The 126,604-nt window shown below is 42.1% G+C and overlaps 6 protein-coding genes across 15 annotated transcripts; 2 read left to right on the top strand and 4 right to left on the bottom strand.

The window, feature by feature from the left end:
- The first annotated feature begins 14,201 nt into the window (after nucleotides 1-14,201).
- ANKRD34B (ankyrin repeat domain 34B) lies at nucleotides 14,202-18,650 on the top strand. The gene has a single exon (XM_056324931.1). The coding sequence runs from the start codon at nucleotides 16,959-16,961 to the stop codon at nucleotides 18,510-18,512; it is 1,554 nt and encodes a 517-aa protein (XP_056180906.1). The 5' UTR covers nucleotides 14,202-16,958; the 3' UTR covers nucleotides 18,513-18,650.
- A 7,982-nt stretch (nucleotides 18,651-26,632) lies between these two features.
- On the bottom strand, nucleotides 26,633-39,251 carry FAM151B (family with sequence similarity 151 member B). Of its 3 annotated transcripts, none has more exons than XM_056324932.1 (6): nucleotides 39,136-39,251; nucleotides 38,931-39,056; nucleotides 37,505-37,673; nucleotides 34,134-34,351; nucleotides 32,361-32,496; nucleotides 26,633-30,175 (listed from the first exon to the last, which is right to left on the bottom strand). In XM_056324932.1, exons 1-6 carry the CDS (start codon nucleotides 39,152-39,154, stop codon nucleotides 30,022-30,024), a joined length of 822 nt encoding a protein of 273 aa, XP_056180907.1. In that variant the 5' UTR covers nucleotides 39,155-39,251; the 3' UTR covers nucleotides 26,633-30,021. The 3 variants fall into 3 exon arrangements, with proteins under 3 accessions (XP_056180907.1, XP_056180908.1, XP_056180909.1); XM_056324933.1 differs by having other exon boundaries at nucleotides 37,505-37,670; XM_056324934.1 differs by having other exon boundaries at nucleotides 37,505-37,652.
- A 334-nt stretch (nucleotides 39,252-39,585) lies between these two features.
- On the bottom strand, nucleotides 39,586-73,543 carry ZFYVE16 (zinc finger FYVE-type containing 16). 3 transcript variants are annotated; one of them, XM_056324173.1, is made up of 18 exons: nucleotides 73,351-73,543; nucleotides 64,468-64,576; nucleotides 62,105-64,284; nucleotides 55,837-55,933; nucleotides 54,765-54,938; nucleotides 53,799-53,950; nucleotides 52,027-52,405; nucleotides 51,385-51,507; nucleotides 51,136-51,291; nucleotides 50,298-50,522; nucleotides 48,448-48,530; nucleotides 46,327-46,431; nucleotides 45,297-45,447; nucleotides 44,196-44,276; nucleotides 43,465-43,627; nucleotides 42,525-42,630; nucleotides 41,949-42,116; nucleotides 39,586-41,006 (listed from the first exon to the last, which is right to left on the bottom strand). In XM_056324173.1, exons 2-18 carry the CDS (start codon nucleotides 64,535-64,537, stop codon nucleotides 40,845-40,847), a joined length of 4,575 nt encoding a protein of 1,524 aa, XP_056180148.1. In that variant the 5' UTR covers nucleotides 64,538-64,576; nucleotides 73,351-73,543; the 3' UTR covers nucleotides 39,586-40,844. The 3 variants fall into 3 exon arrangements, with proteins under 3 accessions (XP_056180148.1, XP_056180149.1, XP_056180150.1); XM_056324174.1 differs by lacking the exon at nucleotides 73,351-73,543 and adding an exon at nucleotides 72,150-73,284; XM_056324175.1 differs by lacking the exon at nucleotides 73,351-73,543 and adding an exon at nucleotides 71,984-72,092.
- Nucleotides 73,544-73,856: 313 nt separating this feature from the next.
- Nucleotides 73,857-86,219, bottom strand: CCDC125 (coiled-coil domain containing 125). 2 transcript variants are annotated; one of them, XM_056325597.1, is made up of 11 exons: nucleotides 85,590-86,219; nucleotides 84,041-84,120; nucleotides 82,656-82,742; nucleotides 81,718-81,795; nucleotides 80,916-81,001; nucleotides 78,748-78,830; nucleotides 77,735-77,850; nucleotides 77,066-77,173; nucleotides 75,872-76,043; nucleotides 74,361-74,494; nucleotides 73,857-74,233 (listed from the first exon to the last, which is right to left on the bottom strand). In XM_056325597.1, exons 1-11 carry the CDS (start codon nucleotides 85,858-85,860, stop codon nucleotides 73,922-73,924), a joined length of 1,527 nt encoding a protein of 508 aa, XP_056181572.1. In that variant the 5' UTR covers nucleotides 85,861-86,219; the 3' UTR covers nucleotides 73,857-73,921. The 2 variants fall into 2 exon arrangements, with proteins under 2 accessions (XP_056181572.1, XP_056181573.1); XM_056325598.1 differs by having other exon boundaries at nucleotides 73,858-74,233; nucleotides 84,041-84,099; nucleotides 85,590-86,216.
- A 1,011-nt stretch (nucleotides 86,220-87,230) lies between these two features.
- Nucleotides 87,231-89,876, bottom strand: AK6 (adenylate kinase 6). 2 transcript variants are annotated; one of them, XM_056325603.1, is made up of 6 exons: nucleotides 89,755-89,812; nucleotides 89,315-89,401; nucleotides 89,136-89,228; nucleotides 88,733-88,791; nucleotides 88,501-88,646; nucleotides 87,231-88,353 (listed from the first exon to the last, which is right to left on the bottom strand). In XM_056325603.1, exons 3-6 carry the CDS (start codon nucleotides 89,170-89,172, stop codon nucleotides 88,164-88,166), a joined length of 432 nt encoding a protein of 143 aa, XP_056181578.1. In that variant the 5' UTR covers nucleotides 89,173-89,228; nucleotides 89,315-89,401; nucleotides 89,755-89,812; the 3' UTR covers nucleotides 87,231-88,163. The 2 variants fall into 2 exon arrangements, with proteins under 2 accessions (XP_056181578.1, XP_056181576.1); XM_056325601.1 differs by lacking the exon at nucleotides 89,315-89,401 and having other exon boundaries at nucleotides 89,755-89,876.
- A 120-nt stretch (nucleotides 89,877-89,996) lies between these two features.
- RAD17 (RAD17 checkpoint clamp loader component) lies at nucleotides 89,997-113,926 on the top strand. Of its 4 annotated transcripts, XM_056325594.1 has the most exons (19): nucleotides 89,997-90,149; nucleotides 91,423-91,701; nucleotides 92,946-93,029; nucleotides 93,738-93,894; nucleotides 94,381-94,517; nucleotides 95,635-95,687; nucleotides 95,776-95,901; nucleotides 95,986-96,055; nucleotides 96,670-96,781; nucleotides 99,676-99,870; nucleotides 101,011-101,090; nucleotides 101,636-101,782; nucleotides 102,243-102,389; nucleotides 103,125-103,245; nucleotides 104,536-104,593; nucleotides 107,082-108,036; nucleotides 109,758-109,832; nucleotides 111,560-112,979; nucleotides 113,067-113,926. In XM_056325594.1, exons 1-16 carry the CDS (start codon nucleotides 90,108-90,110, stop codon nucleotides 107,347-107,349), a joined length of 2,076 nt encoding a protein of 691 aa, XP_056181569.1. In that variant the 5' UTR covers nucleotides 89,997-90,107; the 3' UTR covers nucleotides 107,350-108,036; nucleotides 109,758-109,832; nucleotides 111,560-112,979; nucleotides 113,067-113,926. The 4 variants fall into 4 exon arrangements, with proteins under 4 accessions (XP_056181569.1, XP_056181570.1, XP_056181566.1 ...); XM_056325595.1 differs by having other exon boundaries at nucleotides 111,586-113,926; XM_056325591.1 differs by having other exon boundaries at nucleotides 111,560-113,926.
- The last annotated feature ends 12,678 nt before the right edge of the window (nucleotides 113,927-126,604 follow it).

Genomic DNA, 126,604 nt, shown 5'->3' with positions numbered 1-126,604 from the left:
GAGGATGGCTACTTTGCACTTTTTTTAAATCTGTGTCCTTTTAAAGATGCCTTAGATTGTTCGTGCAAAAACTGAGACAGGAAAAATGGTTGCTCTCTTCACCTAAAGGACAGTTACTTGCTGGAATTTCTGTGGCACCTTTTTCAAATATATTTCACTGGGTGACAGGTTGGTTGAAAAAGGGACACATAGAATAAGTGTTTGCTGTTCACCTAAACTGGGCATTGCTCCTGTTACCTCCCCATTTATATTTCCCTTGGGAAATATAAATATTTTATACTATGGCTTGAAGAAAAAATTCCTTTGTTCCAAATACAACTTTCCCACGTTTTGTTTACTCCTGTACCTTAGTGATGTATGATTCTGTGAAAAGCCATAGATTCTCATTATGTCTAATAGAGGGGGAAATGTCATGTTTTTCCCCAGTTCCATGCAGCTAAGTGCAATGAATAGCATCATAAGTGACAATATAATTACCAATCACCAAGAAAAGTATAGTACAGATATAATTTAATCCCCCTCATTCATGCTTTCCCAGGAACAAACTGTTCTAAACAGATTAAAAATTTAATTTTTAAGGATAATACTAGTTTTAACAAGATAACTAAAACCAGAGGGTCTGCATAAGAGGTGAAAAAACAAACCATTAATGTTTCTGTTGCTTGTCTATTGCTCATTAATTCTCTTATTTGTGGACAGCAATTTCCATTTGGCAGCAGAGAGATGGTGTTCTCAGTAGGTCACCAGTAGCGTTACAACTGCAGTGTACTCAAGGACAGAACTGGGAACATTCCAACAACAAACCTCTGTCATGGAGAGCAATCCATGAAGAAGAAAGGTACACTCTAAATAATACGAGTTTCCTAATTTAGCAAACAGTATTATTAGTATATATCCAGAACACCAGAGGAAAAACAGGAAGGGGAAAATGACAGTGATTAGCTTATGCATGTTATCTAAGGAGAGCATCAGGAGCACTTAACATGAGATCTTAACGGGGACCAGATAACCATGTTGTGTTCATCAAACTACAGCTAATTTGCCAAAGGTTTAACCCTAAACCCAAACTAATTCTGAGTAGTTTAAAAGCTTTGCTAACAGAGGAAGATATGAGCAGGTAGCAGCTCATTTGGGGAGGCAAGATGCTGTGGGAAAGGTTGTTCGTTAATCAGTGCAGAAAATGAGGTGACTAGAGGTGACAAAGCTTGGTTAAGTATGAAACTAGGAGATACTTCCCTCATTATTCAGTTGTGCATTAACTGTCTCTGCTTGCCCGGGAGGGCTGTAGGAATGAAACTTAACAAGTCAAGGTAGGCTGACTAAAAAAAAAATCACAAAAATCTTTTGAAGAGGCAGGTCCTGAAACAAAAGAAATGGGGAAAGAGAGGTGAGAAGAGGAAATTGAGGTTTCCTAGAAGGATTACACTGTTTCTTACATTAATTTGCCCTGCAACTATAATTACTAAGGAAATGCTTTCAACCTGCGCTGGGTTCAGCACTTGCAAGATGCTGCGACAAACAGATTCATTAGTGAAGGATTTTCAGGATTTCGGTGGCTGTGTGACTGCCTTTGTCAGCTACGCAGAAATCCTGAACAATTCCTGTTCTGAAGTGCCTGCATTAAATCTGAAAGCAAGAGTCCCATCCCAGAGCACGAGTAGCCCAGGGGCTAGCAATGTGCTTAGGCTGATCATCTGCTTCCCTTGGTGGACAGCACATGGGAAACCTGCCGATTTTTCTTGGTCTTCAACTATAAGGATTTGCTTTCTGCTGGCTCTGGGATGATCCTTGGTTATTCTTTCTGTTTTCTGTCTGCAGATCGTTCCATTGCCTTTCACATAACATCAGAGGAAAATTTGTACAAGAAGTCTTTTATTAGATTAATTGACTTTTTTGGAAAAAGAATAGACAAACTCTCAGGCAGAGTCCTATTCAGGTTACATTCTCAAGACTTTTCTCAGGTGACTTAAACAAGGATGTACATGCCCAAACTTTCCTGTTTATACCCAATTAAATTGGGTGGTTTAATATAGAGGATTATCTTGCCATGTGAATATCTTGTTTTGCTCACATCTTTTAATGGTCTCAGTTACAGCATTTGTCTACCATCTTCAGTCCTTAAGCTGTAGTTCTCTCTGTTCTGTCCTTTATCTCTTCAGCTATCCTGTTTGATTGGAAATCCAGATAATTTTTCTAATAAAGAAAAGTAGGTATTTCAAATAGAGCACTCTTAAGTATGTGCTTATATCTGCTTAAGTGGTAGTGTTTTTCCTGAAACTGAGCCATATATTTGCCTGATTAAGGAAAGCTTTCAGTATGAAATTAAATATTTTGCTAAATGATGTCTACTATGAAAAAACAGACAGAAAAAGAAGTTAATGCAGAACCTGAGAGGACAGGAAATTGATGGTACACCATTACTCATGGAAGCCTAAATCAATGTCTTTTCCTACAGCAGCTCAGTTTAATGAGCTCCTAATACCAAGCAGAATCTTTTTCAATAAACAAGCCATTATATAGGAGTCACTTTGGCTATAAATTGCATCATTGATTTAATTGAGAAGGACACTTGCACAAAACCAGAGCATTTGTTCCTTAGAAATAACATGCTTTTAATGTTCATCCTTCCTCTGAACTCAGTTTTCCACATAAAACCCTGCTGGGAACACTCACACTCATTTCAGACAGCTGTACTGGTTAATGAATTACCAGTCCTTTGCTGGAGATCCCCGCTCCACCTCTCAGCTGGCTGGAGGGATTATGCCTAATACACTTCCAGCAGAGCCAAATGGGTACATGTAAATATCCAGTGAAGAGCAATTTCAGCTGAACAAAGTGAGTTGGCCTGAAAGGAAAAGGAAAAGCTCAAGTGATCCTTCATACTGATACCAGTGGGGCCAGTAACTCCTGGTGACAGATGGTGGTGAGCAAGCAGGAGCAGCAGTGGCACTTGCTCCAGCTGGATCTAGGACCTGGAATAATTTGACATGAGCTGTCTGTGGACAAGCGCCACAGAGGAGCACACCTCGTGGACCCCAGGACATGTGCTTGGAGGATGCCTGCTCTAAACCGTCAGCAGAACATCTCACTGGGTTACGACATCCCATTCCTATTCTTGCAGTAATTGAAAACAGAAAAGAGGAAAATATTAAATACACCCCTAATGTAAAAAAAGATTGGGCCACTGAATTCCATTGAAGCTTGTGCAGTTGTACTAAGTTGTACTAAGGAGCATTTTAGAAGCTTTTGAACTTTTTAATGCTGTATCAGTAGGTTATTAAACATTGCAAAAAAGCTCCTGAAAACTAATTCTTGTGAAATCAGCTTGAAAGAGACCTTCATTTTCACAAGTACAAGAAGGGAGTTTTAATCACTATACCTCATCTTGTTAGGTTTTGTTCAGAAAGATTAGCACTTAGATTTGTGCCTGTCAAGAGTCCTAGGTGGAAGCCCTCATCAATTTAACATAACTAATTTTAGAAAGAATTAATTTTCCTTATTACTTGTAAATTAAATTTTTCTCAGGTTTGTTCTGAGGTTATATAAAAAGGCAATCCATTCTTCCAGAGCTCTTTACTCCCTAAGTATATCTACGCTTATTGCTGTTTCAGGCAGTCAAAATTGATTTCTTCAGAGTACTGAATCTCAGTGTCCTTCATAAAGTTATGGATCTCTTTCAAACAGAATCATGTAGATTCTCTGCCTTTTGTCACACAGCAGTTACACCATTGTTACTGCACAATTCCCTATATACTCTTTTCTATTATGCAATTCAAATTCCTGTAGCAACTACTACAGGGCACGAAAGGTACTGACAACTTTCTGCTGTAATAATGATTGCTTTCAGTGTATTTTTTATATCCTTCAATTTACAGCAGAATAACAGTTTGGCCTGTCAAAAAATAATAAAAAAAGATAATCTGTCAGCATGATACTGAAAAATCAGAGACAAAACTCTAATACCAAGGCTGGAGCGTTAGAAAGCAGGCATCCTTTATTTTCAGCGCCGGATGCAAGGGGGGTAAGTTCTGCCCAATATGCATACTGGCTTCATTCTCTGTTCATCATTATATGGCTGATCTATACCTATTAGTGACATTTCTGAGTATTAGAGTATTCATTACAGTTCTATGAATTACTTGTCCTATCTACTACGCCTAATGTGTCCTAATGTGTGGCCTAATGGGTCAGGGGTCCTCTGGTGGTTGTTTGGGACTTCTTCATCTCATCCTTTTCATGACCTTCTCTTCTTCTGGCCCTGTTCCATCACTCTTAGCTCTGTCTTGGTTTCAGACCAGTTCTTATCTACTTAGTAGCTAAACAACGTAACACAGTGTTGTACAGCTTAGCCATGTCATGGATATGTAGTTGCAACATTTACTGTTAAGCACACTGGTTACATTCCTCCAGTATCAAGTGAGGAGAAAGAGGAAAAAAAAAAAAAAAAAAAAAAGCAGCTTTGTAACAAAACTGTGAGTACATTTCTCTTCTCGGTAGCATGAAAGATTCATCTGGTATTGACCATCACTAGTATATGAATTTCAAACAAGCCTGTAAGCAGAGAAAGTAGTAGTTGATGTGTTGAACTATTATATGATTTTTCATCCTAATTATCAAACAAGTGCTCTGATCAGGAATCACTATATTGACGCAAGTCCTTGTTGTATGGCAAAGAGCATGCTTTGCTACCCTTTTACTTCACCAATATGCCTAACACTGTAGTGTCAAATAATGCTTTAAATAACTTTTCACAATCTATTTTCAATTTTTCTGAGCACATTTATGAGAAATATTTTACTTACAGGTGTTCACATACCACTTTAGTAATACTTGATTCACTGAAAAGGAAATAAAAACACTGGCAAAAGAGAGTTATCCCATGAGCCTGCTGGTCTACAACACTTAGGAAAGTAGCACTTGTGTGTTGCAGCACTGTACATGGTTGTGTCCATAGAACAAGACATTTTAGTGCAACATATTCTCTAAAATTGTTTGAAGAACTCCTATTCCCTCACCAATCATAATTATTCCTGCAACTATCACAAGAGCAATTCCCACGCACAGTCAATTTTTTTAATTGAAGTAATTGGTAAAAATCCACCAAACACTTCAGAGCATATTGTTCCAGAAAGAATACTCCATGTCATAACTAGATGATTAAAACATGCCTGACAGAAATCAGAAAGAATGTCGCGGCACTCTCCAAACTATCAAGCTGCAACAAGGTCTTTTACCATCTCATACCAACATACTCGTCATGTCGGTCCCTCTGCTGCCTCCTCCTCACCTCATCCAGGGCATGTGTTCTCTCTCCTCTCTGCTTCTTCCTCTCTCCACTTCTTCCTCAGCTGCTCTCTCCATTGGCTCTCAACCACTTAACAGAACCAGCCACAGCTGCACCTTACCTACATGGGCCAACCCGCCGCCCCTGAAGCCAACCCACAGCTGTATATTATCAATGATAATTAACCCAGCTTCATTCCTCTACAGAAGAAAACTCAGCTTTGGCATTACTGAAGCCAAAGGGGTGCTACCAGACTAAGTGTCAAATGGATCTGTGTCAGTGCTCTTACCCGACATGTTTGACCCAACAGAATGTGTTAGCAAAAACAGTGCAATATCAGATATACCTCAAAATCAGAATTATCTACAAGTAAACAAAACAATCAAGTAATAAAGTGTTACTCTAGATTTTATCCTGCATGCAGACTTGTGGCTTGTTGTGAGACTTGTAATGGAGTCCTGATTTCTTCTGTTTGTTTCTGCTTATTATTTTTGAAACAAAACATAGTGCTTCTCTGTACTCTGCCTACTGCCTCTGTCTTTTCTCTTCTATTTTAGACCTCTCTGGTGATGTCTGTAGATCACCAGCATAATCTCACTTCATTATTTTAAACAAGCAAGCAGCTGTACCTGTTACGTTTAATAAAAGTATTTTTAAGAAACACTGTTGTTTACAATGTGTTATTGCATTCCTCTCAGCAAATAGCTGTAGCACAGCTCTAAACATCTGCCTCTGTACATGTTTTAAAAAGTATTTTTATGGTATCAAAGTAGTATATAATAATATTAATTTCAGGTTGTTTTTTTCAGTCACCACAACTAAACCAAGTTAATTATGCTTCTGTATTTTTCTGCTTGTTCACAGTTTTTAAAAAAATTCTATGCACCAATACTTAGTGAATTAATAGAATGACTAGAATGACCTATATTACATTATACTATGTTCAACAATTTACACACTAATGCATTAATATATACATAATTATATACAGTGAGCAATCATTACTCCTCCTTCATTTTAATCCATTTTTGCTAGTGTAGGCTAAGGCTGACCAGTACCAAACAGGCATGACAACCAAAGCATTTACAAATTCCCATGGAGAGCAAAATCCAGAACCAGTTTTGTTTCAGATCAAATCAAAATATTTCCAGATAACTTAGTTGATTCCCATGATCCCCAAGTCCCCTGCTGTGATGGATAGCAGTCAGAAACCCAGGTAGCCAGGAGAGGCAGGGCTGTCTGGTGTGCCCACACTCCCAGCTGCAAAGCCTGGGGTTTAAGCTCTGAAACCACCTTCCCAAAAAAGGCTCCTGGGCTCAAGGTCTGCAGGCCAGCTCTGGGCTTCCAGCAGCTTCTTGGCTACCAGAAAACTAAGTATGTTTCTTTACTTTTACTGCCTGTCTGCTTGTATTTGGACAAAAGTTTATCAGGAATCAGTGCAGTGGAACATTTTAGTCAATTAAAATGAATATTAGTATTCTGCAACCATAATACTTTCCCCTGGTAGCTATCTAGCTAGCCTAACTGTCAGTGACATAGGGGAGAGAGCTGGGCTGATAGAGATCCTGAGAGGGATACCAAGAATTATGATAAACTAATATGCATATGTGCATGTAAACTAATGTGCATATGCAAACATCTTCTGTATTTTAGAATAAACATTGCAATACAGAGTAGTATTCCCTACTCTGTTTTTGCACTCTTCTTCACTGTCAACATAAAAATTAACTCTTGATACCAAAAGTTGTTTCTATATCCAATTAAAAGTAGCCAAAAGGGAGGATATTGTGACATTTATAAAAAAACTAATTATCTTCCTAAAAGTGCTTTTCTAAGAAATGGTGTGATGCACTCTTTTTTTTTTTTTTTTTTCATTTTCAGATTTATGTTGGCTATCATAAGCACAACAGTACAATGCAGGCAAGGACGGAAGGCGGAATAAGAAAGTGTACATGAGAGCCACAGAAACGGCAGAAGTGAAGATGCTCCAGCAGCAGAATTGATGAACCATACACAAGTGTACACCGCCTCCGTATCTTATATAATTCAAACAACAACAGGTCTGAGAAGAGCAGTAACCTTCCTGAAGAGTGGGTGTTCAATACACATGCCTTTCCAAGACTGTTCTGCAAAGACAGAGTATTAACAATGTGGGTGAGGTGCTGAGAGTCAAAGAAAACAAAGATAATTAGAATCATGCCACAGTAAAAAAAAAAAAAAGGCTGAGGACATTCTCCCAACTTAGTGTTTGAAAGACAAGTTTAAAGAGTAACTGAAGAACCTGCCCTTGGGATGTTGTTTGTCTTAGTGGCTTATTCATACAGTTCATCCAGCTCTTAGTCATGCTGGTATCTAACCAATCCTGTTGTGTACTTTTTAAAAGCAGAACGGCACAAATCTCCTTCACATTCCTCCTGGAAAATTCTTTCTCCTGTGATGCCTAAAAAAGCCCTTCACAGCACCAAGAATGCTGGTGCCCTGTGACTGCACCTTATTATATTGAGCATGGTGGGATGTTTTGCTGTTACTCTGCCCTCACCTCCCCTATTTATTTGCTGCATTCAACTATTGTCTTTTATTATGTGCTGGGAGAACAACATCTTTGAGGCAGCAGTTGCCTTTTGAAATAGATGACTACAGGACCTTGCACAATAACAATGCTACAGCCCCCAAAATTAACAGTGTGTGCGTGAGGGAGACAAGACAGTTGCTGCAGGTTCCATGTCTACCTATGGTATTATCCACATGTCGCCACCACAAAAAAGTTAGCATGACAAAAGGCAGTCAAAACTTCTGCAAAATACTGTGTAGAACTCTTACAGCATGCTTTTGTGGGAATCAGCATTCCAGGAGAATATCCTTGGAATATTGGGGATATCAGCAGGAAGTCCTGTTATTTGCAGGTGTGCTTAAGAATGCTCCATAAGCATCCCCAGAGGTGCCAAGCACCTAAACACGACTCCAGCACACTAAGGTGATTGAAAGTACTCAGCCTGGCCTCACCAAGAGGAAGTCATGCTTGAGCAACCTGATGACCTTCTACACAGAAATGACTAGGCTGCTAAATGAGGGGAGAGCAGTGGATATTGTTTATCTCCTGTATGATACAGGTTGTATATCTAAGTTATGAAGGGACTTCAGTAGGGCCCTTGACACTGTCTCCCAGAAGATCCTCATAGAGAAGCTGCTGACATACGGGCTGGATAAACAGGCAGTGAGGTGCACTGAAAATGCGCTGAACAACCAGGCCCAAAGGGTGGTGATCAGTGGCACAAAGTCTAATGGAGGTCACTAACAACAGGTGTACCCGAGGGGCCAACACTGCATCCAGTCGTGTTTAACATCTTCATTAATGATTTGGATCATGGGGCAGAATGTACCTTTAGCAAGTCTGCAGATGATGCAGAAGTGGGGGGACTGCTGATATCACCAGAGGGCCTTGCTGCCATCCAAAGGGACCTGGACAAGCTGGAAAATGGGCTGACAGGAACCTCAACAGTTCAGCCAGGGCAAGTGCCAAGTCCTGCACCTGAGGAGGGACAACCGCAGGCACCAGGGCATGCTGGGGCCACCCAGCTGAAAAGCAGCTTTGCAGAAAAGTACCCGTTTGTCCTGGTGGATACCAAGAAGAACACGAACCAGCAATGTGTCTTTGCCACAAAGGTGGCAAACAGTAGCCTGGCCTGCATTAGGCAAAGTATTGCCAGCAGGTTGAGGGAGGTCCTTCCCCTCTGCTAAGTGCTGGTGAGGCCACATGTGGAGTACCATGTCCAGTTCTAGGCGCCTTACTACTACAAAAGACATGGACGTACTGGAGAGCGTCCAACAAAGGGCCATGAAGATGATGAAGGGACTGGAGCATCTCACCTATGAGGAGAGGCTGACAGAGCTGGGAGGCTGATCGGCCTGGAGAAGAGGAGGCTCAGGGGGATCTTATCAATGTCTACAAATACCTGAAAGGAGGATGCAAAGAAGACAGAGACAGGCTCTTTCTAGTAGTGCTCAGTGACAGGACTAGAGGCAATGGGCACAAACTGAAACAATAGATTCCTTCCGAACATCAGGAAATGCTTTTTCACTGTGAGGGTGACCAAGAGCAGGCACAGGTTGCCCATAGAGGTTGGGGGGGGTCTCCATCCTTGCAGACATTAAAAAAATGTCTGGACATGGTTCTGGGCAAGTGTCTTTAGGTGATCCTGGTTGATAGGGTAGCTGGACCAGACGACCTGCAGAGGTCACTACCAATCCCACCCATTCTGTTGAGTCTGTGAAGTTGTCCTAAACTTGCATGAAAATCAAGAAGGCTATTTCACCATACTTCAAAGTTTCATAGGATTTTAGTAGTAACATGAAAGCCCCAGTAGCAACAGAAGTCCTATGAGACAAAAAGCTTAGAAAAATTGGACCCAAGGAGCTAAGATAACCTCAGAGAAATACTATGTGGAAGCCATGAAAAGAGATTGTTTCTAGCATTTGACGGGAACTTTTTGTTTCCAGTTATTTTTCTGATTTTGTGGTGGTTTGACCATGGTTAGTCCCCAGATGCCTCGCAGGGCTGCCGCCCGCCGGCGCCCCCCGCGCGGTGCCGGGCAGAGCCCCTGTAACCCCCGGCTGGTGGGGCGAGGCCCGGGCAGGGAGAGCGCTCGGCAGTTCCCTCCCGGCACAGCGGGCTCCGCCGGGGGAAGCCGGGGGCCTTTGGGGCCGGCCACAGCAGGGCAGGGCGGGGAGAGATCCCCCCGGCCCTGACACACACCGTGTGCTGCCCTGCCCCGCGGGGCCCTCCCCGGGCGGGGGGCACGGCCTGCCCGGCCCTGGGCTGCCCGCGGGCTGCCCTGCCCGGCCCTGCCCGGCCCTGCCCTGCCCTGCCGGGGGGGCTCTGCTCCGGGCCGGTCCCCCCCGGCCTCCCCCTGCCCGGCCCTGCCCTGCCCTGCCGGGGGGGCTCTGCTCCGGGCCGGTCCCCCCCGGCCTCCCCCTGCCCGGCCCGGCCCTGCCCTGCCGGGGGGGCTCTGCTCCGGGCCGGTCCCCCCCGGCCTCCCCCTGCCCGGCCCTGCCCTGCCCTGCCGGGGGGGCTCTGCTCCGGGCCGGTCCCCCCCGGCCTCCCCCTGCCCGGCCCTGCCCTGCCCTGCCGGGGGGGCTCTGCTCCGGGCCGGTCCCCCCCGGCCTCCCCCTGCCCGGCCCGGGGGCTGCAGGGCCGCTGCTCTCAGGCAGGCTCTCTGCTCTCTCCCGCAGCTCCGTGGGCCATTTCCCCCCCTCCTCAGCCGCGCTGCCCCCCAGGGGCTCCCGCCGGGGCTGCTGGGCCGGGCCGTGGCCAGCGCCGGGCCCGTCTGGCAGCCGGCGGCCACGGGCTCCACCGGGCACGGGGGCAGCGCCCGGCAGCCACCCACACCTCGCCGCGCACAACCAGTATAGCTTTGTTAGAATAATTTTTTCTTATTGAAGCTTGTTGGGTGCTGTGGCCAATTCCAGGACACTCTGGAAAACATAAAATAACCTAATTCTCAAGAAACAAATCCATGTAAAGTGATGTTGCATTAAAGCGGTATTGCAGATGAAGTTTTCACATGCTTGCCGTGCAAGAAAAATGTAGGAACTGGGGCTTATTAGTTACGAGGTTTGTTTGGTGGTGGGCAACATCCAGTATCAAGAAAGAAGAAAACATCTTTCCCAGCAGGCTTTGACCAGATTGCTTCTGGCATGGAGGGAACATGGGAGAGACACTTCACAGCATCTGCTAATCCCGTGCTGACACGGGGGCCTTCATCTCCCAACATGTCCATGACTGCTCCTGCAGGAGAGAAAGCGCCTGCGAAGCAGCCGGGTGGACGCAGGATTGGCGCAAGACGAGGCGAGAGAACTGGGGCCGCTTCACCCCCCCGCAAGCCCACAGGCCCCAACTCCCTTCCTGCTCTGGCGCCAAGGTAGCGGGGGGTTCACGGCGCAGCCAGGCCGGGGCGGTGCGGGGGGGCGCTGTGTGCGGGCGGCGGCGGGGGGCGCGGGGGTTGCGGGGGCGCGGGTGTGGCGGCAGCCCCGCCCCGCCTCGCCCCGCCCCTGGGCCCCCTCGGCCGCCCGCCGCGCCCCCGCGGGCCAGGCGCTGCCCGGGCGCGACTCAGCCCCGGCGGGGGCCCCGCCCCGCCCCGCCCCGCCCCGCCCCGCCCCGCCCCGCCCCGCCCCGCCCCGCCCCGCCCCGCCCCGCCGGTGAGCCCCGGGGGCGGCCGCGCCTCGCCTCCCCTCAGCGCCGCTCGGGGCGGGACGGAGCGCGCTATTCCCGCCCGTCCCCTCAGGCGGCGGCTGCTGTGGCCGCGCCGGTGGCTGCTGGGCGGGAGCCGCCGGCGGCGCGGGCTGGGGCTGCGGGCTCCCGGCGTGCCGCTGGCGGGGCTGGTGCCGTGGGCGGGCAGAGCGCTTCCCGCGGCCGGCGCTGCCCCGGCACCCGCCGGTGCCTCCCCTCCCGCCCGGCGAGCCGTGAACGCGGGAGCAGACGCTGCCGTCGGCGACAGGTAAAATCGGTCCCCTCACCGTCCCCCGGACACCGCCGCCCGGTGCGGCGCCGCCTGGCCTCTGCCTGCCCCCTCGGGGAGGGGGTGGCGCGGGCTCCTCGCGTTGTGGGGCGCGGCGCCGCGGCCGGAGCGCTGAGGGAGGGTCAGGCCGGAGCGGGGCGGTCGGTCTGTCCGTGCAGGTTTGTCGTGCAGGCCGCCCCCGGGGCGCTCGGCAGCCGGAGCCCGGCCCTGCGCGGCGGGTGCCCGAGGGAAGAGCCCGTGCCCGTGCTCCCTCGCCTAGCCTGCGCTTCAGTTTCTCAGGTGTGCTCTCTGTAACTCCTCTGCAGAGAAGTTGCCCGTCCCTGTTTTTACAGGTCTCCCTCAGGAAAAACGTGAGCCGTTAGGTTACAAGTCAGGATGCTGTGAAACAGGAGTGAGCAACAGCATGGACTTTAACGTAGAGAGCCCCAGCAAAAACTTCCCTACCATGCTGCAGTAATTGGTACCATAGGAAACGCCTCCAAGTGAGAGAACACTCGGAAGGATGATGCTGTGACAGGAAAAAAGTACTTGTTGAGCTGGCTGGACTGCTCCAAACTTTCTTCAGAACTGCAAACACGGGAGATCCTGAGTGAGAAACGTACAGATCCCCACTGTCCTGCAGTTAACCTCGCAAAACAGCAAGGCTGAAGAGACAGGTGCTTCGCTGTGGGAAGTTGCACTTTACAGGCTAGCTTTCCAAAACTGACCTTGATTCTGGCAACTTTGGCTCAGGGGCAGGGCAGGTGTTAGAACAGTAATTTTAAAATCAAGTTACTCTCATGTTAAATTTCAGCATGTTTATAACAGTGTAGGAAATCAGAGTTCTTGCTATAGTGAGTGAAGGAATTCACAGGGTTAATGTGGACATGAAGAATCACAAAAATATTTGAAGGATTGTTAGGCTTTTTAAACATGTAAGCACATCTTATTTCGGAGATGAGAATCTGTGACTTAATTTTACTGGAATGATTCTAGAATCTCTAAACACTACTGTGAAAGCCTATTTGTGTAACTCCAAGAGTGCCAAGGCACAGAGGGCAGAAAATCTGCCTTTCACATTGAAAAAGCAAGCAATACCTTGCAAGAACATTTATTCGTAGCACTCCTTTAGTCAGTGAAAATGCTGGTTATGTTTGTGATTGTTTATATATTATAACATCAGTGAGCTTTGCCCCCCACAGTTTTGTGAGTATTTACACAGTTAGATTAATGAAACACTGTAGGAGTTTTTCTTGGTAGTTAAAATCTGTTTACAAATCAAGAAGCAAGAGCTGGAGGAAGAAGTGCTAAAACTTTGAAGTTTTAGTGGCTTTTCCTATGGTGATGGCAGCAGAATTTGTACCAGAATAGGACACTATGTTATTACTGCTATATTTGTCAGCCTGACCTCAGTATAAGACCCAGCACAAATCCACAATAGCAGCTATCTACTTCTTGGAAACAAATCGTCATTGGCTTCAAAAAACAATTTTCATACTATGAGGTGCTTTGTGCTACTTCATCTCAGAGCACTTTCCAGGACAGAACTGCTTTTTGAAAATAAAGTGAAGCTCTTCATAGACTGAAAGAGTGTTCCAGCAATATGATTTGTACAAGAACACCAGAAATGTTGTTGATGATCTGAAAGACCAGTTCATGATTTGGTGTCACACACTAGGTTGCATAGGCCCTCATTCCTTAAACTGCTATCTTGGCACAAGTTTACCTCCGCAGCTGAAAAGCAGCTCTGTCAGTCCTTGCATCTCAATTACACATGTAGTGTTTCTGACATTGCAGTTAATTAGATTTAGGAATGTTTTATAATCCCAATCTGTTCAGCATTAATCTGTCATGAGTTACTAAACTAACTACCGTTCTAGGGAATCTGCTTGAACTGTGGTCTTTCACCTCAGAATACCTAGCTGTGGTGGTTTTGGACCAGGTTGTACCTAGTCCAGGTGTGGCATGTGTTTCCACTGAGCCAGTGTCAGTGTGTGCCTTATGGAAGTCCAGCTGCACATTGTTGCCACGGTGGCAGTTTTAGGATGATGCAGCCCCAAGCACATTCTCCTGTAATTAACAGATTCTCCAGATGAAATCACGGTTATCTTCATCCAGCATTCAGGAATGTATTCTGCATAATATTGTTCCAGTTGCAAATCTGTAATGCTTCCTTAGGATCGTATAGTGTCTGATTCTGAAGTATTTGTGGATTTTTAGTCCCCAGTTTCTATTTCTCCACTTTCCTTTGCAGTGCAAAGTGTTATTACATGGCTGGATCGTAGCAGCGCTGGTACCTGTGCTCTTTCTTTCTGGGGTTAGCCAGCCTTTGCAGACCTGACAGTCCGTCCCCACCTGCACCTGCATATATAATGATGAATAGGGTTTCTGAAATTAAATATATTAGTACCCTACAAGCCCTGGTGAGATCTTAGGCACACTGAAACTGCTGACCTGCTTGCACAAAAACATCTTGGGCTTTCTCTACGGCAGGTTCATACACCATCCTGGCAACCCAATCTACTCCAGACTTCTAACTATTGGCTTAGACTAGCCTTCCTCTACCCTCACTCACGTTAACAGTCTTGGTAAAGTCTACGGAGACATCGAATTTAAGAAATTGGAGGCATTTGATCAGATGTCAGAAAAAATCTCATTTTTAGCACTGAGCCGCTGCATGACTTCAAGTAGTGTTATTCTCTTTCTGTGCCTGTTTAATGTTCTTTTGGCCTTGGCCTTAAAAGGTATTGCTGCAGGTGAAAAGGCTCATGTAAGGAGCACTGTATGCCCTCACTTAAGTAAAGAAAGCAATTTAAGTATCAAAAGAGCTTTAGATAAATATGAAAGAAATGCAATCACTGGTGACTTCCAGGTAGGTCAGAACCAAGGGAGAACACAATCAGAATTCCAGCATCTGTGCTAGCTGTTCTTTAGTTTGTTTCTGGAAACCTAAACGCACAAATGAATTTTCTTTAGTTTGTTTCTGGAAACCTAAATGCACAAATTAATTTTATACTTTTTATAAAAGACTTGATAAAGGTCTTGAATATATTACTTGTCAAAAATATGCATTTCATAATAATGATTTGCACATGAATGAAAGCTGAGATAGACACTACTGAATCATGTACTTGCAGTATAATGGAATGAATCCTTAAAGTAATTTCAACGCAACTACTTCTAAAAAATACTTTGTCAAGACAGAGGGGGGAAACCAAGAACCGGTCAAAAGACGATGATAGTACCACAGTGGTGCCGTTGTTCTTAGCAGTGATCAGAAGTGGGATGTTTACTGCTATGGACAAACAAAGAAGTTCTGCCCCTCTTCCATCCTCCTTTAGTGCTCGGAACAGGACTGCAGTCATACACTGACAGCCAAGCTTTAAGCATCTATGAAGTTTATAATTTTATCCAGATATTATTTTAAGTTTTTAATGTGTTTCTTGAAGCCTAGGTGGGACAACCTTTTTTTTTTTTTTTTTTTTTTTTTCCCCTTCACTGTGCTCACACACAGTGAGCAGTCTTTGTGAGGGCTATAAGCCCAGGAGTAAAATGCCACCAAAGGAGAACTGGTTCATCTCACACATTTGTCTCATGGGTTTTTTTTCCTCACGTTCCAAATACTGTGAGATGTCTTACGCAAACACATGCTATGTGTGACCATTATTACGCCATGTCTCCGAATGACTATATTGAATAATAGTTACATACTTTGTTAACCCAGTGCAAGTATGAAGCCCCCTACCTAACTGTTCTTAGTGACTGATGAGCCACGGGGTGTCACTGCTTAGTAAAAGCACCTGTAAGCTGCAGAGCGTGATGCCATGGAGTGAAATAAATGGAGGGATGGAATCTGTGACAAAAATGTCTTGTGTATTTCAACCAACATTTTTTTGTTTCTTTGTTGGACTTTGTTTAGAACAAACTACATTCTTTGATTTTGGAATTCGAAGTAAAACTCCAATATCAAAGAGAGTAAAATTAACTGCTCTTCAGTTATTCACCAGAACATTACTAGTGCTTTCAGTGGTAAATAAAAATGAGTCTCTGTTAATTTCCTTTGCAGTTAAATGAATTAAACACTTTTCTTTCTCTAGAAATATACTGTAAATAACCCCCCCTGTAATTTTCTTAGTCTGATTTTCTCTTGGAATTACATTGCTCTGCCAACTGTTAAATATTGGTATTTTTTTCTTTTAAAGATTTTCCCTACGCATGCATAAGCACATAAAAGACATAAATAAAAGTAATTTAATTGTATTAGTTGCAGGTATACATTTGTACAAGACCTTTTGTTATTTATACCACATTAAGCTCTTAATTTTTTTGAGTGATAACTTCAGATTTTCTTTGATACTGTCAAATGTTTCTTTTGTTTTAGAGCTGATACAGTCTGCTCAGGTACAGGACTCCCTCTCAGTCGACTGATCCCCATGATGAGTGGGACAAGCTGTGCATCACTTCACTTACACTATTTCACTCAAACTAGTATGTTTTCAAAGCAACATAAGGAAGGTAGTGTACTTCCACAAATGCGATTGCTTTTTATTTGTTTTCCAGCCACTTAATAGTTTCTTCTTAGATAAAAAATATTTTACTATGCTTGCTTTCCTTAAGACCTGTGAACTTTATTTTTCTCATTAATTTCTAGATGTTTAGCATTGTAATTTTATGAGAAAGAATAAGTGAATGTGACACTGTCTCACATTAATGAAAAAACTTTTACAGGATTCATTCAGTTCTTGCTTCTTGCACTGGTGAAAATCAGGAGTGGTACAACTACCACAGCTGCTTGGGTGCAGTCAGTATAAAGCCATTAGCATGTGAAGGATTAAGACTTTTTTTTGCAGCTTATTTGGCAAAGTGTGATGAAAGGGGGAACAGTAAAAAAACACAAACCAGAACTGACAGCCAAGCTTTAAGCATCTATGAAGGTTATAATTTTATACAGATATTATTTTAAGTTTTTAATGTGTCTCTTGAAGCTTAGGTGGGACTACCTTTTTTCTTTTTTTTTTTTTTTTTCTTCCCCTTCAGAGTCTTTTCACAAAATACAGAGGTGTTTATAGAAGCAATTTGTGCAGTTAAATCCTCTATTTCGTTTTTTCTGGAGGGCCTTTTTGCTTTCTCTGAAAACCAGGTGTTCTTCCCAGCTACTAGGAAGGTGTGAGACAAGTGCGATGATGGAAATGGCAGAGTTGCCAGCAGAGGGAAATTCCCTGATAAGAGCAGTCTATCAAAGCCGGCTTCGCCTCACCAGACTGTTACTCGAGGGTGGCGCCTACATCAACGAGAGCAATGACAGAGGTGAAACCCCTTTAATGATTGCTTGTAGGACAAAACACCTGGACTCCCAGAGTGCCAGCAAGGCAAAGATGGTTAAATACCTACTAGAAAACAAGGCTGATCCGAACATACAGGACAAATCTGGAAAGACAGCCTTGATGCATGCTTGTTTGGAAAAAGCAGGCCCTGAAGTGGTATCTCTGCTACTGAAAAGTGGAGCTGACCCAAGCCTGCAAGATCATTCCAATTGCTCTGCACTTGTGTATGCAATAAACTCTGAAGACAAAGAGACCCTGAAAGTTCTTCTTAATGCCTGCAGGGCACAAGGAAAAGAAGTCATCATCATCACGATGGACAAGTCCCCATCAGGAAGGCAGAAAACAAAGCAGTACCTAAACATGCCTCCTGCAGACCTGGAGGAATGGCATTCCCCCGCTGCTTGCACTTCCCCATCAGAAATAGAACTGAAAACATCTCCCTCCCCACTTTCAAGTTCAAATGAAACTAAAAAAGCACTTTTCAGCTTTAAAGAGCTGGATCATCTACGAAGTGTGGACAACTCATCTCAGACAGTTTCACTGATGAGAAAATCCAGCTCAACAAAAGTAGGGTCCAAGCTGGCACAAGTGCAGCGGCTGCAGTCTGAGCCTTGGATAAAGAGTTCTCCGTCACTGTTCCACCAGAATAAAACTGCCTGTTTACAAGAACTTCATGATATTACTCCAGAAGAAGAGGTCTCTTTTAAAATTAGTGGCCTTGACTTATCAAAGAGATTCATTACCAGGCACCAAAGTATTGACATAAAAGACACTGCTCATTTGTTGACAACCTTCAATCAAACTGGATCGAGGAAATTATCATATGATGAGCTAAACTGTCAGGTTCCTTATGTTGAAGGGAAGCATATCTCCAGTGGGATTCCTATGGGTAGGGATGTCAGTTCAGCACAAACCAGCTTTATTTCAAACCTCAGTAGTATTATCCGGAAAAGAAATTCAGGAGCAAATCACTACAGCTCTGATTCTCAGTTAACTAACAGTCTAAGTCCTGCTGCTGCAGAAGACAGTAAGTCAGTGATAGAAAAGAAAAAGATTTTTTCTCCATCTCGCTCTTCGTTACCAAGTTCTAGAGAAGTAGTGGACACCATGCCGCCTCTTACTTTGAGCAGGAGAAACCAAGCTTTTCTGGAAAGAGAGAGTCCAGGAGCCGTATTGTTGGATCATATTGCTCAGACAAGACCAGGTTTTCTCCCACCACTGAATGTGAATCCTCACCCCCCAATTCCAGACACTGCTTTCATAAACCGGGTTTCTGGCATGATTTCTTGTGGACAAAAACACTTAGTACCAGCAGCACCTGCTTTCCCTGGGGAGACCAAAAATATGAAAATGCTACTAAGGAGGCAGTCATTACAGACTGAGCAGATTAAGCAATTAGTGAATTTTTAACAAGGGAGTAAAGGATTACAAAATCTTTATGATACGTGCATATTCACTGCAGTACCTCACTGTAATGATACATACCACAAAACAGCAGGGCGGTGATACAAAGCTTTCTCAAGTTAAATAGCTTTGAGACCACATGAAGAGTTAAATAGCTTTGAGACCACATTAACTAATGATGCTGCTTTCTGCAAACTGAGGAATATTTATTACACTGTTTTCTTAATGTTTTCAGCTTCAGCATTGAAATCTTACCCATGACAGGCTGAACCCACAATGGGTCTCGGGCACTGCAATTCTCATTTTAGGTTGGAAATACTATCCCTCCTAGGTTTTCCCAAATGCCTACTCTTTCTGCACCCAGAAAGGTGGTACACATGGAACTTAGAAACCTGAAAATTTTGACTGTGATGCTGGACATCTGACTCTGTCCAAGTTGTGCAATGTGCAGAAATTCTAGACACAGCCAGCATGCACGAGGGGTGGACAGTGGCAGGTGTACGTAGGCAGCGTCTTCTGGCTTCAATGGCTTTACTGCACATGAACAGACAATAACAGAGTCAATAAAATTCATGTTGTAGAGGTGTGTTGTATGCATAGCTATGCCTAGGGAATGCCAGCTAAAGACCGGGGAGCCTTTCGACGCCTTGCTGCCCACTGGAAGTCAGTCTGATACACAGCGCACCGGAGGGCTGAAGTTCAGCACACGATGCCTGGGAGCCAAGTCAAGAAGCCAGCACAGCGGCAAAAAGTCCAGAATGATCTCATGTAGAAGACCAAATCCTGCTTGCACTGTCAGGCACATGAATTGACTTGGGCTTCTCAAGCTATTGGATTGCTGGAATCTGCTCATTTAAAAAGAGGAAGGGTGGGGGGAGGCAGAGGCTGTATCTAAACCAGGGCCCATTACTTTCTGTAGTTCCAGACTTAATTAAAAAAAAAAAAATATCTCTACATCATGCAGGAGCTCTTTCTCCAGTCGCAGGCTGGGGTTTCTTTTCAAGACAGGATACAGATGGTGGGGCAGATGTAGATGCTATCTTGAGCAGTGCTGATGCTTCACACACGTGCTTGGGAGCAAGGAAGAGTTCTGTCCTCCTGCTCCACTCTTAAAAAAAGAAATCCAACAGCTACGATACTCACCTGAGAAATGGAAGTTTTCATTTTGCCTAATTTGAAGCAGAGAACTGAATTTCTTACAGATGAGGAATACTCCTTTGCCTCCAAGCTACTGTGCATTTTTAAGTATCTCTATCTAAAATCTGTTTTTCCTTCCTATTTAAGTGTTCTGCAATTCCAAACATCTACCTTGTCTTTGTGCGTGTTCCACAGATGCTTAATTTCTGGTATTGCATTTGGCATTTTATAATTTGTCTTCTAAAGATTGAGAAATACTGGATGTGTTCTGTTTTGTCATAATTCACAGAAATTAATTGTATTGAAATTGTGTCTGTATAATGTGATTTTCTGTACACCGAAATGAAGTACTTTTATTCTGAAGCTACACAAGTGGATACTATCTGCCTTCTTGCAGCTTCAGTCAAAGTTCACCCAGTCTGACGTTGCCTAACAAAAAATCTTAATGTTACTTAGCTTTGCCCTTAGTGTAAGGCAATTTGTCTTAGGTTTTGGCTGGGATAGAGTTAATTTTTTTCTCAGTGGCTGACACAGTGCTGTGTTTTGGATCTAGTATCAGAATAACGTTGATAACACGCTGATGTTCTAGTTGTTGCTAAGTAGTGGTTACTCTAAATCAAGAAGTTTTCAAGTTTCCTATGCTCTGCCAGGGGGCAGGTGCACAAGAAGTTGGGAGGGAGCAGAGCCAGGACAGCTGACCCAAACTAGCCAGAAGGATAGCCCAGGTTTTATTTAATTAAAAATATAAAAATACCCATAAGTTCGTAAAATGCGTATTTCAAAGAAGGGCACATTTGACACTGGAAAGTAAAGGAGTATGGTTTGTATCTCTACACAAGAGTTGCCTATCAAGTGCTGATCTGAAACTGCAAATATAAATCTTAAATCAATTTTGCAACAAAATCCCTGGTGACAATTGCTAGGAGGCGGATGATCTTACCACTGATTCTCTGGCCAAGTGCTCAGAGGGAGCTGGGATAAACAAAGATGCAAATCTGTATTGCAGTTGTCAAAACTAATTCTCCACAAAATACGGGTCTTGAAATCTGTAGTGTCCTTTGTCCTCCTCCAGCCCCAGCTCTGCCACCTTGGGATGTGTAGCGCTCTGGAGGCAGCTGGGAAGGCCTGCAGTGAGCTGCGCCACATTATCACATTTGACCTACTCGGGTATGATTGTCACACTTGTTTAGTTTCTTCACTCCTCAAGACCAATCAGTACCAGTCATAAATGCATTGTTTTTTTTAGAGATGGATTATTCATCCACTGAAAGGCTCTTTATTTAAAAGGTAATTTATGGATTGGCTGGCACACTCTAGTTTCTGCACATACACAAACAAGAACTGTTCACTGTGCTAAAACAAACAAACAGCTACCTGAGTGTACACATTAAGCATGCAAAAACGGGCAAGTTCCAAAATAAAATTGCGTACAAGAGCTATTAAATACCAATGGAAACATAGGGAAGGTGATGGGAATATTTGGTTCCATTCAGGTTCTGCCTCTTCAGGAGACGTTGCCACATCAGCATCTGCATATACCAGGTAGAAACAAGGATTACGTGGAAATCTTTCTATGGCAGAGGAACTATGTACGAAAACATATCAATATTAAATTATTAACTGGGTAGAAATTGGTCCCTACAAACACCACATACAGACACAGTATACTTTTCAAATTATTTTTATGATGTAAATGGAAATGTCTGTTAATGTCATTAACCATGAAGTTAAAATATTTGAAGCTAAAAAGTACATTAAAAAAAAAAACAAATTCTTTTTTTAGGAAAAAACCTAACAGATGAGATGTTCTAACTGGTATCTTTGCTGGAGGTATAAAGCCCAATTTCTGCTGTATTGATTTTTAAATTATTTATGTATGTGAGATTACTGCTCCCTCAACTGAAAGTTTTTTTATAAAACGCTCAGCCAATGGAGGAAAATGGCAAATGTCTTGAGAACTGAAGTTCTGCTGTAGTATTGCCAGTATTTTGTGCTTAATTTTGATGCAGAAGTAGTGTGAAAGTTAGTATTTATTGTTGCATCAATGATACAAGGAGCCTTCAAAGGAAAAACAACTCAGTTTTGTTCTGTGTATGTTGTTACAATGCATAAATAAAAGTTATCTTTTTCCCTCTTCAGGGAATATGGAAATAGACACATCCTTTGTTCACCACTTAGGAGATGCTGAGTCACTACCAAAGGTACTTGCTCTTAAGCATTTCTCAGGCTGCCTCTGTATAGAAAAACTGGAAGTGTTAATTAGGTTTAATCCAACATAGCTACATTTGTACAAAGCACTGTGTGACAGAGGCTCTGTCTGTCTGTCAGTTGTTTACTGTGGTTCTACTTCAGCGGAGACACACTTCTGCCATTTTCAAGTCTTAATCCTTGTCATCTTTGTCATCCATAAGGCGTCCACTAGGCAAAGAATGGGAAGCAAGACCAGAATTTCTAATGTTAAGTTTTCCCCTGAAACACGAAAGCTTAGAAACAACAAAATACCTTTCAGGTGTTCTTTATGCATCTTGATAAAGAAAAGACCACGAGCTGAAACATTTTCCTTGCTAGTTGTAAGAGCTGTGGCTTCCCATCCAAAGAGAACCACCTGCACTAGTTCTCAGACCTTACAGTGAACAATTCAGTTAAGCTCATCCACTCCAACGTACAGAAAGAGACCAATGGCATCAAATCCTTAAACATTCAAGCTATATAAAATGACAGTGACGTTTCTGGCACCAGGCATTCCTGTCAACATAAGTCACGGCTTTCAGTAAAAGCTGTATTTCACTTCCTGTGAGATTACTAATTTCAAATCTACGTGGTAAGTTTAGAAAGGTGAAAGACTTTTTTGTTTTTACTTTTGGTTTTCATTTTCTCTGCAAAACGCTGTGAAACAATACAATGAAAGTGACTTCTAGACAACTAGTGGCCTCAAAAGACAGTGATCATTAAAAAACTTATTTTTGTTCAAGAAATTTTAAAACGGAAACCCACTACGCAGGAACACTGTAAAAAAAGTTTTCAAGGTTTTCTTTAAGGCATGGTGTTGAAAGTACATTTCAAAAAAGCCCTCCCTGCACTTTCTTTTTGCTTTGAGGAGAAAGGCATTTAAAGTTGCTTTTTTTTGACTTTTGTCTTTTACAGATATGCAGTATATATGTATGTATAATATACGTTATACAATGCTCCATAAGAACATTGCCATAACTCAATGCAATTACACAAGAAAAACACTAAAATAAACCAATCATTAAGTTAATCTTTTCTTCTCAATTCTAACCTTCATCTTTCTGCGCCTGTTACACAATGCAACTAATTAATTTCCCAATTAATATCAAGTATTTATATATAAATTGATTCTTACATTAGTAAATCATTATTCCATTAGTTTGCTCTTTTGTTCGTGTAACAGGCACATAGCTTGTTATAGAAAGGCTAACATCAGCCACAAATAGCCATCCTACGAAAAGCATGCATACTGTATTCATAAAAGAACACGCTTTTTTCCTTAAATTCATGTCCAAATCCAGAATTTGAGGAATGCCTGTTGTAAAATATTTTCCGGTATCTCCCAGCCACACACTTTCACCTTCAAGTATTACTGGCACAGCAATACCTTCAAGGTACCGCAAACCAAATCATGTTTGGTCAAGGATACATCTTAAGAAAACTCAGGGTGGTTTGTTGGTTTTTTTTTTCCACAGCAGAAGGGATAAAATTCCAATTTTTGTGACGAATTGTTCTGATAAAATACCCAGCTACTAACGCTTTTTAAAAGACAATAGGTCTTACACTCCTTTACACAAGTTAAACTTATTTTAAAATATATACATATGCAAAATCCCTGTTCTTCAGAGAAGGACACCCGTTACCTGAGCAGGCATCTCCTTTGCCAATGACGCATGTGGCTGGCTGAAAGCAAGCACAGACCTCTCAGGAATATCCCTGGCTGTGGCTTTTCATACAATTAAAATATAAGCTGCTGCTTTTTGCAGAATGGGCAACAGAACCCAAGGACTTCGATGAAGGGACCAAGGCACTCTGGTGATAGAGGCAAGTTAAGTTACTTTGTACAAATTCTTTACTTAAAATTCCTTGCAAACAGAATGTTAAAGCAGAACAAAGATGAAAGTTTGTAATAACCAAATTATAGGAATTACAGAATAATTACTTAAAACTCCTTCTGCATCCATGTGAATCCTCTGTGGTACTATGTGTCACGTAGCAGCCTGAACGGACTATTTTAAATTTAATCACAAATACGGCATTGCTTGTGCAAGCACCACGCTGTAGATACAATGTTAATTCAGCGGTTTAGTCCCAAGCAGAAAAAAGTTAATTTATGTTCAGCCTTTTACAAAACATACTAAGATCTTAAACTGAACAGTGAGGTATTTTTCTTAGGATTATATACAGTCCAGTTTATTCTCAATTTTCTGAAATGCAGATGCATGCTCATCAACTGTAATTAATTCCTGTATTTTTTCCCTGAAGGCATCAGCTAGCAATTCTGAACATTTTCACAAACTGACACAGATGGCATGAGTTACAGCCTTCTCTCTCAAAAGCTAGTCCATTTTAAAATATAAACTTGACCTGTACATGCAATTTAAAAGCACAATAATGAGAACACCTTTTAAAAACACATTTTAATTCTGCTTGGGCAGATGCCCATTGAGATTATGAATTCACACATGCAATTTTTTTTCTGCTACAGCAATGAAAGGAATCACAATTAGGCAGTGAGAACAACAGCTATAATGACAAAAGCATCACTGTAAAATTCATGGGAACCAAGGTAAGTATAAGGATATTAAACAGCAACATACAATTGCTGCAAAAATTTAGATGTTCAAAATTCAGAAGATGATAGAGTACGATACTTTGAATTTTACTGGAAGCACAGTAAAAAAGTAATGCTTTATATTATTATGGGTTTTAATGAATTAGCTCTGCTGTGGCAGTCTAAGATGCTATCCTCAGCTGCTTATTGCACTGACCTGCCAGAAAATTACTGCTCCTGCATGAGGGAACACCTATGCCTAATGCCCCAGTGCAACTCGGAGTGACTACAGCGTGGAGTGGCTACGTTTTTCAGCCATGCTACTAAAAGGGTGAGAATAGAACAGTTACAGTAATTTGCAGTAAAGACGTATCAGAAGTAATTGTAGCTAGAAAGTAGTTAGATCTTACTTCACTACGAAGACATATGCCAAAACTCATCTAGCAAAGCCCTAGAAAAGAGGCCAAGAACCAAAGACTAATGCAACAGCCGGTGTGGATGTTGTCTAGCAACCCGTATTTTTCCATATAGGTTAGTGTAACATTGATAGATAAAAATCTTAGTAAAACTGACAGAAAATATATGAAGCTAATACACAGAAGATAAGCCTATGCATCAGGGAATCACACTGCATAGGCAAACAGATACTCTGGCAACAACAACAAAAAAGAACAACTAAATAATAAATGTCTGTGAGCATCAAAACACCACAACAAAAAACTGTTTTTCAATTAAGATTTCAAGACATGGAATCGTTTCATGGTAGAAAATGGTTTCTAATTAACAGAAAACTTACGGAAAACTTGTTTCCTTAAAAAATTATCCAAACACTTCCTAAACTCTTTTATTAGTAGTTTTATCCTTATTAAAAGAAAAACTCTCTGAAAATTGAAAGAAATCTGAACTCATGCAAAAGAAATTTTAGAACATTGAAATCCATGGGAAAGCTCCGCAGACTCTTGGATACAATGCAGGATGCCGTTCATAATAATATAATAGGTTTTCCCTAACCTTTAAAAAACAATAAAACCCCAAACCAGTCCAAACATTTTTAATTTCCCACTGCTGTAATTTCTGGTTTTTATTAAAGAATAGGAAGGACAAGGCCATTTCATCACCGAACTATTAAATGAGTTATCAAGACTTTCTGTGTAATTCCCTAGCTGTGTCTTTTTAATCACCAGTAACACAAAAGCCTGACGGTGGGCTGCAGGAGCGGAGGTTTATGTAAACCTGCCCCTGCACAAGGGGACATGGAAGGTTCAAACACGGCTTCCTGGGGCTGCTGCAGAAAAGACAGCACATGCCAGGTGCTGCAATCAAAATTCTTCAGTATCCAAACAAAGCACAATAAAAATCACAAGTGAAAGCTTTACAGTGCTCAGACTCAAACATTTAACAGGGTTTAACAGCGCAAAGTCTGTAGTAACATTAGCAAACGGCCCAATACAGACAGCTGGCTGGTAAGTAAAACATAAAAAGCTTTAATCTGAAGGTTTTAATAGAAGAAAAATACTCTGGGTTTTTTTGCAGAGTAGGCCAAAACTGAGTAGTTCTTCAAATGAATGCTGGTGACGGAGATGCGAAGAATCGCTTTTAAAAAATGTGTCTCTGGGGGCACTTTCTTCAATTCCACAGCACGTTTAAACAATACAAACCTCAGAAAATCAGGGGCTGTTTTGCTTCCATCAGTATACATGTTACTGCAGGATTACTGAGTAATTATGCAGGACTAATGATGTCAACTCTCTACTGTAACATTATTTTATCTATTTAGTAAGTTCCATCAAATTCACAGAAAAATACAAAGCTTGAACACCATCTGGAGTAAATTAAGAGATGTTTTATTAATCAATTAACTCACCTGGACATCACAAAAAATACCTAATTCCACTAAAGATTTTTCACGTAACAAGGACAATTAAGTCCAAAAAACTGTCTGAAAGATTTCAACAAACATGAAGCAACACTGACAGAGAAAATTATTCCATTCCACAGTTCAGTACAAGGAATCGATCCCTGCCAGAAAGTGAAAAAACCCACCCAGACAGAAGCAGCTAGAGTAACATCAACATGCCACAGATCTGTTTCCAACAGAGTAACTAACTGGCTTTTATCTCACCTTTATTATCTTACTGCCAGCCCCACAGCTAACACACCTTATTTTAGGACAGCATTTGTATGAACACTGACATGAAAACAGAGAAACAAATTCAAATTAATTTTATTTATGTGCAACTCAGACCAGACGGGCATAAACAACTCCACAGGGAAGAGATCCACGGGTAAAAAATATAGACAGAAATTCAGGCATATAGGATAATCCACACAGAATAATCAAATTCACCATACAGTCAAACTCTTCTGTCACTGCAAGAATGCTTCATGGAATTCCTTTCTAGTCTTTTGTTTAATCTAGTTTTACATATCTTGTTACCTTAACTGATTTTTCTGTTAATCCAGATCATGTCTTCTTTTATCTCAATATCCCTGTCTACTCATATCCATGCATATTACTCATATGTGGTATTTCTTCCATACCGTCTGCACCCTTAAAAATACTTCTGGCTATTGCTGATGGTTTTTATGTAATAGTTTAACCAGTTTTAACAAATCTTAATACTTCAGGTTGGAATTTCTAAGTGGGGGAAAAGGTTTCTAAAGAACAGAAAAGTTTGTCAGTGTGGATGCAAAAAGGCCTCCTAGCCAACTAACTGAAAGACAAAGTCCCTTTAACCAATAAATGTAACTGCCTGCAAGAAGGAGGTGAAAAAAGTAGTCCATCCTAATCCTAAACGTTTATATAAACTGTGGAATGAAAGGACAACATGATACTTGTCTTTAAATCTATTAGAAATAAATGTATGGCTAGAAAGTATTGCTGCTTCTCAATAACCAGCAATACTTTGAAAAAAACCCCAGACTAAGCCTAGAACTAGTAAAGTGTGCAGTAAGAAAAAACTCAATGCTCTTTAATGGCACCTTTCATGCAATAAATGAACACGGCTACAGCTATGTGTCATCAAGCTATTTCCTTTATGGCCCTCAAAAGGAAATTCTGTTATGAGACACCTGCCCAAGTCATTCTGGATAATGCAGCTATGATGCATTTGATTCCAAAAGCTGCCTGATGTCCCCTAAGTGCTTCCCGTTCAATGGTATTCCCCAGAAAATAAAAACCTCTGAGCTATACCATTTCCTACTAGTCCATTTTATGTACTACAGAGACAAAACAATGTCTGTAACTCCGGTTTAATTGAAGCTTTGGTCATTCATACATCCTGTTCTCCCTGAAGGGGAGTCAGGGGCAACGGTCTTCATCCAGGAAAGGACACCACATGATCAGAGCTGCTAGCACACCTGCTCATGCCATAGCTCCTGAACCTGTTTTAGTCAAAATGATCTGGCTTAGAAAAGGGTCTCTCAAGTGTTTAAAATATTTTCCATAGTTATTATGATCAGGTAGGAAACAGTTAATCTCTCTTCCTCCCACGGTATAGCAAAGTATGCATGCAAAGCTCAAAGAAACGGATGCTATAAAGGATTGAGAAGTTACATCTGTTCAGATCAGATCATGTTGTCACAGTGAACTGAAAAATAAATAATTGCTCTCAATTAATTAAAAGGAATCACGCTGCCAAATTTGACCTTGTGTGTAATTAAATTCAGTACTTTGTTTAACAACTGCAAGTACAACTAGACAGTTTTCTTCCTTATTTGGAAAAATATTTCCTAATTTTATCCAAGTATATCTTAGTAAGTAACAAAAATGATGAAAGCTCTACCCCTCAGTAATGTAAAACAATTAATAGGTAAATCTGGCAAAGGAGCTGTAGGTAACCAGGAAGCTTGAATTTTAATGACTGCATGAAATCACCATATTTCAAGATTCAGGATTAATAAATATAATATAATTATAATGAATAAATATAACTTTTCTATCACAGTTGTACTAACGCGATGTAAGAACCAAAAATTGCTGTAATTTAACACTTTAGTACTAACAGCCTGTCCAGCATTGTGTAAAATGCCAAAGTTAACACAATTCCTGTGGGAAACATGTGAAAGGAATAGGAAGAGGAGGGCAAGAAGATGACAGGGTAATGACTCTTCATGGAATCAGCTTTCATTTAGAAATCAGAATCTCCTGTCATTGCAAAAAACAGCCTGTAATGTTTGGCAGAAGGCAACAACACATAGCTTGTGTCTCAGTCTGCATAGATTTCAGTGTATGTGTTAAGGGATGCAGAAGCAAACGAGGCAAAAAAAGCTTAAAATGAAGTAAGTTAGACACATCCTGCAGGTGTAAGGAGGGTTGCAATGGTTTTAGTTTTTCTCAGAGGGAAGTTCAACTTCTGAAAATTTGTGAAGTTGTATTCTGAGAGTTAAAAAGACACATAAACCAGAGGAATGCAGAAAATAACTGTGCTATCACAGAAATGTACAGTTTTTGCTGTAAGCACTAATCGCTGTGCAGCTATTTCATTCTTGGAGCCTCTGGCTTTCAGAAAGCCTGCAACAGAATATTTTAACGTAACTCCTGTTATACTTAAAACTTAGTTTCAAGGTCTTGAAAGAACCACCAGCACTTCTCTCTTACAAAACACTATAGGTCTTATGATGCTGTGTGCACTTCACTGCAATCCATCTTTGTGCTCTATGTAGAGGACAGGATTATTCTTCATTCTAGGGCTTCTGCTTGCCCCAGCGCCTCCCGCAGTGCAGCTGTAACTCCAGCTTGCAGTGATGACATCTGAATGTATGTTCCGTACTGTATCATATATAGTTTTCTCATTAAGTATATGAGTTACACTGTACTGTAACTCCAACTCAGCCTTCTCACAATCCAAGGAGTATGTTGCTGATGGCTCAGAAAGCATGGAGGCAAGCCATGGGCGGAATGCACAGTTGCCACATTACAGAGGAATCGATTAGTATTAATTCAGTAAAAATAACTATTCTTTCTCCCTGGAACGTGTAGCATCACAGATCCCACTCTTCACAGCTAGCAAACAGAATCTTCTGTTGACTAGGAGTAAGAACATTATCAATTGCAATGGCAGTAAAAATGGAGCGTACCAAGACGAGCTACAAAATAATCCCTTTGGGACCTGCCTAGTTCCATACTCACAGTTCCGACTCTTCTTCCCCCCTGTAAAATCAAGAACAGGCTTTACTAGACATTGAGTGTCCCACAGACCTTGGCCTACACAAAAGCAATAAGCAGCAAATTGCCTTGGTCCGCAGCTATCAGCTGGGGCCACTCTGCCCTTTATGTGCTTGCAGGGAAGAACCACAGGATCACAGAATGGTTCGGGCTGGAAGGGACCTTAAATTAGATGATCTAGTTCCAACCCCTACTAGAATATTTAGGTAATGTGAGTAGCCTTTACTACACCCTAGTGGGTGAAGGAGATGGAACATACATATGAGTAACGAACTATTAAGAAGGCATTGCATTTTTGTTTGAGAAGCCTTTCAATGAAGTGTTACACAGTAACTCCTCCAAAAACCACAGATGCTTTCTATACAATCCTTTTGGTAAGGGAAGTGCATTTCTCTGAACAAGAAGGTCAGACATTGCTTGCTTTGTATTTACAATTCTACTCCTATGGCTTTTTTGAATTCAGAATTCTGTGGCTCCAAAATGTCATAATAAACCCTACTTTTATCAAAGTTTTCTCGGATGTAAAGCAAATCTTCTACAGAATACACATCTTCCTTTCCTGTCCAAACAGTGAGGCTGTATCTATATCAAAAGGAGGAGAAAAAAAAGGAGAGAGAAAAGAGAAAAAAAAGAGTATGTTATTATCATAAAATGAAAAATGCAAGACAGAAAGACATTGCACTAATAAGATCCTAAAAATATTCAGGACTGTGGTGTCTTAATTTTAGGAATGTAATTAAATATCAAAAACTTAATCTCCTTTAGATTTCAAAGTTAAGCAACCACAATCTGTGAACTATGGGAATTAACAATGTTATACGTCCCTGCCTTCTTCACCCCTCTACATCCAGGCAAGTCATCACCCTGCATTTGTGCTCCAACTGACAGCACTGAGTCTCTCCAATCTTGTGATCACAGTGACTTCAAATTACTGGGAAAAGCAACTGCTGTATCAAAATGCTACCTCAGAAACAGGCATGCTCAAACACATCCTAGCTTGCACCCAGGGCTCACGGAATGCTTGGTACAGATATACCTGCTGAAGAATATAACTAATAGTCTTTAATTAAACATTTGATACATGCAAACTACACTTTGCAGAGGTCTATTTCTGTGCCACTTCCCCCCCCCCCCCCCCTTATGGAGTTAAGTCACATAATTTGGCTCCAGTCAAACTTCAAGTTCTGGCTCCTAAAGCTAAACTTGCTAGAAATTCCAAAGAAAATTCCTAAGGAGGACTGCAAAACTTTTTTCAGGTGGACAATCCTGCACCACCCAGAACAATTTATCTGTAGCCTGGTCCTTGTGTGAACTTTTGTGCCAAATCTAGCAAAGAGTAAAATAAAAAACTTGGGCAGATATCCAGCAAAGAAACAAGCATTTAAAGTTTGACAGAGTAGGAGTTACAAGCAGAGAGCATCAGAACAGAAAATATGAGGAAATCTCATATTCATGGTTTTTCACCTGATATATACCAATGCCATCTGATTAACTGAATGCTGTATGTATTTTCTGTACTGTATCACATACACTATTCTCATTAATCGCACAGACTTTATTTAAAAAAAAAACACTCAAAAATTTCAAAGTATCATTTAAAGTTAAAAGCATTACCCTCCACAATCTCCACATGACAAATACTTCATTTTTGCCTTTTTAAATTAAAACTGTATTAATCTAAAATACAACTAAATCCTAATTTACGTGTATGTCTGTAAAACTGGCTCAGGAATTTCTGTCCTCTGATCAGGCCACTAAAGAAAAACTCAGAATTTTATGCTGAGGTAAAAGAGAAAACCCTAATATTTCAGTGGGAATAATGCTTGTATCCAGTGAGGATATTATCTGAGAATGGGACACTTCACAAGACATATTCTTAACATAACAATATTTTGAAATTAATTTCCCAGTTTAAAATGTTTAATTCTAACTTGTCTCTTGATTCTGCACTGTAAGTGAGAATAACAGCACTTTATTTGTCTATGCTATTGTTTCTCATTACTTAGAAATCTTCCAGGCAGGTGACCTACTTAAATTTTCTGTCCTAGGCTTTGACATTGGTTGGTGCTTAAGGAACAACTTTATTAAAGTGTAGGTAGGCAGGGTGGGTGGAAAAGATGAGTAAATGATAGTATGTATGCATCCAGATTTATTCTCATTCTATCACATGTAAATAATTTTAAACATTAAATTGTTATGGGTTTGCATGGAGAATTCTTGAAAGAAAATACAAGTCAGTGTTTGGAAGCCACTGCATGTATTTCAAATACCTGAGCAAAATCAATTTGCTTTGTAGCAAACTCACTGACTTCCAATCTAAAAATCACCTCTGATGTTTTTAAGTGACATTACTACAGAAAATACAAATAATGAATATAAAAAAAAAAGTAGAGATAAAACGTAAGTATTTGAACTGAATTAATTCCAAATTGCAGCATCAAACTAGTCTATTTAACTATACTGGTCTTATGAAAGGTTTATAGTGGAACTGGATTACAAACCTACACAAGGTGTAAAATTACTTATTACAGGTAATGGAAGAGGCTTTTTCGAATTTTATTATTTTAAAGAAATTAATAGGGACCTATTTTATATGAGGAAACAATTTAAGAACTGAAAGAATTAAAGAGCTGAAAGGTTAAATGAATAGAAAAATATTTTCAACGTAATTGGGATAGGTATGTCCACATTAACGTGCTATATTTAATATAATCAAATACATGCCTTTATTATCAAGACAGCTGAAGGCAAAGGCCCTCAAACTTACCTATCTGACTGCTGGATTAACCAACGCAGCTCAGATATTGACTGTCGTACTAATGCCGCTCTTACAGGGAAAGTTACAGGCTGGGAAAGCGTACTGCATATCTGAGCCATTTCCTTCACCATCACCCAATCATAGCCTACAGTAAAGACCATGTGGTTAAGAAGAATTCTTCACAAATACAATCTCTACCTAATTAAAGACACAATGGTTTATAGAATGGTTAGGTTCTAAGACAAAACGAGAGCAAATATGAATTTTGTGAAAATCACATAATTCTAAAATGAAATCACCATGATTATAAATGAAAAATGTCCTTGTCCCAGAGGACAAAAGAAAAACTAACATGGAAAAATAACCTTCTTTTGAAAATATGTAATTCCGGTAACTAAAGTGTTATTTTACATACAGCTATAGAATGTGACACCTTTTAACGTCCAGGAAATTGTATCTTTGTCCTTTCTCTAAAATTTAAACACTGCTGCCACTGACTTCAAGACAGCCTAGTTTTAACTTGACAGTGAGCCATTAGAAACAAAGGATTATGAAAAATTTAGAAAAAAATTTGAATTAAGCCAGTAGGACTGAGTTATACACAAATGAAGCAGGTGAAATGTTTTGTGCTTAAAAATGCTACAATCAAATAATCTAACACGCTTGAGGTTCATGCCATTGAGATTTTTACAAGCACTGGAGCTATTTAAAATGGCATTTAATTGTTCTTTTATTTCTACATGCTATGAAAACCTTAATTTCAATAACAACAGCTGATAATTTTTTTCTCAATTACTCATGCAATGTAGTGACTGGAGAGACTAAAAAAGCACCAAAACTTAAAGAAAAGGTCTTGCTGGGCAAATGGCAACTTTCAGTTGAAACCAGTCAAATAAGCTGGTTTTCTCATGTCTTACAGTATACCCTTAATTAGTATCACTATGAACTGCAATTTAGAATAGAGATAAGGTTACATTTATTAAAAAAGGCTGCTCGGTACAGTATTTCCATTACATATTTCCAGCAACTGTTTACTGCACTGAAAATACCTTGCAGAAAGTACCATACAATTCAGTAAAATTGCTGCGTAACATACAACAAAATCCTCACAACACGATGCTAAATCTTTCTAATGATCAATTAGCAATTGGAGCAGTGTATAATTCTGCTGTTGTGGTAACAGACGATATTGATGGGGACTATGCTACTGCACACAAATGCATGTGCCCTGGAGTAAAACACCCTAACAAAGCAGCTATGAGAATCACGAGAGGAAGCCTGTGAAAAGTACCCTAAAATAATGGCCAGCTGGAAAATTAATTGCAAAAAAATCCATTATTCCACAGAAATGAAATGTTAAAATCAGTGTTTTCCTGCAAAAACACACTGATAGGGTTTTAAATTTCCAGCTGACCGATTTTTCTTTGGGAAACATGCCAGAATACCTACTAAGAAACCAGTCCTCCTAGGATTTATGCAAAAGACTATGTGGAACAGGGCTTAAGCCACCTATACCCTGGAATTCCTCAGTTTGTGAGAATGAGTTGAAGAACAAAACAGTTTAACAAAAATACCAGATTTTTAAACAGTTCTGTTGCAACTCAAACACTGAACTAATTGCTACGTAAGACATTATCAAACATGTATCAACAAAGAAAATAATTCTTCTTTCATTTATGACTATTTTCAAACTGAGAAGATGGCATATAGCTTATTTTTGATCAATTAGGGAATGAAGAAAATAGACTATTGCAGTGTAAACACTAAATTTTCTGTCTTTACCTTTATTGTGTTTATCTGGGTGCCAGCCAGTTGTCCATCCCAGCGATAAGGTTACATCTGGGAAATATGAAGTGACAGTGTTGAGGAACTCTTTTGCATCCACTACAGCATCATTCCCGTTAGGACCTGGTAGGATGTCTGCATTGATCCAAACAGGTCGTTTCAAATGCTGCTTCACATGTTTAAGAAGTTCCAAGGAAGGCCGTACAGCTTCTAGGCTGTAACAATAATACATGGGTGAGATGAAACACCTCACTTGGACCAAGGACAGGAAATTTACAGCACATCTATAGATGCATATGTTAATGACACTGTCCCTGTAAGCCAGAGAGTAAATGCTGAGGACCCTTTCTGCCATCAGGTGACTCTCGCTGCTAGTAAAGTACTGTCTCTTGTCTCCCTGCTGCCCAAGATGAACTGCTTCATGGCTCTGAGGGCTCCTCTACCTTGCAACCTGTTAAGACTTGGATGCTATTGAACGCTTGCGAACAATTTTAATGAAGGAAGCCACTGCAGGCTCTAACATTTTTGTTTAGATTAGACCACTGGGCTGACAGCCACAAATACCGTGATGAATTTGAATATATTTATTCTGCTTAGATATATCCCTGAAGTTTATATACTGTCCACAGGGGTAAAAATAATCTGTCCCAACCTTAACAGCACTTTAAGTGGTAAGGCTTTTATTGCTATTTCAGATCCAGTTAACAGACTGAAAGTTACCTTTGCATCTGTGCAAGATGACGCACCCACACGAGGAGAATAAAAAGCCCCAAACTGAGCATTTTCAGCAACGAACAGAGGGAAAGGGCACCCATCCGAACATTTTATCACCGGTAGTAGCTGTTCCCATAGCTTTAAAGTGTGGCATAGTAGCGTCAGCATGAAGCCTGCTCATCAGACGTTCATCCTACAGCTAATTGTTAAACATGAAAGTATTGTCACTTGAGCAACCAGTGCAGCACCACTTGTAAGCATCTAACTAAATATCTGAAGTCACATATTCTCATTTGTCTCTCAAATCAAAAGAAAAAGTGTTAACTGGAAAGCAAACAATAACATTCATACTATCCTACCAAAACAGCAGTATTGTGGAAGGAAAGGAAATGTGGAATAACGGAAAAAAGGAATGAATGCCAAGAAAATACATATTTTTCTCTCACAGCGAAATTGATATACTTTGTATATCAATCAGGAATTTACAATTATTATTGGTCAGAGTTGTGATTTCCTAATAGCAAGGACCTGGGTTTTCTCCTACAAGTTGTGAAAACCTCTGAATATGCCACCTTCTAGCTTTTCCTCAAAATCTTGCAGTGACCTTATACAATGCTCAGCCAACACAGAATTATTCAAGCTGTTCTGCAGCATTAGTTTCCCTGTTCAACATCCTAAACTGGTCTCTCTGTGAGTCACAGCAGCACCAGTGAGACAAAGGGGGAGAGAAGGCACTGTGAAGAGCAAGGAGAGGATCACAACCGCTCCAGCTTATAACAAATATAAACTACAAGCTACATGCTGCACAGATGCCTGTTTCAGCAACACAGATGGGTACCTGCTGCCCTATCTTCCCAATTCCTAGCTGCCTACCTCCAGACTCTTACACCAGTTCTGATGCTTGCCTTAGCAGCAGTGTGTGAGTTCAGTGAAGTGGTAAACAGCTATTCTCAGCGTTTTGTAGGAATGGTTCTGTACCAAGTTATTCCCTAGCCTAGCTCATGATGACGTCAGATGAATTATACCAGGATGTGCAGCCCAAAATGGGAATGGCAGCTACATACTGTATTAGGTTAGCTCTAAAGCCAAAAACTGTCCCCTGAAATGCCTGTCTTTTTTCCTGTTAAGTCATTTTGTACATTTTAACTTTCATATTGTTCAGAAAGCTGCATAGTGGCTGGCAGGAATTGCAGTCAAAACTTCCAGTCAGTATTAGCTCAAATGTTCTTAAAGAAGAGCTAGTGACGGCTTGAGTTAACACCGTTGGCCTAAGTTTCTCTAACACAGTCCAAGGCCAAAACAGCTCACATTTTCCCACACACAAGGGATTGTCAAAGTGGAATGCCTTCCGTTTTACTACAAAGTACAAGCTAATGTAAAAAGAAAAAAGTCTAAAGCAGCATCTCTTGAAATAATAATAAAAAAAACCAACAGCAGTACTTTTTTATTGCACAGTGTTTGGAAAATTCAAATGTACTGCTGACTCCGTGTTGAATGACTGGCATTTCTCAAGTGGGACTCTGAAAACCTTTTGCAGAATACATTTATTCCTGTAGATAAAGCCAGCAGGAAATATGATTACGTGGTCAATCAAGCTGAAAGGTAGAAATATAAAAGCATATGCTTTTAAGTGCTATTGAAATAATCCTCAAAACTTCAGCAATGGTATCCAGAGAAACAGTGTCCAAAAGAACACCGAATTCTGTATCACTCATTTGATTGTATCTGCACTGCATCCATGTATTTTTTTAAATGCTTTTATATAATTAGGCTTCTATAATGCAACAATGGATATTTTAAAAGATTTTAAATCATGGCACTTGGCTAAAAATTCTTTACAGAAAAATAAGACGTGAATGTTTTAGAATTAATTTAAACAATAATTAAAAAAACCCAACAACACAACAAAAAACCCCACCCTGACCCAATAAACAAACACAAACACCTATTTTCTTGTCCTTTCCCTTCTCTGTCTAGGCAGACACTTACAGATTCTGTAATAATAAAAGGATTTAGGGTGTCCACATTGTTTGTGTCTTCTTGAACATTCACATGAAAACTGACTGCACTGAACAGAACCACAGGTACAAATCCTATTTTACAACTACCTACCATTTTTTTCCACTTCTACAGCATACTTGCGAGCTTTTCACAAGCTCCTTGAGAGACACTTTCGTTCCCCTTCCACAGTGGAGAATGAAACCAAGAAAGCTGGAGGCCAGAGCGAGAGACCCATGTGCTACCAGGCAGAAAGACCCAGGGGCCTCAGCCCCATCTGCAGCCTGCGAGCCACTGTCTGACTTCCCAGTCAGAAGGTTCTCTTTCCCAATTTCTCTGCGCAAGCACAAAACTGAAAAGATCTTTCTGGATAGATGCTATCATTTCTGTTTTCCCTTTGCTCTGCAAAAAATGTTGCTCAATAGCAACTTGGTAACTAATTCACAGAATACGAAATCTTGATTTTCAGTTCAAAACACCTCTAAAGCTTTTATTCTTGCAATGCATTTAGCAATGCTGATCACGTTTCCTCATTTTCTGGTCAGCAAGGAATGTGATACACTAAATTGCACGGTAAGAAAGTGTGTGGTCTGCTGATGCCGAAAAACAGCTAGCGCTACTGTTAATTAGCAAGAATGCAAGCCGTATAAAAATACCTCTTAAAATCCAACTTGATGCCTTTATTGGTGTTGACAATCTCTTGTAGCCATTCCTGCAGCGTGATGTCACTGTCTGTTTCTGGCGGATGAGCCATGATAGGGTCTCTGCTTCCTCCCTTGGCACCACGAAGAAGAACATCTGCTTCTATCATGTGAACATCACCTGCTGGTTTAACAAACAAACACTCCAACAGCAGCAAACCCCCCCCAGTTTCAGTATCTGCTCAAGAGTAACAATTACAGGGCAAGTCTAGAACTTCTGCACTGGACTGGGCGCACAAAGATCACCCCCTGTAAGCTGCTGCTATCTGCAAAGCAACAGAGTCTTATTCCTCTAGGTATTTTAGTCACGAAACTGTTTAGAAATCCAGAGGCATGTGAAAATGGATTTTTGCAAATGCATTTGACCAAGTAACCCCATTTCCTCCCTCCCTGAGGAACAGCAAAAATGAATATCCAAAGCTTGAATCCGCTCTTGCTGAATTTCAGACCTTTTCCTCCTAAAACAGGGTTCCAGACAGAAGATTTTAACACTGGCAGTGACCGAGTACTCCCCTTGTCTCATTCTCAAGCCTGACGGACCCACCTCAGCCAAAACGTCAAGAAAAAGTCAGTCAGCCAGCAAAACCTGCCAGGAAAGTGGCAGAAACGGCAGGAAAAACACAAGAGTGAGTGGGAATCTTAGGGACGCCACAAGCTCCTGAAGACATGAGAGGCATCCGAGAGTCTGTGTGGAGCTACCAGCTTTGCAGAGAATTCAACACATACTGCGACTCAGACTAGAAGAATAATAGCAAAGATAGTCACTCAGTCAAGAGAAAGCAGATTGCATACAAAAGCACATAAATAAATCATGTCTTTCCCCAACAGTCACGTAAGTTAGAGTAATATTCGTTGAAATATAGCGCTCCAAATTCAGTCACCTTCAGCGGGCGGGCGGGCGGAGAGGAGGCAGCAGGGCTGCCCTGTAAAACGCGGGACACGCCACGCGGTGTCACAGCACCACCGGGCCTCGGGCCACCCGCAGGCCCTAGGAGACGACCCACGGCCAGAAGTGCCTGGGCACCCCCGACGGGTCCGGAGGCCGGGCCGGGTCCCGCCCGGGGCTCAGCCAGCCCGGCGTGCCGCCCCGCCGAACCGCACGGCAGGCCCCGGCCGCCTCCCCGGGCCCAAGCGGCGGCGGCAGGGGGAAGGGAGACCCGCCGAGACCGGAGCGCGGCGCCAACGCGAGCCGGCCGCGGGGCTCCCCCGGCCGCAGGGCCGGCCTGCCGGCTGGGACCCGAGGCCTCGGCTGACGCCCGGCCTGACCCGAGCGAGGCCCCGCCGGCCTGGGCGCCGGCAGCCGTTCCGTTCGCCCGGCCGAAGGGTGCCGGCCCGGCGGCTCGCAGGCGGCCGGGCCCCGTCCCCGGCGGCTCCCACTTACTTCGCGCGGCCTCCCCGGCTCGGGCCTTGCTGTTCGCGGCGTGGAACCACCCGACGGCCGCCCCGTCTCTCGCGCCGACGCGCTGCGGCCTCGCGAAGTGATCCACCGCCGCCTCGCTCCAGGCGCCTGCCCCGGGGACGTGGCCTCAGCACCGCCGCTCGGCGGCCCCGGCCCCGCGGGCCGCTCCCCGCCGCCCGGCTCTTACCCTGCGCCTCGTCCGCCATCGCCTCGGCGGCGCGGGGGACACCGCCCCGCCTGCCGAGGCGCCGCCCGGCTGCGCCGAGCCCCGCCGCCGCGCTGGGCCCCCGCGGGCGCGGCCAGTGCTTCCGCAGGAAGCGGAACCGGTCCCCGCCGGGGAGGGGCGGCAGGCTGGAGCCGGAGCCCGGCAGCCGCCCAGGCGCCGTCCCGCCTTTGAGGAGCTTCGCCGGCGGTTACCCGCAGGGAGCCGCCACCGGCCGGCCGCAGCCGGGGCACAGACCTGGGCCGCCCCCCGCGCCCGCTGCTCCGTCTCCGCCGTGCGGGCAGGCGGGGGCGCGTCCCGCCGGCGCTGCGGGGCTGCCGCAGCCAGCCGAACCCCGCGGCCGCACCCCCCCAGGGCAAGACCCGCAACCGGAACCGGCCATTGAAAGCAGAGGTGACAGCAGAGCAGGACAGCTTAAGTTACACGTTGTTTTTGATACAAAGCCAGAAAATATCCCCTTTTAACATCCAGAAGGCATTAGCGTTTTAATACTCGTTACAGAACTGTGCCAGCATCTCTACTGAAAACAATATGCACCTTGTACATACTTCAGTTTGGATTCTGTTCTCGACCGTTGCCTGACAGTTACCAGAGCCCTGCTGCGGTGCACCCAACCCTCAGTACAAATCGCATACATTGCCAATACCTAAATAGATCTTAATGACCCGGTATCAAAAATACTACCGTGCAAGAACCTCATGTTTACCAAAAAACCGTCGATAAAAAATTTGAAAAAAAAAATATAATCAATGCATTCATGAAAATTCACACTTAATACATTGGTTCTCCCTGAAAGTAGAGGTGGCTACCAAGAAGTGCCAAAAGCAGCAGACTGGAGCAGAAAAGATACTGCAGAACCTGGTCTGATGTACAGCTACATGTAGATTGCCTCAGGGATAATCTGGTTCTTTGTTTAACCCTCGAGAGGTCAAACTGCATCAGGACTTCAAAAACAGTAAGGAAAAAGTTGCAGTTATTTATAAAAATAGCATCTGTTTAAGTTAGGTAAGTAAGAAAGAAATCAGTTACTCTAGAAAAGAAATTAACTCTGGGCATGTGTTCCTGAAGCACCAGTGGAATATCCTAATGCTAAGCATTTCCAAGTCTTCACAAACAAGTAAAATTCTTCCTCGTGCCAGTCATAAACAAGTGCCAGAAGGCATGCACTTGTATTTTGCAGCGACACGGGAAGCCTGCTGTCAGCTATACAGGATCTCGCATTTGAATCTCAAATGGCAAGAAAAAGTTTTGTGCCCCAGCTTCTGCCCCAGTGTTTTGCTCATCTGCACACGGAAAACACATGCTGCAGAGATCAGATCTAACCGCAGGCGATGTTTCGTAATGCATTTAACCAAGGCTGAGAGGAAAGATAGTATGGCTTACAGTCACACCACTACATGCAGTAAATGCTATGAGTGTGTAAAGAGATCACAGAACCTGCCCTCTTTGGCACCTGTATTAAGTGTCAACTTCCAGAACTTCAGGAAACAAGATAAACTGCACAAACTCTTCTGTGGTAAAGAAACCAGAGAGAATTTGAGGGCTTTGAAAAACAGCCTGAAAACCTACTAAAACCTAACCGGTTTAGAAACCTTAACACTTTTAGTGTTTGTAGCTTTGTAACTTTGGTGTTCAGATCTAGCAAATCAGTATGTTGCCTGTAATCAGCCTCATCAATACAGGTGTTCTATGATGAAAAATATTAATTCCATTTTCAACGGCAGACTGGTAGGATCTGACATTCCACTGTGGATCACAGGAATCAAAGCATTGTCTAAGTCGTTCAGATAGTTTGGTGGAAGAAGGTGGCCTCCAGATCCAGCCAAGTACTCAACCTACAAGGAAAACATACAAAAGCTGGTATTAACACCTTCTGTTTGAACAAGACAACACAAGTGCAGTACCTCTGTAAGAGTATTTCAGTTAGCACCAAGTGACAAACTTTAACATTCAGACACGGGCAACTGGATAGGTTTTGAGGTCAGTCATGACCAATTCAGGCTTGCCACCGAGAGGCATGCAACACTCTCCTGGGTTTTCAGGGCCACACGTCCTCTGCATCCCAGACTGCTTCAGTCTGATGTCCAGAGGAGTGATCCCATCATATCCTGGCATCACAGTTACCGTTAAATTAATTTCAAAAGATATTACTGAAAAGTAGATTTTCAGGACTGTATTTTCAGCTTCTCTCAAGAAACATAAGGCAGTAACAAAGAACTCCTGGAGAGGCAAAGAACTGAACTGTTTGACAGTTTTGTAATCTTCCTAGAAGCATCACGTGCTAGGGAGCCTTGCCTTCCCCCTCTTCCATCCTCACCTAGGCAGACCTGTCCTTTCCTGCTGTACAGACTTCTGTGCAAACATCCCTTCCTGAACATCTGGGAGCAAAACCAGCAGAAAACTGCCTACTTTTGAGAAAAGCATCAGAAAATTGGCTCCATGCTTCTCTAAACTGACTCACCTTGGAGGCATATGAGTGCCAGAGAGACTGAAAACTAGGCAAGGACTGATGGCTTACTGCAAGCAGCTAGCTATTAGGGCATTTGGGGCAGAGTAAGACTGCAAGCAGCTAGCTATTAGGGCATTTGGGGCAGAGTAAGGAGACTTTTAAGACAAACTAGTCATTAAGACAGCTGCTTCACAAAATTTCATTCTCAGCCTGCATCTGGGCTAGGGCAAAAAACTCAAAAACATTCAGAAAGAGATCCAAGATCTCTCAAATATCCAAGGATATTTCAGCTGAAATGGAGTGTCTGCAACAAAAGTCAACAGATTACCGTATCTGAGTCAATGGCAACCCGCAGGCCTATCTTAGTCATCCCATTATTTTTCAAGGTTTTAAGGTGTGGGCAAAGAGCAGTACTGCAGGCAAGAGCAATCTCTTCAGCAAACTGATGAGGAGGAACAGGACTGGATAGTTCATGGTTCTTCAGAAAATAGTATACCTGAAATTACGGAAAGGATAAGGACAGTCAGCAGCCTGGTTCTATGAGTAAAGAAGGAGAAGAGTAATTCAATAGACATATAATGCAGAGCAGAGCAAGCTATAGTGCTTGTTTGCTGGCAAAGTGTTCTTGTCTTTCATCTATTCAATCAAACCACTGAAGTGACCAGGGGAGCACCTACCTGTCTCTAGAGCTGTCAATGCCAACAGACTTTTTAGTTTTTTGCAGAGGAGAAAAATGAAAAGTACGTAAACTTACCAAAGACCTATGCGGAATGTTCTGCCTATCAGAATGGGTTATACATCAGGTTAGTTAGTTTCTTTAGTAGTATCGTTTAGCATGAGCATTTTACCACCTAACTATTCTAAAAAGTAGCAAAAAGGCTCAAGAACAATGTAATATACTAACTTGGGTACACTTCATAACCTTCCCCTCTTTTTCGAAGTCTCTGCCTTGTATTACTTTTTCACTCCAAGTTCCTTCCATTGATTTTCCATCGACTGGGCTTAAAATTCTATGGAAGACAGCAGTACAGTTAATAACTGAAACAACATTTTATCATTCAGATTATTACTTCATACCAGTTATTCAATGTTTAGTCATCCTTAAAGGCTATTGAAGCAGCTTTACCACAAAATGTAATACAGGTCTTGTATCATGGAAATACTGATGCTACAAAAAAGAAAAATCCAAAATAGGGAACTAACAACACTGCATAAACACCTGATCTTACAGGTTTAAGAAGATATAGACCATCTTTGGTAAAGCCACTGTTTGTTTGAATTGGTCAGAGAAGCCACAGAAAAAGGCCAACTCATGGCCTGAGAAACAACTTGACATGAGGCAAGCCTGGAATTAGCGATGCGTAATTAAAGTTTGAAGCCACATAAACAAGCATTCAAATCTCATCCAATACAGATGTCTTGCATCTCCTTTTGCTTTTTTGAACACTGGCACTCCAAGCAGTGACTGGCCAAGGGCCAGTAGTAGGCAAGTACTTCCGAGCCCCTCCCTCACAAGGAAGCTTAAAGGGATTAACTGCATCCTCACACAAACTGGTTGCTGATTTGATAGAGGACTTTCAAAGGAAATGGAGGGTCCACTTGCTTTTCCAGTCAACCTCCCGAACAGAGACAAGGATTTTAAGTTTTGGTGAACCAAAAGCAAAATTGTTCCATTAGTGACATCTAGAGGACTGCAGGTAGTTTACCATTCTATCCCCTTTTGGGTTTTAGTATTAAGTGCCTTCTTTCAATAGAAATATCTTAATATCAAGAAATTAAAGGTGGATATTTGAAAGTTGGGAACAAAATTTCTCTCAGATGTTTTGCTTTGTTAATACATTTACCCTTTGTTTGTTTTTTCTTCATTTTCTACCCAGCAAATATCTACATATTCTTTTATGTCTCCTGCATCCGTTTTGCCACAAGTTATTTTAAAGTCCTTCTTGTCTCGCAATGCCTGACGTAGGCTTTCCATCGTTTCTGGCGTTATTTGTACCATTAGTCCATCTAGAAGAAAACCAGTTAAGATTCCAACTTTTCTACAGAAAGAGTAGCACAGCTTTTTAGTAGAAACTTGGCTTAAATTCTAGTGGGACCAACCCTCTCCTACAGCTTGTTACTAAATGCACATTCACATGGACTCCATTCCCCAATTATAGCATTAAATGTTATGTGAAAGAGGAAGTAATGAAAAACTTTCTGGTCAACAGAACTAATAGCAAAAGGTCAATCTAAGACTAATCTCACAAGTTTTTTGCATTTCTGCGTCAATATATGTATTTCATCAATAGGGCAATGAAAATTGTCCTAGCTATAGGCGACTGTACAGGAAAGACTTGCATGGACTAAAGCAAGTAGGTAAACTAACGTGTTCTTTCTACAGCATTTGTCTGCAGTAGGTTTTCTACAAAGGGAAAAATCCTGAAAAGGAAAAGTTTCACTTACTGAGAAATAAACATCTTATGCAAGACTGCTGCTTTTTTCATTTTTCCCCTTCCCCGCCCCCCCCCCCCCCAAAAAACCCCAACAAAACCCCAAACTCTTACAAGGAAACCACACAGGAGAAAATTCTCACCTTCAACTATACTGCATTTAGCTAAAAATCCTGAAGATGTTTTTAAGGCTCCATTAAACACCACAAAACTTGCACCTGTAACTATAAAACGTAGGAAGAAAGTGAGTACCCACTTCATATCACTCACGTTTGTCATTACTAATGTTTAACTTGCATTCCTTTTTAAAAAGACAGGCAAAAAAGGTACTTCTACACTGAAACTGCTAACTGAAATCCCTTACTGACAGGACACCACACTCTGTAAGGAAAGAAGAATTTTTCCTAGTCAGACCTTGGCAAAACAGACCAGCTTTGTTGATTTATTCTGTAAGCGCATACAGCATCCTTCTAAGATATCAGCAGTGAGCCAACACAGGCAAGCCAGAAAAAGCTCTGTATACAAAGAGGAGACATGGTTGAAGAAACAGTGGTGCAGGTTTTTGCTTGGTCTGCTGGTTGGTTGGCGTTTGGTTCTTTCTGTCCTTTAAAACAGACAGGCTACTTGGCTTGTAAATTTAGTTTATTTACAGAAGATATTCCTTAAGTTTAGCTCATTTTCAGCAGTACTGAAAGCAACTGAAATAAAAGATGACACAAGTGAATTCCCATGCTATGGACCTTCGCATTCACATGTTAGTTGCACCTCTCTCTTAGGTACCTGTCTCCACTCCTCTCTGTAAAGGTGGTCATTACCAGTTTGCTAGGTGTTGTACAGAAAAACTCACTGTTACCTCCATGTTACTTCCATGCACTCAGTTATGGAGACTATTTGTTTACTTACGTAAAATACAGCACACAATTCATGCTAATATTAAATTTAGATTTTGAATTACGTAAGGAGTCTCTGTCTGAAAGCGTAAAAGCTGTATTAGTAGCATTCTGGAAACAATGAGGAAGAAAGTATTAATCTCCATTTAATACAGCAGCTGTAAAAAGCAGCTAAGTGTTGACAGAAACCAGCAACACTTTATTTGGCATTTAAATTACTGTGGTGCTTGAATACTGAACCTTTGCTCTCAACAACTGACTTGGAATACTTATTTTCCTTGCAGGCTAGAAGTGAACTTACAGTTCTGCTCTAAAAATACAGTTTTTCTCCACAGGTCAAACAAGACAGCTTACCTTTCCTAGGATGTCCAGTAGCGCTGACTGCTTGTGTGTGATAAAGGCCATGCACGTTCTGCACACAGACTAAGTGAGAGTCTGCTTCAGTATTAAAACATGCTCCAATACTAATTACATGTTCATTAGAAGAACTGATGACCTTCATTACCTGTCAACACAAAATCTGACATTAAATGGACAAATCTCACTTTGCGGTACTCATTTTAAAGACAAAACACTGGAAAAACCCCAAGAACAAAACAAAGCTCAAGAACTATGCACTTAAGTTAGTTCCAGGGAGTTTGAACAATGCAGTTTGCCATGACTAGCTGGAGGAACACTAAGCACGCTCAAAAATGCTACTTCAGTTGACAGGGATTAAGTCAGAGTACCACTGGACAGTACAGAGTATCACTTGTAGGAATTCCATTGGCCTTAAGGCTAAAATGTGCATTAAGACTCACACAGTTTATTATTCAGGTTTTTTTTTTCCTGTTAAAGCTGGAGTGAGTAATTTGTAGTAAAAATCACACTGGCAAGATTTTTTCATTTTTTCTTTCCGAGTTAAGCAAAACACCATCAGCAGGAAATGTGTCAGAGAGAATCCTTGACAATACATGCTAAAAGACTTCATAGAAACCGCTGATTTGTCTGCATTTAACACTGATCCTAAAGCTCAACTTTTCGCTTATCATTACCCACCTTCCAACATATCCAGGAAGATGGAAATGTCTGCTCAGACAATTTCATGCCACCCCCTCCCCCCATCACATGCTTCTATCAGCTCAAACTTCAAAGAGTCCTCTGCACAGCAAATAGCAAAGTAATCCAGAGAGCTGCTATCAAGTGGAGAACTCACTTGCCAGACTGCTGGAAACTCACTGCAGAATAAAAAGTTCACTACCATCTAGAAGAACCACTCCCAATCCCTTTTTATTTTCTTTTTTTTCCCCTCCCGCTTTTTTACAGTTCACATTAAAGACGTGACTGGTATTGTATGGAAAATAAAGACTAAAGCAGTTTGGATTAGAAAGATTGTTTTACTCACCTCATTATACTTCCTTAGGGGTATTTTAATACAGCTTCGACCCATTTCCACATGAACAAACAGGTTGTCTATGGTATGCAAAGTATACCGATAATTTCTAAGGTCCTGTAACAGGCAAAGTTTTTACGCTAGCAGACAATCAAGTATAATTTTCTTACCTTTTACAACAAATATCACCTAGATAAAAGTACTTTAAATACATTACATCTCTAAGACTTCTAAAACAGTAAGGACATTCAGGGTGGCTAAAGACTTGGTGATCACGTTTTTCCTGCTGGGGTGTACATGAAGGGTACCTTAGTGAACACATTAATGAATTTACAGCACTGACCAAGGTTGCTGTACTTACCAGTGGGTTATTTAGACTATGGCCACTTCATGCACATTAGGGTCTTAAGAGTGTTTTAGGGAACACAATACTTCAACACCCTCACTCTGATGGAAAAGCAAAAGCATGGAAGCCACCATCTAGGTTAGTTTGCTTCCAGGCTCACACCCTGACACCTACAGCTCTAACTTGTGTGGTTATAGCTCAAGTACCACACTGTTCCTTACACTTTTCTCTGACAGCCATTAACATCCATCATCTCAGCCTCTTCTGCAACATTTCCCTACCCTGTTCTATCCCTGAAGAATGACAAGAGGTATAAAATGGTTTCATGTGCCTTTACTAGCTCAGCTGAGAAGAGGTTAGCAAAGGCTCTTGTTATCACCTGAGCCAGGTTATCAGTACCTTCCTCAATCAGCTCTGCTTTACCAAGAAGGGTATTTATGAACATACCTCACTGCACTGGAAGTTTCAGTTGAATGGGCATTGTGTTGGCAATCTTAAGGATCTACATCACAGGTGCCCCCTCCTCCATCATTTGCCACTCCTCGGTCGCTTGCATGGTACAAGATTTTACACAATCCTTCACTGAGGATTTGCACCACCGCTAGTTAACTACGCAACACCAAGAACACTCTGCAGTCACCTTATGATTAACACTCCTACTGTGTCAAAAGAAGTAGTTCTGCCAAGAAGCACCTAATCCCACCGCCTGCTTCAAGCTGGCACTACAGACACAGCTATGTAGAACCAGAGTAACTCCAATCCAGCTGAACATAAACTCCACAGAAGTCCCTTTCACCAGCAGCACAACAGCAAGATTCCTTGAAGACTGCAGATGCAATTCCACATTGGTACTAGTGCTTCACCAGTTGGCAAGGGAGCTGGCTCACGGAACCAAAATATAAGATTCCTCCACTGAGGAGAAAGATGCTGTTTTTTAGATGGTGCAACTCCTCTGATTGATGCCCTATGTAATTATATGGACAGCAGCAAGAAGGAAAGAGGGGCCAAAGACTGCAGTGTCATCGCAGCTGCAAATGGTCCTTCATCACAGCTGCAAATAGTCCTGGAACCCTTAGGAGAGGACTTGGTGATTACCTAAACAATACAGGCAATTCTTGCCATAGCCTTACAGCACTTTTCATCATAGCATTAAGGACAAGTTCTATGTAAGTATCCGAAGAGGAAGGTTACTGGTCAGGAAATAAAAGCTTACTGGAAGTTTAAACCAAATTATTCGGGTAACAGAGGAAAAACTTCCCTCAGGGAACGGCATAAACTCCAGACTTTGTGTACTTGGCTCATTTTGCCAAAAACTTCTACACATATGACAGTCACACTTGTTAACTGTGATAAGAGTAATTACTTTGTCACACAAACTTACCATCACAGTGAGACCACAGCACCTGCCTGCCAAGCCCTTCTTCACATTTAAAAAAAAAAAAAAAAGTTGGACTTAAGACTACAATTCGTGCACCACACCAACGCCTGGAAGTGGAAAATGCAACCAGATGATGATTGCTACCAGCTTCAGCGTGAATTCTTCTCGTTCATTGAAAGCTATTTCTTACTACCAGAACTGATGTGCAACAACATAACGTGAAAGATAAAGCTCTCCTAACTTGCTCACCCTCTCTGGTAAGGAAGTTTCAAGTCAGGTCTGAAGGACAAAAATATTACTCCTGTATCTTTGCCAAAAATAACTCTGCTTTCAAGAATTGGAGTTTTGAGGGTATTTTACATCACCTAGAGTTACAACTGGAAGGGAAGAGAATAAAACATTTACTCACAACAAGTAGGTTCATAATTGTGTGTCCAATCTCTCCAAAGAGTGGCTTCCGGTGCCTGTAACTTACTACAGGAGTTGGATACACTATGGTCGGGGTGAAAGAGAAAAGAAAAGGTCACATCCACCTACGAACAACTGTAGAACTTGCTAATCCAAGTATTTATTTTCAGCTGCAGCTGATGTTTCTTAAGCTCAGTATCTGACCAGCCAAAGGAACTAGTCACCACCTGATCCTCTGTCAGACTGTGCTTCAGCCCACTGCATGGCTTCCCCACCTATAGTCAAATCCTACTGCAATGTCATTGCACAGAATCACTCTCCTAGTGGCAGTTATTTTGTGGCAGACTTATGGCTGTTTCATGTGATTTTTCAGCTACGTTTCTTGCAATAGGTGGTCTGGACAGAAACATCCTCAGCTCAGGCTTGGGGTCAACAGCTGCGGGAGGGGTTGCAAGGCTTCGTAGTTGCTTGAACAAGAACACCACACAGATTAATATCCTATAATACAAAGTGAAGTACCACTTCATATCAATAAGCAAAAATAGAGTGAGCGAGGATGTTCATACAAAGCAACAGGCTTTAAAGTCCCATCGCTTCAATGGGAAACACATGCAGATGGAAACAAGGGAATGCAATGAGATGCAGACCACAGTATGAAGCCATTTGAAAAGAAAACAAATAACATAGCAAAGTCAGGCCTGTAAGGTCAAAGATGCAAAATGGGTTAAAGAGGGGGAAAAGAAAAAGAAAAAAAAAAAGACAAGTAGTTTGGTAAGAGAAAGAAGAGTGAAAGAAGCCACCAGCCTTGTCAACACACAGACAGAAGCCTGGCCAGCAGAAATCTGCTATTGACTCAAAAAAAATCTATAAATGAACAAGTGATACCTATTTATGGACTTGCAGCTTCTAGCATGGTAGGCTTATTAATCACAAATGTCTTCAGGTCAGGAAAGCTGTGTATGACACATTTTAGAAATCCATTCCACTTAAGCAACTGCTGTACGCTGCACCTTCTCTGAACTCCTGCTCTCTACACCATAAGCAGCAGTGCAACAACAAACAAAACAGCACCTACATCACTAAATTAAATGTCTGCATTATTCAAGCAACTCCACAAGCAACTCTAGAAGGCATTCAGGACAGTATCCTCTTTCAGGTCTGGCTCCACCTAGCTTTATCTGTTCTTCAAGGCAAGGGGAATCTGCATAAACACTCCTCCTCCGGTGAGCCTGGAGCATTCAATGTAAATCTCGTTGGGAGAGCCTGCAACAGACTGTGGAGGGTTAATTCCCACATGGAGGCTGTGTCACCGCACAACCTCTGGTGGTGCACATTTACATGCTCTCTATCCACCTCACTTTGAAAGAATGCCTTGTGCATTTTTACAGGCCTGGAGATTCCAAATGTATTAATGAGTAAGTTACCCTTATAAGCAACAAATACCTTTATTCTGTTCATGAAGCAGTATTGTTTTGCCAGCATACACCATCTCAGTAACAATTAAAAAAATCAATTTGTCAGAGTTGTAAACTGGCCTTGTGAACTTCCTTCAAATCCTTCTATGACAACAGAAGTCAGGCATTCTGATACTTTACGACTGTCAGTTTTGGTTACTTAGCTTTCTCATCAGCTGAGGCAAAAAACCAAATCCAATCAAGGAAGTCTAGCAGGACAGTGTAAATTCCCAAGTGTCTGAACAGGTAGCTTCACATGTATGGAACACCAGCCTTACACAAGCGTAACATACAAACACTGCAATGGTGATTTTAAATATCTTGCGTGTCTGAGAAAACCAGTATTTTCCAAGGGGAATTTTACATTTATCCAGCTACTTCAAGCATTAAAACTTACCCCCATACTCTGCTCCCAATCTCAACATTAAACGGATGGGAAAAACTTTTGCCCAGGGTATTTCCAGCTTATGGATGAGAATGCCACAAAGGAAAGGGTTATCTGGTAGAATTTGGTCATCAAGTTTCTGAAACGTTGGGGAAACAAACAGGAATCCTCCATGCTCTTTGTTGCCGAGAAAGTTTTCAGTACAAGTTATGTTTTCCATGTTTCTTATTAGCCTTCCTGTAGGAAGAGAGACAGAGGAGAGTCTTTGCACATCTGGAGAAGTAGTACACTACCATCAAGGAAACTGTCCTAACTAGCCGTCTCCTAAAGGCTTGCAAGTCCTATGGTACATCTCACATTTTTCAGAAAGTCTGCAGACATCTAAACCCACAGACTGAGTGCTCCATATCTGCTAACTAAAAAAGTAGGTTTTCCCAAACAAATGCCAAAACCCCCGAAGTGTGCAATGCTCCAGCACATACTAACTGATGACCTTTGATTAACAGACCTCAACTATTTATGTACGTAAGAGCGTTTGGACGTCTACAGATGAAGTTCCAGATGTCCTAAACCACAGACTCAAGGACTTACACCCAGAATCTCCAACATACTATCAGTAAATAACGACAAAAATCCTGTGAACAAGACACTTAAAGAAGTGTATGAAACAAAAAAATTTCAATTTTTTTCTTCCTGTCATTTGTTTAAAACCCAAGGCTAATACTGCAGGGTTTTTCAACAGGATCATTACATACAAATACTTCAAGAAAAGTTACATGTCAACTTCCAGCTTTAAAGATCAGCAAGAACACACTATAAAATAAAGAACTAATATGTTGAAGTTACATACCTTTCATTGCATCCTTATAGATGCCAATAAATAATTTAAATATTTCTCTAGGAAAAATCTCTTCATCTGGCAAACACTTCAACACAATGACAATTTCTGCCTGACCCAAACCATGTAGTCCATTTGTTGAGAAGTACCAGCACTTTTCTGAAGAATCTTTAATTAAAAAGACAGACACCATACTAATGCTGTTTTACAGTCAGAAAAAGAAAGCTGGATTTAATGGAAAAGAAAACGTGCATGACTTACAAGTTATTAGCTTGACATTCACAAGAAAGTTTGCATTTAGGATAAAAGTTAATGGATGGGGACCTCCCTCCACAAGAAGCAAGGTGACCTTTTGGTGAGATGGACGTTCTTCTACTAGAGGATCTAAATAAATTAACACCCAAATTAGTTCAACATGTCAGCCAACCACTTAAAACACAAATTAAAGATCATAGTGCATCAAAGACTGTCCCATCCTCCTATCTCAGTGTGCAACAATGATTCTCAAACAGAGAACAGCTACAGATCAACAATGAACAGCTTACCCTAAGACTCAAGGAGCATGTGAAAATAAAGCAGTAACTTGTAACAAAGGTGCAAACTCGGGCTACCACTCCTTTGGTAATTACTGACGAACTGTGGATGCTGTCTCCTCGTCCATATGCTGGTACTGTCAGTTACCATCAATGAGCACAGTTGCTACTATAATGCATTTAAATGATGAAGTGTTCTTTTCAGAACATATTGACCTTTTTAGTAACGCATGCTCATTACCCAACAATCCAACAGGCAGCAAATAAATGAAAGATTAGAACTGTATTAAAATACAAGTGATACACACAAGCTCCTATTTAGAAATCTTGCATCAAGTGATGAAATATTAGTAATTTTCTCATATTTTACCTTTTCCTTTTTTACCCACTGCAAGCAAAAGTGGAGGCAGTGTATCTCCATCAGGAACAAGGCTTGTCTCTTTACGGACACAGTTTTCAAGACCACATAGGGCTCTGTAACTCAAAGGACTAGCAGGCATATCACTTGTAGTCTGATCAACTGAACTGCAGCTAGTCTTCTCAGCCTCTGCCACAGAAGAACTTTCTTCTGTTGCTAGAGGCACAGATGAACAACTCTGTACCACCTCATTCTGGCCTGGAACAGCCTGCTGTGCATCATCTGAAGGAACAGGAAGACACAATCCCTCTATTCTTGTAGTAGTATCAATTTCTTCCTTAGGTTTTGGATTTACATCAGTTAACATGTCACCTTCCTCTGGGTTTGCAGCCTATGAAGAAGAAATAAAATAAAAAAGGTATCTACACTCTTGTCTCACAACAAGCTAAACTTTCATTACCAGCCTTCTAGAAGCAAAGAAAGAAAGAAATCCATCACAAATACTGAGAATGCATTTCCCTCTAAACAAGAAGAAAGCCACCATGTTTCTCCTGGATCTTCCTTCCCGCCCCCTGCACTCCCACACACCTCCCTCCCCCCTCACTTCTTCAGAAGTTACATTAGGTGAAGATATGTAATTGATTTCTACACCAGGTATCAACAGCTAACTTTAGCATTTCACACCCTGATTCAGTTCTAGTTTGGAGTTAAAACCATGCCGCTTCCCCAGTGAAATGGATATGACAAGCTATGAGCATAGGCACATCCGGATATGAGCTGTCATAAAAAAACCTCAGACCAAACACATCAGTAGGTGCACTGCAATCTCTGAAGTATGTCAGAGCTGCATCCTATCTCAAGAGAGAAGAGTTTTCCATTGCAACAAGAAGAAAAACAAACAACTCTAACTTGTCCTGTTAACAGTTCTTCTGCTATGGCATCCACTTCCAGCAAATCCTCTGCTTAGAAAACACACATGCCAGAAAAATAAAAATGAAGGATACAAAATAAAAAAAGACACTCCAAAAATTACACTCCACAAACACACAGACAAAACCATGACTAAACTGGCCTCTAACAGAATTCTTCCCTATGAATTTGCTTGCTGGCATTTCCTATCACTTTATACTTTTGACCTTCTTCATATCATCCTGTGGCAGCACACTCAAGATTCTGTGCTACCTGGTAAAGTACCTCCTTTGCTTTTGGGCTGTTTTGTTTGAGCTCCTGAAGATGCATACAAAAACCATCAACTAATTGTTTCCCACTCACTTTGTCCTGGCTGCTTTTAATTTTAGACATTGTTCATCTTTTGCAAATGAAAGGATCCTACTCTTCCCCCAAAATGGAAAACAGGTTATACCTTTGGATTACTGCAACTTACTGGAGTCCTTCCTTGCTCAAATGAGGTCACATTTACTATTACCCACTCTTCATGAACTAAGGTTGATTTACCTGCTATACACCTAGCAACTGCTCAGATCCTCCATATACAAATAGTAATGATCTGGTCTGGTTGTCAGCTTTACTAATTTTCTGCCACACTTCAAGTTCACATACACCCCAAAACAAACATGGTTTCCTGTGATGTACTGTCTACAGAATATTTCAACCCAAAGACTTCACAGTCACACACCACACCCCCCCAAAAAGTCAAATACTGGCTCAGATTCCAAAAGGTCTGAAGAAAAAGTCATATTATTGTAAGTAAGGGGTCCCCTCAGTAGCAAGGAAAGGTGTTTCAAGAGGTATTTGTGCACCCAGAGATACTTCTTAATACATACCATATGCATCTCTCCCAAGTCAGGGTTTCCTAGACTTAAGTCCTGTGATGATCTCTTTGCTCCAGATGAAAGCTTTGTCGTATCTGCCACTTCACCATTTGGCAAAAGGCCATCTGCAAACCAAACTCTCCTCTGTTCTTTCTGGCTCAGCCCTAGGACAGGTTAAAAAAACAATACTGACTTTATACTATTGTACTGTTCTAACAGCTGCAAGGGATAAAAATGAAGCTCCTTCTCTGCCCAGAGACCATGTTTACTGGAACCAAGCACAAGTAGGGAGTCTGACATCAGCCAGTCTCCTGTCACACAAATACAGGCAAGAAAAATCTCGTACTTGCAGATGAAGCTGCCACACTATAGTCAAATCTATCAATTCCTATCTAACGCAGGCTACTTTCTCAATCTTCCCTCTGTAGTAAAGTAAGAATGAAGTGCGTATGACAACTAAAAGATGAAACACACTGTAAAAGGTTAGCTTACTCCTATTTTTCATTGAAGGAGATCAGATGTTGAAGTGGAATAAAGTCACTACTCAGTCACTAATCATTTGTATTTAAATGGAGAATGAACTCCTACTGCTCCCTAGCAACTCTGATCTAAACAACTACTTTTTGGTTTTACTATAAGCTTGGCAGTTGCAACACAAGCCAGAGACCTCCTAGGCTCTATAAAAATGACAATAATATCTATCCACACACACACAAAAATTACAATATCAACAGAAAACAATGACAAAACCCCGTAACATCCACATTTAATAAACAGAGACTTAAGACAGACTTGGTCGAACTCCTACACCGCATCAGAACTGGGTACTACAAGTAACTTCCCCATGTCCCAGATCACAGAGTTTCCATTTCCCACAAAAAAATATCACTACACCAAGTCTGCATCCATGATGCCATAAACAACTCTTTCCAAAGAGATCCAGAAAGTGTTAGACATATTCTACTACATTTAGCATACCTTCAATACCAGGTTGTTTAAGTGCTGAGACAGGTAACAATGCAGAAAGTGAAGGAGAGCTAGCACTACCAGATATCTGGGCTTCCTCCAAACGTGGATCAGTAGAATACTCTGGGAAGGTACTGGAACTGGGGACAGGACCAGCTGGACTCATCATCCTTTCAAGTGCCTGGGCTAAAAAAATGTGGTTAGTTTTTAAGACTTCAGAACTGATTAAATTTCCTTTGCAGTGCAGTATTATGGGTGGCTTTGGTTTGTTGGGGTTTTTTTTGCAAGAGCAGTGCACAATTTGTGAGCTAGCTATGAAAAATGAACACTCAAGCTACTGTGCAAAAGAAAAGTCACATTTTCTTAATTTTGACTTGCACATTTGCCTAATTCCTTCCTAACACAGAAACAGACCTCCTTGTACATCTTGCTACTGTTGCAGTGACCACACTGAACCATATGATCCCTGGACCCTGGTGCAAATACATGTATCACATTTATCAAGTCAAAGTCCATCCAGGTGGCATATTAAAAATCTGGTATGTTTGCAACTTGTTATTTAAACATCAATAATCAGGAGTTCTGTTTTTTCTCCTGATGTTTCAATAAGCATCCATGCTTAAAGCTTTCAGTTAAGAAAAGCTTACCTTACGATTCAACTCCTGTAGTACTTTTAAGTGACTTGTGAAAATACCAGGACAGAAAGCTACATGGAATGGGCAAACAACATGTGAAAATATGCAGAAGCATGGCCCTGAAACACACAGAAGGCTACTGTGGAGAGATGGTCCTTTGCTATACTCCTGCTACAGACGACCAAATAGCGTAACTTTATATTTAGTCCTCCAGAATTCAAACCTAATTTTTTTTTTCTTAAATAAAAAACAATCAGCTTGCTATTCTAAGTTTAAAAGAACTGAAATCCAACTAAGGTACAATTATTCTCTTCCTTCTTCCATCTCAGGAATAGGACAATATATACCAATTAAAGTAGTGAAGCTCCCCCAAAAGAGCAAAGGTTAAAGAGACACTAGCCATACCTATTCTTTAATGATTACTTCAATTACTCAAAAGAAAGTTTTACCCTTATTAATATCATCAAAACAGCCTGTACAGACTCTTGCTTCCTTCTCCATGTACTGTAGCTTGCACTTCCGTTTGCAACAGCTGCCACAAAAAACCTGAACCAGAAAGAGATTGAATAAAATGTTATAGACAAAATCCCAGTATTTCCTGAATTAAGTTCCTGTTATTATTTACTCCTTTTACTAAAACAGATTGCATTATATTAAGCATGCATGCGCTTTTCTGGAAGTAGGCAAGGAGAAAACCAGCTGTAGCACATGTATCTTACAATCCTGTCTGGGGAGAGGGGAAAGCACTAGACTAAAAAGGTTTTTATTAAAAAGCCTTTTTAATACCTTTTTAATACTTTAAAAAAAGTCCAGCTCCGGGGCCCTTGGCACAGGACTGACATGGACCTGGAGCAGGTCTACAGCAGGGCCACAAGGATGACCAGAGGGCTGGAGCACCTCTCCTGTGAAGACAGGCTGAGAGGGCTGGCGTTGTTCAGCCTGCAAAAGAGAAGGCTGCAGGGAGAACTCCTTGCAACCTCTCGATATATAAAGGGGGTTTACAAGAAATATGGAGAGAGATCTTTTACCAGGGCCTACAATGACAGGACAAGGGGCAATGGTTATAAACTGAAAGCTGGTGGATTTCAACTGGATGTAAAGAAGAAACTTTTCACTATGATGGTGGTGAGACACAGACACAGGTTGCCTGCCCAGAGAGGCTATGGACATGCCCCGTCATGGGCTGCGTTCTAGGCCAGGTTTGGACAGGGCTCTGAGTAACCTGGCCTAGTGAGAGATGTCCCTGCCCACAGCAGGGAAGTTGGACTAGATGATTTTTAAAGGTCTCTTCCAACCCAAACCATTCTATGCTGCTATGATTAGGAATCTCCACAATTTGGGCCAAGCCACAAAGTCTGCCAAGCCTGCTTTTGATCAGGCGTTCTTCCTATCCTGTTCCAAAAACTGTACCACAACCTATGCGTACCATAAGCTTTTGAAATTTGTTAGGTATTTCTGCTGGACCCAAGCAATCCTTAGATGTCTACAAATCAACCTTCCACATGTCACCAGGAACACGCACACCATATGGCTAAGCACTTTGGTCTAGCCAATACTCTCTCCGATGCAGTTATGAAACAGAACAGCACCTAAAATTTCTTGCTGTGAGCACATCTAATCACATAAGGCCAGAAGCACTCAAAATAGTAGGTAAAACTGGTATTTTAAAAAAATTCTTTGAAGTTTGCAGCTTGAAGCAGTTGGTATACAATTGCACAGGGATTAGAAAACTCCCAAGAAATAACTGTTTGATTCAAAACACTCTGCAGCCTAATATTCAAGTCTTGCAGCTTAACCTGTGCCAGGCTGTCCCAGCCGCCCGCGGTGCCCGGCGCTGCCGCCCGCCGGCGCCCCCCGCGCGGTGCCGGGCAGAGCCCCTGTAACCCCCGGCTGGTGGGGCGAGGCCCGGGCAGGGAGAGCGCTCGGCAGTTCCCTCCCGGCACAGCGGGCTCCGCCGGGGGAAGCCGGGGGCCTTTGGGGCCGGCCACAGCAGGGCAGGGCGGGGAGAGATCCCCCCGGCCCTGACACACACCGTGTGCTGCCCTGCCCCGCGGGGCCCTCCCCGGGCGGGGGGCACGGCCTGCCCGGCCCTGGGCTGCCCGCGGGCTGCCCTGCCCGGCCCTGCCCGGCCCTGCCCTGCCCTGCCGGGGGGGCTCTGCTCCGGGCCGGTCCCCCCCTGCCCGGCCCTGCCCGGCCCTGCCCTGCCCTGCCGGGGGGGCTCTGCTCCGGGCCGGTCCCCCCCGGCCTCCCCCTGCCCGGCCCTGCCCTGCCCTGCCGGGGGGGCTCTGCTCCGGGCCGGTCCCCCCCGGCCTCCCCCTGCCCGGCCCTGCCCTGCCCTGCCGGGGGGGCTCTGCTCCGGGCCGGTCCCCCCCGGCCTCCCCCTGCCCGGCCCTGCCCTGCCCTGCCGGGGGGGCTCTGCTCCGGGCCGGTCCCCCCCGGCCTCCCCCTGCCCGGCCCTGCCCGGCCCTGCCGGGGGGGCTCTGCTCCGGGCCGGTCCCCCCCGGCCTCCCCCTGCCCGGCCCTGCCCTGCCCTGCCGGGGGGGCTCTGCTCCGGGCCGGGCCCCCCCGGCCTCCCCCTGCCCGGCCCTGCCCTGCCCTGCCGGGGGGGCTCTGCTCCGGGCCGGTCCCCCCCGGCCTCCCCCTGCCCGGCCCTGCCCTGCCCACAGGCTGCAGATAAATCTCTGCTCTAGTGCCTGGAGCACCTCCTTCCCCTACTCCACCCATGGGTGTATGCATAGCTGCTGCTCTGAGATATTCTCTCTCCTCTCTTACACCAAAGTTTGTTGTGCACTTCTTTCCCCCCTCCTTCTTAAATATGTTACCTCAGAAGCACTACCACCATCGCCGATGGCCTTGGCCATCAGCAGGTCTGTCTAGGAGCTGGCCAGCATTGGCTCCATCGGACATGGGAGAAGCTTTCAGCAACTTCTCACAGAATCCACTCCTGCAGCCTTCCACTAACAAAACCTTGCCATGCAAACCCAATACAATCTCTCATGGAGAAACCTTCAGAAAAAAACCCCACACAACCCACAACAACAACACAACAAAGAGCAGCAACAAGGAGGACACAAGTGACATTAAATTTCTTATCCAGAGTGATTAAAAGAATTCTGGGTTGCACCACCTGTTCCAAAATTTGCTCCTACTTCTATTAATCCCATAACTATTTTACATTATACAACACTGATAGGAACAAGGACTGAATCCCAGATTTGGGTCAGATTTGCTTTACTGCTATAGCATTGTCTCTGAAGAAATCTCCACGGGGATTCAGGTAACGGTTAAAACAATCTAGTCTCATACCAGCATATAGCATTCCTTATCGGCTGACTTTGCAGCGCTGTGCACTGCACCAAGTCTCTCCCTAACAATCATTAGTTTGTCATGAAATGCCAAGCTACTTCTTCCACCTCATGAATAAGCTGGCAACTAAGTACCAGACAGCTACTCGATCACTCTCAAACCCCCTGCTCGGATGTGGCGGAGAATCGAGGAGAAAAGGTAAAACACATGGGTTTGAGATGTGAACAGCTGAATAATCGAAATAAAGTAAAAATAGTAATAAGGACAGTAACAACAACAGTGATGGAGAGAAATAGAGAAGAATAAAATCCATGGGGAAGAAAAAAACCCAAGTGATGCACAGTACCATTGCTCACCGCCTGCTGTCCCACAGAGATCGGCAGCTCCCAGCCAAATCCACCCCCCCCCCCCACCCCCAGTACATATACTGGGCATGACATCCTATGGTATGGAGTATCTCTTTACCTAGTTCTGGCCACCTGTCCCGGCTGTGTCTGCTCCCAGCTACTTCTGAACCTCCTTATTGGCAGAGAATAGGAAACTTGAAAGGCTCCTGATTTAGAGTAAGCATCACTTTGCATCGGTGTATTATTCTCATAATGAATCCAGAACACAGCACTGTACCAGCTACAAAGGAGAAAGCTGACTCTATCCCAGCCAAACCCAGGACATATGGCTAAGCAGGCTCCTAAGCATGGCTGCCTTTATGTTACTAGCTCCCTTCATTAAAGTATTTCAAAAGCTTGCTGAAGACTTCTTTGAGAGAATAGAATATGCTCTTCTATTCCAACAGGATACTGACCATTTTTAAGCAGAGATGAGGAAAAAATTGTGTCTCTTTCACAGGCCCTACACTGCACAATCCCACTCAAAGAATTATGTCTCTAGTAAAGCTGTTTTCTGCAAGAGTTCCCATAACTATCTAGTACTTTTTTTTGCGTTTCCCTTATGTTCTTCTAAGGGTGGCCTGGAAGTTTTCAAAGAGTCCCACCATTTTTAGCTATATGCAGATGCTACTAGAGTCAGTACTGGCCTTTACAAAGAGGTATCTTTTCAAACCTTGGTCTGACAGAAGCCTTCTACTGCTGACCAGAGTTAAATAAGTAGAAAGAACACAAAAAGTCTTCTGCTTCTCCTGATTAACCCCAGGAAAACTGAGAGGATTAAAGGGAAACAACCCAAACAGTAGTGACAGAGAAAAAAATTAAATTATTACAAGTGAAGTCCTTTAAGTAGGAAATGTACTGTAAAAACAGTAATAGGTGATCAGTACAATATGAGCTCAAAAGAGCAACTGTTGCAATTGCTTCTGCATTAGCTGTCACAGATAATTTACCTCAACTGAAAATGCATATGCTCAGTAAAGATGTTAAGGATGTAACTGGTGAATATTAATTGGTAATCAATTACAAACCACATCAGGGCTTCAAGTGCTAAGCAGTACAATCCTTTGTAATTGGTATTCTCTTCTTACACTTGGTGCCACTGGGACCCACAGCAGAGGAGGTAGCTTAGTCCTAACACACAGGAGGCAAGTTCAAGACATACTAAGGGACAGCTGCATAATAGGAGAAAGGAGAATAAGGTGAGGCTGCCATGCAAAGAAATTGATTCTGGCTGAGCTAGGAAGAGAAGTGTACCACAAGAAGAGACAAATAACTAAAACTACAAAGTTGTTTGGTGTCTGTCACAAGTGCTGCAGATGTTAGAGAAAGCAGGGACCACCAACCTCACATTCCCTCCAGCACAGAAAACAGAATTCACAAATGTGGCCATTTTCTTTGATTAAAAAGAAGCTGTAGGACACATGAAAACTACACAATTGTCTTTCAGAGTAGTTGTCCACAGAGGACAACTGTAAATTCCTACCAGTTTATCCTTATATCCAAGTGGTTAAAAACACAACAACCCACAACAGGTCCACAAGGAATGCTGCTTTTTTTTTCCCTAAAGAGAAGATACTATTAAAAAAGCAGAAAGTCGTACAAGGCAGAAAGTTAAGCTATTCCACAATCAGAAAAGCTATGGCAGAGTTACAACTGCACAGCACTTCAGTGTCTGTAAAGTTTAGACAATCTGTATTGCCTTCATTCATTCTCCCAATGAACACGCATTGTGATGCTCCCTCTAAAGACACTGTTCTACTGGCAAAACCTCCTCTGTTAACACACAAGATTAGCAACACTAACAGCTAATGGTTGTAAAGAGGACTGTGTAGCAAAGCGAGCCTTTATTCCCATCTCTAGACAAGGTGCAAGAAATTTCACAATGAATGTAAAAAGGAACTTGAAGTCAGTCAGTTTTACAACTAAAACAAAACATATTCTGAAGAACTGTTTTAAACTGCTACAAAACTTCAACAGAATATTCTGCCAAGTGATTAAGTTCAATGACTTCCAGGTTGTCACAAAGAATTTTTAATTTTCTTGGCACCCAAATTCAAACCTACCTCTTTAGTTCATGCTTACTGCAGCTGAAGTAAACAAGTACTATGCTTTGAATACACAGTGCTAGAAGAAGCATCCTAGGAAAAAAATTAACGAGCCTCTCCAGATGCCTCTCAACACCGTGGATGCAAAAGCTTATTAAGTACTGACATCAGCCTTCGTTCTATCTCCTCATCTGCAAAGCTAGAGAGGAACACTGAAAAATGAGTTCATTAGTGTTGTTAGTATTTGCAGTTATGCACTAGTACAAGCGTAAGCCACAGTAGCACACAAGAGAGATCTGGATTAAGAACAAGCTTTGACATTACTTATTCACTGCAGAAGACCCCAGGCTGAAAAAGGTTCTACAGATTACTTGCCAAGTTGGTGAGTACCATTCACCCCACAAAAGTAGCATAGTTTTCCCCTGAGATGACAACCCTGGAAAACTCTACATCCAAACACACAAAAGGACAGATTTAGGTTGTAAATCCTTTGCACTGGTATGGGTGTTACAGCTCCTGAAAGAATGCAATCCTTTCACACTCATGGAGTGTTTTACAACTATTATAACCACTAACCTGAATTCTGATCATCACCTCAATATTTTTTAAGCTTAAATACTTCAGCTTAACTTAAAAGCTGAGTAAAAAGCTAATTCACTATGATTACTATGAAATAATCCACTGTCATCTTCCTTGTACTATGCAAAACACAATGGTCTAGCCACTAATGGAAGATAAAGTAAGAACATTCCCCATACTTTCCTTTAATTATTTTCACAAAAAAGGTCATATGTTTCTTAATTAATATCAGTCTTTTTCAACAGCCTTTAAGTTTCTATAAAGTAAAAAAAAAAATTTTTAATAAAATACCTTAAGCATAGAAAAATTCTGTCAATATTCTTTCCCTTGTGTATTTTAGTTACCCACAATAAGATATTCATTTGCTTTCAGTAACACAGGGCCGTTCCCCAATAACTTACCTTACCACATGCACGACAGTGGTGTCGTCTTTTTGTAAACGTGAACTTGACTTGGCAGTTCATGCAGTTGGGTGCCTCTGAATCAGGAACCCACAATGGTTGTTTCCTTGAGAGAGCTGCAGGTATTTTAAGTGATTCTACATTTTTAGATGTTTGATTTCCTCCAGCTTCAGGGCTGCTTTTCCCAGAGTGTGCAGGGTCAGAATTTTTATCAACAATTATGCTGGCACCTGAGGGAGGAGCTTCTGGGGTAACAGAACAGGTTCCCTGATTTTCTCTCTCAAGTACATCTGTTCTACTCAGTTGTCTCTGACCAATAGCTCCTTGGGAAAGGCCAATCAACTGCTTTGGTCTTGCACCTCCAGTACAAACATTAGGAACCAGTGCTTCACTACCACTCTCAGTCACATCCTGAATATGAAACATACTCTCTTCTGTTGCAGAGTCCAACTCATTGGCAGTAAGAGATACTTTAAGATTATTAATGCTCATTATCTCCTCCAGTTTTGCTTGCATGTGGTCCTCAGTGACCTGTGTGAAATCTAGGCTGTCCACATTTCTTAAATACCCTTCATCTGCATCAACTTCCATTAAGTTACTATCATTGTCTGAAGACTTGAACACACTGGAGTGAAGACTTTGTCCATACAAGAAATCATCAAGCTCAGCATCGCTTATTAGAGTATCGCTTTTAATAACATTCTCCTCAACAGTAAAGTCAGCCATAATAGGGCTCATTCTTTCATTATAATAGGAGTCTATACCAATACCATACGGCTCAGCTTCGTGTTCTAGAAAAGCAGAAGCAAAAGCTTTGATTTGCTGAGAATCACTGTCATCAACTGCATTCTCAGTATCATACTTCTCTCCATCTGTACTTTCTTCCATAATACTTTCGTTGATTTTAGCGATGTGTCCTTCCTGTTCATGCAAGTCAGTGTTTCTGCGGGATTCCTGACTTGAGAGATCAAGTTTAGAGTTTTCAGCATGAACAGTTAATGTATCACTAATAACCTCCATGGTTTTATTTTGAGTTAGAGGATTAACTTTTTCTTCTGTTACAACTGATGAACCACATATAGATACAGGAAGTGGAAGACATGACAGTGATGTCTGGACATCCTCAACTGAAGGACACGAAGTTGAAACACTGTTTAGTATTTTATTGCTACTAAATTCTTCAGTAGCTACATTCTCTTCTGTGATTTCCTTTTGCAGTTCTACTTCAGCTCCTGTTTGATGGGAGAAGCGTGGCAAAACACAATTTCCAGGTAATAGTGCAGGGCCTTTGTGTGATTGAGGCCTCTTTGGCAGATCTGAAGGCATGGATTCAAGATTACTCTCGTCTTTTGAGTCCGCTTTTTCTATGGCACTTCTTTTGTACGTCTCTTTGCTTACTGCAGAGCATACACTTTCATCTTGTGGTTCACAAGGCAATTTTTCGTATGCTTTCTTATCTTTGGGATTGTACTCATCTGAATTCTGCAGCATTACAGGCACACCTGCAGTATTAAGGTGAGCACTTAGTTCAAGCTGATCAAACACTTCACTGCACTTCACAGATTCTGTCCTGTGTTGGTCATCACATGGATCAGAGTTCTTTGCTGTAGCGTAACTGTTTGGTTTTGAAGTTAAATGATCAATGTCCTCTGTTTTAAGACGTCCTGAATCTTGTAGCATTGAGCTCCCATGACTCTGCTCTGTACCTGAAACCTTACTGCAAGCAGCTGATGACACACAAGTAGCAACAGGTATGCAAGATACGCCAAAGCCAATCAAACCTTCACTGTACTGGAAGTCATCCGATTGCAACTTTCGAGTATCTTCATGAGCAGCCACTGAATGGATTAAGTTACCTGTGTCATTAACAAGATCACACACAGGTATACTACACCTTCCCAGGTTTGAAGCCTGAATTTCATTTAAGGAGCCACTGTCCACAGTGGATAAAAGATCAGGTCCAGCAACACTCTTCTCATTTGGTGGTGAACAACTCAGAAGTGCTTCACTTGTTCCAGTGTGGCTAGCTAGACAGATTTCTTCTGATGAAATACAGTTGTTAGCATCATCTTGCAGTTTTGGTGTTGGGTAAACATTTTGTAAGCAGTCCAGAAGTGAAGAAAGTGCCAGGTCTTTTGAGTTATATGGATTTTGGGGTGTTCTGTAGCAGTCATACTCCTCTATTTTAAGCAAAAACAGATCAAAAGCAAAGTTTATAAAACTCTTCTATTTCCACAATATACTCCCTATAAATACCATCTATTCATCAATGCAAGCTTTCACTTAGCATACGCTACTTTCAAATTCCATGGTAACAGTCATTTGACCATTATGCTGGTGAACAACGTAGTGCAGGAACTAACCTGTATTTTGTTCAAATTCATCAAGTAGTTTGTCCAGGTCACAGACTGCAGCTTTAAAGTAACTGTCCATTCTAGTCACAGTTCTAGCAAAGCTTTAGACTTCTTAAACCTAAAAAGAAAAACACAGCATTTCATTCACAGCATTTTCCTGTTTACAAAGTCAAAGTATTATTATTAGAAGAAACTTCTATGAAGTATTTTTTCTTTTTATTAACACTTTCTTTCTCTCTCCATGTAAACAACATGAATGACCAAACAGTGTCAGCCTCTACGTACTCTGAATGTGCTCTATAGTACACTCAGTACACTATGTACACTCAAAATTCACCTCAAATCAGGAAACTGAAGCTGCCTTATTAAAACCAAATGCATTTGAAAACAATTATAATGTCACAAAGTTTAAAACCAGAAAGGATACTAGGATCTTCTAGTTTGACCCCCTATACATTTTCCTCTGCCCAGTTCACAGGCAAAAAAATCCAAAATAAGCCATTATTACCTTTGCAACACAAGTGAACTGTTTAAATAAATGATGCCTACAAAATTTCATGACACCTACTGACATTTCATGCTTTAAACTGCAGCAGAAAGCACATAAAGTATCCCTCTGTTGGCAGAAGTGCCACCAAGAAAACGTCTCCTTTGGGAGCCCAAACCCGACAACCAGTTCAACACTGAACATGTGAACATGGCACAAAGAAATAGGCTGTCTTAGTTCCCAAGCTATCCAACTAATCAACTTTGATTTACTTTCAATTCTGACTAGATGGTTCAGATAAGACTAAATGCAGGCTAAACCCTAAAATATATCAGGAACTATGCAGCAGATAAGACAACTTCCTCATGCTTCAGCTGGTTAACAGAGCTGTAACACATTTGAGCAGGCTGAGGTCAGTACTCCTCCCCTACAACGATTAATGAACTGCCTTTAAGTCATCCTCTTAAACCTTCCTCCAAGGCCAGGTAAAAAAAAAAAAAAAAAAAAGCATATATCCAGCACTATAGTTCAGCTTATCTCTATTCTACTTAAAACACAAAAAACATTAAACCTCCAAGTCCCAAAGTAATTTACAATAAATAAATACATACCTTTTTACAGACTTATCAACTCAACAGAAAGCTATTTATTGATCACATTCCCCATTACAAAACATCCCATTTCATTTGCTTAATGAAGATTTCCAGCCACTCAATGTTATGCCTCCCTGGTCACTCTGAATTGCTTTCTAATTCCGCATCTTTTTCGAGCCTGAACACCCATTCTGTGCAATTACCTATAACATATAATCAAGATGTTATTTATTTACACTTCCCTTAAGTAAATTGAAGGGGCTCGGATTCCTTTAGTCCAATGTCTGGAAACTAGACCTGTGCAGGTCTATCAAGCTTTCCTTCCGCTTTTACCAGTGCACTCAGTCCCTGCACTGGCTGACTCCACACTCTATGCCATTCAATGTACTTTGACCATCTGGTACTACTTATTCTCAAAGCTTAAGCCAAAGAAGTATTTCAATCCTCTCAGATCACTTATGCCACCCTGCAGCTATAGCTCTAGATTCTATACCTAATTTATTCCATTAAGGAGTAAGGTTTCCTCCCACTGAATGATTCTGATCCAGTGCATTCACTTTGTACAACATTAACGTGTGTGACAAGAATACTTTTTTTTAAGCTAACACATAGTTCAGATAGACTCGCAAAGCGTAAGAAAGGTGAAACAAATAGTATGTATCCAACGTAATGCGGTGCTTTGTGTCCACGTATAAGCAAAAAGCAAACAAACTGAATATATCACTGTATTGGTATCAATGGCCATGAATTAGTCACTCCAAGGGTCTTCAGCACGCTGCACTGTAAGTCAAGCCTCACATAGCTATCCAACGAGCATCAAACACCAAAAAGTACACAATCAGTGCCGTTTCTCTTACACTCATTGAAATACAGTTCTTGCCTGTAACAATCAGCTCATTTCATGACCTCCTGGCAAGTGGGAGATTACAATCTGAGAAGGAAGTTATTTCAGTTAAGAGCCTTAAAAATCTAACAGCTTGTGGTGATCCATTAAGAGACATTAAAGTACAGATCCCATCCTTAAAGCATGAATTTGTGGACAGCAACAAAACCTGCAGAAGTTAGTCAAACAAATGACATAGATACTGAAAGATTACAAGAAACCTGGGCCTCAAGAAAGACATAATGCTGATTTTTATTCTCTGTATGCATTTATTATTGTCCTTGTTTCGGCTGGGATAGATCTAATTTTCTTCATGGTGGCTAGAGCAGCGCTGTGCTTTGGATCTGGTGTTGGGATAGTGTGGTCAGGGACTTTTCAGTTTCTCACTCCCTGACTGCAAGAGGGCTGGAGGAGCACTGGAAATTCGGAGGGGACACAGCCAGGACAGCTCACCCGAACCAGCCACAGAGGTGTTCCATACCACAGCACATCATGCTCTGTATATAAACTGGGAGGGGGGGAATGGCTGGGGCTGCGGGTCGTTGCTAGGGGACTGGCTGGGCATCCCTCAGTGAGCAGTTTGTATTGTGCTTCACTAGTTTTCTCCCTTCCCTTGGGATTTCATTCCTCTTCCCTTCTCCCTCCTTTTCACTGTAACTGTTATTGTTATTATTATTGATCTTTTATTTTATCTCAGTTGTTAAACTGCCTTATCTCAACCCTCGAGTTCTGCATTCCTTTCCAATTCTCCTCCCCACCTCCCTGGGTGAAGGGGGAGCGAGTGAGTGGCTGTGTGGTACTCAATTACCAGCTGGGGTTAAACCATAGCAACTGTACAACCTTAACACTCAGGTACAACCTAAGTTACAACTAATGTGCAGACTAACAGCTGAGACCAAAAGGGGCAGTGGTCACAGGCCCCTCAGGACTCTCCCCAGTTTGTACCGGCACCCACTCCTGTCTCATCCCACAAGCAGCCTGATCAAAGAGCTACAAGAACAAAGTCACTTACTTTAGTGGGAGAACAAAGATAGTTTTATACTTGTTTCTCCACCAACACAGGCCTCCAAAGTGAAACAAACATGAACCCAGCACAAAGTCCTGGCAAGGATCTGTAAATCTGGCTGCTTCACTGCTAATTATCCACACAAATCACTGCTGACAGTTACAGCCCTGCAAGTTAAGGTCCCAATCTGCAGCAATCAGAATTTTGAGTATTTTTAAGATCAGCAATAACTGTTTTTTAAAAACCCCTAACTATTAATGAAGGAAACAAATATCTGCCACCAATAAGTTAAAAGACATCCTCTGAAATTAATTCTTTTCAAGTATCTCAATGACACCAGAAGCTCTTACAAAAAAAAAACCCAAAACTTTCATATTTCAAAAAATGTATTGAGGAAAGGCAAGTGATCACTCCAGCTACCTTGATCTTATACTTAAAAGGACCAAAAGATTACCCATTATTTTGCACTCTTAAGCGGCACAAGACAAATGCTGAATTAAGCATACGCATTAATAGAGTATATAATGCTAAATAGGTAGAAGTATGCATTTGCACTGCACACTGTTGGCCCACTGACCTCTCTGAAAACGGAAAGAACTCAATGCAAAGAGCTGTAGAACTGAAACTGTATGCAAATATTTATATTTAATATAGATTTAATAATTTCTACAGAGACCTCAGAAAAACATCACACCACCTCAGCCTATTGAACCAATGTCACATTTGGTTAAATCTGTATGGTTTTGAATTAAATAGTTCCATTTGAGTTAGTAAAGCATTCTGAACAGCTAACATAACTTTGAATAACTAGCACATTCCGCCTGTAATTTCACTTTCTTAAAGTGTTTCAGTTTTTCAGCTGTTCCAAAAGAGCCCTCCAAGGGAAAAAAAACCAACAAACCAAAACCCCACACACCATAAATGCACAACAAAAATCAAAACTCCTACAACTGGATAGACAAGAAGCAATTCTTCTTACCTCTCACACCTCTCCGTCCTGAATCCATGTACCTGCCTTTTGATTTTGTATGCTGCAAATCATCTTTCAGCAACAAAATCCAATTTTATTTTTTGGTCTCTGGATTTGCCTACAGCCAAGCCCTGTATTTACATTAAACAAGGAGTGGATCAGAAGGTATGAAAAAACTCTAGTGACATATTTTTATTAAATGGCTACTTGTTTCCCTGAGCAAAAGAAGTCTGTAGGAACCATTTATTTTAGCAAACTGTGTTCATTCTGAACGTATTCTTTTAAGAACAGTTTTTAACAATTTCAAACCAGCAGTACCACCACTGTATTTTTTTTTAAGCAGGTTTAAGTTTCAGCAGAAGAAACACCCCCCATCCCAAAACCTACCAAACCATGAAGAAAATAACCGAGATCACAGAGGGAAACCATTTTGCATGGGCAACGAAAGTGTGTGCATGCATAGCAGGAGTGCTGGGTGTGGAAGAGAAACTACAGCTGCTTACGCACACAGACCTTTCCACTGTAAGTTTTAGAGGAACTGTCCTGTAAAGAGCTTGTCTCTTTACCATTCCTTACATCATGCCAATTTAACATCTGTTCAGTCATGTTGTGCACAGACCAAGAACTGACCGGGGCTGAACAGAGTTTTTCCTTATTTTTTTTTTTTCCCATCCAGATGAGATCCTCACGTAAACACACAAAAAAGCATGCCAGCACCCCAGAAGGGGCGATGCATGAGCAGGAAGGAATTGCTACTGGAAAGAAAAGCACAGGGAAGCTTAATCTCTGTGTCTAGCAACCACCTTCAGGACACAGTCCACTCCTTGCTGCTGTCACATCTTCAGCATTTAAAGGAATGGATCTTCTGTGACTAAACACCATTAAGTGCTGTCTTCTGAACATGTTTTCTAGAACTCTGAATACACTCACTAGACACTCTCCAAGTTGGTTCACATTAATGTATTTTTTTAGATAAACTATTAAAACACAATGTTCATAACTTTACCCGAGGCATTAAGTTCTTAATGGTGCAGTGAGACACACAACTTGAGGTTCTCACCAGCTCCACCTTGTAATTTTTTTTCAAAATAGAAAGCTTTAACTTTTAAACCATCATTGTCTCTCAAGGACTATGTTTTCAGACTAAGTTCAGTCAAATATTTATGTATGAGCAGACTTGAAGATAAAATACCAGGCCTTCTCAAAAAGGGAAAGTAATAATTGAAGCACAAAATTACTTCAGTACAGTGGTAACAGCTAGTATCTAATATTGTAAAAAAACAGTTTAAGGAGCAAGATCTAAGAAAGCTTTATATCAGAAGGTCAAGCTTAGATAGGAAAATGCGGTTACGGTTAAATCACGTAGTTTGTAGTTTGAGAGATTTATTTTCACAGATCACTGTGTTTAGTTGAGCTGATAAAGTACATTATTTCCTTAAGATGTATGACTGTCTACTGTACAAGTAAGCTGCAAGGCCTGACATCAAGAGAAGTGCTGGGGTACTCACTACTTCTTCAGCCAGAAATACATCACAGATGACATATTAATGTATAGAAGTGGGTCACATTCTGAACATTTTACACCTTTACAGGTCATCAATTCTCATGATGCCATTCATCCTTATGTACATCTCACTTTAAGTGGCAGCTAATCTCACTTGAAGAACAGAATACACCCATCACAAGGGTTTCCAAGTATTTTCCCTCACCACCCAGTTAACAGGCAACTCTTTGTTTTGTTGATTAAGTATTCTTCAGCTTCAAGGCAGAATAATACTTTTTGTTGATGAAATACAAAAAAAATAACTCTGAGAGCACTTGCCACTTCTATAGGTAAACATTTGCTATGCTTCTAAACACGCTCACCTTAAGTCTCTGATCTTTCAGAGCTTTCACTTGTGCCCTGATTTCACAGCCAGCATTCTTTACCATATTGCCATGGTTTATTTACTGGAAAACTAAACACTCAATTGCCGTGCCACCAGGCTGCAGTCACCACAGTGAAACCGAGGAAGCCGGTACCTAGAACAGCTTGACATGAACAGTACCAAAGTGAGCTATTCTGTGGCAATCTCAGGCAGGATTCTGAACAGTTAATATTTAGGTCACATCAACACCTAGTCCAGGACCCTTCTTTACCTTCTGAGGCCTCCAAGAAGCAAGCTTAAACCGAACAAAAGAGAACAGCAAAGGTTTGCTTATGTTGTTTGCCCAGAGAGATGAGGCTTGGTCTCTGGCAAACTCCTAATACTGCATTTAAAATTGCACAAAGACGCTACCTTAAGAAACACTCAAGAATTCTACTACATAAAACCTGTTACTTAAGGGAATCAACTAATGAGATCCAGATGACTATGCAATGAGTGCAAGTGTGTCAGCACATTTAAAAACAGTTCATTGGCCAGTTCCTTTATAAATCACTACTAATATAATAGGCATATATTCCAGAGTTCAAAACCAACATTCCACTAGAGACTCCTCAACACAGTCTTACTTAAACAAGCAGGTAACAGAAGTCTGCAAGGATACAGAATGGCAATATTACAGGATGGACTGTCCCATCGCTGCCCCCCCCCCCCCCGATACCCCAACACAGTCTCTCTAAATGGAGGGAGGTGGTAGTTTTCAGCAGTGATAACTTGTAAAATAAAATTGGTACGTTAATTATTATCAGGTAATCAGTTTAGTGTCTGATGACAAGCTGCCTTCTGATGTTTAAGAACCGTTGAAAAATCTCCAGCTAGTTACACCTAATTATCACTGCAGAATTCAGGCCTGCTTTTATATGGAGCATGCTAAAACAGCGCAAGATCAGGTTTAGAGATAAAGAAACACATCCACACAGGTTTTCACTTCAGAAAGCTGACCACAATAGTCATCTTAATTTTAGGTTATCAGGAGTGTCTGTTTGCTCACAGCAAAGTTACATTATTTCAACTCCATCATCATGTTTAATCATTGTTTTTAGTCTCAGCAGAAAGCTGTATTGAAGCTTTTACCCTCATGACAGGATTTAAGTCGTTTTTCCCAGCTTACAGCCCAACAAGTATCATAACTAGACCAAAGCTTCTGATAGAAACACAACCACTAAGTTCACAGTGTTACAGAAGTGCTGCATCAAACACAGTATGCCTCTTCTCCCACCTTAAGGGTATTTCATTACCAGCTTTCTCTTTCTTGCCCCGCTCCAATACCCTTGTGCCACACACCTCCCCATAGGCTTGAGTGCTACAGACAAAAAGAAAATTTAAAGGTTCTACTGCCCATGGAGTTCATCAGCATTTAGCTAAATTAACAGGGAAGTTCATCACAACTGAGCAAATTATTCGTGAAAAACTTAAGTGTTGTCAAATAAAAAGTAGAATTATTCTTGTTGAGCAAGACAACGTATTATCCCACTGAAACACTGCAATGGCTGCTGTCACTGCAAATTTACTAGCTGAATCAGGGGTTGAAAATAAAAGTTACAGTGGTTTGCAGATACATAAGAAAAACCTACATGGTGCGCTGCAAAAAACGACACTGCCTTGCTTAAACAGCAACATTCTGTTAATTCAACACAATTTTTTCAGAAGAAAACTCTTACCAACAGCATTATGATACTGTCACCAACACCGATCAGGTAACTCTACCCTGAAACTGTCTTCAGCTCCTGAAGATTCGTTGTTAATCCACAGTAATCTGGTATTGCTCTTCTAAACAGAAAATGAACATTCACACTATACCACACAGAAAAATCTGTCAACAATTACCAGTTTTCAGCAGTGTTCCAACACATCAGCTGCCAGGCCCACAGCAGAAGAATTTGCTTGCTTAACTGAACAAATGCATCTCCCACATAGGGTCCACAGCGCCATTGTCATTAGTTGTATCAGCATTAGAAAATGAATCATAACAATGTGATTATTACATCACGTCTGAGAGATCACTCCTCAGTGGAAACCAGCGTTTCCTCAACATTCTCATCTCTGATTTGCATTAACAGCCAGGTATTTGTATTAGACAACCCCAGTAACATACTAGATACTAACAGCATCTAGTACTGGCAGACAACTGGAGCCTTTCTCGTGCTCTACTTGTTTGTTCAGAATGTACTAGTAATCATAGTAGCCATTAATCATCTACCATTATAGCTTGTACTTAAAAACAGGTTCAGAATGTTTCCCAGTCTATCCAGAAGCACATCTGAAAACTTCTCATGTCTGCAAGTGTATGGTGAAAGCAGTCTTACACCACGTATCTTTGATACTCTGTATCCCGTATAAAAATAAAACGGCACAGAAGTAAGCAAACCCACCACTAAAACCTCTAAATCCTTAGGGGCAGTTAATCCACCTAAGCAATCTAATATGCAACACGCAGCATAAACCGTGGCAGGAGTACTACACAACTGCTACAGTGTGCCAGCAGCAAACAATACGCTGAAAACCGACAGTGGTTAGTTTGTTTTGTTACCACCTTCCACTTTCAAAAGAGCGCATTTGCTGATGCTACCGAAACCGTAAGTCTCTCCTGCGCTAAGTCTCTCCGGCTAACCTTATCAGTTCTGAAGTACGCAAGCCCTTCTCCAGGCCTGGAATAAACCTCAGTGCTGAACGCCAGCCTGTAACACTTTCCTCAGTCGAGGCAAGCACCTGTGCAGGCCAGGTAAGACAAAGGCAGGGCCGCCGGCGGCAAGGGGCGCGCCAGCACCGGGCCGCCCGCCCGGGGCAGGGGCCGCGCCGGCACGGGGCAACGCGCCACCCCAAGGGCCGCCGAGCCACGCTCCCGCCCCTACCCCGGCGCGGACCCCCCGCCCCACCCCCAGGCCCGGGCTCCCCGCCAGGAAGGGCGGCCCGGGGGGCCGCGGGTGCCGGCGGGCGGGGGCTGTCCCCGGGGCAGGCCGCGCCGGGCGTCCCGCTCGGCCTGTAGCTCGGCACCCCGCTCCCGCCAGCCCCGTACCCACATCCTCACCCCCAGGCGGCGAGGCGGGCAGGGCTGCCCTTCCGGGCCGCCGGGCGAGGGCTCTGCGCTCCTGCTGCGGGGCAAGCAGCGACACCGCCGCCGGCACTTCGCCTGGGGGGGGGGGCGGGGGGCCGCCCCTCACCCGCCCGCGGCTCCGGCAGCGCCAGCGCCCCTTGCTTGTGCGCCCGACCGCGGCTGCGCGCCTGCGCGGCCCCCGCCCCGCCCCAGCACCGCGCATGCGCGGGGCCGGAGCCCGCCGGGTGGCTGGCGCGCCCCCTCGCCGCGCCTTTTGTCCTTGCCGTCACCATCCGCGGCGACGTGGCTCCTGCTCCGCCAGCATCGTCACCCGATGGGCGCTGCTTCATTGTGTTTGGGAATTACTGTTAACTAAATCCGTCTCTTTCGCCACGGCAACGGTTACCGCGCCGTGAACGTATCATGAAAGACTGTATCAGCCAGTGCACTGCCCCAGTCTGGCCCCCAGCGACCTAACCATAGGGCTTTTCTTGGCATTTCCACACAAGATTTTTTTTTTTTAATAATTTATTCCAGCAAATGGCTACATAGAGAGCACTTTACTTTAATCTGCTTTTCCACGTGGATTATCTTCTTCATCGTGCGTAGTCTGGGATGGCCAGGAGTGTGCCTTTTGAAGCATTTTTACTGGTTTTTCAAGTGTTTTTGCACTGGGAGCTGAAGTCCTGTTTTGGGAACAGAGGTTTGGGCAGCAGGCATGTCCGGGGCCCGATGACCTCTGGCCATCACGGGTATGACTTCTGGGTGTGCCATTTCCTTTATCCTGTTCCTGAACATCCTCTTGCATCTCCATGGCACGAGCTAGCATGTAACTAACCTTTCTTTGATGAGCCAGAGCCTCCTCTTTGTCATTTACCTGAGAATTTAAGAGGGAAGGAAAATAAAGTAGTTTTACAAGCTAGGAGCCAGACAGTACATGCAAACAGCCAGTTACATTTATCCCCCCTAAGGACTCATGATGAATAGTTTAACAAAATACTAACCAAATCTATTAACATCTTCAGGATTTCATGAGGATTGTCTAGTTCTTCAACTTTCCTGCAGTCCACATCTGATGACAGCAGGCCAGATAGTTTTTGTCCCAGACTGTTCTTGTTCCCTTGTAACTTGAGATGCCCTAAGGAAAAAAAAAAAAAGTACATGAACTGTGGAATTGCTTAGGAGGAGAAAAACTACTTTGGCATAAAATGGGCACGTGTAAAACTGGATTCTGAACAATCTCTAGAGTGGCAACGCAAGCTACAGCTTCTCCTACTGCACACACACAATACAGCAGATTACTTGCATGCAGCACCACTCAGCATCACGTAAAGGCTAAACAGACCTTTCATCATATATATGGGCAAACTGAAAATAAAATTCTTCTTGCTGTATGGAAGAACTCTGCCAGTCCAGTTAAAGAACAATTCATGGTAATTGGTTTTTAAAGTGTAGCAAGACTTTTGGGGAAAAAAAAAAAAAAAGAAAAAAGATTCTTTGACGTAAGCTCTTTAAAAGTTTCTAAGACTTATGAAAAAAACGAAATACATTAAAATCACGAAACATATGTATCAGGATATGGAGCTTGGAAACAATGATGCCAGTATAGGGGAAACAGATAATCAAGATGTATGCCGTTTCAGTCTTACATCCCGAGGGTGCTCCAGGAAGACCCTCTAAACTCCTAAGCCTGGCACCTCCAAGTCAATGGCTAACACAAATACAGCTGGAAGCGCCACTCCTAAATTCTGCTATGGTTTTGACCATGACCAGAAGCACATAAATACTTCTCTTTATCCTCTTCCTTAAAGAAGAAAAGTATAATTATTCTTCCTCTTTTACAGAGAGCTTTGTTGTACCTCATTTTGTAACACATTATGTGCAAGAATGGTAATGAATACTAATGTAGACAGACATGCATAATAAACACCTAAAAATGCTTTAAAAAACCAGAAAAATTTCTATTTAGTACTTCAGTGAAAGCTCAGTACATTTTTTTTTTTGCATTTCTCCTCCTTCCCCAACTCTTACATAGAACTCATCTAAAAAGAAATACCACACTGTTAATAGCACCTAAAATGGCCAGTCTAAAACTTGCCAGATGTTAGCTTTTTTGTGTTTGCATAATAAACATCTTTAATATCCTGAATGTTATTGTTATCCTGGAGGACAGCTTGTTTGTTCTAGCATGATTTTACTCCAATAATAACTTCATGAATGCATAATAAAAAAAGGTTACATTAGAAGCCTACACTGTAGCTCCAACGTCCTACAGTACTATGTATATGTTCCACTTATGCACAGATGTCCTGCGTTACCCATGCAAAATTTCCACTATTTAACGTATTCACAGTTTTGACATAACTTTGTTCCTTTTTTCTCGACTCTTCATAAACCTCAGTCAGCAATTAAACCACAACCATACACTGAAGACAGTAAGAAAGTCTACTTGTGCCACTAGGCAGCTAACTTCTTTTCCAGTCAACCATTACAGACACATAGCATGCCCAGTTACCATCATCCTTCAGACGTCTCCAGTTCATAAATTTCGTTTCCTTCTTAATCTTTATCACTTCTGCAAGCCTCAGGGCTTGGTCCTTCCTCTGCATTAGCTGCTGCTCAAATGCAATTCTGAAAGCATCTGCCATTATATAAGCTTCATCTTTACTCTTCTTTAGATTTTCAATCTGGTTTTAATTCAGAGGAAATTTAAAGTATATTAAGCAATTTGGAAGCAATAGCAGATTTAAAATGTGTATTAAAGAGACAGACTGAAACCATTAACACAGACAACTTTTAAATAATCAAGGAAGTAGCAGAAACCAAATAAAGTGCTTTCTTGCCACATTAAGAAATACATTTTTAAAAGCTTACTGAACTCCTTACCCTTCCTCTTCTATGCATGCACACACCACCACCCATCTACACTGACAAGCTGCCAGCAATGCCCGTTTATCTCTTCCAGGCAGAAGAGCTTGAGGAGGGCATTAAAGTCCCATGCCATTTGGGCCAGGAGCAAAAGAATGGTATCTGTATCAGGGATAATCACTTTGGTACAAAAGGGACATGACAGTACTTATTTTCAAAACCAGTAAGTCCACTGGAACTTCTGCAATGGGACCACAAAGATGTTCACCACATTTGCAGAGTCAAATACAAATTAGAAGAAAAATTCTAAAACTAGATAATTTCACCAATTTAAAAACCTTAAGAGCCTGAAAATCATGTTATCAATTTAAGCATCATGTAACCGTATAGTTTTCAGCAAGATCAGCTTCCTGACCTAGCTGGGTGAGCTGGCTTGTGAGTGCTGATGTCAACGCAAAGGAAGGAATGCACTGCCAGGAAGGAAAGGAAAATGGTCAGTGGTAGTCCACACTCACACACACACACACACTGTGTGTACATAAATGAGTGCATACACTCAGTGGTTCTTTTCCATTTTGTAGGTTAAGAAGTATGGGTGGAAAGAAAAAAGAATGCAAAGGAGATTTTTTTTTTTTTTACTAGAAAGCTGATAGATACCATAATTACAATTTTATATCAGCAAAAGTTAGGGCATTACAAACAAACTTTATGTTATTTCTGAGATGACTCTTGTTTTAAAACACACTAGTTTGTGTAAGCTGCAGTAAAGTGTTTCTGGCTTTATCCGGTTTTAAGCACAAGCATCTCCCTGCTTACTCATATTTAAGCCAAACAGTGTTACCTCTTGCTTGAGATGAAGAAGTTGCTTTCGAGTTACAGCTGCCATTTTAGCACAGGGACAAGGCTGCCCCCCAGAAGTATTGCAAGTGCAGGCTCCAAGAACTGCCAGCTTAAAATCCGAAACAAACCACCAGTTAAATACCTAACTGCATACACAACACAATCAAAGAGATGCCAGATGACTAGCGAAAAAACAACCTCAAACTACAAAGGGAGTATAAGAACCAGGGGAAGCAAAGCTGCAAGAGATTTAGGTGTGATTGCTTTTGATTCATGATGACACATAAAATGTACTTTTCAGCAAGATAATGAAAAGGCAAAAATTGTCAGCCTGTGTATGCTACTCCCTGCAGACCCCATTAGAATTTTTTTTGCTCAATAAAGTAAAGCACAAGGCACAGGGATTAGGATTTAAACTCTTAAGGAAGAAAAAACATAAGCATCTGGCTTGTGAAAAGTAGCCTGATGCTCCTTCTGTCTATTGCTTTCTTTGCGAGATAGACCACAAATTAGAAAACTGATTAACAGGCATGCAAGGGCATATTCTCATTAGCTAAAAATGGGTTCAAAGAAACAGTTAAATAATCAGTAAGCAAAATTTATCCATATATTTTGAATATGAACGTATCTCTGAACCAGCTATTTTGAAAAACACGTAAGTCATACTTACTTCAAGACCTGTAAAATCTGTAACATCACTTTTATTCAAGAATATGTTTTCCTGAACAACCTTTTGTTGTTTCACATCTAGCATTGCAAGAAATTCCAAACACTGCTGTTTCAGGACTATGAAATAAAACAAGGAAAGTGATTACAAAGCCTGCTGCTCTGATCTCTTAATTTCTGAGTTTAACTACACCCACATGAAGCAGTTCTATAGTTTAAGCATCAGTTTGGGAATATGACGAGACAATGTAGATCCAGAAACTCACATCCCAGTTGTCTTTCCTTCTGTGTTTTCCCAGAGCTAATGACCCAGTTACAGAGATTCCATTTCATGTACCACTCTGCCTCAGTACTAAGTGCTTACCTCTTTGTACACATACATCTAAGGCAGCTGCTCTTTCAGAACAGCACAATAATGGGAAAATAATGAGGCACAGACTTCCACTATTTTAGAGCTTATTAGGAACCAAAACTAGGAGAAAGGGACCTCAGCCCTCTGACCCAGCCAGATGCCTGCACAGCCTGCAGTTTGAAAAGCTCCACTATAAAGGCAACAAGCTGAATACTTCAAAGTTTGTGCTGTGGGAATCTTTATGTGGGTATGTCAAAAGTGAGTGTCTCTGACACAGAATGCCATTGTAGCAGAAACACTTGCTGGCTCCCCTGGCTGCTGTGGGCTCCTTGCAGGACATGACCAGACACATGGTCTGGCTGTGCCCCTACACACTGGCTGTCACCACGCCAGTGAGAGAAGACAGGTATACCTCTTTCACACCTGATCTATAAGTTATGTATACCTGACTACCTATCATTTAATGGTTTATTTTTTTAGTTCAAGTGACAGTGTAATAAAAGAACCAAACATAGCTTGGCTGTTTAAAGAGGGTTTCTGCATGTCTACTAGTATCAGCTGCCATTTACAGGAGACTTATTCCAACAGGTATCTTCCTTCGTAGATAAATCCTGAATTATTGCAGAGAAACAGTACATTAAGAGGAATAGCTGCTGCTGGCTTACTTGTATTTTCAGCTTTAAGACTTCTAATTTCTTCTGTTCTCAGTTTTAACACTTCGTTAAGAGCTGCATTTTCACAATAGATCCTGCAGAAGTTAGAAAAAGGCTGTGTTATCTTTTAACAAAATACTTTAAAATGTTCAATAATAAAAAAAAAGAGCTGTTAGAACATTTCTGCAAATTAAAATTAGGATTATTGAAAAGACTGAAGAAAAAAAATCAGAACTGAAAAGATGATCATTTGGTTTGACAAGGTACTATCCCTGCAGCATTATACAAGCAGTTTCCTCACTTGTAGAATTCCTTTATGGAAAAAATGGTAAATTTTTTCCGTAACAGTATCTGTACTAAAAATATCTAGTATGTTGTTAGGTCCAAATCTGCTAGCCTGGGGTCAATGAGCAGCCTGACACTGCTCCTAACTAACTTTTGTAGGCTCTGTGTAGGCTTCACCTGGCTGGCACTGAACCAAAGCTAAGAAAGCAGGAACCACCACACTGGCCTCTGTGGAGTGACTCCTTGTTATCCAGGCTGCAGCTGGCTCTGCAGGGAGAAAAACCAGGAATCTCTGCACTCATGCAGGGGTTTCTCTGCAACCCAGAGAGCATATGCTGTTCAAACAGGCTCACCCTGTTCATGAAACCACACCCTCACATAACCAATATAAAAGTATGATCAAGTGAATGTCAAAAAAAACCGCACCGCAAACCCAAACAACATACACATGTAAGTAGATCGTGCCAACAACTAAAAAGTCTAACGAGAGGTGAGTTTAAGTACCACATTACCATTAGAAACTCGAACAAATTTGTAATTATGAACCTCTGCAACACTTCCTAGAAATCTCTTACTTCCTTGAGACAACAAAATTGTTATGGGACACGTGACACCATGGCTCTGATCTGAATTTTAGAAAGTAAACTTCCTGTAGTCTTAATACCATTCTCAAGAACAAGTGTACTTTTTAGTGTTTCAAACTGAGAACCTACAGTATGCCTCTGTATTTTTCCTTGAAGTATTTAAGTATTTCCTTCTTGAATAGGTAAGTCGCAATTTAAAGTCCTAAACGTTAACACAGTACAATTTCTTTGGTGCATCTCTTCAGCTGTCAGTAAACACAGCACACTGTAAATTCATGGCTTTGTTTAAATTAAATAGAAGCCTGAATTATTTAACTTAAATAAACAGAAATACACACTTTTCTCACCTTGCTGTCTCAGACATCAGAAAACCTTTTTGCAAAGTGGACTGAACTCCTGGCTTGCAGTTTTCTGAAGCCACATCTCTAGCTTTCAACAGTTCACACTACTTTTGTTGCTCTGAACTACATGGCTACAGTCCCAATCTCCTAACAGAGGAAAACCAAAAGGTTTCTCAAGAGGTATCCCTTGACAAGTGTAACTAAGTTAACAGGTGAACAAGACACAGTATCTTAACAAAACACGTCTTACAACTGAATATTTGTATGCTTTTGGCTTATACTGTGATTCGTAGTTTGAAAATCTTAAATAAAAATTTCTGCTGTAATAATAATAGTAACTCTGATGGGTAGACTTCACAGAGGCCATTTCCACAATTGAATAAGTGATCCTGCTGGTCACATTTTTCAAGGTCTGTTATTGCATTATTAGTTTAGTGCTTCTGGCACCTTCTGCTTGCCTAACCACACCTGCTGCCCATCCAGACTAACTCTTACTTAAACAAAGAACCAGTTGATCAGCCTCTCTCAAAAGCATTCCGTTTTACCTGTATGTATGCTCATACCTACAATGCAAGAAAATCAAGCAATGATTAACCAGCAAATGATATTTCCACACATATGCACACACCATTATGTTCTAAGCCTCATTTACATTTAAAGTAAATAAAGACAGTCTGGCTCCAGCTGGCTAACATAATAATGTAATAGGATGAAAATGAAAGATCAGCCTAGCAAAGCTAGCCTGTATACACACTGAAGAATTCAGACTTAGTAATTTGCGATTGAAAAAATACAAATGTGAAGAGCATGAAAGTTAAAGAAATCTTCCCAGATCTGAAAGGAAATTAGGGAAAAACAAAACCCCCAGAAAACCCAGTGAAGCAAACTAGGAACACAAGAAATATGACATACAGCATTCAATGCAATTTAAAAAAAAACAACCCAAAGACACACAATATAAGTCAAATACCTGTTGTATTTTTCTGTCCATGTGTCTTCTATGTTTTTAAATCTATCCTGATCAAATTCAATTTCCCATTGCAAAATATTTATTTTCTGTGGAAACAAAACAAACCTTCAGCAGTTCGTTACAGGTCTCCCACTGAAAGGAAGAGGACCTGCAGGGGCAGAGTTTAGCACTAGCAGAAATGTAGGTGACCACAGATGATAACAATCTATGATACTCTTAAAAATCCATTTGGTGCCAGACACCAAAAAAGCTTCTGCATCACTGATCTATGGATTCCAGACTATGTTGCATGCACTAACGCTCGCAGTCACCTAAAACAAGAACAACCCCATGCTGTCGCATTTCCCTGTTCCCCTACTGTTCTGCAGAAAGGTCACATAGGAAGAGAAATTAAGTTTAACAAGGTAGCTCAATGCCCTCTTTCTTGTCCTCTCCATCTTCCCTATAAAATTGGGCAGCCATTTCTTAGGCTCCTTGGAAGTTCCAGCTTAATAACTGAGGAACAGTGCCACTCACTGTGAATGACTCTGAAACTCACAACAAAGACCATCCAAAAGTACAGAAAGAACTTTAAGAACTTTCAGGTATTATTTGCACACACTGTAGCATAAAACCACCTAGATCAACAGTGTGATATATTAACACTTTACCTTTCTACTAAGAAGGAATAAGAATACTTTCAAAAAAGCGTGGAACTAATGGCAGATTTGTAGTGATTCAAATAAACAGCCTGATAACCCCTTATTAACAGCAATGGGCTTCTATGTTTTTGCACAAGTGTGAAGGAAACATGCACCCTTACCTTTTCTAAAGTTCTCTTTTCTTCCTCAGTTTTTTGAAGCATTGCTTTTGTATGACTAGTGGCTTTATTAAATACTGCCTGGAAAGAAAAGCACAGCTCTGTGAAATACTGTAATTACGTTTACTGAACTTGGCTTTAGCCAAATTTTCAGGTTTACATAGAGAGAAGTCCGCATTCTTAGTTAAAACAGCCGTGTGCAGAATTAAAAAAACTAGGATCTTGTATGTAAGTCCCAGTGGTCTCTAATTTGAAGCTATGTTGCGTAACAAACATGTTTCAATACCATAATATTTTCTACTGAAAAACGTAGCGTCACTTAAAATGAGATCATGTCTTCTTTAAGGCTTGACCACAAAATCAGCTCTTAAAAAACTTGGTTACAATATACTTAGACTTTGATCCAAGCGTAACTTACTATGAATGCCTTAGAGTAGAAACTGCAGAACTGTAAATGGATTATGCAAGTAGTCTAAAAAACAGGAACTGAATTCAACATAATTCATTCTGACAGTGAATAAAAACTGCGAACAAGACTTACCTAACATTTAATGCATACTGTCCTCTAGACAACAGATGGAATAGTCAACTGAAAATGTCAGTGCTTTGCAGCAAAATTTCAAGCACTGGAAAAATCTCTAAGGGACTAGAAAGAAGGCCTTTAAGTTAAATAGACAAAGCCTCAAGAATCTTCAAAGATAAAGTTACAAGTATTGCCACAACAGTGAAGTCATCTTAAATAACCACAATAGTTACATGCAGAAAAAGTAGGAAAATCATAGAAGCCAAGTCTGAAGACACCTGCAGACTTAAATGCTGTAAGTTAAAGCCCTGGAAAGAACTTAAGGTTTGGGGGTTTTTGATGAGGAGTGGCAGGAAGGTTTCTTCTCTTCTCCTACCTTTACCACTAAGTACCAAAATGATTTACGAACAACTCCTACCATGCTCTGCAGAATTCTTAGGGCTTCATCTTTTCCTTCAAGCTGTCTTTGAGAAGCTTCAAGCTCAACTTTCAAAATTTCAACTTCCTGAAGCAAAATAAAATAGCTATACTGAGTAAAAGCCAAAGTAATCTTGCTAAAACATGACTGTAACAGCAATGTAAATTTGCCCTTTTCAGAAAACAATCTTCCCCTGTTTCTACCCTATACAATTCTTTTCCGACTAACAGCTTGCTTGTGTTGAAGAAATGTTAACAGTGCATGCTAGTACAAAATCCTTAGAGAAGAATACTTGTAATTATTATGCTTTCTGTTCTCTTCCAGTGTATTTGAAAAATAAACCACTACAGTTCTGCCTCACTAATTAAGTTGTATTTATCAACATAGCTCTGGAGCTTTAAAATAAGCAAGCAGAAAATACTACAGCTTTTTTATATATGCAGTGTTAAATATTATACATGTGTACTAAAATATAAACCACTACTTGTCCAGAACAAAACAACAATAAACCAGGTTCCTGCTCCAGGTACGTGCCATAATATCTTTATGCAACATTCTCCCCTTCAGAAGAAAGCGGTTTTTCAGTTTCCAAGAGTTAAAAGAAAATTCACTGCTTTGTATACGTATCTTTCCTTAACCCCTATGGAGGTCACTTGATTGTTCACTTACTGTCATACAAAACTTTTTTTTTCATAGTACTTCCAGCCCTATTACTTCAGCAGTTGATACTGAAATTTTATCTGGGAGCCGTGGACATTTACCAGTTTTGTCCAATTGAAAATGAGTAAGGTTCCTTGACATTTTGACACGCTGTACACTGAAGGTTTGTTCTTCATGCTAAGACAACTTGAAAATGACCTGCCATGGGCTACCGTGAAGTTAATGAACACGGTGCAGATGAAGTGTGTATTTTTACAGCTGAGGTCACCCTGTTCTTTCTGCCTGGACTGATGCCACCACATCAACACATTTAACCACAGTAAAATTAAGATGTAGGAGTTAACTATCTTTCAAGAACACCCGCAGATTAAAAAGCCAAAGAATATTCTGTTTACACTGCAGAATTTCAAAGCCCAAAGCTTTATAAAAAAAGAAAACCTGCTAGAAAAGTGTACAATCCTTTTAGTATTCTCTACATCTTTAAAAATACTTTTCCCTACCCTCTCCAAAAATACCCAAAACAACGGAGCATGAACTGCACTCACACTGAGTTCCTGGGACAAAATTTAATGAGGCTTCTATACTACTGCTCTAATTTCAAGAACCTGGATCCATCAAAGACTCCGGACATGCCAAGATCATCAGTGAAACCAACACTGCTATACTTCACTGTATTAAAAGGAAATGCAGATTTCAAGAGCAGCACACTTGGCACAGTTACTAACCTCTAGAGCTTCCTGAAGTTGTTGCATTAGTTCTTCATTGGACATTTTGGTATTAGATTCTGTGGGATTGATAGCAGATACTAAATGATGAGATAATATGGTATTTACGAAAGAAAACATGAGAATTTGCTTTAACCTGGAAACAAGTAACGTGCAGAGGTGAATTTTCTATCTTTGTGGGGTTTTTTCTTCTGGAGCTAAACAACAGATTTAAGAAATACGTAAATATTAAGCCTAAACACATTGTTTCACAGTTAAAAGAAGTGGAATGGGACCAAAAGGTCTGTTATGAAGAGACCTGCAATAACGACAAGTATTTTAGAATTTCCTTTAACAGCCCCCCCCCCTCCCCCCAAGAGAACTGCCATCTTGACTGAAAAAGTAATTTCACTTTTTAGATTCTTTTCAGGTTGTAACTTTCCAACAACCACATTAAACAGAACAACAGCTAGCACTGTTTACAAGTAGGGGTAGTTTTCAAGAGAGAAATATGAAGTACAGTAGTAGAATATCCCACAAGATCCATTACTCCTCTAAACAAGTGGTTATTACTGTCAACTGAGCATCACAAAGATAAGATGCAGCCTCCCACAAAATTAAAGTCAGGTTCACGTGGATTTTAGTCCTGCTTTCATGGATATTGCTGTGTGAAAGACCTAGACCTAAGACAAGCATCATATGGAGACCAGGAGAGGACTGTGAAACCAACAGGAATTATGCTGCTGTAGCAACATCTTCAGACTGAAGATGCTGAAACCAGTACAGAATTACATGGCTTAGCTTATGGTGGCGTGGGGAGAATATAGTGGTGACATGTTCTGAAGGAAAGAAATAAGCAAGTTATATGTAAATACTTCAGTCAGTTAAAATGCTAAAAATGGCTAAAAACGAAAGGTAAAGCAGCTAAAGTGTCATGAACAGCACTGCCTATATTAGATTGTATTTACAGTGGTTTTGTCTTCACAAAAAAATGAATGCCAACACTGGGAGAACAGACACGCAAGATCTAAAAAACTGAACTTCAAAAGAATGCCAATTCACAAATTTCAACTAAACAGCAAACGTGCTTTAGATACAATCTGTGTTTAAGACACACCTCAACAAACAACACTTAAGCAATTCCATTAAACTTCAGGTATGGCCACCACCCGGATGCCCTTCTTTAAATCTCTTTCACATGCAAACACTCTATAAACATTTTAAAAATCGTCATTTTACACTGAGGGCCACAGCCTAATTCACTGAAATGCAATTCTGCTGTTAATTTTTTGGGAGGGAGACCTAGGAACAGATTCCTGTGCTGCCTCGGTGGCATTAGTGCATCTCCTTTCGTGAAAGCAGTACACGCTGCACCAACCAACCTGTGGGGCTGCGCTGGACCCCAGCAGGCATGTAATGCACGTGCACTTCTTGGAATCCTTCAGAGATTTCAGTGTTTTGCTAAACGGCTTGATTTGACACTAATGACACCCTATGAAGCAGCTGAGCTGCTCCGGTTTTCTAAGATATTTTTCTCATGGTGAACAATTAACCTCCAAATTACTCTTACCACAGCTATTTCGTCGTGTGGAACTAGTAACAGGCTTTTTGGATGATCCATCGTAAGAAGTGTTTCGTTTTGAACCAGGAAGAGCTGCAGCATCACTTTCCTCCACTCTCTTTGCCGACAGGCGAGAATTACAAACCTTTCCAGATCCCTTCCTTGATCTGAATGAATAGGAGTTCTGTAAATTTTCCCCTTCATAAACACCTCCAGGTCTTCTCCCAAGTCCGTTTCCCAAGTCTCCACATGTCATGTCATCCTCTTCTGCTTCCTCCATCTTCGGCACCTGGGTTTTAGGTTTGTTGTTTCCCCCCCCCCCCCCCCCCCCCAGTCCCCTGATTGTGGGCACTTCGCCGACTGGCAGCGTGAACACCGCCTTCCTCAAAACAAATATTTTACCTGGAAAACCAGAAAAAAATCCGCAATTAAAGCAGCAAAACAACACGAAAGTAAAAAACCCTGAAGGTGCTGCCGCGCGGCCGCTCCACTCCCGGGTCCGGGCTGCCAGCAAACGCCGCCCCCGTCACACGCAGACCGCGAAGCGGCGACACCTCCCGCTGCGGGCCGGGCTGCGGCCGGCGGCGGGGCGCCGGTGCAATGCCTCGGTGAGCCCCCGCCGCCCTTCCCGCTGCCGGCCCCGGCCCCGGCCCCTCTCCCGGAGCCCACGACCCACCTGCCCGCCCTGCCTCGGCTCTGGTCCCCCCCGGGGCGGGCTGGCGCCTTGGCGGCGCGGGGGGCGCACCGCGTCCCGCTGCCGGCAGGCGGAACAGCGCCCCTGGAGGCGGCCCGCAGCGCAGGGGGAGCGCCGCGGGTGGGGGTGGTCCTCGGGTATTAACAGAGGCCTACAGTCCGCCTACAGCCGCCCTCGTCCGCAACAGCATTTTACAAATGCTAAGCAGCTTTTAGGAGCGCGACGTTACTCGACGAGACGTGGCCATTCAAAGCGTTCTCAAGAACCCATCGTGCCCAGGCACTTCCACGGCAGAGACCACCCTCCACCTGCTCTCCTATGCAAGCAACAACCCTGAAATCGGCCGTTCAAGAGCAACCAATGCATGTATCTGTGGATAACTGGTTAGCTGAAAAAAGGTCTCATAGACATAGTCCAGCTGGCTGGACAAAAATGCACATCGCTCTCAGCTTATCTGAAGTAAAGCAAAATACACTGTCTTTGGCTGTCCTTGTTACACAATAACAGGAAGATTTTGGTGGGAAAAGAATGTTGCAGGTGGGAACAGAAAACTACAGAAGAGAAACTAGGGGTGGGCTTGGTATTTAGGCAACTAACCAATAATGAGCTTAACTTTTGTAATATGTATGAGCTAATTATAAAAAGGCATAAAAGGTGACTGTAAGGTTCAATAAACGAAGTCTGCTGATCACTCATATTGAGTGACTGCGTCTTCCCTCTGTCGCGACATGTATCCTTGCGTTTTCACGACATTTGGTCCCGATTCTGCAGGGAAACTCCAGATTTTTCGCTGTTCTGGCTTATACAGGGGTCAAATTGCTGGTGCAGCATTACTCAGTAAGTCTCACAAGAAGTCTATGCCAAATTCAGAATAAAAAAAAATAGAACCTTAAATATGTAACCATAATAATCTTTACAACAGCAATTTTCAAGCAAACTGAGTTCTACTGTTCAGATTCATATATGTAAAAAGTTTATTAGCTAAGCACTTTCTACAGAATCTTTCACAGGGCTTTGCAAGTCACCTTTCCAGTGGGATATTTCTGCTTTGCACAACAATGTTCTCCTGGGACCCAGGCTTTACAAACAATTAGAACAGATGGCTGCCAGTATTTTTAAGTGTAACCATGTTCTGGATCACTGCAGGTTCACTATCCTGCCAAATGGTGTATTTCCTTGATAAACTTACAGTGATAAGTATGTTCCATGATTGGGATGGGTGATGGTGAATAACAGACTGAAAAAGGAGAAAGAAAACTTCCTGTTTAATATTTCACACCAGTGTAGATATAGTGCCTGTTTCCTTACACCTTAATTCCTGAAGTTCTGTGTAATCATTTTAAAGTATCTCTCTTACCAAGTCACTTCTCTTCCCTCCAAAATAAAGCACTCTCCTTAAGTTAAATCATGCATCCCCTCACTCTACATTAGCCTCCACAAATTCAAATACTGCGGAGTATAGCAAGTTTTAGTCTAACATTAGAAACAGATTAACTCCTCTTCAGGACATTTATCCCTTAGAAATCAAAAGCTCCTCAACTGCCATCAGTTATCAGAATTTTACAGTTTTCTTGGAGGAGATGGCAACACAATTGCTTTTAATTGTAACCCCCAAAAAATCCTCAGTTACTGAACCTAGCTCCTGCTAAGGGCAACCATGTCATTTTTGTCCATTCATTCACTGCTGAATTTTCACTTGTGTCAGTTCTCCTGTGTGCCTCTCTCCCAGAGTGTTTCCGAGGCTGCTGCACAAAGCCTTACAACCTGGCTATTCTGAACCTTCTAGTGCACAACCATATAAGATTACAATAAAATTAATTTTAATTTATCATACAAGAATTATGAATGTCATTTATGAAACCCTCCCAGGAAGACTTTTTCACCAAATGTCAATTGTTGTCCCTCATCCATTGCTCAATCCATTGCATAATCTGATCCAAATTTCTTTCTAGGTCTTCCGGAGTGTTGCTGGGTAACTGGTGTACAATTTCCTCTCTATAGGAACACACAGCTTCCTCATAAAGTGTCTGAAAAATTTCACACTGAATGTTGTCTTGCAGCTTTTTCCCTTTGTAGCCCCTAGAAAACAAAAACAATACCAAGACACAGTCTTAGATATGCAGACAATGATAAAGTATTCTATAGAGAATCAGTGACTTATATCCTAGAAAATTTTCTGATGAAGTTACACAACAGTACTTTGCTTCGTTTACTCCACTGACGTACCTGCTTTCAAGCCTGTCATACAGAAATGAATTTTCTGTACGAAGTACAAATACTATATGAAACCACCGCTCAGGGAAAAAATCACAGCCGTGATAATCGACAATAACTCCACCCTCACTCATCTTATCTTCTAGTTCATCAACCACCTACAAAGGAAACAAAAACAGGCAAGTTTATCTGAAGTTACAGAAAATCAAAATATAAAAATGGTAAGTTTAAAAGTTGGACTTACCCTATCTTCATCCAAAATTGGACAATCATATTCCTCATCAAAACCTTCATACAGTTCTCCTGCAGCAAAAAGTAATTTGTGGAAGCTTGTGAAGTAACAGTAGCTATTAATACTATTTATATTGTTGTTTATTTCAAGTGGATGCAAACAAAAGGTAAGTGTTCAGAGCAAAGAACACTTCGCCTACAAATCCATGTAAGAAATAAGTTTGTTATTAATGACCTAATACAAAGGATGCTACTGTTACATACATTATTTTTTAACTCACACTGCCAAAAACCATTAATGTTAAAGCAAATTAATTCCCTTTTCATTTGGTATGTAATACATACACTACAAGCCTGTAGTTACACAAAGCAAAAATACTGTAATAGTGAAGGACTACTTTGTTAATATGGCCTACCTTCTTTTGCCATGTCACCCACATTAATATAGGTCATTCCTGCTCTTGATGCAAGTTCTTTTCCGAGCGTGGTTTTCCCAACGCCTGGAGTACCTAAAAACAGAACCCCATATATAAAATGGCAAGAGAAAAGCATGCAAATCCTCTTTAAATAACTTTCAAAGGAATCAAAAAGTAACCTTTAGTCAGTCAATGTTGGTAAGTTCGTATCAGCTTTCTTTTTAGGGTGCAAAAAGGGGCATGACAAGGACAAATAAGGGTGACTTCTAGAAATTAAAACAAACAAAACCAAAAAAAACCACATGGAAAACTCTCGCTTCGTGCACAAGTGTTATTCTAACTGGGATGATAGAAAAGCAAACCTCACACCATATAAAAGCCCTAGCCAATACAGAAAAGCCCCGAGTTTCCATGCGGAGCCGCCCAGCACCGCCTCCACACGGGCCTCGCACCCCGAACCACCCCGGGCTGCGAAGAGGGCGGGGGCCGCTCCCCGCAGGCCCAGTCCCAGCCTGGCCGCGCTCGGCAGTCCCGCCGCTCCCCGCCCCAACGGGGCCCGCACACCACCAGCGTCCTCCCGCTCCCCTTCGGCCCGGGACCCAGCCCCGCCGCCCCGCACCGGTGAGCAAAACGTTGGGCCGCCTCATGGTGTCGCGCCGCGCCGGCGGCCACTGGTCGCCTAGGTGACACGTGCGCGGGGGCCTCCGCCGCCGCCGGCGCACGCCGATGACATCACACGCACTGCCCGCAGACAGGCGCGCCGCGGCCAGCTAAGAGCCGCCGCAGCAGAAGGGCCCCACGGGAGGCCCGGCGGTCGGTGTGAGGCGGCTCGGCCGGCTGTGCTCGGCGTGCGGCGTCCCGCTGCCGCCTGAGACCGCGCCCAGCGCCGCCTGCCTCAGCAGCGGGGTTCTCCCCTCGGGCCCGGCGGTCGCGGCGGGGCCGCACGGCGGATGGGCCCCGCCCAGGCGGAAGATGTCGGGAGGCTCCGCGGGGAAGCGGTTGGCGCCGGCGGAGGTAGGCCGCAGGGCGGGCTGCGGCCCGGGGTCTGCACTGAGGAAGGGTTATTGCAGCTTCGGGGAAGAACCCGGCAGCCCCCATTAGTGGTTTTTGTAGGCCCGGTGGTTAGTCCTTGGCCTCTGTCTTGGCAGTTCCTCTACATTTAAGTTCTTCGGGGTTTTTTTGCCCCTACGTTTAAGGTGTTTATTTTCTTATTTACTGGTGCAGTGTGTACAAAGGAAATCCCCTCGCACGTTGGTACCTGGCCCGTTGGTAAATATGCAAATTGAACTAAAAATAACTTTTGTCAGAATAACGTTAAAAACCAATCATGCAGAGGTAAATCCTCTTTCCCAGCTAGCTGCTAATGCTTGTTGCAGATAATCTTGTCTGGTGATGCCCAGTTGTGTTAATTTATAAAAATGTGTGAACTGTAGAGTAATCACAGGCTTCTTTTGAGATGACACGTCTATTCTGTGAATCCCGTTTTCACAGAAGTGTGTTGTGGCATGTAGCCTGTTATAGTTCCTACGCTGAAGGGTTGTCGTGTAGTTGTTAGCAGGGGAGAACGTACGACTACGGTGATACTATTTTGAGATCATAGGTAGGCTGTAAAGTGGCTCTGGGCTGTAAGTTTGTACACCTGTCCTAGCAGGGTATTTCTCAAATCCGAAGTTGAATATTAACACTATTAACTGTTCACTTTCTAGTCACTGTCAGATAGACTTCTGATACATATGGCAGTCCGATGCTAGATCAGGCCAAGCTACCATACATGGCAAAGAAGTAACGATACTTCATTTTATTGTGCTGCTTAAATAATTGTTCTGTCATCTATTTCTAACTTTCAAATAGAAATGGCTTTATTGAATGTTAAAAAAGGAGAGAAAAAGAATCACCGCGTACTGAAAACTACAGAGGCAACATGAACATGCCGTTAATGTAAATTTTTTTTCATTCTTATCTCTGTTTTACATTGGTTTGGGTGTACGTTTGTAGAATTCTCAACTTGTTCTGATTGGCAATTTGTTGCAAAATACTCTTACAACCATGTGTAAAGTGTAGCTCTCTTTAATATCGAAGAAACATGGAATGGACACATTCAAGAAGTGTAAGTGCCTGTGTTTGTTGCTAACTAGTAGTATGCCTTTCAGTCCTAATGAAGTTCTTCACATCTATGAGATACTCTTATACAGACTTGATAAAAAATATCTGATGTTCTAGAGGCAACTGTACCAAATTAAGGGGAGGAGAGTGCTACATTAATAGCATAATGTTTGTATTTTACCAGGTAACAGATTGGTCAGCACATTCATTTGATGACTTCTTTGAAAACACAAGTATTTCTTCTGGTTCCATTCCTGTGAAACCACTAGAAGGCAACTCTGGAAGAAACCGGCAGCAGCAGAAGAAAGACCTGTCTTCTGTGCCAGAAAGCAGCAAAACCAAAGTTCTGCCCAGAAAAAGACCAAAGTCATCTTCAGTAGATCTGCCTTGTAACAAGTCCAGACAAAACTGGAGCCAATCTCAAGATGAGCCCTGGGTAGATAGATATAAACCTGAAACTCAGGTGTGACAGTTATTCCAAGTGCTAATATAGTAGTAACATTAGAGTATGACATGTGCTTCATAATCTGTATTGGTCAGGTTCTAAGTATATCCTATTTTATTAGAGCGGTGAAGTACTAGTATGATGTCTTTACTGCCTGTAGTTAAGATTTTCATGAACCCTTTTTCTGTGGGAGAGGCATTTTTCCCCCCAGGCTTCCTGAGGATATAAAGCAGGGGTCCTCAAACTACAGCCCCCCTGCATCCTCAATCCGGCCCCTGGTATTTACAAACCACCCCACCCCCCGCCGGGGGTTGGGGGGGGGGGAACCAAGCAGCCACAGATGACTGCCTGCCACTTAGTCCGCACGCCAGACCCCTGATATAAAGCTACTGATGAGGTGTTGTTTCTTGTCAATCTGCTCCTAAACCTTTGAACCTGGTAATGAATTTTAGCCAGATTTAACAGCTCCAAGTACTAGGAGAATCCACAGCTAAGAAGAAAGAGGCGAGAACTGAGTTAGTGCACTCATTATGGGAAAGATAATTCATGTTATCCTGCATGTTACTGGACAAGAGTTAGCTGGTCTGTTAACATGTTCAGAGTACTTGACTAATTGCAGTTTGCATTCTCTCATGCTTGCTTGATGCATCTTAGGTGTGACACTGTGGGTCTGTGGTACTGTGGTACCTTAGGGCTTCGAGGAAAAAGGACTCAAATCTGTAGTAAACCTGTCTTCCCTGGTTCTGCTTATGGAACAGCTTTTTCACAGTGTGTTTCAAATGTATTAGCATGTGTGTTACCTATCTCTTGAGATTTGAGTGCTGGTTGATGTAAGTATAGTACGCTATATTTAATAGCTGATCTGTGGAGAGGATTTGAGTTCGAGGCTAGAAGATGAGTAAGCTGCATGAGACGCAGTATTAAGAGTCAGTAGAGCCTAAAAAGTACTGGCTCGAGCAGTAGCTATAAAGCATACTGACATCAACAGGCAAGACTGTAATGTTGTTACTTTAGGAATAATAAATAATTCATTATTTCCCAACTGCAAGCAATGGAAAATTGGCTGTTGGAGGAAACAGGCAGAAGTGATTGTCTCTTAACTGTTGCACTTACTTCTACATAGCGTAAACATATGTAACTGAAACGTATATGTACCTGTCTGGTAATGTTTTAGCGTATTTTCTATTCTTGGATCTCATCATTACAGTCTTAGAAATTAAGAGATGTATATATGCATTTCATGTATTCTAATCTTGTTCTAGAATGACCTTGCTGTGCAAAAGAAGAAAATTGAAGAAGTTGAAACCTGGTTAAAAGTACATATATTTCAGAGGCAGCCAAAGCAGGTAACCTTGCCAAAATTAGCAGCTGCATGTAATAAAACCACACAAACAAGCTGTATTCAATTTTATTTTAATTTCAGTAGAAAAAAACCAACCCTTAACTTAATAGGTAGTGATTATGTATCCATTGGATTATAAGAAATCTTTTAAGAACATGAATTAGAGCTTGTACATTTGTTTTGGACTTAGCTGCTAAGAGTTGTATTCTGGTTTTGCTAAGAAATATTATTTTCTAGCATCTAGTCAGTTCATACATCTTAAGCATGTGCTTGTAATTGCATATTGTCTTCCACAGATTAATTTTAAGTATCTGGGCAAATATCCAGTTGCACTGATCTGATGTAATAGGATGTTTTTAACCTCTTGATTGGTAAGAGGCATTCTTGTACATGTACATAATTTATCAGTCTTGCCTGGTGTTTTTCAGACCCAGTTCTCCTGTTCAATATCTGTTATGTTGGTAGTCTGCTTGTATGCATTTAGTTAACTGTGTACCATTTAAAAACTGAGAGCAAGGCTTTCAAAGTTCTGGTGTAGCCCTTTAACAGGTAAATTAGTAACACCAAATATTTAACTCTGTTTTTACTGGGAAAAGGGAATGATTACCAGAGAAACTATAGGAGAAATTCAACAAGTACTGATCTTCAGCCAACTTTCAGTCTGTATTTATCATGTTGGGGAATTTTTCGCCCTACCCCCTTCCTGTGACAGCGTGGCTCTGTTTTGCTGCTGACCGGTCCTCCTGGTTGTGGAAAGACTGCAACTATACAAGTATTGGCAAAAGATCTTGGCGTTCAGGTGCAAGAATGGACCAATCCAATATCTTTAGACTTTACAAAAGAAGACTTAAGAAATATGTTTGGCCATGGTAAGTATTTTGGGTTTTTATTTTCTTTTTTTCTTCCAGTTACTTTTGTGATTTTTGTATTCTGTATTTGGTATTCTTTTTTGTCTGTGATGTAGGAAGTCAGATCCACATCCATCTAAGTAATATCCTAGAGTGTTTAATAAGAATCTTTCTTTTGCTTTTAACTGAAAAGTGATTTAATTTTTTTTACAGTGTTTACTCCAAAATAATTAGGAATTTAATTCGGTATAGAATGCTATGTAATACCCTGGATATCGTTTGAGCCAGTTAAATAAAAATGGTTAAGTCTGTCTTTGTTTGTGTCCAGTTGAATTCTACTCTTTACAAATTCTCACATTATTTGTTATGTTTTTGCTGTGAAGCTTGGCTGCTGGTGTTCAGTGGCTAATTTCAGAAAATTGCATGGGTGGTATTAGTTCTTGTGGCTATTTGTATTGTAATTGGTATAATATAGAATATGTATCTTAATTAGTTCTTCTTTTTCAGACTCAAGTTTTCATGCATTTCCAAGTCAGGCCCAAGCAACTCTTTTTCAAGATTTTCTATTAAGAGCAAATAAGTATAACAAACTTCAGATGCTTGGGGAGTCACCAGAAAATGATAAAAAGCTTATTCTTATTGAAGTACGTGAGAACTTGTGAAATCTTGTTTTGAAAACAATACCTTTTATTATAATACTGATGTGTTAACTAGCTTCAGCTGGTGGATTGCTGTTGCCAAAAGTTAGTCTGCTTTACTACAGAGTTCTTTATTACTTTGAGTCCTACAGCAGTCTAGAGCCAAGTTCTACCTGTAGTTAAACTATATAAGCTAATAGGCAGAAATTGAAGATTAGTTTGTGTGCAGAAATAGGTACTAGCGGATGAATAATTAAGCAATATTGGAAAGTTAACCCATGTTTCTGCATGATTAGCTTTCTAGAAGGATGTATGTGTATATGTATATAAGGAAGAGGAGCAAAAAAACCCGCTATTCCTGTTACTTAAGGGTGCGGGAGAGTGTAGAAATGTGACAATAAACACAATTGGAAAGCATTTGAAATTTAGTATTGCCTTATGGGGCAGGGGGGTGGGCGGTGGGCGTTATTTAGGGAAGTGACTTAAACTCTGAGGATTTGTAAGCTGTATGGGGAGGCACAGGGGAAGACTTTACTTAGGAGTGTGTTTCAGTAGCATTTTCTTTCTGAGCTTTCCATTTTTTCTGAGACGAATTTTTTTAAGTTATGATAGTCAAGTTGTCTGTAAACTTTCAAGAGAAAACAGGAGAGACAAAAATTCTTCGTGACTTATGTGATGTACTGTAGAATTTAGGAAGCATAGCTTTCTGTGACTTCTCTTCATGAAGTTACTTATGTAGGTCCTCTCATATCTCACGTAGATATCCTCCCCTCTTCCTCTGTGGAGCTGCTAACCTGAGTGTTTATCCTCTGAGTGAAACTCTGCCTAGCAGGCAGTATGATTATTAACTTTAACCCAAGGCTGTTTCTTAGGAAGCAAGGACAGAAAGAAAATGTTTCTTTTTAGGTAATTGTTGTCCATAATGAAAGAAAGAGCTACGCTTTGGGTTTTTTTCTTTGCTTTTTCCTTCTGGTTTTCAGTGTTAGCCACATTGAAATTTAGTTGAAAGCAAGCTAACTGGGAAAAGAAAGTGTGTAGCAGCATAGTGTGCTGTAACAATCGGTCTGTGGGAGAGAATATTTGCATGTGAATGTAATGACAGCGGTTCATTTGTTTTGAATAGGACATACCTAACCAATTCTATCGAGACCCTAGCAGTCTACATGAAATTATCAGGTCAGTTGCAGATAAGTTTGTAATGATTAGCTTTAGCCACTTGCAGTAGAGTTTGATTCTTATCATACTTGTTCATTTTTCAATTTAGGAGGTTTGTTTCTACAAGCAGATGTCCTCTTATATTTATAATCTCTGATAACTTCAGTGGAGATGGCAACCGGAGGTTACTGTTCCCAACAGAAATTTTAGAGGATTTGTGTATATCCAGTATTAGGTAAGATCTCTTATCTCATTAAAACTTGATTGAATTAAATGCGATGTCAGAAATGAATTATTTTTTTTAAATTAAATTCAACAGTTTCAAGCCCATTGCACCAACAAATATGATGAAAGTTCTTAATCGAATAGCTGCAACAGAAGCAGATACGGTAAGTTGTCAAAACTGATAAGTTCTGTGCAGTGCTAGGACAGAAAAATTTCAGACTTTTATATCTCAAGTGTTATTTATATTTGGTTTTGTATTTGTTTGATCTTTGATAGCAGAGCCCCGCCCCCCCAATCCCCCAACAGAAGACGACAAACTGGAAAGATGTCTTATTTTTCAGATTAGTTCCACTTGATCCTTGATCTAACCCGTCAGAGTTACTTCTGCAGATTCTTCTCCCTATTACAGAAACTATATGTAATGAAACAAATAGTAGGAATAGAAGTCATTTTTATTGTAATCCAGCAAGTCCAGAAGAGGTCATGAACCCAAATCCTGTGTTATTCCCAAACAGTTTTCATTACAACCAAGTCTAATATTGTGTGACACCTTGTAAAGAATTATGTGCATTATTCTCTTAATATTGCTATATGAAATACGGCAGTGTGCTTAACTGGATTATACGTTTTAAAGTTAGCAGTGTTATGGGGCTTGAGCACCTGATGGATGCTCATGTTTATGGTGTGTATCAGAGGTGGTTCCCCACAGCTAGGCTAATATTCAAATACCCCTTTTCCTACTTTTTCTTACTACTTTGAATGTTGCTTTTCCTTGTAGAACAAAGAAAAGAATTTTGCTCTTGATAGAACTTCTCTGGAGTTACTTTGCAGAGGTTCTTCAGGTGATATAAGAAGTGCAATAAACAGTCTTCAGTTTTCTTCTATGAAAGGTAAATGCCTATTTTCTTGAGAGGCGAATGACATTTTGACCATTCCTGCTATAAAGGTATTCTGTTTGCTGTTGCAGCACAGCTAGGTGGGCTGTGCAGAACATTTTTGACATGCTGCTCTGGACAGGAATAGAAGGCACAGTGTGGTTTGGGTTTGTTTGTCTGGTTTTTAGGCTTAAAATGTTCTATTTCATGACTGTTACATGTAGTCTCAAAGCTTGAGTAACATCTGCTACTGTCCTTGTTTCAGCTGGGATAGAGTTAATTTACTTCCTGGTAGGTGCTACAGTGCTGAGTTTTGGATGGGGGGTAAGAGAATGCTGGTAACACACAGTCGTAGTTGTCGCTGAGCAGCACTTAACACTCAGCCAAGGGCTTTTCAGCATCTTGTGCCCAGTCAGCAAGAAGGCTTGGGGGTGTGTGAGAAGCTGGGAGGGGACACAGTCAGGGTGGCTGACCCCAGCTGTCCAAAGTGATATTCCATACCATATGGCATCATGCTCAGTATGTAAACTGGAGGGAAAGTTGGCTGGGGGCTGCTGCTTGGGGACTGGGCATCAGTCAGTTGGCAGTGAACAGTTGTTTTTCGTTTGCGTGGCTTGTTTTTCTTGTGTTCTATTTCTCTCTCATTAATTTCCTTTTCATTACAAATTATTATTACTGTTATTATTTATTTTACTTTATTTCAACTATTAAACTGTTCCTATCTCAACCTGTGAGTTTTCCTACTTTTACTTTTGTGATTCCCTCCCCCATCCCATGGGGGGTGGGGCAGTGAGTGAGCAGCTGGGGCTTAGTTGCTGGCTGGAGTTAAACCACAGCGGTGATGTATGTTTTGATGTGATTTAATGAAATGTTCTCTTTTCTTCTGGATATCTTTATTATTGGTATGTGCTTACCGTTCAAAGCTTTTATGATGCAATCTTAATTTGAAAGGGGGTATTTTTATTGCTTGGTTCATACAGTTCTCAGTGTCCTTATCTCTGCCCTTAAAGCATTTCTGAAATAGCTCATTGAGTTCGTGTATAGCACTTCTGTAATGATCGATTTTGCTTTGGAGTTGGTACAGCTGTTGGTAAACTGAAAAGCTGTGAGGTGCTATGACCTACTGTGAAGTTACAGAGTATTTTATAGAATATTTTTGAAGACTACTAAAATGCTGAACTGCAACATACTTCATTGGACAATGCTCGGATCAGACTTAGTTTGGCATTATTTATGTTGCAACATTGAAAGAAAACAGTCTGTCATGTCTTTTATAAGCATTGGAAGTCATGGCTGTTAAGAAATGAATGTATGTGATTTACATAACCTCTAATTTTTAGAAGCAATACTCTGGCATGTGTAGTTCATTCTAGGAACCTTTAGATGGTGCCAGCATTTTCTATTCAACCTAGAAATAAGGAAGTGGATTCAACAATTGCCTTTGGCTGTATGTCATAAAGTTAGCAAAGATCTTGTTGCTCTTACAGATTTTTCTCTCCCATCCACCTTGCAAACAGAAAAAGTGCTCATGGAATACAGGATTAAATGTACTTTGAAGTCCTTATTGTAAGAGGGAGTGTTGTAGTTTGACTTTTAAAGTATATTAAAATTAACTTAGCTGTGTTTGTTAAATTACTTGAGGGAGACAGTAAAGTTTCTAGATATAACTTGCAAACATGGGAACTACATTCTTCTGATGTTGTCTTCTACTATATTAAGTTTGTGTTGTTCTGTGTTAAACAGAAAATTACAAAATTCCTCTCAGTGCAACCACTTGGATGATAATGCCATTAAGTTAGTAACTAGTAGGTTGGTGATGACCTGAGAAAAGTTTGCAGCAGCTCACTGCTGGATGCTACTTAGCTTCTACAGACTCTAGAAAACCTAAATAGTCTTAAAATGACCAGTTTATGTAGTTTTTGATAAATTACCTTGGAAGTGTAAAAACATGAGAACTATAAAGAGAACTCGGGAGAAAACAAAGGCATATGGATTGACAGGTTCTGTACCTGACATCTCAGAATCATGTACTCAACTTCTCGCATTTTCTCTTTAACAAATTGGGAAGAGCTGCCTTCATGTTGAATAAATTTTTTTCAATTGCTCAGGTATTTGATTGGCAGCCAGTAATATTTTGTAAATTTTGGAGATGCCTCACCTCCTTGTTTAACCCCTGAGTATGCGCTCGTACTTTTTTACGTATGTATCATTTCTTTCTTCGTGTGTGTGTGTGTGTGTCTATAAACTCAAGCAATACATTTGCTTTGTAGTAGTATTAATGGGTAAAATGGATCCATGGTAATTGTGGGATAAAAGAAGGATAAATACTTGAAGAATAAGTTCTCTTAGCTCAATAAGGATTAGCTCGGTAAAGATTTACTTGCTGCTAAATCAAATTATGGGTGAAAATTTTTGAGTTTTAAATTAGAGGAGAAGAGTTTTATTCCTTGGAGGTCTCAAAACGTTGTGGAAATCAGTAGGTTGTGGGAAGAATTACCTAAATGAAAGGATTTCTTTGCCACCTTACATTTCAGTGATGCTGTTATACAGGTGGTGCAAAGAGAAGATAAATTCATAGGTGAACAGAGTGTAAGTGAAATATAATTGACATGTATTTGCACTTGTACTTTATAAAGAAGAGATTAAGAAAGGCACGTTGGGGCTGTATCAGAACTGGAATCCATAAACAAGAGTGCTAGCTTATTTTAAAGACTTATTTTTTATTCAAAAAAGACCTGGCACCTGAGTTGTGGTTTACGGGACAGAAGTGGAATTAAGCATCCCAGTTTAGATGACTGGGTTGTGTTCCAAATAGGTGAGTTTTCTCTTACTGTCCAGTAGCAATATAATAGAGAATTTTTTTTTGGTTCATGTACTTTTCCTGATTGTGTTTTTGCTTTTATTAATAGAGTGCTCATTGGAGAAAGACTTTTGGTCAAGGAAGAAAAGGAGCTCCACGTTAAAATGTGAATCAGCAGCAATATCCAAAGTAAGAAAGAAAAGTAAATCTGATACTTCAGAAGACCAGGAGATACAAGCCATTGGTGGCAAAGATGCTTCCATCTTTCTTTTTCATGCTCTGGGGAAAATAATTTACTGCAAAAGTAAGGAAACTTTGACTTACTCTTTCAATGGGCAGAGCATGTTAGCTACTAATAGCTAGATTTGCTAAAGTAAGGCTTAAAATGACATCTAACTCACATATTTTGTCATTAATAACAGTGTAAAAACAGGAATAAAAGTTTGTGGTAACTGAGATTGCAGCTGTCTGTAGCTATTGAGTAAATAAATGTATGAAGTTTTATTACACACACATAATACCTGTTTGTGTTAGGTCCGTGCACTGTCATGCACACAAAGATAGATAGCCAGCACATTTGTTGCATTGTACAAGCAAATTTCTGTGGGTATATTTTGTACTTGTCTGTACTCCTGAAGGTTACAGAACAGCGCTGCAGCCTCACGGGTGCTGTCTCCCTTTTTTGCTATCTTTTCCACCCTACTTTTTATCTCAGCTCTTTGTTTCCCTTTAACAGACATACCTGCTGTCTTCTTTCTGACTGGAAGACCTCTTCCATTTCTTGTGTCATACCCTGTCTCCTTTTTCACCTCTCCAAGAGTTTCCACCTTACTGCTACTGAAGGTTCTTACAGACTCAGGTTCTGTAAATTTACAGAACATATCTGCTCCCTGTGTATTTTTACAGTACTGTTTTTTTGACATTTAGAAACTATAACTCATAAGCATTTGCTACTTATTAAACTAACGTGATCTGCACTTAGCTAAATTAGGATCCATGATGCCGCTGGCTGTTCATATTATTACTGAAATGTAATAATTCACTGAATAATTCAGTAATAATTTCAAAATCAATTGAGGAGAAATAGTGTGAATGTGAAAATAATTAAGATTAAATTTGTATATGAAATATAATGTAACTAATTACATGACTATGTAATATTGACTCTATAATTAAATTCTTAGGAGGCCTGCTTCAAGAGCTTTCCGGGAACTGGAAATGGTGTAATCTGGTTGCTAGTAGAGTTGACGGTTGCTAAAAATGATGCTCAGTGCTGCAAAACTTAATCATGCAGTTACACATCTCTTTTCTTGCTCTTATATAATATTTGAATTTTTAATATTTCATCTGAAATACGTGTCTCTTTTTTCTGGCTTTTTTGATTATGTGCAGAAATTAACAAAATTTGTGATAATAAGACTAAAGTTCCTAAAATCCTTTGTAGGAGAACCAGTGTCAGAACTTTCTCAGCTCCCTGCTCACTTAACAGAATACCGTCGCGACACCTTGCTTATTCAGCCTGAGGTAATGCAGTAACTACTTGATTCCAGTTTGGTTTGAAGAAAAACCAAAACAAATTCTTGTGATTGATGCAAATTCTCAAGCACAGTGGTTTTGTCATTGATCTTAATATATGTGTATTCAGTCTAAGTTAGAGAAGGATTAATTGCAAAGGGACCTCTGGAGGGTAACTTCAAAGGTAGATTAGATTCCCAGGCTCTTGATCTGTTGAGTTTTGAGGCATCTGAGGGTGGAGATTCTCTCTCCTCGCTGATGGACTTGTGGTGGAAGGTGGACTTGCTCTTGCTGCAGCCTGCAATTGTTATTTTAGCTGTGCATTGCCACAAGGAGTCAGTTCACCTTTCTGTTACCACCTATTATGAGAGTTGAAGACATCAATGTCTTCTGCCCCTCCATCCCCACTGTCAGCCTTCTCTGCAAGCAAACCAATCTCCCTTTTGTATACAAGCATCACTTCATAGATCATGTGTGCTAGCTCCCTAACAGTCTTCTATAGGATGTTTTTCCTTATATGCTGTGTAAGACTTGAACTTTTTTTTTTCTAATAGGATATTGTGGAAAGATCGCATGTATCTGGAAGCATGTTTAATTTATACCTTCACCAGAACTATGTAGACTTTTTTCCTGATATAGGTGATGTAGTGAGAGCCAGCGAATATTTGAGCACCGCTGATGTCCTTTGTAGTAACTGGAGTGTAAGTGTCATCTTTTTATACACACATACTTTTTTTTTTTAATGCTCCGACATGGAGCTTCTAGACTTTTCCCAAAGTGTTTACAAATGTTTCCTCAAACTTAAGTGTAGGTGAAAGGGAATTGTTAACGAACGCTGAAGTACATCAACTATAGAAGAGATGCAGGTCCAACTTATGTCAGTATTTTATTGTAGTGTGTTATAGCGTTTGTAAAATATTTTACAAACAAATTGTTAAGTAGAACATATTTATGCTGAAAATGTGTTGAGTCTTAATGTCTTTTCCTGAAAGTAATTGAGCTGATTTTTTACTTTTTCATTCAGCTGCTTTGAGTACAAGTTTCACAGTAATCTAAACATACTTTGGGTGCATCATGTCGCTGCAATTAGTGTGTTTTAGTTCAAATGAGACTTAATGTACAGAGACCTTGATTTCACATAATGCCCAATTTCATTCTTAGACTCGATCTGTGATGGAGGAATACAGTGCATCTGTGGCCACCCGAGGGGTGATACATTCGAATATGTCCAGAGCCTTTGCCCACCACCAAGGAGGATTGGGGTTCCGGCCTTTACATAAACCCCAGTGGTTCTTTATCAATAAAAAGGTAAATGCTTGATTTTTTTATTATTATTTTTGTAAGACATGACAATTGAATATTATAGGTGAGATTTGCTCACGGTGCTAAGCTTGTCAAATATCCTATTTTGATAAAAGCTACTTTTGAAAAGAACTTGCTTGAATAGTTACATCTGTATCATCCTTTTGATAGAAAAATAAATTGGAGCCCTCTGACAAAGTTTGGCTCTTGTGTCCAAATTGCCATACTGCTGGGAGAGTCTTAATCCTAAGTTAATGGAGTCACAATTAGTGTTGAAATACTGTAAAGTATTCCTGAAAGTAATTTTAGGATTTTGTGCACTTTAAATCATATTGAACTCTTGTGTAAGTTTAACAAACTACTGCTGTTACCTGTGTTTATCAGAAGTAGCTTGTTCAGGAGGTGTCAAAGCTCTTGGTGATTTGTTTACAGTTGAACTAATACTTCTCTTGCTGTATCTGTCAAAAAATATTTGCCTGGATGGGTGGGGAATTCTATAATCAAGAGATTAATATTTTTCTGGACATTTTTATGCTCAGCAAAAATGAAGTAATTTACTATTTTTTGATGTGTATGTGTTAACTCTAACTGCTTATCTTTTTTATCTTATTTTTCAGTAGCTTGTGTGTAGTCATCCAGCAGGCAGGAAGATAGTCTTGTATTTTGTGGTAGAGAATATCTATATTAATAATGATTTACCAGGTTTTTTACTTGTGTTTCTTTTTCCCCCAACTCTTACAGTATCAAGAAAATTGCATTGCAGCAAAATCTCTCTTTTCAAGCTTCTGTTTACCACCCGAGTGTCTTCAGACAGAGCTATTGCCTTATCTTGCTATGTTAGCAAATCCAATGAGGAATCAAGGTAAGATGAGTGTAACTCTTCATCTTGGACTCTTCTTTTTTTTTTTTATTTTTTTTTTCCTGCAATTAAAGCATACTGAAAAATTTTGTAACCCAAAAGGTCAATACTGTTGGTGCTTTTGCCTCAGTAAAAAAAAATGCTTGTGGTAAATGCATATAGCTGATACCCAAATAGTATCATTGCCAAAATAAAAGCTGTCCTGTTACACATAAAACTTACATAACTGAAAGTATCTCTGCTAGCAGAAGTCATATATGGTGCTTTATAATGTGTAGGATGGGGTTGTCATATCGGAGTATTTGAAATAATCCCCCCCACTTTTTTTTTTCTTTACTGCAGGATTTGTGGTACCTCTATGCTTTTGTATTTCATTGTGTTGCCCTCTCAGTCTGTTAAGGTCCTTGCACCATTTTTCTGCCTGCCCACATTCTTACTAGCTTGTCTTAACTGGGTGGCATTGGCAGACTTGCTCATCTCACTCTTCATCCCCTTTTTTCACGGGGTTACATTTAAGAATATATGAATAGCTCAGGTCCTAGCACAGATCTCTGCAGAACTGTATCACCAACTTTTTTCCATTGCAAGAGTTAACTATTACCTCATAGCCCTCTCCCCGCTTTCTATTAATAAATTAGTAAAGTTTAATTATTAAAGTTGTTCTTTTAGGCTTAGGGCTCTGTTTAAATCTGCTAGAGGATTTGGGTAAGAAGACTTTGGAAACCTAGTAGGTGATGTTAAGTACATCTTCATTGCTTACTGGATCCTTTCCAGTAACATCAGCAGACTTAAAAGGCTTTTAAAAAGTCTTTCCCAGATAAAGGACACAAGATCCATGTTTCCAGTGCATTAAAAAGATATATAACCTGAGGGAATCCAATAGCAGACAGTTTGTGCGGAAGAACTTACAGTACCTAATCCAAAAATTACTCCTTACACAGCTGGGTTGCTTATACTAGGTTAATTCTAATAAAAGGCTTCATGTTTTAATAAAGGCCTTGACACAAGCATTATTCCATAGCCTACAAAATGAATTCATAACTCTACATTGTAAATACGCAGGTGAATGCCAGGGATGTTTATGTGTAGGCAACTTGTAAATACGTTATGGTAACGTGGTAAGCAATTTCAAAAACATATGTACATGTGCATGCAGTGCTCTGATATCCAAAATATTGCAGATATATTCACTTGAATATTTGACTACACTTAGAATTAGTTACTTTCCAGTATGTTTAATTGTATGTGTATTATGATCTACCCAATATGATACTGGTGATTCTTTGTTCTTAGCTCAGATTGCTTTTATCCAGGATGTTGGAAGGCTACCACTGAAAAGACATTTGGGGAGGTAAACTTGACTTCTGTCTTTTCTATAAAGAAAGACTTCGTTTCTTAGTATATTGAGGAAAATAACCCTTTCATAGAGAAACATCTTCAATATGTATCAGTGATGTGACATTTTTCCTCACTTGCAGCATGATAATTTAGTATTTTGTCTGTTAAAACTTGGGGGGGGGGAGGGGCCCAAAATGGACCAAAAGTGGGCGAAATTGCCCCAAAATTGAGGAAAAAATGACCCAAAATTGTCCACAGATTGGCTGAAATGCCCCAAAATTGAAAAAGTGGGGAAAAAAATAAAAAAATTGACAAAAGTAGTCGAATTTCTTTATCACTACGGTATTAGTAGCAACATTTATACTATAGTGTGTCTTTTAATCCTTGTTTAGCTTGCTTTTCCATTGTACCAAATACTAGCGCTGTCCTAGACATAGCTATGTTTCTCCAGTGCATGATCTGAATAAAATATTTTTTTTTAGGTCAAAAACATTTATGTGAGAATAAAACTGAATTGATGAAGAGTATAGTGTGCTTTGCCTATTGTTTGTCATGACATAAAACATTGATCTGTAAGTTTGATAGAACATTCTGTGTTCACATGCTTTTTACCAAGAAATGTAAGAAGGAAAGCAAAATGGGTAATTATCTTTACTTCCTTTGAAGCAGTTCTGTACCTATGGAACCACGAAATACTTTTGAGTGCTTCCTCTGAAATCAGATAGCAGCACTGGCTTTCTTTTTGTGGATTTTTTTGAGTGTTGGAGTACTTAGAGTAAACCTTCGTTTAGAATGCATTTTTAAAATAAAACTATAGCTACTGAAGTTCCTCTGTCCTAGAGGTTAAATACTGAAAATACACTTTTATTTCAACTGTGAGACTGGGCTGCTCAACTTAAAGATTGTGTAGCGCTCATGGAGTGACATGTCATGTTATGTTCTGACTTGAGTGAGCCTTCTGAATTATAGGCATCATTTAATCTAGTAGAACCTCAGTTATGTTTCTATAACTTTGATATCTCTGAAGTTTAAGAAGTTTTAATTGCGATGGTCTGTTTCTGGTAAAGGATTGAGATCACAGTTAGCTGGAATGAGACTAAGTCCTTCATCTCTTAACCAAGAGAATTAGGGCATCTGACAAAGCGTCTTGTATTTATCACTGTGGTATTGCTGTCTGAGTTTAACTATGAAATATGGCCTGTAAGGTAAAGGCTGTGTTACCCAGGAACCTCCCTGTTCCCCAACAGTTGTATTGAAAGCCATTTTAGTTGCTAGTCAGGAAGAAAGGAAAATGTCCACAACAGGTGTATTTCTTTGCAATCTCCCTCATCTAAGCCAAAATGTTTGTAACTTTACAAATTAATTGTAGACTTCCTTATGCCATTAATTTTGTCTGCAGCATACCTTTAAATATTGATAAATGTTTTGTATCTGCATTAAGTTGGGTGTGTGTCCTGTAGATTTTACTTGAGGGGTAACTTTCTCCTGAAAACACAGTAAGTGTTCTTCATCTGTTCGCTCGTTTTGGAAAGGAGTTACAGAGGAAGGTAGGTATTTTAGTAAGCATTTGCTTTCTTCAGGAATCCTACTTGAAAGTAATTTCTGTTATTAAGCAGTCCTTAAAACAACTTACATGCAGCTGTTTCAGTGGAAAGAATATTTTGTTTTTCTGTTGCATTTATTAATGGAATGGGAATGGCACTGAAGTAAGAAAAATGGCGTCAAGGAGAGTGCATGGTATTTGATCACTGGGAGTTGGTGTCAGGGTGAGTTTTTGTCAGTAGCTGTGTAATTTTTTATTATTCCCATGTGAAGTGGGAAAAATAATAGAGGAACATTAGTAACCTACTGATACAGAGATGCTAGAGAGATTGAGAAGTCCAAATAGGAGAAGAAATCATAAAAAATATATTTCCTTTTTACTTTTTTTTTGTCTGTTTCAAGTGAAATTGCTTCCTGTCCTAGAGGATTCCAGTTTTGCTTGGAAAAGGGTCTAAGGTACCATGGGCTGTAGTCAGTAACTTACTTGTTAGCGGCTCATGCGTGTGAAGAAAGCTAAGCAAATGACTGTCAGCGTAAGGAAGAAACTTCCAGCAGTGAGTACTGGGAAAGCAGCACAGCACAAATGTGACCTGTTGGTGCGGTTTGAGCTATGCAGGGCAGACCTTTCCCTGAGAGGAACTCCTGCGTCTTCTGTAGGCTGTCATGTAAGCTGTTTGGTGTTGAGTTCTGGGCACAAGTATCTATACCTGGAAGATGTGTGCAGAGCTGTGAAAACATAATACTGTGAAGGCAGTGATGTAAGCACGGAACGTGCATAGCTTGAATGAACTGTGATCGGTGGAGGGTGGTAACGCTGCCGAAAAGATGTGAAAGCTATTAAGCACCAGTGGAGAAGAGTGACCTGTGTGGTACACGGGCAGTCTTTTCTGTTGCAGCTTTTGTGTGACAGAGCAGATGCTTTTCCACAGTAACTTACTGTTGCAATGATGATTTTACAGGTTAAAGCTTGAAAGACTTACTGATAAAGATCCTGGGATACCAGACTTACTTGCTGGCTCTGAGGGGGACCGTGCTGATGCGCATGCTATGGAGACAGCTGCACAGATGGAGGAAAATGCGATGGATGAGAATCAATCAGATGGATTCCTTCTTTCTTCTAGCCAGTGCAGTGGAAGTGAATTACCTTGCAGTCAGCCTCAGCCTGTTGCAGCTCAAGATGTCATGGAGGAAGATGAATTAAAAATAGAGGAATATGATAGTGACTGAGTACAACAAAATAGCAACAGTGACTTGCCTTGATAGATGAATATGCTGCGGAGGCCATTGCTAAAGTGAGTATGGTCTGCACAAAAGTACCTCTCTCTTTAGCTAGTTAGGTGGGCTAGGCGGCCAAGTCTAAACATGCTGTGTCAGCATCGAGGCAAATCTCCTCAGCTTCCTCTTTGCAGGATCAGGCCTGAGCTGAATACTAAACTACAAGCTATTTCCTGCCTCTCCTGAGCCATTAAATATATTGATACAAAGAGAATAATAGATGATGGCTGAAATGAGTTTGAAAGAGATTGTAGATAAGTAGGGTCACTTAAGTTATTTTTACTTTTTACATATTTTAATTTCCTTTGCAGTTGTAAAGTGTAATTTCTGTGTACACATTTGGTAAGTTATCAGCATTTAAAGGTTTTATTAAAATTCATAACTTCAAAAAAAGTTGCTGTTTGGAAGCTTGGCCCTTCTGGAAGAGGAGACTAAAATGTACATGTAAAAGGTTTGATATCACATAAATGTAAATAAAACTCCTACTGTTAATGCTTTAACACTGTTTTGTACTCTGTCACAGATTTTCATGTGTTTGTAAGTTCGAATGTATGTTGTACAACAACAGTTTATTTTGGATTCCCTTTTGAATAATATTTTCATAACTCATGGAGAGGAAAATGCAACAGTCAAGCATAAGTCCTTCTCATCCTTTGTACTCTGTAGGAACCTAATGCTGTGGTGTGCACTTCTCCTTGAATTGCAGCTGTGCTGTGGGAAAGAATAATCTGTGTTTGGTAACTGACACATGTGAAGTGTGTGGTAGTTGTCTGTTGAATAGAGTTCAGTGTTTCTCTGTAACTGGGATTGGTCTCTGCAAATCCATCTAATATGTTTCTGTGGTTAGTGATACCACAGGAATAAGGAGAGAAAAATCAAACCAACCAACTTTGAATACGTAGTGTATGTTTGCATTTCTGTATTGCTTGCAGCCAGAGTTTAGTAGAAGAAAATACATGTGTATCCACCACAACCTTGGAATTTTTGCTGCTGTTAAAATGTCAGGATTTGTCCTCTCTCAAGGGACAGGTGTAGTCTTTCCATCTATAGCTACTGTAATTTTGAAGAGGGAAATTTTTCCCCTAATTCTTAAATTTCATTACAGCTATATTCTTTACAGCAAAGTCAGAATGTTTTTGGCTGTTGATGCCCTGTAATGCGTTTGCCCCTCTCCAGGGTGCTGTCGAGGTGTGTGTGGGGTGCTTCTACTGCAAGTGACAAGGCACGAAATATTAGTTTTTACTTCGCAAACAAAGCTCCAAGCTTCTTTATATCTTTTCAGCTTTCCTTACAGTAGTACTGGGTAATAATAGTAATAACAGAGTTATTTTCACGTCAGCTATGTTGTGTTACTGTTGGCCTTGCCCTTACTAGGGCAGTATTCAGTAGTCATCTGGTTAATTATAAATTGTAGTATTACCGAAAATTGTAACCAAGAAAACTCTACAAATGAAATGATAGTTTAGAAGGCCAGTGTTGGTTTATTGCAGCACTGGCGGAGTGGGGGATTTCTCCTAACATGCACACAGAGCTATTTGAGGGTATACATTACATACAATCAAATACTGCATATTCATAGTATATCGCATATGCATTATTACTCACACAGGACAGGTTACAAGTTTCTCACTTCTAATGCAAATTAGTACGCATCCTCAGACAGCACTACTGAAGCCTTTTACTAACTAGGCATGCTCCCCAAGTGGTGTTTTGCCCTTGAAGGTTGCAGTCTCCCACTACTGCAGTTAGCTTTGTCCTGCTTTCAACTAATTTTCTGCCACTGTCTGTGGCTTTCAACGCTATCTGCTTATCTCCTCTTGCAGCCAGAACTTCCTCACCTGAAGGCTTCTTTTTGCAGTTTTTTTTTAGCTGGGTAAGGCTGTTCTTTTCACCATCTGTTCCTTGTTTCCTAACATCACAACACCAGCAAAAGAAGGAGGGCGGGGGGAACATCGTTCTCTGTTCTTACTAACTAAATTGTTGAAGTCTTCAGTATCAGTAATGAAGTATTGCCACGATCAGGTACAGGGTTCATAGTAGTTTGAGTGAAACCTCTTTCACATGAAAACACCACTGCCGCCCAAAAGAAAAGAGATATTATTCCCTTTAATAACCTCTTGTGCTTCAATGTCTGTGCTCTTGCTTTTGAATGGCAGTGGCATGCGAAGTGGCGTGTACAGGATGGAAGCCCCAAATTACTCAAGTTCTAGTCTCTAATAGTCCCTATTAAAGCCAATGCCAAATTAATATTAAATCAATCCAATCCCCAGGTAAGCCAAAGGGAAGTGTGGACAGTGATGCTGAAAAACCTCGGAACGAAGAAAACTGCTAAGAGATTTTTTTGTACTTTTAGCAGCAAGGTATTCATTATCTGCGCAGGGGATGAGGTTGGTTCGCACCACAGAAACTTGGTCCAAAGCACAGGTGCGGAACAGGTGAATTTATAAATTTGACATACATGATTGCAACATCTCTTCATACATTATTCATGCAATAATAACATCTCATTGCATATTAATGATAGGTGGAGTCTAGGCAGAGCCTGAGCAGAGTTTAGGCAGAGTTTTCTCTTGGCGTCAATTTTGAGAGGGTCGTTCCAGCCTTTGGCCCCAGTCAGGTGGTCTTCCTCAGAGCTGAACCTTTCAACTTTCTTGCACAAGTGACCCTGCCAGGATCATTTAAAATAAATCTTGGCTTGTTACTATTTTCTTGTATTGATGTGTCCAACTTTACCTAAATTATGATTTCTAGTACCTGGTACAGCAGTTTGCAACAATGGCTGAGGCCTGGGCACAGTGAGCAAGAGCAGGGTGATTCAGCGCTACGTGCTGTGGTTCCTCAGGAGCAATTTTGCAAGGCAGAATGGGGCTTTTACAGACCTGAGACTCCTCTCAGGTGGATCTTTAGGGTTTTAGGCCTTACTCCTTTTCAAGAGCTGCAAAGCTTGCGTAGCTGCAACAGGCAAACAGGCATACAGCCCACCCTCCAGCCTGTCTCTAGGGGGTCCAAGAGTCCATTTTGGCTACCTCAGTGTTGTTATCCCAATTACAGAGTGGGGGGAAGAGAAATGCCCTTTAGCTCGAGTGAAGGAGTGTTCAGGGGCATCCCAAAGAGGAAATATACATGTATATTTTTGGTGTGGTCAAAGAACTTCAACAACTACGACAGCCTTTGGGAGACCCACGTAGCTCATGCTTGAACCCACCCAACTCACTGTAGGTGTAGTAATGCAGGCTGTGTTCAGTGCAGATGGTACATCACTGACGCGTGAGGCAGAGAGAGTAAGCGCAGTGCTGGATGCATCTGCCTACTGCCTATGCCAAAATCAGCCCTTGCCCAGTAGGGAAGCCACACCTTTTGTTGTCATGGCTTTCTTGGGCTTCTCCTCCTCTGAGGAACAGTTATTTAGAAGAACGTTTTCCACTTTGTCTAACAGCGAAGTTCTCCAGAGCTGAAATGAAAAGTTCTGTGAATGGTGGGCCTGAACAGGAAAGCTTTTTCTTGCCATCACATGCCACTCTTTCACGTCAGAGTTGTATGGGGCATTCAGGAGGAATGAACTCTTGATCTTGATCCAGTTTACCATGAGTTTGCTTTTCCCCCACCACCTGCTGCCAGCAAAACTCATTACACGAATTGCCTGACATCCTCACCATTGTATGGTCTCAGTTTTGGACGGATGCCAGAAGGGAGTCAGCCTGGTGAGGTGCACTCCTCCTGCTGCAGAAGGACACGTATGTTTTGTGTAAATGCAACCTGGTTTGGCTTGCATGATCGCATCTTCCAGACCAGTGGTTCTACTGTCGTGAAGTAAATTGGAGTTGGATCCAATATGTTTTTATGTTGAAGAAGTCTTAGGCACAAACACGCATGAACATTTCTCCCTGCGCAGGCAAATTACAGGGATCTGCCTGCCCATCTATTAGAAAAAGAGCTCATGAAACCATTGGCAGTATCAGGATACTAGAAAAATGGCTAAAAAACTTAAAGCAAACAAAGAAAATAAAGTGTAGTACTTCAGCAAAGTTTTCAAGAGTTGTGTTGAGAAGTTACCTGATAGGGGAAATTGATTTCTGTTCTATTACTCCCTTTGAGAACATTGAAATTAAAATCATGCCAATTAGGCAAACCATTCAGCTTGGGGTTTTTGTTGATGTTTTAGCCCCTCTCCTTTTTTTGCATTTGGAGCAAGCACTAGGTGCGAATATGGGTGTGCAGAGCGTCTGATGTGAGGAGATCTAGGACTCGGCTTTGACCTCCGTGTCCTGGCAGCAGCTACCCAGGAGCAGGCATCGAACGTGGCAGCCTTGGCGCAGAGTTACAGCCCATCGGCCCCCGCACTTCTGCTACGGACTGTTTGCTACGGTGTGTATGCTGGCTGCATCCAATGCTGTTGGCAAGCTCAGGTACTTTCTATCCCCTTTTACAATGAGCAAGAGACAGCTGCTGAGCTTAAAGACAAAATTAGATACAGTCCACTGCTACAATCAGAGCAACTGTGACAAACACATGTACAGCTCAGGAAAAATCATCATCCGCTATTACATGACAATTTCCATGCTACCCAGGGGTGGTGGATAGTATTATGTACAGAGGACCTTAGATAAGGAAATATACCTGAGCAAATGAGCTGGCATTTTATGTGCTTATATACATGTATTTCTTCATGTACATTTTTATGCATGCTTATTTATTTATCTATATTCCCATCAACTTTTTTCTGCTATCAGTGTAACACCTGCCAAAGCATTTTGGCAAGCTCTCAGCACAGCTCCATTATTGCTTTAATTCATCCCCTGGACATAGGTTTCTTGAAACTGGACCCACTCCCATTGGCGCTGAAATGAGCAGCTCTTCCACTACAGCAAATGTGATCAGAACTGGTTTTGTTATAAATGGCAGAGGCTTCTTTGGAGTCAGAGCTAATAAACACGACAGCAATGCATTAAACACTACATTAGGAGTGCCGGATTCATTAAAAAGCTGCTTCAACAGTTTTGCATGCTTTACGCAGCAAGATTAGGCATAAATTTGTTCTCATTGTCCTGACTCACTGATACTTGTTCCCAAAGCAGGAGCATTTTCCATATAGACACTCCTGAGGAGGTGCAGCTCCATTATATTTGAAAGATCAGGTATTTCTTCTGCTCCTGATGAGACTTTCTTTCCTGCAGGAAAGTAACAACAGAACAGTGGCAAATGTGCATAAGCTCATGTGCTTAAACATTTGCAGCTAACTGCTGAGCTGGGATGTTTTAGGGGAAAAGTTCCAACTCCACCTATATTTAGTGGGCCTAAATCTCCTCACTCTGACATCAAAACCAAACCAACAAAAATTGGACCAGTGATGAGCTCTTCTGAAAAAAATTGTTCAACAGATCGCTTTAATGTTATTTGACGCTGTCATTGATACGGATTCTGCACCAGAAGGATCGGGTAATCCTGAACACAAAAGTCTTGTAGTCTTATGGCTCAAAAGAAATTAATCTTACATTTAATGGCAGAGGAAGACCACTGTCCCCTTTTCACCAACAATAGAAGGGAAAGCAGCAGAATATATGCAGTCTCTCTCCCATTTTCCGGTAAAAATTTTGTTTCTTCCCCAAACTGTTTGTTAATGTGTTAGAAAGGCCAAAACAGTGAAATATAGTGTTCTTTTCTTTTTACAGAGTATAAAAGTGTGTATACATTTGCATTCTGGCAATGATGTTTAAACTATGATTAATTCAACGGGGTATCTAACCAAATCACTGTCTGTGTGAAAAGAAACTAAACGAAATGAATAGCAGTTTCCAAACAAACGCACAGGTACAAAGGCCACGGATGCCAGACCGATACGTGGGACACGATGACAAATCCAATACACATACATTGCTACCACCTTCCCCACAGCTGCCAAAGTCCTGGATGTGATGGGGAGTCCAGCACTTCTGGATGTGTGTCTCCATCCCCCGAGGTCTCCTCCATCCCCCGGAAGCTGTGGAGCGCCGCGGGGACCTGGGGACACGGCTGCACCACAGAGCACAGTCCGTGCTTGGCCTCTGGCTGGGGACAACCGGTGCCCGCGGCAGCTTTGGGCACTTTGGAATTGCCTGTGTTTTGGGGGTGGCTGTTTGCCTGCATTTCAGGTTAATCTTCAGAGGGTGGCTTCTGCCAGCGCTGGCGCTGGGCTGGGAGTTGGCTCCCAGCTGTGTAACTCAGCTCCCGCTCGGACAGCTGGCTCCTCCTGGGGCGGGCAAGGGTTCGTTTTGTCCACAAAATTATAGACCTGTGAAAACTGAGAGCTAAAAGAGAAACAGGAGCCAAATGCAGTATTATCTTCTTATCCCGATCAAGACTTGCAGAAGGACAAAACTGCTATGGTTTTCTAATGTGTTACACCTCTTTTTGATTCAGCAAAGGAAAAAAAAATCTGCAATGGAGTTTTGGTATTTATTCATTGTGCATAAAAGGTGATGTTTCACATTCCTAAAACTCTGAAATGAAAACGTGTATCACTGAAAACAGCAATGCAAATATCTCTGGCAGATTAATTTCTCGTGCCTTTGCCTTTCCTCTCTGCTGCTTTTATACTCAGTCACACTTGCCATGCAATCGGCTTTACATTGGCCAAGGGATAACTGGCTGCAGTGATGTTATGTGCAAGCTGGAGTTTGCCTTTAAATTCAGGGCAAAATCTCAGATAGGATCACTTATTTTTGATAACTGTTGACTAATACTGCTTATAATTAGATGCAGGGCTTAGTTCAGATGCCAGTGTTGAACGGTACATGAAACAATATTGACCAGGGAAAGAGAAAATCCTAGTAAGCACATCGTCAGATGCAGGCAAGCTGGAGAAGAGATTCTTCTGGATGCAGAAATAGTGTGGGCACATTTTGTATCCATTATATCCTTTCACAGCATAAATGACATGAAAAGCAAAAGTGGTAAATAGGAGCAGTCTTTGAAACACCCACATACTCGCTCAACTGGAATCACCATTAGGAATCAGTGAGTTAGCCTGGTTTTCCTGAGTTTCACTACTCAAGGGATGCTTCCATGGACAACTATAGGCAAAGATACTCCTAGGTGGATGACCGTAGCAGTGGCCTCCAGATTACTTTGATCATGCACCCTAGTCAGTAAAACGTTTCTAAGTGCACGCACACACACACACCCCAACACCCCCCCCACCCCCACACCCCATGTATATTGGTTTATTTACAAATTATATACATGCACTCCTGAAGTTCTAGAGGTTTCTTCCCACACGCTGATGGGTAGTCTTGTGCACCCCCTGTCTTTGAACCCCATGAGCTATAGGTACACAAACACTCCCAAGAGGAAAGGCAGCTGTAGCACCAGGGCTGTGTCACATACCTGTGCAGTCAACCCAGTCCTGCGAATCTGCGCAAGAGCAAGATCCTGTCAAGGTAGCCCAAGTTCTGAGTCGGGATAAATTTTTTTTCATACTTCTCACTCTGACTTCTGTTGACGTGCAGTTTTGAAACTTGGCACTCCTATGAGAAAATCCCAACATTTGTGAAATGTTCAAAATTTTCATAAATCATCGGAAAAGTGCTACTGATACCAGCAGAACTGTGGCCTTAAATGGGTGAAGTCAGGCTAAAAGCTGAGTGAGGATCCAGGTCCCAGCTGGCCCTTCAGTCGTATGGAAGTAGCACAGAGGCTGCGGCAGCTGCATTTGCTCAGGGCTTGTGAACACAAACTCAAGAGCAATTATGGTCTGCAGCCATCACACGGCAGACTAAGCCACCTGCTGAATTAATTACCATCGTTCATCGTGGCAGTGTACGTCAGGAGAGGAGAAAGACAGGAGGGCAAAACTGAACTCATTGCACTGCCAACCCAATGCTTTGCTCCAGGAAATAACTGAAATGCTCCTGACAGTTCATACCATTATTGCAGACAAGGACACTGGAAGTCAGAGTGTCTGACCTGACCATAGCTCTCCTGTCTGGCAGGATCCAGTAAGCCTAACTTTCTACCTGACTTCCTTCACGCCACACTCAGAAATGTAAGACAAAACCCAAATGACATAGACATCATTGCTCCTTCACTTTTTTAGACCAAACTGTTCTCGTTTATCTATTAATGGCAAGATACTTTCTTGACCAGTTGATACTTTTCAATAAACATCATATGCTTCTGGTTTTCCTTCAGTTCCCTTGTCTCCAGAGGCAGTAAATGCCGCTGGCATTTCAGGACATCATGTATTTTTATCTGGTGACACCATCAACCCCATTCCTGACTACCATGCTTTCCTTTCAAGTCCTACTGTCCCTGAAACATTCTAGGAAGAGACCCCTGATGTAAATTAGGCTATACTGTGTGTTACACCCTGGATGTGCCTGCACCATGACAGGACGAATTCATGGCTCTTCTGCTATTGTCAAATGCCAGGACCACCTCTCTCTTCAAGATAATGCCTTGCAAGGAAATGCCTTAGCCAATGCAGTGGCAAAGGTTGTGGCTTGTGTATCTTTCATCTGTCTGTACACCCCTTTCCCATTTTTTCTCCCTTGAAGAGCTGGCAGCTCTGCAACGTTTCACGCTGGAAGAGGAACGCCAGCTACACTCCAGCTCCCCTTGCTGCTCCCACAGCAGCTGCCTACTAGTGCCTCGAGTCCTGTTACCTGCCCTGGCTCCTCTGGCCCATTCAGTTGCCCCACAAGATTGGTTTGCTCTACGTTTCTCAGCTACATCTCAGCAGTATTGTGGCAGCTGCCCAGTTTGTTCAGCATGTAATACAGGACAGCAGGAGAAGGTGGGTGTAGCTGCAAACCCTCAGTGGTGGAGACTTTGTAAATTTTCAAATTGACTTTGTTCAAGTTGCCTCAGTGCTGCAATTTTCAATATGTCCCTGCCATCTTAGATACGTTATCAGGATTGGTAAAGGGCCATCCTTGTAAACATGCTGAGAGAACTAATTCTTCCGTTTGTTGCTCCCTAACACTAAATAACAATAAGAGGACCCATTCTATGGGGTGAGTAATGAGCAAAATTTTTGCAGCCTACAAACACAACCCAAATGCCAGTGGGGCTGTAGGAAGGACAAAGTCCAATTTAAAAACAAACTTGGCAAAGATTTGCCCAGAGACTGGCCTGAAATGGCTGGATACATTACCTCTCACATTGATCTGTAGAAGAAACATCAGGAAAGAAAACCATAGGGGGTCATGATATTTTACTAGGCAGACCCATGCAATTGTATTACACAGCATCTGTAATTCCCTGTAAGGGAGAGAAGTTTCCCTAGCTGATGAAATAAGAAATGCTGCAGCATTGTCCTGTAGCCACCATGCCACGTGAGTGCTCAGGAGACACCTTTGCTCAGAAGAGCTGGTGCTGGCGGATGAAACCAATGCTGGGCTAAGGTGTGCGTAAACTGACATGTGTAAGCAGTTGCAGCTAAATGCTGAGCTGTGATGTTTTAGGAGTAAAGTTCCAACTTTCACTGTGGGTCTAATGCTATTTATTCTGACATGGATAGCAAACGAACAAAAATTGACTGATGATGAGTGCTTCTTTACAGCGAGGGTGGCGAGGCACTGGCCCAGGCTGCCCGGAGCAGCTGTGCGTGCCCCAAGGCCGGGCTGGACGGGGCTGGGGGCAGCCTAGGCTGGGGGGAGGGGTCCCTGCCCGTGGCAGGGGGGTTGGAACTAGATGATCTTTGAGGTCCCTTCCAACCCAAACTGTTCTGTGATTCTATGAATTAATCATTTTATCATTTTTTCACTTACACTCCCAGGTCTTTAAAGTCTTCCTTGACTCTGCTCAGATTCTGGCTTGAGGTATCGTTCGTGTCCATGTGAAATAGTAGCAGCAGATAGTGATCTGTGCTCTTGACAAATTGTGGCACCCTCTCAGCAACAGCTCAGACCTTAGCTCCTGGAAGACTGCATACCTGTCGTGCACCTCCCTGTCAGGCTGGCTGATGGGCATCTCAGTGCCCCTTAACAAGGAGTCACCCACTATGAGCACTTTGTTTCTTTTTGCAGTATCCATGGTGTCCTGCTAATGTAGTCTCTCTGTAGACCTTGCTCATGGGAGTCTATAGCTGTTAAAGCTTCATATCTGTTTCAGGTTGTGATGCTTGGAGAAAAAAAGGGAACTGCTATAAAGCTGCCAGCAAGAGAACAAAAAAGTTTAAAATTCTCATAAGGAGCTACAGAAAAGAGCTGTTCACATAGCTCCCCTGATGGGGCCATCTACTTAAACATGCCCTTCAAAAACTTCTGTTGATTGTTTGCAGCCTTCTTAGTGGTCACAGATGACCAATGGGTAGGGAAAAGGTGCAGAAAATGCTGACATCATCTCACTATCTCTAGATGTGAACACTTCCCCAGTTTGATTCCAGGTACTCCCCCAGAAGACCTAACTGGGTCTTGTACATCTTTTGTCGCAAAGTTGACTTGTTGACATGTAGGAAGGTGTGACCCTGTCTGGATGTGTAGGGAAGGTTGCTTAACTTCTCAAAGGAACACAAACACAGAAGATTTTGGTTGTGAAGAGACAAAATTTCTTTCTTAAACACTATTCTTATTTAATAAACTAGAAGAAAGTTCTTTTAAATCTGCTTTTAGAAGAAGATGAAAGTAGCAAAGGTCTGATTTAACTAATAGAAGATAAAATGCTTCCTCTAACAGTGTTGTGTAAATCTGGAGGTCTCATTAAATCAGAGCTTTAGTGCAGAAATGTTACACAGGGAAGTCAGCTTATAAAAAAGCACAGTGTGCTTTTTCAATGAAACCAGAAACTTTTGCTTTGATTTCCGATTTCTAAGTAAAACTCTTCAGTGATGGGAAAACAGCACCTGGGCTGGCATAAGTAGGCTTAAATGAAATATTCTAGGCCTGTGAAAGCTTTGCTTATTATAAGGTGTTGCAATGAAACCATGTGCGCTAGTGTTCTAGACATCTTCATTTGAGCTATTAAACACCTCACACCAGCTTGGTTATGTGTGGGTTACTGGCTAGCTGAAAAGGGTCACATAGACATAGTCCAGCTGGCTGGACAAAAATGCACATCGCTCTCAGCTTATCTGAAGTAAAGCAAAATACACTGTCTTTGGCTGTCCTTGTTACACAATAACAGGAAGATTTTGGTGGGAAAAGAATGTTGCAGGTGGGAACAGAAAACTACAGAAGAGAAACTAGGGGCGGGCTTGGTATTTAGGCAACTAACCAATAATGAGCTTAACTTTTGTAATATGTATGAGCTAATTATAACAAGGCATAAAAGGTGACTGTGAGGGACAATAAACGAAGTCTGCTGATCACTCATATTGAGCGACTGTGTCTTCCCTCCGTCGCAACAGTTATGTAGGTTTGTAATATATGGTTTGCTGGGTAACAAGAAGTCAACTTTTATTTCCTCATTCTCCAGGATGGCCTCAAAAATGAATCCTGGTTCATTCATGTGTATCCCTGCACATCTGGGGTATTTTTAAACCTGCTGCATATTACTGTCCATTTGTCAGCCTTCAATTTTATTCACCATTCGTCAGACCATTTGTAGGGCAATTCCAAATCCTTATGAAATCTGCCTGTAGCTGTCTTGGAGCTCAGCATTTCACTTTCTCTATCAACACTCAGTGGGAGTTATCTACATAGAAGAAAACGACAATGGCTTCAGTTCTTGTCCCCTTTGAGACCTTTTTCAATGCTTGGCCCAGCTACTAGACAACCTTCAGTATCAAGCTGTCTTCTGTTTTGTGAACTGTTACCTTATCTGGTCTTACAGGTGGGATCCTTGCTACTGAGTGTTGTGCAGAACCTTGGCAGAAAGTGAAACTTTTTCGAATTCAGATATTCTGTGTTATTATGTGAGCTGTTCGTCTGCCTCAGTAGTACTAGCAGGAATTTAATTTCCTGTTTGAATTTTATTTGAATGTATTCCTGATGTTTTGTGTAAGGCCTACCAAAAGAAATACATCCTAGATGACAGCAAATTGCTTTTCTGGAAGAGTTAAATGTAAGTGCTAACATCAGAACGAAACTACACTGATGTGTGTCTGTGGTTGAAGAGAAGAATTTGAAGCAGATGTGCAGAGTTTTCTTTTATAAGAATAAATCCAAATTGCTGGCAGCAAAATATTGTCCTTGTTAATAGAAATTCTGTTTAAAAATATTGTAGTGCTGTTCAGAAATCTTAAGCATCACAGGTGATCATGGATAGTCCTGCTCCCAAAGAAAGGAAGGGCAGGTTTTCCACTCCTTTCAAAATAAGTCTTCACTGAATGGTGTTTTAAAGAACTGTTTGAGGGAGGATCATACTGGATTAGAGACAAAGTGATGCATGCCTGCGGCTTACTTGAAATTTTTAAATTATTGGTGTTTTGAAGAGCGAACCTGCCATCTGTTCCCATCATCCACAAACTTTTCTGTGTGCTTGAATATACTGTCTCATCAAGAAAGACTGGCCTCCTCAATCTCTCAGCTTGCTATATGTATCCCATCAGTCGAGGTCTCCCTTTCCCCCATGTTTCATCCCAAAATGGTAATTTGGAAATAAAATGGAATGAAAAAATACAGGATGATGACTAGGAAAAGAAACTCAGACAAAACCATTTTGGGTGTCAGCTTCCTGTAGAAAACAAGTCTCCTCAGATCTCTGAAACTGAGACTTGCCCCCAGCCTGTATTTAGCCTATTGTAAACTACTAAGATGTATGTTTCTAACAGAAAGTTAGGAGCATTTCAGACAGCATCAAGTTATTTTACTAAGTCGTTCCATGTAATATGGCTTTGATTTTATTCATATCTTGGTTATTGGAAGCTGATCAGGTTCTCACAAAGGTCTGCACAGCAGACTGCACGTGGAAAAGAAACTTCACCTAGACATAAAGACTCTTTATGCTTGCTAAGGTGGGCACACAGATGGCCACCTGGGGAGGGAAGTCACCAGAAGAAAAGATGGAAAGAGAGGCAGCAGGACACTAACTGTCTGCCACTCACTTTTGAGTGACAGTACTTTCCAACTCTGTGGGATTTAGGGAGGTGAGAATTTCACACACAAACAGGGACACCTGTTTGCTTCCTGAGGCTGAATGTTCACGGAGGGTTCAATAGCTCTTTCCCTTCTGCTGTTACACAGGTGGAGAGGAAGGTGCTTCCAGAGAAGGAGACAACACAGCCTCTCTGGGCAGCCTGTTCCAGTGTTCTGTCACCCTCAAAGTAAAGACATTCTTCCTCATATTCAGGTGGATCTTCCTGGGTTTCAGTTTTTTCCCATTGCCCCTTGTCCTGTCATTGGGCACCACTGCAAAGAGCCTGGCCCTGTCCTCTTGACACTCACCCTTAAGATATTCATCGACATTGGTGAGATCCCCTCTCAGTCTTCTCCAGGCAAAACAGACCCAGCTTTCTCAGCCTGTCCTCATCTGGGAGATGCTCTGGCCCCTCATCAGCTTTGTAGGCCTTTGCAGCATAACCATACTAGCTCTGGTTATGCTGCAAAAAGTGTGTTTCTAAGAGCAAAGAAATGGGAAGCTAAAGGAAAGAATGGTTGGAGGAAAATACTGTGAATGACCAAATACAGAAGAAAAAAAGGGTGTAGTTTTTCAGTGCAGGGGTGGTGAGGCACCGGCCCAGGCTGCCCAGAGCAGCTGTGGGTGCCCCATCCCTGGGGGGGCTCAAGGCCAGGCTGGACGGGGCTGGGGGCAGCCTGGGCTGGGGGGACAGGTCCCTGCTCCTGGCAGGGGGATGGAACTTGGTGGTCTTTACAGCCCCTTCCAACCCAAACTGTTCTATGATGCCATGAAAAGTGTAAAGGGAGGTTGTGACATATGCTGGCATATCAATTCACAGGTTTTGTGGTACAGGACTCTACATTCATACACTCACACTGTCCTTAACCTAATTGTTCTATGCGATTGATTTTGATCTGTGTGGGAAAGTGAATTGACCGTAGGAGGCTGTCGTGATAAGCAAGTACCGTGTATCAGAGGCGCAAGAACAGTGTGAGTGGATCAGAGGGCAGTGAGGGGGGAGGAAGGGGGTGGGGGGCACATGGTGTGCCGGAGCTCTGGCACCGTTTGGGGAAATTTGTTATCCAAATGGTATTTTGTCTGGTCTGGGAAAGGAGCAAATTGTGATGAGTGCAGGAAATGCAGGAAAGCAAAGCAAATTTTGGAAGAGATTAATTCCAGGTTTGGGGAAAATGGTAAGCCAAAACGTAGCTGTGTGGTGAAGATTTTCAGATTTCTGTAATGTGGTACCCGGCAAGGTTTCTGGTATCGCAGGTGTCAGCACTGGTTATGATATCCCAAAAAGGAGCAGCGGTATCTCTCCCTGTGCTAACTGGAGGTGGCTGGTGTGACACATGTAGCATATGCAAATGCAGAAAATGGGATGTTAAAGCTGGGCATTAACTGTTTTACAAAGCTTGGCATAACTTTGCAGTTCCAATAATCCTTTTCAAATCAATCTTTTTAATAAAAAATATTATTCTATAGTTTGTGCTGAAGTCATTTACATACAGCTATGAAACTTCCACGCTGTCTGTCAGAGCTTGCCCTGAAGCCCTGGTCTATCGGTCAGAGAGTCTTTTTTTTGCAGGTTCATCAGGAAATGATACTGCTTTAACTGTCATCTCAAGTGTTACTAACAATGTGTCTCAGTTTATTACCAAATTGATGAATTCAAGGCAAAAAGCATGTTCCGTCATACTGCCATTGAACTGAAGCTATGCATGCTGACCAGGAAAAGACACTCAGAGAAAACCTTTTTGGGTGTCAGCTTCCTGTAGTGAACATCTCTTCCTAAACCTCTGAGAGTGACATTTGCGCTTCTACTGTATCCAGGGCATATTCCATGCAAACTGTGCCTTTGCTTTTGAGCTTCCTAACATGGCTTCTCAGGCAGTTGTTAAAGAAGATGTTTTTTAAATGAAGAAATTTAAATTGCTGAAGCTGCCAACTGGCAGAACTGGGTTATGTCCCCTGTATAGCCTAATCCAAGGCTGGTTTAAAATCCAGTCAAGCTAATCAGTAGGAGAACAGAAAAACAACAAATGAGCAATTTGTATACACAGCTGCCCTCAGAAATGCAGGGGGTTTTTTAGAAAAAAATAGTATATATGAAGGGAAATTGCTTGTTCAAAGAATAAGTGTGCTAGAAGAATTGTGCAAGTTAAAACAAGTGGAAAGAAGATAACGATCCAAAGAAGGCCTTGAAACCAAGGCAGAAACTGGAACCAGAACAGAAGAAATCAAGTGGGGCAGGATCAGATGATGGATTTGTAGAACTGAAAAGACCAAAGGAAATTTCTAAAAACTTCGGACATTGACTAACAATTTACTAAGTGGATAGGAGCTGTACTACATCCCTTTGGACTCTGCCGGTCACTGAGCTGTTGGCCCAGCTCTGAGCTATGATTACAGCAAGACTGGTGATACCCACGTCTGTGTGAATTTTTCCTTTAACAGCAGTAAAGATTACACATGGCTTCTCAGCTGTCATGTTTCTGCCATATCCTCTGTAGACAACTTGTGCTTGCCATCGTGCACATTCAAGACATAGAAAAGAGGCAAGTTTCAAAGTTCAGAGAATATGGGAATGATTTCATTTTTCATCTGAAAAAGTGTCAGTGCCATCCAGAGTGCTACCTTACAAGCACTGTAGGAGCAAATGGCCATCAGTGACATCATCTAGCCGAAGATTGTGACATCAGCCAGTGACGGGCTGTGACCTCACATCCTCACTTATCTTCGGGCGCCGGCAGAGCCTGGGCCAGTCTGGCTCGTGCCTGGCCTCCTGCCGAGCGTGCCTGCGAGGTCTGGAGGGTGGAGCGAGGCTTCTCCTGGTGCTGGGTGGTGCTTCGGGGGTTGCCGCCGGCAGCTCTCGGTGTCCATCCCCGAGCCATCGCCTGTGTTTCCCCGGCCCTCCCTGGATCAGGCAGCCGCGCACCGCGGGGTGTGCTTGCAGCAGCGCAGGTGAGCCGTGCGGGGAACCGTCCCCCAGGGTGGCCGTAGGGCGGGCGATGGGGCCTGGGGATTCGAGAGGGTGTCCTCCTTGAGGGGCCTGGGCATTTCCTCCGCCCTTCCATTCCCTGGGGCAGCGGGTGACTGTGGTCTCTCTCCATTTTGCAGCGTGTGACACCAGTGATGGGGAGCTGCTTGTCATCCTCAGCTGTCCCCAACCTGCCGCAGCCAGCAAATGTGGCTGTGCAGACAGAACAGACATGCCCCCTCTGCTACAATGCTGAAGACGGGATTGCTTATGTTATACCCTGTAACCACCAGTTCTGCCTGGGCTGCATCATTCGTTGGAGAGAGAACAGCCTTTTCTGCCCGCTTTGCAGAGGACCAATGGAGACTATCAAGTTTTCTGTGTGGGCAGAAAATGACTTCCTACTGTATACTTTCATAGAAACTGATGAGTTGCCAGATGCCAGCAGGCAGGCAGGCGGAGCTCGTGACCTCCTGGCTGAAAGCAGGCCCTACATCCCCCTGGTGGCCCCTCCGTCGTCTCCACAGCAGATGCTGTCCCCAGCTGAGGAGGGAGCTGTAGGGACAGAGGCCGTGGGTGGCCTCCTGCCCAGCGTCTGGGCACCGCTCTTCCAAAGGCAAGAGCACCTGCTGGATCCCGTGCTGCCCTGGCTGCGCCAGGAGCTGGCAGCAATCTATGGGGACCAATGGTGGCTGGCAAGGAGTGCGGAGAGCAGCATCCTGCACTGCCTCTGCGCCTGCGGTCTGAATCGGGAGCTCATGGTCCAGCGGCTGCAGGACTCCCTTCAGGAATATGCGGCACAACTGGTCGACGGCATCGTCAATGTCATTGTGGAGCGGTGCAGCGAGGAGGCCCAGAGGCTGCTGCAGTCCCATACTGTGGGGGAAGAGGACGACAGTGCTGTGGCCAGCTCCAGCTCCACCAGCTCCAGCTCCTCCAGATCCAGCTCCTCCACATCCAGCTACAGCACATGCCGGGAGTGGACTCCTGACTCCGCCAGCAGCCCTGAGAGCTCCCCCGGGGAGGAGGAAGCCAACACGTCGGAGGCCCCCCTCTGCAAGGGTCCTGGCTGCCCCCCACCTGCGCCCGTCCCTGCAGAGCAGGAGCAGCCCCAGGAGGAGCCAGGGCAGGCAGCAGTGGTAGCTGATCCCTCTTCCCGGGGCAGCCGCTGCAGGCCCTCCGCTCCCAGCCGGGACGGTAACTGCCCACCTGCGGGGCCCCAGACCCGCTCAAAGCGGAGGGCCACTGGCCCCCAGGACCCTCCCCAGCCCTGCAAGAGGCGGCCCCGCCGACGGCACCAGCCTGGCTCCAGCTCCTCCATGTTCTAGGGCAAAGGAAATAAATTCCTCTTTCCCTGACACAGGCCCTGTGTGCTGGCTTTCTCCGTCTTCTACTTGTGTCAGTTCCCGCTGTCCGTGCCACAAAGTGGATGGCACCCGACTTGGGGGGAGGTCAACCACGTGTCCCCGGAGCCCCAGGGCCATGTGGGCAAAATCTCTTCCCACAGGCAATCCTGCTGCAACTACAGCACAGCAGACGCCAAGGGCTGAGCAGGCAGGAGGCAAGCTGGTTTCATCACACATCCGATGCCCTCAGCCTGCATCCAGCCTCTCCCACTGCCCACTACCGACACTTCTGCTCTGAAGTTTGTCCTACTGCCTGACCCCTTCAGGGCTGACCAAAAGTTAAAGCGCGTTATTCAGGGCACTGTCCAAATGCCTCTTGGCCACTGACAGGCTTGGGGCATCGACCACCTCTCTGGGAAGCCTGTTCCAGCGTTTGACCACCCTCTCATCAGAGAAATGCTTCCTAACGTCAAGTGTGAACCTCTGCTGGCACAGCTCTGAGACATTCCCCCCAGCACAAGGGGCAACGGGCACAAAGTGCAACCCGGGGAGTTTCACCCGGATGTGAGGAAAAAGTCTTTGCTTTGAGGGTGACATGGCCCTGGCACAGGCTGCCCAGAGGGTTGGTTGGGTCTCCTTCTCTGGAGACATTCAGAACCTGCCTGGATGCGATTCTGTGCAACCTGCTCTAGGTGGACCTGCTTTAGCAGGGGGTTGGGCGGGGTGATCTCCAGAGGTCCCTTCCAACACTAGCCATGCTGTGATCCTGTGATTCTGGGAGCCTATCGCTGAATACCAGGGGGAAGAGGTCAGCACCTCCCTCTCCGCTTCCCCTCCTCGGGAAGCTGCAGAGGGCAGTGAGGATGCCCCTCAGCCCCCTTCTCTCCAAACTAGACAAACCCAGGATCCTTGGGTGCTCCTCACAGGACATGCCTTCCAGGCCTTTCACCAGCCGCGTTGCCCTCCTCTGGGTGCACGGCACGCCACTGACGATCGCCCAGTGCTCCAGTCTATCTGGATTCCTCTGCAAGGCCTCTTGCCCCTTGAGAGAGTCAACAGGACCTCCCAGTCTGCGGTCATCAGCAGACTTGCTGATGAGGCGTTCAACTGCTGCATGCCGATCATTGAGGAAAATATTGAACAGAACCAGCCCTGGACCTGAGCCACCGCTGGTGGCTGGTCGCCAGCCACGTGTAGCCCCATTCACTACAAGGCACTGAGACCTGCCAGCCAGCCACTTCTTCACCCAGCGCACCCTGAACCCGCTCAGCCCGCAGCTGGACAGCTTGTTCAGAAGGACACTGCGAGGGACAGTGTCAAAATCCCCACTGCAGTCCAGGGGAACTACACCCACTGCCTTCCCTTCAATCCCTGGGCGGGTGACCTTATATTGCAAGGACACCTGATTAGTTAGGCGAGACTTTCCCTTTGCAAACCCATGTTGACTGTGCCTGATCACAGGGTGACAGAAAATCTCAAGGCGGAAGGGAGCCATAAGGATCATGGAGTCCCACTCCCTGCTCCTTGCAGAACTAGCTGAAGCTAAACCATGTGGCTAAGAGCATGGCCCAGACGCTCCTTGAACTCTGACAGGCTTGGTGCCGGGACCGCTTCCCTGGAGAGGCCGTTCCAGTGACCCAGCATGCCCTCAGTGACGAACCTCTTCCTGATGTCCCATGAGAACGTCCCCCGAGGCAGCTTCATTCCCTTTCCCCGAGCCCTGTCGCTGGTCACCGGGAGGAGGAGATCAGCACCTCTCCCTCCGCTGCCCCCCTGGAGGAAGCTGTAGGCTGCGGAGAGCTCACCCCTCAGCCTTCTCTTCTCCACGCTGAGCAGAGCGAGTGACCTCAGCCGCTCCTCCTCGGCCTTGCCCTCTAGGCCTTTCACCACCTGGGGCACCTTCCTC

Source organism: Falco biarmicus, chromosome Z (assembly GCF_023638135.1).
Source record: "Falco biarmicus isolate bFalBia1 chromosome Z, bFalBia1.pri, whole genome shotgun sequence".
Lineage (NCBI taxonomy): Eukaryota > Metazoa > Chordata > Aves > Falconiformes > Falconidae > Falco > Falco biarmicus.
The sequence above is the reverse complement of the archived record's forward strand: the minus strand, read 5'-3'. Positions and strand labels throughout refer to the sequence as shown.

Excerpts from the sequence above, each read along its gene's own strand:
- ANKRD34B (XM_056324931.1), top strand. The coding sequence starts at position 16,959 with ATGATGGAAATGGCAGAGTTGCCAGCAGAGGGAAATTCCCTGATAAGA.
- FAM151B (XM_056324932.1), bottom strand. Across the intron at positions 37,674-38,930 it reads AGCCGGGGAGGCCGCGCGAA|CAGGTGATGTTCACATGATA; the intron begins GTAAGTGGGAGC and ends TTGTTAAACCAG. Across the intron at positions 30,176-32,360 it reads TTAATCCAGCAGTCAGATAG|ATACAGCCTCACTGTTTGGA; the intron begins GTAAGTTTGAGG and ends CTTTTGATATAG.
- ZFYVE16 (XM_056324173.1), bottom strand. The coding sequence starts at position 64,537 with ATGGACAGTTACTTTAAAGCTGCAGTCTGTGACCTGGACAAACTACTT. Across the intron at positions 50,523-51,135 it reads CTATAAGGATGCAATGAAAG|GAAGGCTAATAAGAAACATG; the intron begins GTATGTAACTTC and ends CTCTTCCTACAG. Across the intron at positions 48,531-50,297 it reads ATTGGGAGCAGAGTATGGGG|TGTATCCAACTCCTGTAGTA; the intron begins GTAAGTTTTAAT and ends CCCCGACCATAG.
- CCDC125 (XM_056325597.1), bottom strand. The coding sequence starts at position 85,860 with ATGGAGGAAGCAGAAGAGGATGACATGACATGTGGAGACTTGGGAAAC. Across the intron at positions 76,044-77,065 it reads TTCTTCATCTCAAGCAAGAG|ATTGAAAATCTAAAGAAGAG; the intron begins GTAACACTGTTT and ends AATTAAAACCAG. Across the intron at positions 74,495-75,871 it reads GAGACGTCTGAAGGATGATG|GGCATCTCAAGTTACAAGGG; the intron begins GTAACTGGGCAT and ends TTTTTTCCTTAG.
- AK6 (XM_056325601.1), bottom strand. The coding sequence starts at position 89,782 with ATGAGGCGGCCCAACGTTTTGCTCACCG. Across the intron at positions 89,229-89,754 it reads GCCCAACGTTTTGCTCACCG|GTACTCCAGGCGTTGGGAAA; the intron begins GTGCGGGGCGGC and ends TTCTGTTTTTAG. Across the intron at positions 88,354-88,500 it reads TATGACAGGCTTGAAAGCAG|GGGCTACAAAGGGAAAAAGC; the intron begins GTACGTCAGTGG and ends TTTGTTTTCTAG.
- RAD17 (XM_056325595.1), top strand. The coding sequence starts at position 90,108 with ATGTCGGGAGGCTCCGCGGGGAAGCGGTTGGCGCCGGCGGAG. Across the intron at positions 96,056-96,669 it reads CTGCAACAGAAGCAGATACG|AACAAAGAAAAGAATTTTGC; the intron begins GTAAGTTGTCAA and ends TTTTCCTTGTAG. Across the intron at positions 101,783-102,242 it reads TCCTTTGTAGTAACTGGAGT|ACTCGATCTGTGATGGAGGA; the intron begins GTAAGTGTCATC and ends TTTCATTCTTAG.